Raw genomic sequence first — 144,179 nt, forward strand, 5'->3', positions numbered from 1 at the left:
TATGCTCTATTGTTTCATTAGAATTTGCTTCCAAGGAAGCATAGACTGAACCTTTAGACATGGCTAAATACAAAATAGATTCTAAATGAGAAACCACACAGATTCCAGGACAAACTTTGTTTCTGAAACTTCAGAGTGAAGTGCTGGCTAGGTTACCCTTGGAAGAAAACGAAGAAGACCCACTTTAGATGCAAGAACTATTCTAACAAATAAGATTAAATGGGTACCTTAGTGCATTACATTTACATATCATTGGGTGCTAGCACAGCAGAGCAGAAAGAGTGAATGAAAGTCAGCCTTATTCTCAAAGCATTCGTTCAGGATTCTCTTTAACATAGGAAGTGTAGAGATTTGTATTCCAGAGGATCACAAGGCAAGGCTGAAAATTAACTTTGTCTGATAGATAAGACGATCAGCAAGTGGAAGATTTAAAACTGATTAGAGTTAAATGATCTGTACCTTGAAGTTTCCTGAACCACTAGCATATTCAGCAACACCAACAGCAATAACCACTTAAGTTGATTGCATGTTGTGGTCACAAGTCGGTCCAGTTTGGGTGTCCAGAGCACTTAGCCTCATCCTTCATTGTAGAGATTTTGCTACCAGCAATAGCTTTGCAAACGGTCAAGGGACTGCCAGTGGGCGTCAGCATCCCACCTCCCCCACCGCCAGTAATGCAGTAGCCTTTGGGCTAGATGGACACTGGCAATAATAATAAAGTAACAATACTTTTATTAATACAAATGTAATAAGATGGGATTAGAGAGGAAAGGGGAGAGAGAGAGAGAGAGAGAGAGAGAGATGCTAAAGCAGGAAGTGAATGTAAAATCTTCAGGAAGATATGTTAATTCAGAAATCTTCAGACAGCAAATGTCACTGTGGATCCAGACACAGCCCATCCCAGGCTCCTCCTGTCTGAGAAAAGTGTGAGGAGACAAACCTCAAGCCCTGCCCAAAATCCAGAGAGATTCAACCATGAAGGCAGCCATTTCTGGGAAGACATGTAGGAAGTGGAGGAGGGGAGAGTGTGTATTTTGGACTAGCCAGGAAGTCTGTGGAGAGAAAGGGCCACTTTGCCTTAAGTCCTGAGGAGTGGGGATGTACTGGCAAGTACTGGGCCTGCATATCCAGCATTTACTTGCCTGATTTTTCCCCCTCTGTTACTGTGTGAGGAGCCCAACAGGCCCTGCAGAAGCTTTTCTCCAGACCAAAACGACTTATACAGTGGTACCTCGGGTTACAGATGCTTCAGGTTACAGACTCTGCTAACCCAGAAACAGTACCTCGGGTTAAGAACTTTGCTTCAGGATGAGAACAGAATTGCGCGGCGGCAGTGGGAGACCCCATTAGCTAAAGTGGTGCTTTAGGTTAAGAACAGACCTCCGGAACGAATTAAGTTCTTAACCTGAGGTACCACTGTATAACACCATCAAGAGATGGTTTGGGCATCTTATTAAAAGGTAAAGGGACCCCTGACTGTTAGCTCGAGTTGCGGACGACTCTGGGGTTGCGGCGCTCGTCTTGTTTTATTGGCTGAGGGAGCCGGCGTACAGCTTCTGGGTCACGTGGCCAGCATGATTAAGCCGCTTCTGGCAAACCAGAGCAGCGCACGGAAACGCCGTTTTACCTTCTTGCTGGAGCGGTACCTATTTACCTACTCGCACTTTGACGTGCTTTCGAACTGCTAGGTTGGCAGGAGCAGGGACCAGGCAACAGGAACTCACCCCGTCGCGGGGATTTGAACTGCCGACCTTCTGATCGGCAAGTCCTAGGCTCTGTGGTTTAGACCACAGCGCCACCCTCTTTAGGGGCCCTTTAAGAGATTTCATTTCTGTCACAACTGGCAGAAGCAACAAAACAAACAAAAATGGTGGGTCCCCCTTGTAGTTCACCGCTCCCCCATTTCCTAGAATTCCCTCTGCAACTGAGTTCTTAAAGAGACAGTAACTCTTTTAGCAATCCCAATACAGTGGTGCCCCGCAAGACGAATGCCTCACAAGACGAAAAACCCGCTAGACGAAAGGGTTTTCCGTTTTTCGAGGCGCTTCGCAAGACGAATTTCCCTATGGGCTTGCTTCGCAAGACGAAAACATCTTGCGAGTCTTGCGAGTTTTTTCCCTCCCCCCCCTTTTTCTAAGCCGCTAAGCCGCTAATAGCGCTAATCCGCTAATAGGGATGCTTCGCAAGACGAAAAAACCGCTAGACGAAGAGACTCACGGAATGGATTATTTTCGTCTTGTGAGGCACCGCTGTAAATTCCTCCAAAAGAAAAGGAATCTGACAGAAGCAGGGCAGGACTGGAGGGTGAGATGGTCCTTCACTCTGGAAGAGGAGGCAAAAGATCTGAAAGACTTGAAATGCCTTGGAGCCATCTTATTAACTGAATGCCCTCCACTCCTCTCTGGAGGATGGCACGGCAGGAGATGCAGCACAGAAAAGCTGCCTGTGTCTGGTGATCGAATTACAATACAAGGGTTCACCCAGCTGCGGAAATTTATGTGGCAAGACCACTGAGTATTATATGATGAAAAGACCTAACAGGAAAAAGCAGGCTTTGAAACCGTTATGCACAAGAGAATATGCTTTGGAAGTGCCTACATTTTTTTTTTTTTAATGTGAGGCTCATTAAATGAAAAAGGGAATCAAACCCTAACACAGCAGGAAGTCTTGTCCAATCCCTAATTCCCCCCCCCCCTTCCACTAAGCATAAGACAACAACCTGGATTCAAAGCAAGTTCACAGGGGGACATGAACATCAATTTCTATTTTTGGAGATCCACCTAAATTCAAGACTGCTCTCAGCTTTTCCTTTTGCCTTTCTAGTCTCCAAGACGTGTCCAAGCAGCCATTTCAGATCAAAATATCATTTCTCCACACTCACAAAAGAGCAGTTTTTCTATTTGGAAACCATTACTAAAATACACTGCAAAAAGCAAGTTATGGCTTTAAGGGTCTCAACCAGAGCTAATTTATTATTGCCATGCCAGCATATAGCAGTGCTGTAATATATTCAGAACAATACAGTTAAGTGCTTGAAGCCCCAACAAACTCTAAAACCTACTGCTCACTTTCCACCAGAACCGCTAAAGGAAGAAGGCGAGAGAGCTTCCCTTTTTCCTGGGTTCAAATCTGTGAAGTATCACAACAATATCAATCTATGTTGAAGGAAAAGCTCACTTGACCAAAGGCTTCTACCGCACTGGAGGCAAAAAATCTATGTAACAGGTGCTAGTCAGGTTTGCATATTTGAAAGTAGGGTTGCATGGGTGTAGCAGGAATTTTTTTGGGGGGGGCAGACCTTTTTTGGGGGGCAGATATGTATTTTTCTTGTTAGTGATTGGGGGGCAGCTGCCCCTCACTGCCCCCCTTGGATACGCCTATGTAGGGTGGGCTCTGCACATGCAGAGCAATGTCATCAAGGAGAGACAGAGAGATATCAAGAAGTGCCAAGACTTAGGCTGCAGGATAAGGAAGACTTATTACTAGACTCTTCATTCTTACATCTCTGCTTTGGCCAACAGTACTGTTTCGCCTCTCCAGTATCAGGGCTTGTTTAGTATTACATGAACTACCTACATTTTTTGCTCTGTGGTGTATTTCTGTATATGTACAAACACACCATAGGGGGGAAAATATGGGTGGTTTATGTAATACTGATTCTATACTTCATATTCATAAAGAGCTGTACCATGTCCTGAGAACATACTCTTCCTAGACAAGGTGTTGCTGGAAACTTCAACCCAACAATGCTGGTTCAAAAACAGCTAGTATATTGGGCCCATATTGAAAATCAGCAGATAGTCTCCAGAGTCTTTTAAGTCCTTGAAACTATTAATTGTGATCATCTGACCCAACAACAACTGGATTCCCACACCTTCCCCATCTCTGACAAAGCATTTTCACTCCTTAATTTGTCTTTCTGGATTTTAAAGTTGACTGCACCAACATAATAAACAGTTGACTCACAACTTATGCACATAGTTAAGCACTTGGCCAAAAAACCCAAAAATAAATTATAAAGGAGGCAGGTGTCTGGGGAAAAATATGTTGGCAATCCCACCTGCCATTGCACTCACCTTGAGAGAGTGGTCAGAGGGGCAGGGAGTTTTCAGAAGCCTTGGGAGAGTACAGGTGGCCTTGGGATGGCATTTGGAGGTACAGGAGGAATGGGTTGTGTGGGGGGGGGGTTGTTGTTTTGTTTACTATACAAGATTTTGGCTTTGTGTGCTATACCCGCAACATAATCTCTACATAAGTTGAGTGTCGATTGTACAAGCAAAACTGAGACAATATGTTCCTGTTTACAACCTGTGCCTTATGCAGGCATTAGAGAAGCCAACTTTTCTTTACCCAATTTCAGATAGAAACATAAACTACAATGCCAGACTTACTTATCCACTTAAATCTAAGTTGTTGGTTGTTTTTTAAAAAAGAAGCCGTTCAAATAGAATGTAGTACTTTTGTAGAATATATGAAAGGGGGGATCTGGATACAAAGACCAATTCATCTGGTAAGGTCTTTCAGTATCTCTCCATCATATTTTTCTAAATTTAAAGCTAGTAGCATAATTTCAAAAATGGATAATGTCTTCATCCAGCAGATTTGTTCCCTTTGCTTGATGTGGAGATCAGCCCAAATAGTACCACATGATCACTTGAGCATTTCCTTGAGCAATATGCGGTATGGAAAAGGAGAATGGTTGCCTGCCTTCGATTTCAGCAAACATTCCTTGCCACATCCTTGTGGCCACAATGATGGGAATATCCTGTATTTGTGTAGCTGGTACAGTGAAGTGTGTCCCTCACTATTCGTTTGATTGTCCTATACGTAACAGGGCCAGAAAATACTTTCCTCAACTCTTAATTTGGTTTGATTCTATATCAAGCCTGCAGATCTTTGCAGGCAAACCATCAGGCTTGTTACAGAAAAGCTGCAGCAGAAAATATCAAGATAAGATTACATCAATGTGGTAGACTGGATATTCTTAAAACAAAATTGTAATATCTGTCCTTATTTGCTTTTAAAAATATAGTCCTTTAATTATTTGAACTTTGCATATCTGTTATGCTGGACTATGTATGGCTGGGATCCAGTTTTAACCTAAATCTACAGTTAAAGCAAAACTTGAGCAGAATACAAAATGCAAACTCTAAAACAGAAATCTCATTTCCAAGCTTGTGGACACAAGCTATTTCAGCTAAAATGAGGCAACATGGAGTAAGGTAAGTCAGAGCCAACTGTGGAAACTGACGTATGATCACCACAGGTGACCAGAGAAACCTTTGGACCTTGAAAAGGAAGAATCTCCTTGATGGAAACCTTGGCTTCCAAAATGAACACAAGTGTTCCATATTCTTAGTAAATTTCCCCATTTGCCATTTAAAGACTACTCAGAGGTACATCGGCGGTACAGGGAGACGTATTGGCACCAGAATGTTTCAGGGACGTCAGTGTGTGTCCATCATCACAAACCTTTGGTTTGCAAACATTACAAGGTCACAGTTCAGTAAGAATTAGATGAAATACTTGTCCCGAGTTTAAGGCCTACACAAGTCCCTAATCTGTTTTTGGACAGTGAAGTCCTCCAATAAGAAATTCACATTGCTGAAACTATGCTTCTGAATTATGGACCCATGAAACCACCGTCTTGAGCAACGGTGCTCTCTTGCAATAGAACAAATGCTGCTCAGCACCTATGCTTAGATTTTTTTAAAAAAAATTCCGTATTCACATGGTTCTCAAGCTATCACACACACACACACACACACACACACACACAATTTACAAGAAGCACCCTCCACAAGCTAGCAGACTGTGCATATAATACATATAACAAACACCTTTTACCTACACTGTTGTTATTTTACTTTTTAAAAAATCAGGAAAATGGGAGCACCCCAGGGAAAAAATGCAGCAGTGCCAGTTACCAAACCTAACTTGATGGAAACAACTTGGCAATTAAACTGTTCTTTCCAATTGCCTGTCAAAAGTGAATGCATTTTAGAAGCAAGCTCACTGGGGAGCAGGGAAGAGAACAACATCTCTGCAAAAACTCTGTATCTACTTGCCCATGCCCCATTGCACTTTTTTTGCCCGACCTAAGGCACCTGTCGCTACACCTCCCAAGCATTGCCTTCTCAGAGTCTGGAATGCATCTCAGTTCTGCTGTTGTGCCCAGCTTGTTGGCTATTGCATCATACTTTGGGCAGCGGCGTACATGGCAGCCTGCTGGAAGAGATATGAAGGAAGCAATATTTTATGCGGACAAAACAGATTCAGGAAGAAAAAGATGAAAAAGAAACACTTACTCCATTGTTCTCTCCTTGGCCTCCATGAAACCCAAGCTGCAACAACAAAACTCTTGTTTTTCCTATTTGACATCTCAAAGATACCCCACAACTGCAGAATTACAGAAAATGCTCAATAAGCTTAAAAAAATAAAGCCTGAAATGTGTGCTGTGTTTGGTGGGTTAATCCTGAATGTACTGGCCAACAACTCCCCACAACATTTGCAAGATGACCACCAAAGGAGTCTTTATCAGCAGCCCTTCCAGGTCCCTCTGGAAGACACTTAACACACAAACCTATGCTGTGTAATTTTGCCAGGACTTCCTATCCATTTTCAAATGAAACGGAATGTGTTCTTTACATTCTAAGTCTTTCAAAGCCTGTTGCTGTACTCAAAGATGAACATATTCCTTGGTGGGCAAAAAAACCCCACTGAGGTCTTTTCCAGGATGGTTGTATAGGAGTGGGGGTAGACCTCTTGAGCCACAACTTGCCTTAAAAAGCTGGGTGCTGAGGACAATTTGAGAGCAGCACCCTTCCCCAGCAACCCTTTCCTTCTGCTGCAGCATTCCTATTCAATTATAATTATATACTAGTATCTTCCTAACATACGTTGAAAACAGACAGGCTGCCTTCAGGCAGTTTAGCTTCCCTTGCATTGCTCCCCTCCCCTTGACACCCCAGCAAAAACCCTCTGGCAGCAGCCTTCAGATTCCTGTAGACTGGCCCTCTAGATTGCTGCTGGACTACAACTCCCATCATCCTTGGCCAAAGGCCATATGCTTGCCAAGGCTGATGGGAGTTGTATCCAGCAACACCTGGTGGGCTAAAGGTCCCCTGCACCTGCTGTAGGCAGAATAAATACTTAAGGGCTCAAATGTAAAGTCAGTATGTTCCCCCACACCTCATCTAAACACAGCTATGCCAGGGAAGATTCATGTTTTACACAGGCAGTGAGGGGAGGGACGTGCCTTTCCCACAACTATAAACAAGGTTTTATTTTGAGCAGCTCAGCCACAGAGGCAAGGCAGTGATCTTTCCCCCACTACACAGCATCAACTTGTGTTGTCAAACCACAAAAGACTGGGTAGGAGTGGGGGGTAAGAAAAGTGGCTCTCTTGGATCTGGGGAACACCACAAACAGGTTAAGGGTTTATTCACAGTCCAAGTGTGGCAGTGGTAGTTTGAAGCAGTTCCTTGCCATGTGTTCATGTGCAGAGGGAGAGGCTGGCATTTTCCATCCCTAGATACAAGTCTCTGGGCAGAAGCTGAGGAATGATACTTCATTGTGTGGCGGAGGAAGGCAGATTGTCTCCTTCTGAGGTTTCAGAACCCAAAAACTGACTGGTTCTGACCTTCCTCCCAGGGCAGGAAGATCGTCATGGCTCTGCAAGAGGCACGGAGGGTGGTCCAATAAAGAGATGGGGGCCAGTCTCTTGATGTGATTCCTATGTCAGAAGGCGATTCCTTCACAGGCTGAGATGGGGTAAAAGTCCTGCATTCTTAATCAACATGCAACATAGCTTTAACATCTGGATAAGGGGATTTATGGGAGTAGGGAACACTACATTTTCTGCGATCCCTTCAAAAGTGATGCTCCTTCTTGAGTTGGCCATACATATCTTGTTTTGAAAGACTTTTTATTATTGCTATTGCTGCTTTGCAATGAGTGATCCCATGTTTCACATTTCAAATCCAGAATCTTTGGGGACAGAAGAGGTCTTCTTCTTGGTTTGTTTGTGTTTTGTTTTTGCTTCCAAATTTTTAAAAATCGTACAAAAATAAAGAATTTCCACATACAAGGGCGAAAAGTGACCAATAGCATTTCCCCCCTAAATACTTAGGCTCATTTATGATGTGTCGCTGGTTTTCAACCACCACAAACCAGAATTTTAAACCCAAGGGATTCCTTTAAGTCTTTAATTTTTTTAAAAAGATGCAGGAGGGATTAGTTTATAAAATTGACCCCATACAGAATGGAACAGCCGTGCCCACAGCCATTCCATTTGTTTAAAAAAATAATCATTAAGTTTAAAAATAAAAATCAAGTAAATTCCTTTTGTGGATCTTCACATTAGAAAACTGCACCATTTCAAAAATCTGTGGCTGGGAAACACCCCATTGCAGTAAGAAAGCCAGAATGTGTATTTCCATTTTAATAATCATCAAGCGTGGTTTCCAGGAACACATTTCGAACATCCAGCATGGAAGCCAACTCCAAAATATGCTTTTGGAGGTGTGGATTCTCCACAGTTTCGTCCCTTGGCAACTGGGGGTAGGATTCTGGATAATTTCTAGTTTCCTGCTATAGGAAGCGGGGAAGAGGAGGAGAGAAAAAATAGAATTTCAATTTTCCAGTACAGTAATCATTGCAATTTCATGAAAAATATCTAAGTGGTCCTCTTTTCAGCTTCTACTGAAGACCTCTTTCTTCCAAGAAGCCTTTTAAGTAGAGATTTTTTTCCAGTTTGTATCTGGAATTGTTTTAAAGGTGTTTTTATTGTTTTATTGTTTGCTACCCCTGAGCTCCTTTGGGAGGAAGAGAGGGACAAACAAGATATATTTATGCTGATGATCCATGATTTTAAATTTTACCTTATTTTTTTTAAACACACACACAGACACACATGTATGAAGAAAGCTGTGTAAAAATTTAATATAATAATCAGCATAACTATCATAGATGTTTTCTTAATTGTCTGTGCTTGGTGGCATAGAAAGGTTTATGGCAAATTTTGAAAGGTTAAAATTGAAGGTGCCTGCTGAGCCTCCTTAGGGAGAGCATTCCTACAGGACTGGGCCTAATGTTGCTAAAAACTTGACGGCTGCTTTGATTTCACTGGGTCTACTCAAAGTAGAGCTTGGTTGGATACAATCCACAGTCAGCATCTATCAAAGAGCTGTTTTGACAACAAGAAGGGAAGAGTTCAATGCTGCTTTGAGATTTTCAAGCAGTATGATTTTTTAATAAAATAAATAATAGATAAATACCCGGAAGATTTTGTGCATCCTCATGGTAGCTGAGCAAAAGATGAATCTTGTTAGAAGTAAGCGAAGGAATTCGTCTCCAAAAAACTGGAGAAAGGCCTGATCTGCAGAAAGTAAGAAGGCAGCTCTTAAAGAAAAGCTGAATTCAGAAAGTTATTTTTTAAATTTCTGGAGTGGAAAGGAGACTCTGAGTTGCATCTAATGCTAGTCAGACTCATTAACATCAATCTGTCTACTCTGAATAGGACTAAGATGTGATACAACCTCAGATGCGGCCCTTTATAGTAAAAATAACAAACTCATCATCTTTGTTCATTTTAAGCTGCATGGTTCCCTTGGTCTAAGCATACCTACAGTACATACCTATGGAACGGGAATGAGTCAGCAATTGTGCAATATCCCGGTTGATTTTGCGAAGGTAATCATGACACTTGTCCCACAATCCTTTGCGCATGCTTGATAATCCAGAGACAAATAGGAATGCCATTAAAGGATTGTTCAGGAAGAAGGTGAAGAGGCTGCCTCGCTGAGACTGATCTGGAAGGAAATGAACACAAAATGCACTTAGCATACGAAACAGGAGAGGTGGTTGCCCACTGTTAGCAGCCATACACCATCTACCATGACACATAAATAGGGAGGCACTATTATAAACGCACCAAAGATGCCCTCCTATCCACAAACTTTGCTTAGCACTGAGGAGCAGCAAATTTATGTCAAGGGTCTAAAAGGTTCCCTATAAATCCAAGGTTGTATCAAAAGAAGTACTCAGAGAAGACCCACTGAAATGAACATGCCTAAATTAACGATGCTCATAAATTTCAATTTACCTAATCTGAGTAGGATTGGCTACAACCCTCAGATTTATTTCAAGGTACCATATTTTTCGCCCTATAGGACGCACCGTCCCATAAGGCGCACCTAGTTTTTTGGGGGGGAAATAAAGGGAAAAAAATTATTTCCCCCCCCCCCAGGTGCGAGGCCTGAGCTTCCCCCGCCCCAGCCCCCAAACAGGCAGCTCTCTGCAAGCCGTGGGAGCCCAGCGCTGGCTCCCGCTGCTTGCGGAGAGGTCCGCGAAGCCTGGACGCGCTGAGCTCAGCGCGCGCAGGCTTCTGCATGCAGGCAACTCTCCGCAAGCGGCGGGAGCGCTCCCGCTGCTTGCAGAGAGGTCCGCGAAGCCTGGACGTGCTGAGCTCAGCGCGCGCAGGCTTCTGCATGCAGGCAACTCTCCGCAAGCAGCGGGAGCGCTCCCGCTGCTTGCGGAGAGGTCCGCGAAGCCTGCAGAGCAAGAGGGGTCGGTGCGCGCCGACCTCTCTCGCTCTCCAGGCTTCAGCGAAAGCCTGCATTTGCCCCATAGGACGCACACACATTTCCCCTTCATTTTTGGAGGGGAAAAAGTGCGTCCTATAGGGCGAAAAATATGGTAGATTTTACACTGCCGAAAGGTGTTCAGGCTTCGACTGTTGACAAATGGAAGGGGGGTGGGGGACCAAAAGCCATTCTATGATGTGAACTATCATTCTGTAAGATACCAGCAGAAATCTGTCTATCCAAAGATATGGAACCTTAGGCCCAGGAGCCAAATATACCTGGCTTAGGGAAATCTCCCTAAGTCACAACCCTCAGTGACCCTGCTTCGCATCTCAGTATGCCTTGCTGGAATATGCCCTTGATTTCTGAGACCACCTTTTGCTTGTATGGATGGAGGAAAAAGAAGGGGCGTGTGTGAGTATGTGAGGAAAATGTTCTGCTGTACAAAGGTAAAGTTTATATTTGTTGCCCTGCCCACCACTGGCATATGGATCCTAGAAGATTTCTCAGAAGGGAATGTGGTGCTTGGGCTGCAAAAAGGTTCCCCATTTCTATTCTATCCTACTGAGCACTGCAGACACCCTGGCTGTGGCGATCAAGAAGTGTTTCCTAATTATGATGTACCCACTGATAGCTGTATTATTTGATTATCTGTTACCCAATGCAAAACGTTTCTCCAAAGCGTCATCCAATACAAAGAGGCACTATTACCCCAGTGGGGAGAGGAAGCACAATACCTTGAAAAAAACTATCCCCAACCCTATCCCCAAAATACACATATGAAGAATTATTTTGCCAGCAATCACCATCCCAATTATTCACCAGAATGAAAGCTGATCCTTCAAACTTGACTAGCTCTTAGCTCTGTTTCAAATTTGTACAACTAAGTAAAATGAGAAAAAGGAGAGATTTAAGGTTTTGATCAGCAGGAACATTACACTAAACAAGATACGATCTTCCTCCCCTCTCCCGCTGGAGACATTCACCAGTTGGTAGGTGTTTTCTGCTTGAAAAAGGGTAAGTTCTATTATTTTCATCATTCCTTTGACTGAGGCTATGTACATATTATACATTTAAAGCACACCCTTCTCTGGGAAAAAAGAAAGAAAAAGAATCCAGGGGCTACAATTTCAAGTACCCACAACGAACTACAGTTCCCAGGTTTCTTTTGGGGGGAGATTTAATGTTGTTGTTGTTTTTAAAAAAATGTATGATGTGTACTCAGCCTCATTTAGTGTTCTTTTCACAGGAACAATAATTATTTATTTTTACTCAAAACCTCTTGGCACATAATAGAACTTACCTCAGCAAGGCCAAAGGGTGAAGTCTCCAGCTCCTTTCATGCATTCATTGCTGACCACCACCTTCCTGTGTCACAAATTATGTCACCAGACTGGACTTCATGCTGGGAACCAGTAGCAGTAAAGGGGCTGCTCTCTCAGAGAGCGACACACCAGAGAACCACTTACAGTTATGGGGACTGGAAAAATGGGTTGGAAAGTTAATAGAGAGCTTTCGAATTGATCAAATATTTCGCTCCCTAATTAGATTACAAGGCACTCCAAAAAGACTTCCGTTAACGTTAGTCCAGGCAAGGAAGAAACCCTAAGAGAGAGTGCCCACCACAGTTACCGCTGCAAAGGAAGAGGAGATAATACCACCCCCCTGCCCCACATTTTATCTGCATGAAGCAAAAGGACAGCGGACGTTAAGGAGAAAAGGAGCTGTCGTATGCTCTGTTTGCACTATATATTTAAATCAGTATCACAGCACTATAAACAATCATGGCTTCCCCCAAAGCATCTTGGGAACTGCAGTTTCTTAGGGTGTTTAAAGTCGTTAGATTTATTCCCCTCACAGAGATACACTTCTCAGTGTGGTTTAACAATTATTCTTCCCAGGGAACTCATTTTATTTATTTATTTTATGAAAAGTGACTAATAAATATAATAAATAAAAACAGTAACTTTAGGAATTGTAGATTTGTGACATGAATAGGAATCTCCTAGCAACTGTCAGCACCCATAACAAACTACAGTTCCCAGAATTCTTTGGGGGAAACTGATTGTTTGAAGCAATATACTACTGCTGTAAATGTATAGTGCAGAGGGGTCCTTACTGGTCCATCTAGATTGGTACTGTAGACATCGACTGACAGCAGCTCTCTAGGGTGTCAGGCTGGAGTCTCTCCCAGCCGTACCTAGAGATGCCAGGGATTGAATCTAGAACTTTGTGCATGCAAAGAAAGTGCTCAACCCTCTGGCCTATGGTCCTATCCCCCAAGAAAATAAAGAGCCTGATTGCACCTTGACCTTTAAAGCCCTACAAGGCTCAGGAGCACAATAATTCAGGGACTGCCTCTCCTCATACAAACCAGCCCAGTCCCTGCAGTCTTCATTTGAAGTCCTTTTCTATGTGCCCCACCTGAACATCTGAGAGAAGTGAGGAGGCTGGCAACACTTTTCAGTAGTACCACCTGCAGAATGCTCTCCCCAGACTTGTGCCTGGTGCCATTCTTATCAATCCCTAGGCACAGGCTAAGAGCTTTTTGTTTACCAAGCAGTGGAATGAACAATGCAACAGCAACAACAGGACTAAGCACCAGAGTTTCACCAAGCATCCAGGACACATGTTTGCTTACAGGCAGCCAATTTCAAGGCTCAACAAGTATGTTAGTGAAATATTTATTGTAAACTTCCAGACGACAAATGCCCTGTTCTTGCAAAAAAAGAAAGAACTGCTCACTGTGGTTCAGGGGATCAAATGAAGGTCGGGAGATGGGGAGGTGTCACTGCAGCTTTTTAAGCTGGGAAGCTAATACGCCCTTTCCACTGACTTTTGTTGTTGCTGTAAAATACAGGAACACAATGCAACACCTCAACTCCTGTTACAGACGAAAAACACCTTCATACCTTGCAACGCTTTTGGATATGCTGTTGGTGAAAGTAGGCACACCAGTGGTTGTCCGAATAAGTTTGTGAAATTCTGGAAGAGGAGCGAGAGAAAGAGAGAGATCTCAGCAGTTTGGTTTGAGAACACATACAGCAATAGGAAGCTACTGGAAAGGTAAACCTAATCGGTTGGTTGAAGAGGAGGGCTACTGGGAGCCCCGTACAAAAGAAAGAGGGATGTTCAGTATAAAGGTAAAATTCCCTAGCAATATGTCTACGCCTCTGCATCACAAACATGTTCTTCTCTGCCAAGGCTAAACACAGGGTGTTCTGGAGACACCCAAGGTTAGGCCACTGGTACCAGAGGGACTTGACTGTCACCAGGCGATCAGCACTAAATTGTGTTTGTGTCACTCAGAACTACCACAGTGCTGCTTGCAACCTGGATTACTCCCTGGTGGCGAGCAAGATCCGTCTCTAGTCAAAAAGGGTCCATAGTACAAAGCAGAAAATGTGGCCTTGAATCAACACCACCAGAACAGTCATACCTGAACTTTGTGAACGCTTCCCTCTTTTTTAAAAATATCCAAATATTTTTATTAGTTTTCACGTAAATACAAGAACAGCATATAAATACAGTAACTTTGTCCAGTGGTACCTTCTTATTAAGTTTCATAGGCAGTACACAGGCAATACGTTTATATATGCACTGTCCATTCAAGTATCCTCTCCACAGAGATTCTTGTGTTGTGTGTGGAATAAAAGTATCTTCTTTCTCATTTATAAAGGAAAAGAATGGAAGCCAAGTCTCGCCAAAAGTGTCTATCTTTGAAATGCCTTTAATTACCCTTCTATGATGAGTAAGGTGTCCCGACAGAGCCACATTCCAAATATTATTTACCGAGATTTCAATGGGGATTTCAATAGGTTTCCAGTATTGTCAGCTACTGTTAATCGGGCTGCTGATAACAGAAAAAATATGAAGTCTCTGTATTTAAAGTTATTATTTAAACTTGAGTCTAAGGATAACAAGGCAAGAACTGAATTGGGTGGAAGGGATTGCTGCGTAATTTTGAGACGTGGGCAACTTACATCCACCAGGAGCAACACCTCAATGCCTTCCACATGTGCTATGTCAGAAAGACTTTGGTTATCACATGGGAGGACAAAGTTTCAAACAAAGACATGCTCTCCCAAATCCACATTCCCAGCATGTTCACACTCCTGTCTCAGGCATCTATGCTGCTTTGGCCACGTCCACAGAATGGAAGATGGCAGGATCCCCAAGAACGTGCTCTATGGGGAGCTGGTTTCAGGCACTAGGCCTATTGGCAGACCAAATCTGCATTTCAAAGATGTCTGCAAATGAGACATGAAGGCTGGCAACATCAACCCCTTGGAGTGGGAATCAGTTGCAGACGACTGCGGTGCCTGCAGAAAGTCAAGTTGTGTATCCCTAGCAGTGACCAGAGGAGGAATGACCACTGGGAGAAGCACAGAGATAAAAAAGGAGCCATGGCACATCTGCAGCAGCACAACTGGACCCCTTTATCTGCTCCAGATGCAACAAAACATGTCTTTCCCGTCTCAGTCTCTACAGCCACAGCAGATACTGTAACCTTCCAACAGCTTGACTTCACCCTCAAAGGCAAACTCCTCCAATGTCTCAAGAGACAGGAGGATGTCAACATTAAGAATTAATGCCTGAGTTTAATGCCCCACCTCTTTCACTTCCCTTTCACTTTCCCCTTGTGTGTCATGTTTTTGTCCATAAGCCACTATGGGAGCCTTTTTGGCAGAAGAGTGGACTACAAATGTTCTAAATAAGTAACAGAAGTCTTTGCAGTATACCAGGGGATGTCATGTGGACAACCCAACATGAAATTTAACTTTCTGTATGCAACAGCTAATGAGACAAAGCAAATGTTTTTTTGAGGCGGATGACTGCTCAGTTTTTCCAGCCAAATGAGTATTTTCTAACGCGTGGTGGAAAAGAGATGCTGGGGGAAGTTGGAAATTTAGGCAGGGGAAAGGAAGGAAAGCATCGTTCTAGTTTCTATCCAGGACTCAGCTTGTAAAGACAGCAAGCGCTCTTCCAAATGTGTCAATTCCACTAAAGTTCATTAAGTTAATTCCTACTAAGCTTGTTAACATATTAAAGAGCAGCTGGGTCTAATCAGAGTAATAGTCACCCCCCTTCTCTCCCTCCCAATGTCAAAGTGATGATTAAGCACACAGCTCTGTGCTACTCTACCCAGGGCATGCGATATAGACACTCATATATATATATTATGTGCAATAAGGTAACTAGAATTAGCAACAGCAAAATACAACTGAAATAGTCAAAACAAGGAAGGAAATTACAGAACAGCTGCTGGCACATTAACATTGCTATGTTTCACCAAAGGGGCTGCAGTTATCCATGGGTTAACACATCACACCACCTTAGAGAACTCTAAAAAGGCCAGGAACATGCACAGTTGCAATTGTGCTTTAAATCTCAGAAGTAAGCTCAGTACCAAATCCGAAATGTGTTGGGTATTTCACATAAAGGACATTTTAGTGTTTTATAAAAGTCAGTTACTCACTACTATCAAGGTGTTAAGTTTTTTTAAAAAATGTTTCATTTTTTGCTTTGTTTCCTTGAATAAATTTTGTGTATACACATTACAAGAATGTTCTATTTACAACAAATGACACACGTAAAATGCATTTTTTTTTAAAAAAAAAATATTACTTTGGTGTAAGTAGAGGGGCTGACTTTAGAAGCACTCAAAACACAGACATCTTAAAAATCATCTTATCTGTGAGTCCTGTAAGAGCCTCCTCCCTGCTTTGCTGGGCTGGGGTGGGGGGCAGCACCCCAATTCCAGCTGCAAAAGCAGCTGGTGCTGGAGAGGCCAGAGACTATCTGACTTGTGAGGCCAGTAAGTCCTGCTGTCCAGCATGTCTAGAAACTATTGGCATGGGGGGTGTTGTTTAGCAGTTAATGCTGGAGTCAAGATTTAATTCTGACATACATTATTTTTACCTGTTATTGGGGTTATATTGCTTAGTATTTATTCTCAGATCTTATGATCTACGTAACAATTGTTAAATTTTGCTGTATACTTACAGAGAGGTTTTCATTTTTTATCATTTAAGATTTTTAATTTGGCTGCATTTTTGTACCTACTAGAGCGAATTATGTGAATTATGTGAAGCCATCTAGAGCATACCTTAACTACGGAAAGGAGGCATATAAATAAATAATGGTGGTGATTATGGTGGAGAAAAGTTGTTACCTTGTAGGCAACGCTGTTAGAGGAGTCCACTATGATAAACAGAGGCTTCCTCGTGAAAGGATAGAGATCACCAGGGTGTAGACTAAAAAAGAGAACAGAAATGGTTCAAAAGTACGCTTGGAACCTGGGAAGAGATTGTTGTTTCCTTAGTAACATAACATCATTCCAGGGGTCTCCTCACCCCCCATCACAACCTTCCATTTACTGTACTTATTTATAAAAGCGCTTAAAGGAAACTAAGCAAACCTAAACAGGACCCTCCACCCACCAGTTTAAACAGAGAGGCCTGATGTCATGGTCACAAGAACATAAGAAGAGCCTGCTGGATAATGCTTCTTGCTTGCCTGGGTGGAGAGATGTAGGTGTGTGCCTACAGCACGAAGGTGTAACCTCCACTGCTCCCCCTGCTGCCTTTGGGCCCACTCACCACCAGCATGCAGCCACCCAAAAATGTTACTATTGAAGGAATGTGATGCACAGGTTGAAAAATACCCCCCCCAAACCCTGCCCTTGAGGTTAGGGCTTTATAGGAAATGTGTATGAGTTGTGGGAGAAGCATCAGCCTCAAAATGCCAGCTGGAAGAAGCCGGTACAAATGCTGAAACCATGGGGCAGCAAAAGTCCTGTAATTAAATTCCAAGGGCTGAGGGCTCCTGCCACCTGCTCTTCCAGGTACATGGTACTCACCAGTGCATCTCTTTGTACGACTGGTTCCGCTTGTGGATGCCATCCCCATTTATGATGTCCCGGTTGCTGTTTGTCAGGACACCCCCAAAATCATAGGGACCTGCAGAAAATGCAAACAGGAGGCCAGAATGAACAGCAGCTACACAGCAAGGTATTGGCAATGAAACAAACACGGGATATGGACAGCAGCCCCCATTTGGATGAAAGAGGAGAATCTGGGAGAGCTTGCAGATTACTAATGGATTATGGGTTTGGAAGTTCACTTGGCCAATGTCTGCCCCCCATCTTGACAATACAATATGTCCTTTAGCTTTTGATTCATTTTAGCCTATGAATTCAAAACACAACAAAGATTCACTTCGTCCCAATATAACTTACTATGATCTTGATTAGAATTTGGTACAGCTGCCATAGGTGGAATTGAGGGCTGCCAGCTGACTATCCCTGTTTTAGATTGTGTAGGGCCAAAAGTATTGTGCCCTTTTCATTAGAGACCTCTCTAACTAAAACCGTGTTTATTTCACATATATACAGGAAGGATCAATATACACCATGTTTAAACCCACAGACCACAATCAAAATCAATACAACCAAGAACTAGAAATCCATCCTTTCACGTTAGTAGGTCAGGAAGAACCTTTCCAGATTTGCTGTGGATACCAGCCACCAGCATAGTGAGAGAGAGAGAGAGAGAGAGAGAGAGAGAGAGAGAGAGAGAGAGAACACGCTGATAGGAGAATGCCAAGGGAAGCTTAAAAAAGGAAAAGCTGGTTTTTTGACCCAACTCTGGGCAACAGCCACTTACACAACATGCTTCACTACCAGATTCACAACTGCCTAGTGGGAATTCAAGCATTTTCCACAACAAGACAATGAGATTTTCCAAATGTCTTTGCGCTTAACCATCTCTTCCCAGTGGAGACAGTATAATTTGTCTAGTTTGGCCCTAAGATTTTATTCCTTCTCCTGGAGACGCAGTTACTCATTTCACATAGCAAACTTGACAGGTGTCATATGCGGTCTTTAGAATCAGGCTCCATTAGCACTATACATTTAAAGCAGCATCAAACCACTTTAAACACTCACGGCTCCCCCAAAGGATTCTGGGAACTGCCGTTTGTTAAGGTGGTGAGACTTGTTAGGAGACCCCCTATTCCCCTCACAAAGCTACCATTCCCAGAGTGGTTTAACAGTTCCCTCTACCTGGGGTACTCTGGGAATGGAAGTTCTGTGCGCAGAATGGGGGGGGGGGTGTCTCCTAGCAAGTCTCACAACCTTTAATAAATTGCAGCTCCCAGGATGCTTGGGGGGAAGCCATGAGTTATTAAAGTGGTATGGTACTGCTTTAAAGATACAATGCAGATGGTGCCTCCCTCAAATGCTGCTTTCCATGCTCCTGAAGCTGTAACATTCTAGGGAACAAGTGATACTGTTTGCCCTTCCCAGTACGTTCAGCTCAGAAAGCCAATCATGTGGACTGCAGGTAGCTATGTGCAAGTCCAATATTTTTAAAATTATCATTACAAGGCTGAATTCAGCAATGCCACATTGGGCTGTGTTGGCCACATGGATTGACAAGGATCATCTTTGGCTGACTTTTGTACATGGGTACAATTGGAAGGGGACGCAGGTGGCGCTGTGGGTTAAAGCCTCAGCGCCTAGGGCTTGCCGATCGAAAGGTCGGCGGTTCGAATCCCTGCGGCGGGGTGTACTCCGCACCTCCGGGTGCAAGTAGATAAATAGGGACCGCTTACCAGCGGGAAGGTAAACGGCGTTCCGTGTGCGGCTCTGGCTCTGGCTCTGGCCAGAGCAGCGATGTCACGCTGGCCACGTGACCCGGAAGTGTCTGCGGACAGCGCTGGCTCCCGGCCTATAGAGTGAGATGAGCGCACAACCCTAGAGTCTGGCAAGACTGGCCCGGACGGGCAGGGGTACCTTTACCTTTACCTTTTACAATTGGAAGGGCTGAGACAACAATCCTGGTTCTTCATTTACTTCCCAAATTTCACTTGCTGATTAATAACCAGTTTTACCTTCCCAAGGAAAGACCAAAGCAGCTAACAAAAGGAAACATCGATTAAATAATAATAATTTGTTGTGCAAAAGCAAGTATCAGGAATATTGCCATTGCAACTTTGCCTTACTGAGCTCAGACGATTACAGGGCAGTTTCATGGGTGAGGCAGAGCCCATCCTCCTTCTATTTTCCTTAGACCTATCCTCCCTTTCTCTTTGTCTGATACTCCATCCTCCCATGGTTCAAGCGCTCTAAGATTATCTGCCTTGTTGTACCTCAAGAGGCAGGTCCCATTCCTCAAACTCTGTTCAATTACAGAGGACAAACCTATTCTTACCAGCTATCAATTTACCCCTTCCTCAAATTATCCCTAATTGTTTTTACCCCTTCTGCTTTTCCCCCATGTCAATGACTTAGTCAGGCCAGCTCTCTTTCCCTTCTAGAGTCCCAGCTGTATTAATGTCATCTCTGGGGCAGAATGGAGGAGGTTGACATTTTGCACAGATGGTCCCCAAGGCTCACCTCCCACTTTGAGCCAGAAGCGTTAACAGAAAATCTAGAAAGCTCTATAAAGGGTGGAGATGGACATTTGTCCTACCGTATGTTGGGAACAACAAAAGCTCATGCAGCAGGCATAAGACCCACCCACCCACAAAAACCACAGTCAAGCGAGAGGACAAAGATTTAGCACCAAAGTACACAGCAAAAAAGACCCTGTAAACTTTTTGTTACAGGTGTTTTTGTGGGGTTTTTTTAAATATAAGTATCTGGAAAGGTTTATGAATCATGCAAGGAAAGATGAAACAAGCATGCATTTTATAAAGGAATGCAAGTCTTTTAAGTGAATGGAGCAGATATACTACGACATCTACTAGGAGGAATTTTTGTTGTTGTTGAATGCAAACATGGTACCATGAGAACCAAATTCTTTCACTTTGTATGATCCATTCATTCAGCTTCAGCCAATTTTTGGAATGGATCATCTTCATGATTGTATTTTTTGAGGGGGGTGGGGAGTTGTCTTAAAAAACAAAACAACAAACAAAGCACAGATGGCAGCTGCATCCCAATATTCTTCCGGGTCGGATAGGTGGGGTGGAGGTGGAGGTGGGGTGGAGGGAAATTACCAAAGTCATGACAAGGGCTTGAATTGTGAGGAAATATCCACCATCTCTACAGCACGCCCCCCCTCCCCCAGCAGTCATCCTTTGGCTGCACTTGAGTACTATCAACACGGCTTTGTGTTCATACTGCTTTGTTTTGTTTTTTAAATAAAAGGGACAATGAGCCCCAGAAGCATTCAGGAGGCACCATTTACCAAACACTTACAAGGCTGGTTATCATCTTCGTGTAGTGAAGATCAAGCACACGCCACTCCCCAGTACTGTGATGTGCTCCATATGGAGCCTTGTAACACTTTTAAGAGCTGGTTGGACAGCAGAGGTGGGGAACCCTCCAGGGCTCTTTATCTGGCCCTTAAGACTTTCTCCCTCTCTCTAGGCCATAACCCTCACTGGCTCTGCTTCACACTGTGAATGGTTTTGGCTGGCTGGAATGTGTCCTTAAAACTCTGATAATGCCTCTTGCTTGTGTGGATGGAGGCTGGGTGTTTGTGTGTATCGTTTGTACATAGAAACTAGCCTACTGCACAAAGGTAAAAATTCACAATCATTGTTCCACCCACCAATGGCATGTGGCCCCTCAAAGCCTTCAAAGAAGGGACTGTGGCCCTCAGGCTGAAAAATGTCTTTGTTGTCCACTCTTTTCTCCCTGGGGCATGAAAGGAGAACCAGTGTAGTGTAGTGGCTGGAGCGTTTGTCAGACTAGGACCTGGGAGGCCAGGGCTCAAATCCCCACTAAGCTTAACCTACCTCACAGGGTTGCTGTGAGGATAAAATGATGAGAGGGAGAATCATGTAAACCACCTTGAGCTCTTTGGAGAAAAAGGTGAGAGAGAAAGTAATGGAGACGTATGGGATACACATCTGCTGGGCATCACGCAGTGTGCATGGCATAGGGGTCCGCACACCCCACTTCTTCACCACACAAAGAAGATCTTCCAGCCCAGTAAAGCACCTGAACTGGGTGCTAACGCTTCCAACACCTGAAAAATCTTAAGGTGTGGCACAAAGGTAGACATGAGAAGAAAATCCAAATGCCACTTCCTGTTGGGCAGCCATGCCCAGCAAAGGCAATGCCAGCCCACAGCTTATTCTCCAAGAGAAAAAGCATTTGGAGGCTTCCCCCATCAGATTGTGGATCATAAAGAGAATTCAGGCCCTGCTCATGACAGGGAGCATTCCTTTATTTGTACCTTCACTATCCGAACGACCTGAAGGAAACACGCCAGTGGCTGACAGGTAGATGAGCAGGACACTATTTGCAGGCAGCTCCTGAAAGTTTGACAGGAGAAGGGCGGGAAGGGGAGTTGGTGAGGGAATATTGGAGAGGGGGGAGGTAGGCATTTGTTTATTAATGCACAATACAGATACATATCATTTATTTTAAGCTGTCTGTATCAAGGATAACCCAATATGAATATTTAAAATGTTTTTTTAAAATAAATGTAGCAGTAGGACTTGCACTGGATTGAAGGAATATTCCATCCTTAATGAGATAATAAGAGCCCTGCTAGAAGCACTCGCCCCTCATGTGGCTTCCAGCAACTGGTATGCAGAAGGTTGCTGATCAGAAGGTTGGCAATTCAAATCCCCGCGACGGGGTGAGCTCCCGTTGCTCTGTCCCAGCTTTTGCCAACCTAGCAGTTCAAAAGCACACCAGTGCAAGTAGATAAATAGGTATACCGCTGCAGTGGGAAGGTAAACGGCATTTCCATACGCTCTGATTTCCAGCCCGGTGTTCTGTTGCACCAAAAGCGGTTTAGTCCTGCTGGTCACATGACACGGAAAGCTGTCTGTGGACAAACGCCGGCTTCCTTGGCCTGAAAGCGAGGTGAGCGCCGCAACCCCATAGTCACCTTTAGCTGGACTTAACTGTCCAGGGGTCCTTTACCTTTACCTTTTTATTCAGAAGCATTTACTGCCTCTGACCATCAAGAAACAGCATAGCCTTCATGGCTAGTAGAAATCAATGGTCTTATCCTCCCATGAACTTCTCTAATACTCTTTCAAAGCCATCCAAATTGGTGGCCATTGTTGCCTCCTGCAGGAGTGAGTTCCATAGTTTAACCATGTGGTGTAGAAACACTTCCTTTTATTTGTCCTGAATCTTCCAACATTCAGCTTCATTGGATATCTTTGAGTTCTAGTGTCCTTCCCACTGCTAGCTCCATTGAGACTCCTCTCCTGTTTCCACACAACTGGGGCAGAGGCTCTTGTCTGCCGTTTCACCCATCTGGAAGTTGCTGGTAGCTTACTTCTTAGCCCTCTGGTCCAATGGTGCTGTTATTGAATGCCAAGTCAGTCCACAATAAGATCATGCTCACCCACAAACTGGTAGTGGATAAAAGGGCAGATGTGGTACACATTATCAAGACTTGGATGGGTGAGTTGGGTGGGCCTGACCTAACTCAGCCATGTCCATCTGGGTACTTGTTACAGCGCTAGACTAGACTTGGGCAGAGGAGGACAAAGAGGAGGTGTTGCTATTGTCTATAAAAATACTATCTCCTTTACCAGAAAACCTATTGATCTTAGAATGGGCTTAGGAGATCTGCATCTGGTGCTGGGCCAAAGAGACAGACAGGGGATGCTGTGGTCTATCATCCACCCCGTTGCACAGCAGCACCCCATCCGTGCTGTTCAGGAGGGGCTCTGGAGTGGTGTTGGCAAACCCCAGGGACAGTAAGTTTTGATGTTTTTTCCATTAAAATGATCAACACAAAACAGTTGGGTTTCCTGTTGATCTGTTTAATGGTTCCTGTAAACAGAGGTTTCGTTACAACCAAGCGGCATATACTGCTAAATGAATGAATGAATGCTTGGGAGGGGGCAAAGCAACACGGAAGTGACGCATCTCACTCATATGCCACTTTCAACTTTTTTATTAAAAAAAATCATTGCCAACCTCCAGGCAATGCTCAAAGAAACCTCTTTTGTCTTGCTCTTGCTTCTGTTCAAATAGGTTTGACAGTCCTTATTAAATTATTACAAAAACCTATTTAAGTCAGGATGACTGTATATAAACCAAGAACAACAATCCCTCTTTCAACCCACCCATCTCTGGAAGAGGCGAAACAGCCTCTCTTTATCTCTCCTCTTCCTAATTCTAAATTTGTGTCCAACTGTACAAACTCTGAGGGAAACCTGCCTCATCTCCTCTTGCAGTAGCCTTTAATAGTCTGGTATAAAAAAAATATCTCTCTTTAGAAATACATTTGGGCTGGAAACTGCTCCCTTATCTAATGGTGGTGGTGGTGGTTGTCCGTCCGTCCCCCCCCCCCAATTTGAAACTGCCTTTGGTTTTGTGAATAATTTTTTATTGCTGCTGTATTCAATTGTCTTACACTGCTGCTTTAAGCGTTCACTGCAGGGTAATTTGAAAATTAAATTGCTGTTGCTTGCTGCCTTGAGCTCTCCAAAGCAAAGGTGTATAAAACAGTTTAAACAGATGAATAAAATTCAATTCATAGCAATGATGGTATTTTTTAAATTTGTCATTATTCATTTCAATGCGCTCCATAAACACCTTTTGTTCTCAGGAGACACACCTGCTCACTTGCATTTTGACTCGGCAAAATGGTATTTTAGGAGTAGTGGTGGCTGGTGGGGCGGAAGGCATGGAGGCCAACAGTAGATAGTGCCAGAGCCAACAATAGGTAGAACCTCCTAATTCTAGTTTTGCTCCCATTCTCATCCCTGCCTGAGTTATTCAAGGGAATACACTGAGACTGATGAAGGAGCTGACAGGCAGCTCTCCCCCCCCTCAAGAGTGGTTGCAAGTAAGAAGGCAGGAAGATGCTGGCTGACTCATGGCAGACTGAGGTTGGTGGGGCAACCTATAGGATGAGCCTTCACTATTTGGGATATTCTATCACCAGAAAGAGGCACCTCCTCCTTTGGCACAAACCTTAAACGACGCAGCCAAGAAGGTGTACAGCTGACTGAAGGTTGGCTTGTACAGCAAGTACTTGTGAGGGTTTTCCCTTCTTGCTGGCTTTTCGGTTGTCTCCTATATAAAAAAAGAACGAAACAAGCAGCATATGTAACTAAAAGAAAGGAGGTTATAGATTTTTCATCTCAGCACAGCTGCCCCTCAGATCTATACAATTAGCTCAACATGCAATTCCAACTGATCTCAAACCAAAGTTAAAATAAATTTCCACTGCCTCGCCTGGTGAGTGCAGGGCTGAAAGACGAGGGGACTTGCCTGCAGCCCTGGCTTGCTCATTTGTGATGCCAAGTTCATAGGTTCCCTCTCCAGAGCTTGCAGCATCCGGAACATGTCGATTGTCAGCTCGCTGAACTTCACCTACCAGAGACACAGTTGCAAATTAAAGGTTTTTAGGATAATGAAAGCCACTTCTGGTGGGTAAATTTTTTTAAAAATTTTTTTATTGTATATAAATAGGCAAGAATAATTACATAACAGATGGAAATTAAAACATAAAAAGCCAAACCATAAAATAAGCACATAGAATAAGTACAGTTACATATAGGTTTTTAAAGTAATGAGGTCCAGGTCATTGGAGTGGGGGTGGGGAGTAAGAATAAAATGTGTCCTCACATAAAGAAAGAATATTAAGCATTATTTGACTGTCAAGTATAGTTCCAGATGGGTCAGGCTTGTGACAATGGCTGCCTTGAAAATGATGGCTCTGCTGTATATGTAATCAAGAAATGTCAAGTCGTTTATAAAAAAGGTCTGGAACTTCTAGTCCTTGTTGAAAGCTCAAATTATGTGTAATTTCATCCATTAGTGCTGGAAATGAAAGTCTTTTGAGCTACCAAGTAAGTATGTGTCTGTATCAGCTTTTAAAAACAAAAAAAAACAAAAAATGAAACCTTGCATACCACTTTACAATTATTACAATAGAAGCACAATGCAGTGCAAAATACTAAAAATAGTACCAGAATATACGTATTTAAAAGTCAAATCATAAAGCCATATAAAGGAGCAAAACATTCATCCTCTAAAAAGTCTAGAAAACTGGCAGAACACAGTCATAAAGGTAATGCAGGGAGAAGCCCAGAGCCCTTTTCAAAAATTATGCTTAAAATTACTGTTGAGGGCCTATATCATTACCACTCTCTCTTCATAGTTAATTCTAAAAATTATAGGGGTGTGTGTGTGTGTGTGTTAGGGATCTTCAGTATACTTCATAGCACCCTCATTAAACTACTATTCCCAGAATTCTTTGGGGGAGCCATAGATACTTTATGCTATAGTACAGGGGTAGCCAACATGGTGCCCTCTGCATGTCATTGGACTTCAACTCCCATCATCCCTTACCACTGGCCATGCTGGTTAGGGATGATGGGAGTTGGGGTCCAGCAACATTTGGAAAGTGCCTTGTTGGCTACCTCTGCTATATTAGAAAGCCAATTATGTTTGTCAAACCTTTGTCTCATTATTTTTTAAAGCCTGTTCATATGGATAATGCAGCTTGCAACATGGCAACAGGCTTTTTAAAGCTCAAGTTGTGATTTTAACATGTGTGACTTTTATAAATTAATCAGCATCTCTTTACAGAGCCTGATCAATGGTTCTTTCAGCTCGGTGCCATCCGTTTCTGACCTGCAATGACTCTCTCCAGGGCCTTGAGCAGAGATTTTCCTCCTAGTTTGTTTAAAAGAAATGTGGGTGGTAGGAAGTGTCAAGGGCTGCTTTATGCACCTGTGCTCTACACTCTGTGCAGCCTGGATGACCACGTTCATCCCTGGGGACAAAGATTGGTTCAATTCAGACATAACACTGAGCCATGATTATGGAAAATGAACCACGATTCAGCATGATGTCCAAGCTGGCAAAAGTAGAAGCACTCTCAGTGGCCAAACTTTTCCAGTTTGATAAATCTCCTATAGTGTGTGTGTGTGTGTGTGTGTGTGTGTGTGTGTGTGCGCGCGCGCACGCACACACACGTTAGGCGATATATATACATTTCCCAAGTCCTGCTGGAGATTATGTATACTGACTGGGAAATATGCACAACTCCCTCTTCACAGACAGCTTATGTGCATGTTCTCTACAAGATCTGGTGAATGTGTGCCAGGTGTGATGCACATTAATTTTTTTAATCACTTTTTAAAATTTTAAATTCTGTAACTTAAATTTAAAATAAGTACATCTTGTGACCTTTCATATTAAAGCCCATGAAGTTCTGAAGAGATTGGTGTTTTCAGTTTCTCAATGCTGGACTGAGCTTTTAAGGTTTTTGTGTAGTCCGACAAAGCCAAAATTGTCATTTATTTTTTTAATTTCAAACCCTCATAACTCAAAAAAGGGATGAAATAAAAAGCTAAAATTTTGGATTTAAATTTAGTTTTGATCATTCAACAAGAGTACAAAGTATTAAGAAAACTGGATGACATGAGGTAAAAAAGTTGGATTGCTTGATATAAAATGACCCCACTTGTGACATGGGACGAAAGGCTTGTGTACAGGATCCCACCTGATTGTTGCAGTTTCCAATAATAAGTGCATCTGCGAGAGTCAGCTGCCCTACGATCATCCCCTGCTCCAGCAGAGGGGCTCCCGTTTCAGAGAGGCGGTTGGAGAGGATCACAAGGGTGTTGTCATCATTCAACACCATCACAGGGTCTGCCTGGAAAGAAAGGGAGACAGGCATGAGAATGAGGGTCCCTGGCATGAATTATCTGGACTCAGGTTAAGCCTTGCTGGAAGTAATAAAAACACAACAACGAAAGAACAAGCAATTAGCAAGCCTCGTATTTCCCCAAATATTCTGCTGGGAGTGTGTGGGTGTGTAGAAATTCAGAAGCTCTTTCGCATAAAGCCAACGACATTAAGCTGGATGAAAGGGGCAATGGAGCAGGTTAACACTAATGCTAACTGCCCCTGTGATTTGGGATTCTGTTTGCCAATTATCCTGTACTAAGCTTGTTTCTTTTGGAGAAGACTCACTTTACCATGAGGATGGAGCAGCACCAGGTGAACTGCAAATCAGCCTCTGATGTATTACTGCGAGCTTTGGAAAGTCCAGGAGTAATAAGAGCAGCTGTGATCAAAGGAATGCTCCCTGCAAGATTCTAGTCTTAATTATACATATTTCCCTCACAAGATTTGGCTTATGAGTAGGGCTCTTGCATACTATTCCTTCCCACTCAGGAATAAATAATTCTGTTTTTTGTATATATACACATACATGCTGGCAAAATTTATATTATCTTAGGAACGCTGGAAGCTACCTTATACCAAGTCAGACCATTGGCTCATCAAACTCAGTATTGCCAACACTCTTTGGTCATGACTCCCTATGGTCTCAGACAGGGGACATCCCTGGAAATAGATTGAATGTGGGATGTTTTGCATGCAAAGCAGATGTTCTACCAGTGAGTGATGTTGCTTCCCTTGTATAATGTTGCTGAATTTACTTTTTCTAACACTATGAAAGCAATTGTTCCTATTTGGAAAAAGCAAAGGACAATATAGAAGCAATAGGTGAGTTACTAGGAGGGGGAATGAGTAGTAGGAGATGACTTGAAGGCACAGAAGGAAGATGATGCCCTCCCGTTGTTGCATTTGCAAAGTAAAGGAAGGATTGGACCCTGATTAAAAATCAAGACACGAGGCTTTGACCAGCAAGGCTCTTGGAGAAAAGTGCGTAAACCACACCCCTCCCCAGGCCATTTTATTAGCAAAATAATCTTTTACACAGTGCTCGTAAGAACCAATCATATTTCCTCTGAGCATTTCATCAAACCCCACGTGGGGAAAAAGTTACACTACAACACTAATTAGCATGCATATATTTTGGGGTAAATATGTTGAGAACTACAAAGGGGTGCATCTGGCAACCCCAGAGCTGAGAAATAAACATGATAAGAAGGATGGCCAGAAAGACCAGATCACTACCACCTTCATGTGAGATCTGTTTCCTGGCTCCAAGATTAACATTTCAAGATTACAGTGGTGCCTCGCAAGACAAAAAGAATCCGTTCCGCGATTCTCTTCGTCTAGCAGTTTTTTCGTCTTGCGAAGCAAGCCCATTGACGGCTTAGCGGATTAGCGCTATTAGCGGCTTTTAGCGGCTTAGCGGATCAGCTGATAAGCGGCTTAGCGGCTTAGAAAAGGGGGGGGGGAGGAAAAAAACCCGCAGGAACTCGCAAGACATTTTCGTCTTGCGAAGCAAGCCCATAGGGAAATTTGTTTTGCGAAGCGCCTCCAAAACGGAAAACCCTTTCGTCTAGCGGGTTTTCCGTCTTGCGAGGCGTTCGTCTTGCGGGGCACCACTGTATATATAAGAAACTACATCAAAGAACTTGCCCACTATCTTTTATGGCCCAGGAAGCCTGCCTGGCGAAGCAACTGCTGTGTACTGCTGTGTACGTGACGTGAGGAGAGAGAAATGGGCAGTAGAGTCAAAAGGGCATGAAAAGGGCATGAATGTAGAATCTTATGGGATTTAATCAGAAATTATCATCAATATATCAAACCCAGTCAACACAATGCTTTCATCGTGGACACGATGGCTTGATGTATATTTTATAATTCCTCATGGTAATCCCATCTGATCCCTACACCCGTTTCTTTCAGCGTTTAAAAACTTCTCACTAAAACAATGAGAACTAGAAGCATGGGTGTGTGGTTTGCCTTTTAAACAAAAACTTTGCTTCCCAGAATAGCAAACTACTAATGGTAACTAGCTCAGATGGCTTGCTAAAGATACCAATTAACAAAAGAAGACAAGAGGTGTTAGTTGTAAGAATTAGGGGCCTACATATTCCGCAGCAGCCTTTAACTACCCAATGTTGGAAACAAATGGGAACACTCCATCATCCTTTGCTTGCCAATTTCTTAGGGGATTTGCCTAGCTACTGTAGAAGACAGAACACTGAGCTAAATGCCCCTTTTGCCTGAGGATTGTCGCAGAAGATGTAGGATATGAGTCAAGATCTGGGAAGACACTGAGCTCTTTCAGAAAGAAAAGAAAATGCAGCAATTCACTTTTAAGTCCTCACCTCAACAAATGCAGCCACCTCTTGGAGAACCAGATTCCACTCCACTTGGTCTTCTGTGTTGAAGCGGTGGGTGTAGTCTTCAATCTCATCTGACAATTCCTAGAAAGCACAGAGAGCAACAAATGAGATGATTTAGTGCTGCTTTGGGCAGGGGGCTAACTTGATTAGATTTTGTGAGTAGGCATGTGCAGTAAGTAAGCAAACATGTGGCAATGCTCAAAAAAAATTTGTTTAGAGTGTTCAGGGAAGCAGTAACAGCAGTAAACTAGAGGTGAGGAAGCAAGGATCCATGGTGCACGGCCACATCCACGCTGGTAGGCACATTTCCGCTTCCTAGTAAGCTGTGCTACATCATCATCATCATCATCATTGAAATTTTTCAACATACAATATAATAAAAAACAAAGTAATCAAACTAATCTAAATAAAAGTAAAAGCAAAAACAAAAACAAAAAAGAGAGAAAGAAAAGAAAAAGAGCAAGCGGGGTGGGTGGATGATGAAAAAAGCCCTCTCCCAAAGGTAGATCCTTAACCCTTGTCACCCTTCCTATCTCACCTGGGAGCTTCCCTTTCTTCTCCCAGCCTCCAACCCTGGGAGATCTTCCCTTCCCTGCATCTCACGCAGGGTCTTTCACCTGCCAACCAACACCTTCCAACCTCATTAAGCCAGAGTAGAGGACATAATGAATAAAATGAAAAATAAGCAAAAGCATAGTGGATAAAATGAAAAAGGAAAAGGAAAACTAGATGAAGAAAAAGATAATAAAACATAAAAAGAATGGTGAGAACTTCTGATTCAAAGCGTTCACTGCAGGATGGTATCTAGCTCTATTCCATGATAATATCCAGCTGTTTTGCATTCAGCTAGATGATGTTTTCCCAATCTTCAACCCCAGACACAAGTTCATTCTCATTTCCACAAAAAAGTCCGAAAGGGGCTCCCAGTTGTTATTATCACTACATGCCTAGAATAGTCTTCTTCCAATCCGGTATGTTGACCTTATCTCAAAAACAAAAATAAAAACCCAACATCCACTATAAGGATAATAATCCATAGTTATCCATTTGTTGTATATTAATTAATTCGTATCCAGTTCCATATCTTCCAATCCCATTTCCTGTTGGGCATGATTTTCCGTCCTAATTTGGAAAAAAGTTCCTTCCATTTCCCCCCCAAGAGAATTGGCACAGGCTTGGTAGCTTTTTCCTTTGAATTCATTCCAACTTGTACACAGGATCATTTCTCTCTCAGCTCTATCTCCGCCATCTCAAGATGTTTCTTAATGTCTGTTAATGTCTGTTTCATTCCCCTCCTCCAGGATCACAACTTAATCATTTGTTTGTTCCACTCCTCCAGCCACCTGTGTGAAGGTCCTTTCCATTTCATTATCTGCTGCCTCTCACTTTACCATTCTACTCTCATATTCAGGCAGATCTTGATTGGTACTTTTTTCAAAGGCTCTGTGTATTCTTTGGTCTGAGCTTCTCTGATTCGTCTTCATTCACCATATTATGCATCTCGGCTCTGAGCTATCATATTCTCAAATGTACAACTGTTCTCACAGAGCAGTGGTTCCCAAACTTCCACTCCCCCAACCTGCAACTACTTGGAAAGTGCTATGGGTGTTGGCAGATCTCTTAATTACTGTGTAGCTATTGTAATGCAGAGCCAGTGTGGTGTAGCAGTTAGAGTGCTAGACTAAGACCTGGGAGACCAGAGTTCTAGCCCCACTTGACCACAAAGCTCACTGGGTGACCTTGGACCAGTCATAGTCTCTTAGTCTAACCTACAGAGCTGTTGTGAGGATAAAATTGAGAGAGGAAGAACTATGTACACCACCTTGAACTCCTTGGAGGAATTGTGGGACATAAATGTAACAATAACCATAATAATAACAATAATAATAATAATAATAATGCACTATGCTAGATGATTTTTAATTTAATCAAGAATGAACTCCTTAAATCCAGCCTTCTATTAAATCCACTGCTTTCCACTCCTTTCAAGTGCCTCTTCCTCTCCATCACTTCAGGTCCATACCACCTGGCTTCCAGGTGAACTGCTGAGTTCTGAGAACAACAGAGCAGTAAGTTGCACCCTCCATTCACAACTGCTGCTCCTGCAAACATGCTGTGGGCCACCTGAATGAAGCTTGCAGACCAGACCCCATCATAGAATATGTGCCCGATAATATTTTTATACAGGCAAGACAAACTTCACCACCACTTCAAATTAATAATGGAATCACTGCTGCTTCCTCTTACACTTGGAGAGGTTTATGCCTTTACAGTATACCAGAATCATTACTCCAGTCTCCGATGTTTCTACATGCACTATTGTACTTGCATAACTTGCATAACAACCCTGAAAGAGGAAAAACTGAGAGGGAGAGAGCGGCCAAAAACCTAATTGGAAAAAGAAGAAAGCCCAGAAAAGCCATCTAATCCTAAGAGTGGGCAGTTCTGAGGCTGCTTCTTCTTTCTTCTTTGGTGATCACTTGCAGCCAAGTAAGATTGTCTTCCATAAACAATGTCTTCCATTAACAATGAGTCCGTAAGTGACTTGTTGTTTAGTCGTTTAGTCGTGTGACCCCATGGACCAGAGCACGCCAGGCACTGCCTCCTGCAGTTTGGTCAAATTCATGCTGGTAGCTTCGACAACACTGTCCAACCATCTTGACCTCTGTCGTCCCCTTCTCCTTGTGCCCTCCATCTTTCCCAACATCAGGGTCTTTTCCAGGGAGTCTTCTCTTCTCATGAGGTGGCCAAAGTATTGGAGCCTCAGCTTCACAATCTGTCACAATCTGATTTCCTTCCGAATGGATATGTTTGATCTTCTTGCAGTCCATGGGACTCTCAAGAGTCTTCTCCAGCACCACAATTCAAAAGCATCAATTCTTCGGCGATCAGCCTTCTTTATGGTCCAGCTCTCACTTCCATACATCACTACTGGGAAAACCATAGCTTTAACTATACGACCATAGCTTTAACTATAAGTGACTGTGGAGGCCAATTCTGGATCCACATGTCCTTCCACAGTGGGGACATTGGTTTCTGGGCGGGAGTAATCCAACTGCACTTTATACCCAAAGTACTATCTGCACCAAGGCAGGGGCTGACTGGAAGCAAACAAGAATAGGGCAATGATTCATACAGCAACACAACAAACAGCCTCCTCCATGGATGGATACCCTGAGATTCCAGGACCCTTCCATTAATTTCTCACTGCACAGAATTTGGGAATTGCTATTAGACAGTCAAGGTGGCATAGTGATTAGAGCGCTGAGCTTCAGTGGGGGAAAAGCCAGGCACAAATGCTTTCTGGCCATCCTCAACTTAACATGCACTCACATGGTTGTTGCAAAGCTAATACAAGGCTCCGAGCTCCTTGGAGCATGTGCAAAGTCTTAACTACACACATCACAATGGTACTATTGGTTTTACCTTTACAAGATCCTTGACGACATCCATTTTGTTCAGTAAAAGGCAAACCACAATGAATCGTGCATAATAACGCAGCTTCTTAACTACCAGTTCAGGCCTGGGAGGGAAGAAAAAAAAGAGGAAAGAAAATTGGAGAAGGGAAAATTATTTAGTAGATGGAAGAGAAATGAAGAGGAACATGGCTCCTGTGAAGGAATATCAAGTGATGCCCATGTTAGATTTTAATCACGGCTGTAGTATAGGCAGAAAATATTTCACTTTCAGTGCATGTAGAATTATTGGAGCTTGAGAGGACAAGTGCTTGGAGGACCAGAGATAATTTACTCTGGAGGTCTACGTGCCTCTTTACTACCTGCCAGCACAGCTATCTGGCCAATGGGAGGGATCATAGCTCTAGAGAACAGGATTTGCATGCAGAAGGTCCCACATTCAATGTCTGGCACTTCCAGCCAAACGACTCAGGTGGCTGCAGATGGGGAAATACTTTTCCCTGCCTGAGACCCTGAAAAGCCACGGCCAGTGAGATCGACAAATAGGCTTGAAATAAGACAGGTTCCTCTGTTACTAAATCCAGCTTCTGACAGAAAGGAACAAAATGGCTGGATTTAGAGCATGTAAGAAGAAAGTTTATATCCCTTAAGAAAAGAATCAGGTAAGCTTCAGTCTTGGCCCCCAAGGCTGTATTCCCCAAACCATGCCTACCCAGCCACCCCATCAGCTGGCATCACTAGTGACAACATATGGTGGGAGGTATGGTTAAATCCTGCAATGTTTTTCTACCATAAACCACTCAGCAATCCTCAGGTGAAGGGCAGTATACAAAATCAATAAAATCAATCAATCAATAAATAAATAAATAAATAACCTCCCACTCTTCAGCTGATGAGAAGTTAAATCCTGCTCAAACTTAGCAGGATTGCATGAAAACCCCTTCCTGAACCAGGAAAGGGCTTGCATGGGAACCCCTTGCTAAAACAGGAGGGAGGGCCCTCTTTTTGGCAGCACCTTGCAAGATGTTTGAAGTCCCAAGTTTGTGCCCAGTGTTGTTGTGACATTTCTCGCAGTTTATCATCATGCATTGTGGGTTTTTGAACAGATATTCCCTAAGACCTATTGTGGGTGGCATAGAAGGTAGTGGCAGGCATCCTGGCATCCTGGAGTCTCATGTAGACGATCCCTAGCAAAGAGCACCCCAGGACTGGTTTCACACCTCTGATGAAGATATCAGACAGGTATTTCCAAAACACTATTCTCCAAAGCAGCTAGCGTTAAGGCATGTTTGGCTGGGAAGGGGCTTCCAGGTCAAAGTTCCCAAGCCCTTCACCCTCTCTGCAGCAGCCACTGGGGCTCCTGTCGGGAACCTACAGTTTTGTATTCTGCTTCCCCTGCATTAAAGCCCACCAGGGGTATTATTACTGCTGCTGCTGCTGCTGTATTTATTTATACTCCGCCTTTTTCCCTAATGGGACTCAAGGCGGATGACAACTAAAACAGAAACAGCTAAAAACATATTAAAAAGCAATCATCAAAAAACAATTAAGCGTTAGTAGAATACACGTGTGTGTGTGTGTGTGTTAAAAACTGTATTATTTTGGTGCACTCGCATGCACACGCACACACACACAAAGATCATTAAAATAAAAAACATCACAGCAGCAGCCCTTTTCTTAAAAGTAAACAGCCATAATAGGGAAGACAGTTCCAAAGGGCTGATTGCAGCAAGTTGCTGATTCTCTGGGTTCACCCTATCTATACTGTAATTAGTTAATAGGATCTTATTTCCCAAATGACTCTGGAAAATTGGGCTTGTAAAGCCGGCTTGACACGCATATCATCCAAAAGATATCTACTGTGGCACTTGGCTTGGGGTTCTTGCTTTTACCCTAAGTTCTTTTCCCAAGTACAGAGTTGCCTTACTCATTATTCCATGTATTTATGTCTTTTCTTTCTCTTTATCTACTTGCTCGCTAAAGTGTTGGAGGGGACATTGCTTTGGAACATTGAGCAGAGATAAAGCATATTTCTGAAGAACGCTCTGGAAACCCTGTTCATTCACAGGCTGGAATGTTACATCTGCTGGAAAGGGGGATGTGTTACAGATGGAAGCAGTACCCTGGGCAGTGATGGGCTCCTAAATACCCACGTGGCTCCACCAAGCCAGGGTGGTAACTGGCTCTCCTCAACAGGAAGGGCTTATAAAAGATTCCTGAATGAGCAGTGATGAGAAACCAAAACAACAACTCAATGCCAAAAAGGATCTGCACCCTCAGTGTTGTGGGCCCAACTCTATGGAACTCCCCACAAGAAGTTAGACAGGCACTGTCCCTACTGAGTTTCAGACACCTGGTCAAGACCATTATGTTTCAGGAGGCCACTGCACCCTGAATGCTTCTTGGATGTTTTGCATTACTTTCTTTTTTCTTTTTAGTTTCTTTAGGTTTTAACTGTCGGTGGTTTAATTTAGTTCTTAAATTATGTATATGGTATAGCTTATCTTGTTGTAAGCCGCTTTGAGACCTAGATGGTGAAAAGCAGGATACAAACTTTGAAATAACAATAATAATCTGGAGTCTAAGAACAAATGGAGAGCCACGAGTATCCATGTGCTACAGTTTTGGATAATAATAGGTTTCTCCTGGATCTGGCTCACATAAAGTCTTGGCTTCTTCCTTGATTGACTCACTTGGCTCCTACTCCTGGCCCCTCATTCAACAGCTGCCTATGACTCATCTGGGATAGGGAACTTGTAGCCCTTCAAATTCTGCTGAACTGCAACTCCTTCACCCCAGACCCCAGCTGGGGCTTGATGGGCATTACGGTCTAATGACATCTGAGGAGCCACAGGTTCCCCCATTCCTGCTCCTGCCAACACCTGCACCTCAAGGGAGGAGACACACGGGTAGCCAAGGGATGCCAACTGAACTGAAAGTGGCTTCCCACCAGCTGCCAAGTCACACAAGTTTGACAATCCAGCACTTCTTGCTTTTAAATTGCAAAAAACTCACAAGACTGAGGCATGGCCTGACCTGTCTTCTTTGTTGACTTGGGAGTAGTAAGACCTCTGGCGGATAGCAGAGTAGAAGGAAAAGGCTTCATTCAGGTAGCTGGTTTCAGACGTGCGAAGGCTGTGTGGGAAGAAACACAAAGGGCTCAGTGCTCTGCTGGATGAACATGTACCCCTCCTGCCCTTGGCTGAGAAGACTGTCTGTCTCACAGTAGTCCTCCTGGCACTTCTGACATTCCACTGAACTTTTTGCCACTCTTAATTGCTAAGGCCAGCAAGACTTTCACTACAGAGAGACTGAGACAGAGAGACAGAGAGACAGAGAGACAGATAGATAGACAGACAGACAGACAGACACACACACACACACACACACACACACACACACACTGCATCCAGGAAGGGTTGTCACTTACTAGTAGTGGTAGTAAAGCTGCCCAATCTTGGAAGCGATTTCGCCAATTTGCCAGCGCTTTAATCCGTACCGATTGTCCAGAACTTGCCTTTATTTTTGCGGAGAAGAAAGGGAGAGTGTCACGTTCTATATGTTTATACACATACATATATATTAATTAAAAATAACAAAATATAATACTGAGTGCCCAAAATAAAAGGAATACCTAGAACTGAACATAGCAGGATATATTTATGTACCAAAATCAAATACAGCAGATCAATATTACAAGGTTCCAAGCAACACAATTATTGCTCCAGTACATTATAATGAGACTCCTTTCTCCATTATCTTGCTGTCTTCCCTCTCTGGTTCTGATTATAAGTGTGAGCTTTACCATACATACTATGCCCCAGATTTTAGTCATCCATTCTCTCATGGATAGTGTACTCATTTCCCCCCAAGATTGTCAATAATAATTCTGGAACCAGTCAAGAAATGTTGCATTAATTCCCTGAGAAATCCTCAAACTCTCAGAAGGCAATATTAAGCTCATTTGCTGATAACAACATTTCTCCCTGCCCCCCACCACCACCTCAAGGGGCATTTATATACTACATGCTTCTACCAATTTAACTGGCATAGTATCCCCTCCTCCCCACAGACATTTCTGGGAATTGTAGTTTGGCAGAGGTGCTGAGAGTGTTTCATACAGATTCCTAGCTTCCAACAAATAACTACCTACTCTGTGAGAGAAGATGAACGACAAGGGAAGTCATACTTCTGCTCTATTCTACCTTGGTCAAGTACTGTGTCCAATTCTGGGTACTGCAATTTAAGAAGGTCATCGACAAGCTGGAACATGTTCAGAGGAGGGCAACCAAGATGAACAAAGCTCTGGAAACAAAGCCTTATAAGGAACAGTTGCAGGAGTTGGGTATATTTAGCCTGGCTTAGAGGAGACTGAGAGGAGATAGGACAGACATCTTCAATAGCTAAAAATGGCTGTCACATGGAAGATGGAGCAAGCTATTTCCTGCTCTGCACTGTAGGACCTAAACCAATGGATTCAAGTTACAAGAAAGGAGATTCTGGTTAAATATCAGGAAGAGCTTTCTGACAGCAAGAGCTGTTTTACAGTGGAACAGATTCCCTCAGGAGGTGATGGACTCTCCTTCCTTGGAGGTTAATAAGAGGCTGGATGGCCATCTGTCACAGATACTTTAGTTCAGATTCCTGCATTGCAGGGAGTTGGACTAGATGACCCTCAAGGTCCCTTCCAACTCTACAATTCTATGATTCCATGACAGGAAAAAGCAGTTAACTTGAACTATGAATTGTATTTTCTCCATTGAGTTAATGCTCTATTTTTCTGAGGGTTGTTTAAGGCTCTCTTGCCCAGGAAAGGAGGGTGGCCTGGGCAACCTAGCCAACTGGCACCATCACACACACCACTCTGGCCCACGTGTTCCTGGAAGAGGTAGGCAGCCATCTCGATGCAGAGTTGGCTCTTACCGGTGCTGCTGCTGGAACTTCCAGAGCTTGGTGTAAACATCAAAGGTCCGCCCAAAATACGATTGCCACTGCTTCTGCCCATACTGAGGCAAGTCTCTGCAAGAGAGCCAATAGGAAGAGTCCATGTTACCAAGCAGGGAAGAAAGGAGGAGGGGCATTCACTGTGGGAAGAGACAGTCCAGAGACAACCTGGTGCTACTTATCTCATCATGCCTGCCTCATAATCCTAACGCTAAGATTCATGTATCCACTTTACATTATGGAAAACTGTCCATTTGCTTTGCATTTGGACACCTCTGAAGGTGGTGTCCAAATGCAAAGCAAATTAAATTTGGCACAATGGTTCCTGAGAAGCAGCAGCAGGTTTTCATCTATGCTTGAACGGAATTGGGCACCATTCTGAATCAAGATGATAGGTGGAGCCTTTCAAAACTGCACTGATTTAAACCACTGATTTCAACACGGCATGGATTGTTTTTTGTTGTTTCTAAGAATTCCTGAGCAACACAGAGTAGGCAGTTGCTATGTTCCTATATACATATCCATCCAAGATTGGGGTTGTGGGTCATTTTTGTCATTAAAAACATAGATTTTGGAGTGAGGGGGAAGATTAAGATCCTCCTTGCTAGTATTGTATTCTTCTAAAGATGTCACATACTATACTTCATACCCCATTAATAGTAGGCTTTATTTATCAATAAATAAAATGGCATTTGTCCCACTACTTTCACCAAAAAGAACTTATAACAGCAGCAGCTTTGGTTTCCTAGGTATCAAGATATACCTTCCCATAGGCTTATCAATAACATACTTTAATATGTGAGTGACCATGTTCAACAACAGGTCCCTGGTTAAAATTTCTGGCATGCAAATCTCGCTGACAAAACTCACAGGCACGGCCTTGAGTACTTCCAAACCTATTCACAAGACACAGCAAGTCCCCTCCCATTCTTAAAATCAGCACCATTCAAGCTTAGGAAACAATCGCCTCCCCTCTTGGAAGGGAATGAAATACTCTATCCACTTATCTGGTATATAATTTAAGAACATAAGAAAAGCCTGCTGGATCAGGCCAATGGCCCATCTTATCCAGCATCGTGTTCTCGCAGTGGCCAACTAGATGCCTGTGGGAAACCTGAAAGCAGGACCTGGGCACAAGAGACGCACTCTCCCCTCCCTATTGTTTCCAGCAACTGGTATCCAGAAGCATTTACTGGCTCCAACTATGGAGACAGATTACAGTCATCTTCAGGCTCTGGGGAGGGTCTCCTCATGACCCATGAGGACTCTCCAGGATGCTCCCCGCTTATGCACATTTCACTTTTGTGCATGGAGCGCATAACATAGCCCACAACATGAATGGGGAGTCACCTGTACTTTTAACACACAGGCCTAGAAAGAAATCTGATGGGCAGCAGCTTTCTACCTTCTGAGCTTTCAGTAGGTATCATCCACACACATCTTTCACAGCCAGAAGGGTTACAAAAAGCTTCCTTTAAACATTCAGATTCTACTTGCACCAACAAATTCTGGACCTTTCCTGTGGCCCCACAGCATCAATGCAGCCTACTGATGCCAATGCCTTAGTAATTTCTCCAACGCTACCTAAATTCCTTGAAGAACACTGGTACCCACAAAGGGAGGCGCATGTCCAGCATTAACAGCACAAAGCCTACTGAGGATGCACCACATACTTCAGCTGTAGGAGGGGACACCCTCTTCCTCAGCACACTGATTTTCACACACACAATTCCTGCTTCCTCACAGTTTATAATAGGAAGAAGCTATTAGCCCAGCATGCAGCCGCAACAAAAAGCCTTTGCAGAATGCAGGCAATTATGGGGTGAGTGGTGAAGGAATCTGCAATGCGTCTTAGGCTTGGCTATTCATCAGGGAAAACAACATACGTGGCCCAAGTGCTTGTTTTGGCCCTGCAGGGAACCGGGTACATATAGGGAATGGGATCACAAAGTGGTTGCTTTTCATAACCTTCCCATAGACTCTTGCACTTTCCCACAGAGCTGCTCACTTGCTTTTACACCAGCACTGGGGTCTCAGACATGTAGCTCACCAACAGGGTCATTAATGAGCAGTTGAGACAATTTGCAAGAATCCATGCCATATTCAGCACAAAATGATCTTTCTTCCCCAAGATAAGCTTAAACACAACACTGTTTGCTGCAAATTTCAGAGTAAACCAGGGAAAACTAGCTGTGGAAGATGCCTACTGGCTAGTATCCGTAACAACACAAAGATTGTGAGCAGCTCTGCAACTATTTCACTAGAGATCCCCTTGAGTGCTAAGATTGGCAGAGCTGGCCTTCTTAGTGGTTCCTCTGCTCTCAGAAGCTTGGGGTGTTGTTGTTTTTTGCAATGACACAGGAGAGGGTGTTTTATGTGGCAGCCCTTAAGTTGCAGAATTCCCTCCCCATAGAGGGCCATCTGACACCTTCATTATAATGATTCTGGTCGGAGTGCTGAAGACACACTTCCTTACTGCAGCTTTCGACATCTGAGGTTTACAGTTTTAGAATCCACCTTATTTCTGTTTTAAACTGTTTTAATATTGTATTTTAATGTTGTAACCCACCTGGGACCTTAGGATGAAGAGCAGGTAATAAATTTTAATAATATTAACAATGACAATTATTAAGCTTGTGACTTTGCCTGGGGAAGGATAGGAGCGAAAACAAGGTGCAATATGGATATTTTTTTTATTTAACAGGATTTGTTTAGCAATTGTGGAAACCCTCTAAGTGATTTACGTAAGATGGACATATTATTAACACTTGCCACTTGAAGAAGAAAAAGTGGACAGTCAACATGACCTGCCAGCCGAGGGGTAACACCAGCCTTGTATTTCAGCCCTTGCCTTGCAGGCTCTGGACAGAAGAAACAGCATTCTGGCAAATGAGAAGGCTGGCAGAGTAGGGCGAGAGTAATCTACCCCTTCTCTGGGCCTAGCACAGAAATCAAGGCAGGAAGGCCCCCTTTCCTTTCCTTTGCCCAGAAAATGCTGTTGGCCAAAGGCCACTCAGCAACCTGCCCCTCTTTTGCCAGTCAGTTCCCTTCAGGCTAGTCTGTTAAAGGAAAAACAAATTGCAGACTAGCACATTTTGTGGGCTTATTTCCAAGGGTGATGCTAACAGAATTCAACTTGTGGGGATAACATTATGCTTGCAATACAAGTTGTGAAGGCAGAACAACAAGTAAGAACCCACCATTAATTATTATGGGTTACTGTCAACTAAGTCCTACTCAGAGAAGACCCACTGAAATTCATGGGCTTAAGTTTACCATGGGTCTTCTCTGAGTAGGGCTTACTTTTGCTACAACCGTACACATTCTGCACCAGATATCAGATCACCCTTGACTGGTTTGAAAATGGGCTAATTCACATTGTGCACATAAACCTAAGATTTATTGGCCAAGGATTCAAAAAAACATTGTCCTGAAAGCATAACATAGGCAGCTTCCCATCTGTCTATCCTGCTAGCATAGTACCATCTTCTTTCACTATCATCAGCAATTTAGGATCATGGACAGAGGCCTTTCCCATTACCTATTACCTGACCCTTTAAAAAAAATCAGCATCTATATGCATTAGCCTCTTTCCCTACAAAAGATTAGGAGATAACTAGAGATGCCTAGGACTGAAGCTGTGACCTTTTGCATAGGAACATAGGTAAATTACTACTGTGAACACCACTGCTAAAACACTCCATGCAGCAGGTATGAGGGCATCCTTTTCCTCCTCCTCCTCCTGAGCTTATAAATACCCCAAGCCCAACCCAGAGGAGAGCTTCCCCTCCTTCTGAGCATAGCAGTCTTGGGGTTAATCCATGATCTCATCTGGGCTTCAAAGGGAACCTGAGTGTCTCCAAAGCTCAGCGCAGCATCAGATATCAGATCCTCCCACCAGGGCTGGGTCAAAAGAAACTATACATCTTTCTTTCTTTCTTTTGCTTTCCAGGATACCCAGCTCCCCCACCCCACCCTAAAATGTGTGGGTCCTTGCTCATATAACTTGATTTCAAAGCTGAATGGGTGAACTTAATTATTCAGCATTAAAGTATTACTCAAGTCAGCCAGACCCCTGGGGGTTTGCCAGCAGTTTCTCCATGACCATCTCTTTCAGTTCTACAACCTAGTTCTTTAAGCAGTGTCAGAATGAATGATTGAATTGTTTTATTTCGGTCACTGACCAGAGTGAAGCAGTGTCAGAAATGGGCTGGATTGGTATGGCTCCCCTTTATCACATGCACAGCCCAACAACACAAACCCACAAACAGCATACAATTCAATCCAACAACACCCCCCCCCTTCACACAAGCACAAACAAATCCCAACCAAAGACCATCAACCACATCCTAGGCCACCCCAACCTCTCTCACCACCAAGGAAACATAACAAGAATAGAAAGAGAACCTACCCAAGTGACGCTGACACAAAACCCCTACACATACACTAAGTAAAAGAACAAAAGCTTTACCTCCACCCCCTTTCTCCCGTCCACCCCTCTTTTCTTCCCAACCCTATACTGCATATAACACCAATGTCTCACAACAAATGTAACTGGTAGAAAACACAAGCTGAAAAAAGAGACAGCGCATGTGCTTTTGTAAACAAGGAAAATATTTTAATAAAAATTGTTTAAAAAAGAAAAAAGCAACGGGCGAGATTTATTTCGCTCCACATTTTTGGTCTAACACTAAAAGCAAGCAGCCAGTCCAGAGCAGGCTGGATATTGACTGACATTCACCATCCAATCCCCGCCACTCGCCACTGTAAACAGATACTGCTGTTGTGGTCGGTTGGTGCTCTGTACCTCCCCTTCCTGCTCTTACACTCCCTATTATCCTGGGAGACGGTAACTCAGGTAACTGCTGCTTACCCACAGGCACCAGCAAGTGAACCTGCGCCAAGAGCAGCAAACACCAAGTGATCCCCACAGGCCTGCAGGCACTAAGCCCAGGCTCTCTGTAGAGCCAGTCAAACACAGTACCATTTGCTCCAGTTTTCATTTCTGGAGAAATGTATTGGCTCGTGTTTTTCTGAGCCAAAAGATACAGCCGGAATTCTGCAGCAGCACACCCTCCCCTCTCCACCTCTCACTCGCAGGCAGGTTGCTTTACCAGACAGTGTGCATGCATGATTAGAGGACACACACACACACAGCAAAGACTATAAATGCCTGCACTCAAGAGCTCATCTACAAGAAGCAGTTTTGTGTGCACAGCTGAATGAAGTGGCAATGAGGCCGCAGCATGGACTGTACCACTGTGAGGGGAGGAAGAGAGATCACATTACAACAAAGCAAAGCAAAGCAAAACAAGACAAAAAAACCTCACTCCTTCAAGCAGAGAAGTAGCTTGAAGCATGCAAGGCAAGAACCTTTGTCTCTGATGTGGGACTTCAATAACATGTATTTACAAAGAAAATCATGTAGTGGAACATTCAATAACGTGAACCTGCTTCTGAAGCCTGACATCAGGAGCTGAGACCCAGTTACGGAACTCAGTTCCAAGTGGTATCAAGGCAAAGCCCATCTCTAGTCTCTTTCAAATGGGTCTTAAAGATGTTTTTCTTTGCTGAGGCCTTTGGGGGTTAGTTTGATTTCAGTTTGAAATGGGCTATCTTGCCTTATATATTTCAGGATGTGACTGGTTATTTTATGTGTTTTCAATATTTCATTTCTGTGAGTGTGATTATAAACCATACTGAGAGTCAGTCTTCTCTGAAAAGTGGTATAAAGTCTTAAATACATGCTTACCAGTGGAGCCTCATTCATTTGGGCTAATAGGGGGCACTGCCCCACTAACCTCAGTCCACCCTCAGCTAGCCCCCACCTACCTACCTTCTGGCTCACAACCAGTCAGAGGAGAACCTCCCTGCCGTATTCATCCTCCTTGGCCTCAGGGATGCCCTTGTGGAACTCAGCAGGCAGGAGGCTGAGAGCAGAACTACAATTGGTTGGCCCTAGCTCCATCTATTATTGGCTCTGGCTCCATCTACTGTTGAGCTCCCAGTCTTTATCAGTCCCAATGGGAATCAGTCATCACTGATGTTTACATAAATACTTAACAGCTCAAGATTCCACCACCTCATTCTGCTGCCATGTATTCATTCAGGTTATGCAGGATGAGAAGGTAGTTTTGGGTCATACCACCTCAGACAGAAGGGAACTGCATATGGAAAAGTAGGGTATAAGCTTAACTGTGAAAAGATGCAGTTCACCACCTCCACCATTTCACTATACCAAGCTCTCAGGCAGCTTCCAAGGGGGCTTGCTAAAGAGTCTTGGCTCCTTTCTCCCAGAACAGACCCTTCTTTCTACCTTCCACTCGGTGGACCTTGACAGTGTCAAAAACAACAACCACTGCCTATAGGAGGCTGCTTCACATAAGGGATGCCTCTGGCAGAAAGGGAGGAATTTAACATTTGAGCCACAAAAAAATAAAACAATTGCCAGAGTCACCTTGGCTAAAAGAGGGAAGTGGAAAAGCAGATTCAGTATGACATAAAAGAGTTTAAATGAGAGGATTCTTGGATGCACACCTCTTAGATTCCTGCCAATGAAGCAGCATCAGGGCCGATCACTATCTTGCTTTTCATTAATTTGGTTTTTTTCAGCTTGCCATTGAAGTTATAGCAACAGGTAGAGTGGGCTTTGAAGCACTGCCCCTCTCCTTACTTGCACAGCTCTTTGTGAATATTAGCTCTAAAGCAGGAAGGTACAGGATCATCATACTGGAGCAAGCAACTGGTCAAGGTTGCGGAGGCAGTTTATGGGAGACAAATTCTTGCTGTGTGTGCCCATTTTGAGCATACCACATGCACCAAAGTTTGAGGTATGTTCAGCACTTTACAAATTCCACTTGCATTTAATTATAACCAAGGATCAGTCTTTAACACATAGGACCATAGGCAATCCAGGATTTTGGATGGGGGTCTGTCCTAGTCCTTGTTCTTTCTAGAGATGCCAGGGACTGAACCTGGGACATTCTGCATGCAAGACAGATGCTCTACCACTGAGCTGTGGTCCTTCCTCAAAACAACACAGGGGTGGGAAACTTGTGGCCCTCCAAATGTTTTGGGAGACTCACAGTAGGAAGACCTGGATTCAGATCATTGGCTAAAGCTCACTGGGTAATAGAGATCAGAGAATTCCGATGAAAACAGAAGCAGCAGCAGAAATTGTTAATGTTCACTTATTCATCCCATTTCAGGAATTGATATAAATCCAGCAAATATGATTGGCATTTGCTGTTGTTGCTGCTTTCAGTCTGCAAATGATACGTAACTGACTGCATTCTTGCCTCCACCACCATTTGCGTTGTGTTTCCTTTGCATTAAAATGAATGGGGTGGAATAACATAATGACAATATAATTTACATAACTATTTAAGCAAGTTACATAATTGTGCCACAGCAGACAGCGAGACAAATAACTATTTTTGATAGAAAATGAACTGCAGCAGAACAGAAACAGTGCGCCATGCAATGACTACAGGGCAGAATGGAAAACAGTGCCTTCCTACATGCCAACTGGGCCATTCTCTATGTCTGTCTCTGAAACAGGTTAGGCTGAGAGGGAAAGAAAGTTGGTTGGGTGGATAAAATGGGGTTGGAAGAAACAATCATGAATACCACTCTGAGATCCTTAAGGGAAGGATAAAAATGTGAATAAAATAGAAGTGTCCCCCTAAGGAGGCAGAACACAGAGGCACCAAGATTTTGCAATTGTATAGCAGACACGATATCTAAAGGACAATCTGACAGCTCTGGCAGAATCCTCGAGTTTGGGCGGTCGCTGTTTCTAAAGCCACAAACACACAGCCTCTGACTAAAATGATGTTTCAAAGAAATAACTTCTAGCTCTTTAAAGAAAGAAGAAAAGAAAAAGCCTGCCAATTGTTTTCTTCCACATTTTAAAGTTGAGTTTCTTCACACATAAACCCATCTGGCCTCACTTGGTAATCCCTGCTCTTGTTCCTGCAATGGACACAGTCACTGCCCAGTCTCCTGTTTCATCTCCCCAAATCCTTCTGCTCATTTATGTCAGCTATGTACTCTTTTCCCAAGGAAAAACAATATATTCTGTATGCAGGCAACCCAATGCTCCACGCCAAGAATCCTGTAAGCTGTACACACTTCAGGAAACTGAGGGTGTTCGGGTGATCTCTTATTTTGAATCACATACTGTATTATATCCTTGTGGTAGCTGCCAAGCACTTGAGAACTTCTAGATAAAGCTTCAGAAGCCAGAGGGGTGGATCCAGGAAGGTTTCTGGAGTTGGAGTGGAGATTCAGCATACTGCAGAGCTCTGTGTTATTAGCAAAACTAGAATTGTGCAAAACACGAGGAATGCAAAATCTGCATAATTAATACAGTTTGTAGATTTAAACTTTTCCCGGTAAGGAATCTAGATTGCCAGATTCCAGAATTTTTGAGTTGTTGGTTTCTCCCCCAGCTCAAGCCCTACCTATACAAAACACCTGAAACTGACTGACCTTAAGCCATTGAAGAGCTGTTTGGATTTATCCAGCAGATAACAGAAGTCCGTGACAGTTTTCCTCTCTCCCTGAGGGATGTCATCCTCCATGCCGCCTGTCGACATGGCTTCTTTCAGGGCAAACTCAGTCCTAGAAAGGGAACACAGGCAAAAATCTAGATTAGCCATGGGTGGCAAGAAGGTCAGAATGAAAATGCTGCAGCTGGGAGTCTGGCACATACAGTGTCATAAGTATGAAAAGGGGAAAACACACACACATGCAAACACACATCACCCTCCCCACGGAGGCCTACTAAAATCCACAAGGAGAGAGAGTCTCAGCAAGTGACTGTCATTTGCTGTTTCTTTGCTCCATTCATTACTGAACTGCATACATCAAGGGGGCCTATTAAAGTTGTGGGTTGTTGTTTTTTTTAAAAAAAAGATCCCTGTGACAGTGCAGTTAAGTCTCTCTAGCTTTGTCCGCTGGTAGAGCTGTAGGTTTACCCCACAGCTGGAATTTAAGAACAGCCCTGCAAGATCAGGCCAATGACCCATCTAGTCCAGCATCCTGTTCTTGCAATGGTCAACCTGATGCCTGTAGGAAACCTACAAGCAGGACCTGAGCACAACAGTACTCTCCCCTCCTGCAGTTTCCAGCATCTTATAAGTAAGTGTAGATGTGTGGGTGTAACCCCCACCACCACATATAAAAGTATTCCACGGTACAATAAGATAATAGCTACAAAAACTAGAAAAAGAACAGGTAGAATATGGAGTCCTCTCCTAGAGGCAATTCTCAGCCCCCACCACCTACAGAGGGTAGCAGTCCCTCCCAGATCTCACCTGGGATCCTTCTTTTCTCCTCCCAGCCTCTCACGCTGGGAGACCAACATTACCCTGTCTGCCCCCCCAGGGCCCTCCATCAACCATCTACCACCCCCATGAGTACACAATCCCCAAAACATAACAAAGGCCCCAAACATAGGGCTCCAAAAGGAAAAAGGAAACAGAAGAAAAAAAGGAAAGAAAGAGGGAGGAAAAAAAGACAAAAGACAAAAGAAAAAGAAATATTAGAGATAGATGAAAAGGGCTTCTGATTTTTTCTATGCTGGTTACATGTCCATGTTAAAATCCCTCCACTATGTGATCCCTCCAATATGTGAGTACATATTGGAACAGTATTCCGTATTTCCTCATTCTATATACTTTAATTCAAGCCCATTTCCTTATGTTCAAGTTCTGTTTCCTGTTGCTTCCTGTTGTATTTATGATAGAATCCCAATCTCCTCCTCTAGGACCTCCCATTTTCGTTTTCCCCAGTCTTTTTTCAGAGAGAGTACTGTGAATTTAATAGTATCATTCTCTGATTTCATCCCAAATTGTATGCAGAGTATTTTGCTAGAAATGAAGAGAGGCCAGGACTGAAGTTTTCCCAAAGCCTTCCCCCCCCCCCTCAAGCTCCATCAATGCCATATCCAGTTAATTTTCCATCACTGCATTTATTACTCCTCTCCTTCTTCTCAAAACCCTTGAATGGAGGGCATTTCCATTTCACCATCCTGAGGCATCTAATCATAGTCTGCATTTTTATTGAGGCTTGATCAGGGCCTGTATTGAGCTTAAAGATCTTCAAATGTTTCATGCCAGGCAGAAGAGCAGCTGCCTAAGAACCTTGGCAATGTTTTTCCTCCTAGACAAGGGGGCCCCCTGATTTATAGCAGAAAACAATTCTCAAAGTCGTAAAAAGGGAATTACAGGCTGACAGCCAAGGTTACACTGACCCTACATATTACAGAAGATAAAAAAGCAGAGAAAAACATAATTAAGAGTGGGTAAATAGTAAAATAAAACCATGTGCCTCCCATTAAACTTGAGCCATATTTTCCTAAGGTTCAAAGGTCAAGAGCAATGGAAAAGCATCTAGCTGGCAGAAAGGAAGAGAGTATTTTGGGAAGTCTTTTTCTAAAGTTGTTTCTTTCTTAAACTGAGATCCTTTTAAGATTTCTTTTCCTTTTAAAAAGCTATCTATGTTATGTATTAAATATATTGGCTTAAATGTAATTATGCAAAGGAATTAGAAGCTAAGAAATGTTAAATCCTTATGCATATAGTTGGAAGAGATCACAGGGGCCATCAGCCACTAGCCCCCCCTGCCAAGCAGGAAACATCATTAGAGCATACATATGGTTGTCAAGCTTTTGTTTAGAGACCTCCAAAGGAAGGAGATCTTTCAATGATGATGTAAATTCAAGATCCTTGACATCTGTTTAAGATAAAAATTTAAGATTAACCATCTGTTTTGGAGTGCAATAGGGCGAGGTGAGCTGGTAATTAAGGTTCCTTGTTGAGACACATGTAAGATATATTACTACTTATTTGTCATTTATAGATAGAAGAATATATAGCTTTTTGTTTCCCATAAAAGGGCAAGAGGAAATGGATGTATCTTTTGTGATTGGTTCTAGCAAACAGCCAATAGGAATTTCAACCAGGCTGATTGGACAGAGGCAGCCACAGGAGGAGCAAGGGGGCTGGATTAAGGAAATATAAGTGCTGGCCAGAATGGCAGGAGGCCAGGCCAGAGCTTGGTAACCATATACCACTGTGCTTCATATTTATTTGTCTGACAAATAAATTATTATTTTAATTTCTCTATTGCTGCGTTGAATATTTCATTCCAGCTAAGCGTTAACCACAAGCAGGGTGCTACAATCCAACAACTGGTAAGTTACATGAGCAAGGGGGAGAATGGGGAGGAGAGAGGATAAATCGAATTTGCTTGATGCAGCTTCTAAACACCAAATTGCCCCACTGCAAGTGGCTTCCCAAACACTTGATAGCTGAGGCAAAAAAAGATTAAAAGGCACCCAAGAACATGCACACATCACCTTCCACCTCTCAGTTGTGCAATCAATTGCTGGCATCACTGTTCTGTACAATAGCCCCATCCTGCAGAATGTCACACAGTGCTAATGAATACTAAAAGGGGAAATTAAGAACAGTAAAGTCAAGACCACAAGATACCTTCAATTAGGGCGTTTAAACTTGCAGCCCTGCAGATGTTGTTGAACTCAAACTCACAGCAGCCCAAGCCACCAAAGCCAACGGTCCAGATTACAGGGGTAGGCAGCCTAAGGCCGGTGGGCCGGATGCGGCCCAATTGCCTTCTCAATCCGGCCCACGGACGGTCCGGGTATCAGCGTGTTTTTACATGAGTAGAATGTGTGCTTTTATTTAAAATGCATCTCTGGGTTATTTGTGGGGCCTGCCTGGTGTTTTTACATGAGTAGAATGTGTGCTTTTATTTAAAATGCATCTCTGGGTTATTTGTGGGGCCTGCCTGGTGTTTTTACATGAGTAGAATGTGTGCTTTTATTTAAAATGCATCTCTGGGTTATTTGTGGGGCATAGGAATTCGTTCATTTCCCCCCACCCCAAATATAGTCCGGCCCACCACATGGTGGGACGGTGGATCGGTCCACGGCCAAAAAAGGTTGCTGACCCCTGGTCCAGAATGATGAGAGTTGCAGGCTGACTGTGCCTGGAAGGCTACATACAGGTTCCCCACCCCTGCCTTTGATTGACAGGTTTTTCCCCATCAGTAGACCTCCTCTGCCAGCCTTACCCCTGTCTGGATCCAGCCATACTTTTCAACATGTGCCAATAACCAGCAGGAAAAGTCACCAACAGGTAAAATGGAAAGCAGGTGAATTAAAGGATCAAGGGTGCTGGTTACACAAATGCAACCGCTGCAAAGATTTGCTTCAGACGTGAAAGGGTGCCGGCCAGTCATCTCTTGCAGGTTTTTGCTTAATTATGCTCCAGGAGCCCCCAAATAATTACTGCTTGAAATAATGAGGTTTGCTAATGAGGTGTTGAAAAGCTCTGGTTTCAGCGTAAAAGTGATTGCTGATTTCTTCGTGCCAAAAGCTGTGCTTCACACACACACACACACACAGGTTATGAACAGAAGAATGATTTGTTCATTAAAAAACCCCCAAACCAAATCAGTTATATGTTCCAACTCATCTCTCACCCTTATTATTTTACCTCTTGAAAAATATTCAAATTCACACAACTATCTGGAGTTCCATGCCCACTTTACTGACAAACATGGCGCTGCTCGACCACCCCCACAAAAAAACCCTACCCTGTCACACTGAATATATTCTAAGGTGTGGTGATGGGCTTCTTCAGGCCATGCAGTCTACCAAGTGCTGATTTAGATGAGAAATAACTCCATGTTTCTGAGGAGGTGGGAACAGAGACCAAGGGGACTGATGGGAGGCTTGGCAAGAGCAACTGGGAGACACTGTTAATGCTGATTATTTTAATGTGGGGCAACATTTATTTTGAATGGGGTGTGCATGCATAAGCAAAGGAATATAGGTGTGTCCTGTGAAAAACACAGGGAAGTCTTTTTGGGCCTCAATGATAGTTGAGAGCAAGAAATGGTGGCAGGTACTATTTTTTTAAAGAGCAAAGCAAAAAGAAAAGAGAAGGCTTTTTAACCCTGTGAGGAGGTTATGTGGAAACAGTGCCTTGGCCACACATAGTGAGGATCACAGACAAAACAGGTTTGAAAACAGGTTTCCCATGTCACTTTCCCAAACTGTAGTCACTGTTACTATATATCTATCACCCACCTTTTCCTTCAGGGAGCTGAAAGCAATGTACATGATTATCATCCTCCTCATTTAAGCCACACAACAACCCTGTGAAGTAGGTTAGGCTAAAAGGCTGTGAATGGCCTAGGGCCACTCAATCAGCTTCACGGCCAAGTGGGGCTTTGAACCCTTGTCTCCCAGGTTCCAGTCCATGGGTAGGCAAACTAAGGCCCAAGGGCCAGATCCAGCCCAATCGCCTTCTCAATCCGGCCCGCAGACAGTCCGGGAATAAGCGTGTTTTTACATGAGTAGAATGTGCCCTTTTATTTAAAATGCATCTCTGGGTTATTTGTGGGGCCTGCCTAGTGTTTTTACATGAGTAGAATGTGTGCTTTTATTTAAAATGCACCTCTGGGTTATTTGTGAGGCATAGGAATTCGTTCACCCCCCCCCAAAAAAAAATATAGTCCAGCCCCCCACAATCTCTGAGGGGCAGTGGACTGGCCCCCTGCTGAAAAAGTTTGCTGACCCCTGTTCTAGTCTGACACACTAACCACTGAATCTCAGTGTGTCTCTACATAGGGTTGTGCTAGAGGCAAGGTATGACTCTTGTGGTGGCAGGAGTTAGGCAGGCATTTGCATAGCAAATAAACAAGAATAGGGGCAGGAAAAGTGTTATGGTTTATTTATACACCATGTTTTGCCTCTCCCCCCTTCCAAAGTGTGTGGAGTTGGACATTTTTCCAGGTAAGTGCAGAAGTGTTAATCAGGAGGCGGGTTTAATTTCTCTTGTGTAATCGGAACAATATTTCTCCACAGTCCTCAAACATATGACAGACTATACACCTGCCACTCATCTTCTCACTTGAGATAACATCAGAATACAACATCACATCTTCTATGTTTAAGTCAGCAGCTGCTATATTATTCAAAGCAGCAGGGCAAATTGCCTAAGTCATCAGGTCACATCGCAGTGGTAGAACATCTGATTTGCATCCAGAAGGGACCAGGTTCAATCCCCATTGGCACATCTTTGCTGGGCTGGGAGAGATCTCCTGCCTGAAACCCAAGAGCTGCTGCCAGTCAGAGTAGGCAACACTGAGCTAGATGAACCAACAGCCCAACTCTGTTGCAGCTTCCTACATTCTTAACAATGAGGACTAGAACGCTGCTGGAGGCAGTATGTTTCTGTTTATCAGTGCTTGGAAATAAAAGGAGGGAGGAGTGTTATTGCAGTCAAGTCCTGCTTTCAGGCTTCCTGTTGGGGCATCTGGCTTCCCACTGTGAGAACAGGATGCTGGCCTAGATGGGCCACTAGATTGATCCAGTGGGGCTCTTCTGATGCTCACCTGCTCAGTCATCACCAGAAACAGTCCTCACTTTTGAGACTGAAAATCAGCCCATTAGGTGGAGTGGGGGTGGAGGTGGGAAGGAGGGAGAGGAGAGAAGTTCCTTCCTTCCTTCCTTCCTTCCTTCCTTCCTTCCTTCCTTCCTTGAAATTATCTCTGGAAAATGTTAATACCACTGTATTTGCATTAAAAAGAGCAGAACATGTTGCTGTAGTTCTATCCCTAGAACCTTTACATGATTTGTACAAAAAAAAGAGAGTAAAAGACTAGGTGGAAAACACCAAGACTGAATTTACTTAAATAAGCAAGTAAACAAGATGGTGTGAACAAGCCAATGGAAGCAGAAACAGATGGAGAAATGGCAAGGCAGACCCAACAGAGAGGAGGGGTGGGAATGAGAAAACTGAGAAAATGCCAGTTTCCCTGCCTCTGACAGAAAAGCAAACTGGGAAGGGTGGGGAGAGAGGGAGGGGGGGAGAGAGAGAGAGAGAAGGACAGAGAAACAGATATACAAAGCAGGCTAAAAATATCCAGACGCAGAACGAAAATGGGGCAACTGGAAAGAAAAGGCAGGGGAGGGGGAACGGAAGAGGATGAAACCCCAAAAGGAACAGTGGAACTATTCTGCAGAGAGGTTGTTTCTCAAGGCGTTTTAAGTGACACACCCAGGGTTGCATATATGTGTGACTCTTAAAAAACATGCTTAGCACACATTTTGTATAAAATTGAATTCTGCAATCAGTTCACACACACATACATACACACACACACACACACACAGAGAGAGAGAGAGAGAGAGAGAGTTTCATTACTATCATTCTATCTAACAACACTTCAGGCAAGCTTGCTCTGGATCAGGGTAGTCCAGTGTGCTTTTTGGGTAGCCCTCGGAATCATCTGATACCCCCCAGCCCTTACATTGGGTAAGCTGGGGTTTGGGAAGGAGGTGTGAGTGCTCTGACAGGTTCCTAGATTTCGCCTACATCTTTCACAAAGCCTAGTTAGCCAGAGCCTTGTGGCTCATTGCCAAAGGTTGGAGCCTCACTAAGCCAGCTTTGAAAAGGCAGTGCGAGGGCAGGGCAGGGCGTCAAATTTTGGCCTTGCTCCGCCATCCCCACACAACAAGGCAGTGTGCAGCCTATGGGTTCTGTGTCGAAGTACTCTTGCAACCCACTTGGTATGAAAACTCTTCATTTTCCTGATAAGGAAGGGTAAGAAAGTGGAGACAGACATCTTCAAATCTAGCAAGTTTCAGGAAGATTAGTCCTCCAAACTTAAGCAAAAACAAGGACACTATAGAAGGCTTGTGGCAGGAGAGAGAGGTCAGAGAGCCAAATGCGTTCCCCATGCAAACTGAAGAGAGCATTTGTAGGGAAACCTCCAACCTGGTGCCTTCTGGGTGTTTTGGATCTCAGCTCCCATCAACCTCATCCAGTATGACCATGTTCATAGAAGGTTCATAGAAGCCACCAGGTTGGGTGAAGCCTGCTATAGAGAGCGGTGGCTGGAGGAGGGGGCTAGCACTAGGGATGCTGGATAACTTTAGCAAACACAGAAGTAAAAATTGCTGGTGTTCACTTAGCCACCCCATGTCCAGAACAGAAAACAATGCAGTGAAGATAGGATCATGATTCACAATGAGCTTAACAATTTGGAAAACTGGGCCAAAACCAACAACCTTTTCCCAATACATTATGTTGAAGACCACCAACTTAACAACTACAGATTCTGCTGCCATCAGGATATATGCCAAGGACCAGGGAAGAACACAGTGCAATGGGTTAATAAGGGACAAGGAAGAGCCATACTTACAAGTACTGGCCACCTCATAGGCATAAAGTAATTGAGAGGGGGGGAACAGCATCCTTTTCACAAACCTCCCTATTAGTTTGGCACAGATATTCCCTTCCTGGTTACCCCCCCACAGACCCTAATACAATGCCTCATTTCTCTACCACCTGCAACACATTCCTTCTGGGGATCTCGGGTTATTCACAGATTAGCAGCTGCCTTCCCAGCTACCTGCCTGCCTAAAGGTAAAGGTAAAGGTACCCCTGCCCGTATGGGCCAGCCGTGTCCGACTCTAGGGTTGTGCGCTCATCTCACTCTATAGGCCGGGGGCCAGCGCTGTCCGGAGACACTTCTGGGTCACGTGGCCAGTGTGACAAAGCTGCATCTGGTGAGCCAGCACAGCACACGGAAACGCCGTTTACCTTCCCGCCAGTAAACGGTTCCTATTTATCTACTTGCACCTGGGGGTGCTTTTGAACTGCTAGGTTGGCAGGCGCTGGGACCGAGCAACGGGAGCGCACCCTGCCGCGGGGATTCGAACCGCCGACCTTTCGATCGACAAGTCCTAGGCACTGAGGCTTTTACCCACAGCGCCACCAGCGTCCCACCTGCCTGCCTAATCACAGCTAAATAAGCACTTTGTGTTCTAACAAGTATTGTGTTTTTGCAGGCCACAGTTGGTTCCCCTTTACCTCAGAGGGGTAATGCTTCTGAGGCAGATGAAGCGGTCAAAATCTCCACTAACAATTTGGGGAAATGAACAGAACAAAGAATCAGAGGCAAAGAAGGCCTCGTAGGCCCACCCAGCTTCTGGCTTCATGCAGGAAATCTAGTGCTAGAATATCCTCACAACAGAGTCCAGACCAACTGCCAGATGATGCTTGAAGAGATCAATAATTCAGCTCATGGGCACCAACTTGAATAAAATATGGAAGGGGGCTAGATAAACCCTGCCCACTTTAAGCTTGGTCATTGCACTCATCCTAAATCACCTGCAGCGCCTTCACCTGCTCCATGGTGGTGGGTGGTGCGCACACCTTGCACTGGGACCAGAATCCTGTTCAGGCTTTCCTCTCCACCAGCACCTCCTTCAGCCCCTGAACCACAGGCCTGGCCACCACTCCTGCCAACAGACAACACCACGCTGAGAGCAGTGGGAAAGGTGTGTGGCACCAAGGCAAGCTAAGGGCCGCAGCTGCCACCACTGTGTATCAAACGTGGTGCTATAGAACTTGCAATGCATGTTTTAGACTAGAGTTTATTCAAAATGGGGATTCAGGTGGTTCACCTGTGTATCTTAAGTCACTCCTACTGGACATAATACTCTGAATTCTTACAGCTAAAAAGGGACTTGAACCCAACTGTCCCCAAACCAAAGTTTTTAGCATCTGGTTGTCGCTCCCTCCACCAGCCCCAAATCATTGAGGGTGGGCTGCAAAATTATGTGTCTGCCTGCTTCGGCATATTTTTAGGACCTGCCTTATTTCTGTGACAGTAAGGTGTTTAAAATGCTTTTAAATATTTTGTTTAAAATTGTGGTTAAATATTTAATTGTTGTAACCCGCCTGGGACTATGGGGAAAAGGGCTGATATGATAAGAATGATAATGAGAATAGGTGGGGAGTGTTATCCTCCAGTCATCTGAATAAGGCACTCCTAGTTGAATTGTTTAAAATGGTGAATGACCAGGAGCTGCTTCCTCTCTCCTCCTGGCAGAGCTCTGTGAACCTGCCCCATGGAGCAAGCAATTTGCATTCTCTCCCCACTCGTCTCTCTCTGCTCCAATCACAAGGGCCATCATAAATGATGTCAGAGGTTTTTGCCCAATCCCAGGTCTCTTGCCATCCAGCAAGCCTAGTACAAGTTCCTTTACAGGGCTTGTTGGGAAATGGGGTCCAAACATGGAAAAGAAAGAAACACAGTACTGTAATGCCCATCAAACATTTTATTGGCAGGGCTCTCAAACATTTTGTTGGTGGGACCGAAGGGACCCGGGACCCTAGGAGTTGGTGCCAATAATTCAGCTTCATCTGCCTCATTCTCTACCTGTGACCTTGGTTCTTACCTACCAACCAACTCGTCTCCTCTTCTCTTAAGTTTCATATGATTTCTTTCTCAAATTTGCATCCTGCCTTTCCAGTTCTTTTCCTTGCTGTTCCTTCTAATAGTCTAAGAATCCCACCAAGAGCTACATCTCTCTCATCCTCAAAACCCATCTCAAGGGAGGTGCACAGAAATCACACAGAAGGGTAAGTTGTTCCACAATCTCAAGGGACCACTACGGAAAGGTCTCCTCTTTGGGAGGGACAGGTAAACAGCTTCATGTGTTAAAGGAACACTGAGCAGGACACTCAATATTACCTCAAGAGACAGGTGAGCTTACAAAGGCTTCGTCCCATTTGGAAAGCTGGGCGTGGCTTACAGATCCATGCAGTTTACTACTGAGGAACGGTCCATGCTGAAAGCACATGGCAAATGGCATGGAACCATTAACGTTCAGCCCAGAGAGCTTGGCAGGCAGAAGCTACAAAGACCCTAGTCAGACAAATGATGGCAGGAAGCATGTGGCTGGACGCTCAAAAAAATAAAAATTATCAAAAAAACAGCAGTGACAGTATCAAAAGAAAACCCTGGTGATGAAAGGAAATGTGGGGAGGGGAGGGGGGAGAGAGAGAACAAAGCCATATTCTTCCCCATTCCTGCCCACCTCTACCGAGCAGCATTACAAGGAAAAACACGTCAAGCCACCAAATTTAGTTCAGAACAAGCACTGGCAAAGGAGGTGGTAGCCATTTAAAGGGAAGTGGGGTGTGCATAAAGCACCATATTTCAAAAAAAAAAAAGCATCAAAAAGTAGCCAGGAGAAAAGCAAATCATGAAACTGCAGATGAGGAATCTGCGGGATGAAGGCTGGGCAGGCTATGTGATGGGGGCGAATATATGCCAACTGAGCTCTTGGAAAATGTACTGCTCATCGTGCCAGTACATTTTCATCAAATTATTTATTACATGAAATTTACATACTGCTTGACAAAAAAAATGCAAAGCAGTTAACAAGGAGAATAAAAAATTAAATTATTTTAAGAGCAATTAAAACCAGCTATTTAAACATTCAAGGTTAAAGCACATCAACATTCTATATATCCAGATAGGTTTCCCTAGACAAAAATGTTTTCAGAGGGTGCCAAAAACAGTAATAGTGAAGGTGCCTGTCTGATGCAAATAGGCAAGGATTTCTAAACCTTTTAGTGCCATACTAAAAGATCCATTTATTACAGATGCAAAACGGGCATTATGTTGTACCCGTAATAGGGCCAGTTCCGCAGATTGTGGTGATCGAATTGACATATACAGGGTAAGGTGATCTCAAATCTGATTCTGTAGCAAATCGACAACCAGTGCAGGTCTCTGAGCAGAGGTGTTACATGCTGACAAGTTATCATTCCTGTTGGTAATTATGCCGCAGCATTTTCTATTAACTGCAGTTTGCAGATCAAGTGCAAGGGAAGCCCCACACAGAGCACACTGCCATAATCCAATACATGGGTGAGGTATAGATCTCAAATGCCTTGGCTCCCGAACAAATCAGCTCCCGAACGATCGAAACCTGGAAGCGAGTGTTCCGGTTTTTGAACAATTTTCATAAGCCGAACATCCAGCATGGCTTCCACGGCTTCCACTTGGCTGCAGGACACTCCTGTAGCCAATTGGAAGCCACACCTTGGTTTTCGAACAGTTCCGGGAGTCAAACGGACTCCTGGAACGCATTCTGTTCAAGAACCAAGGTACAACTGTATTCCAGGTGTGGTCTGACCAAGGCAGAATGATGTACAGTGGTACCTCAGGTTAAGTACTTAATTTGTTCCAGAGGTCCGTTCTTAAGCTGAAACTGTTCTTAACCTGAAGCACCACTTTAGCTAATGGGGCCTCCTGCTGCTGCCGCGCTGCCAGAACACAATTTCTGTTCTCATCCTGAAGCAAAGTTATTAACCTGAGGTACCATTTCTGGGTTAGCGGAGTCTGTAACATGAAGCGTATGTAACCTGAAGTGTATGTAACCTGAGGTACCACTGTAGTCTAGAATAACATCAGCCCTTTTTTTGCATGTACATCACATTGTTGATTCATGTTAAGCCTGCAGTCTACTAAGACCCTAGATGTACTACTGGCAAGCCAGGTGCCCCTCCCCATCTTATATTTGTGCAGTTGGTTCTTCCTGCTTAAGAGGAGAACCTTACATTTGTCCCTTCTGGCGGTTCTCTCATTGCGAGAAGCAAAGCTACAGGGAACCAGGCAGAGGGCCTTCTCAGTAGTGGCGCCCGCCCTGTGGAACGCCCTCCCAGCAGATGTCAAAGCGATAAATAACTACCTGACATTCAGAAGACATCTTAAGGCAGCCCTGTTCAGGGAAGTTTTTAATCTGTGATATTTTACTGTATTTTTGGTTTCTATGGAAGCCGCCCAGAGTGGCTGGGGAAACCCAGCCAGATGGGCGGGGTACAAATAAATAATAATAATAATAATAATAATAATAATAATAATTCATTCTGTTAGTTTGGGACCAGTTAAGGTAATACTGAATTCTGATTTGGGTCTAGTTAAGGTATTCTGCAGCATTAGCCACCTGTCCCAGTTTGATGTCATCTGAAAATCTGAGGAGCATCCCTCAATACCTTCATCCAAGTTGTTTATAAAGATCTTTTCCTGCACCTTTCCTGCTATCCAGTGCTTAAAAAAAGAAGAAGAAAAAAGGGTGCTGGTACTCCCGCGAAGTTGTTACACTAAGTGTTACACTTTTAACATTTGAAGAAGCAAAAGGTTTTGGTACTGCATTCCCTTGAGTACTCCCAGAAAAAAAAGCTGACTAGTTAATAGCTACCTGGGACTTCTTTCCTCCCCGGTTTGAATATGGGGATGGTGACATCATTTGCCCGCATCCAGTCTTAGAGAACTCTTGGAGAACAGGTGAGGTTCTTTAAGATTATAGACAGAAGCTATGAGATTACATCCACAAGCTCCTTTAGTGCTGTTGGGTGCAGTTCATCAGGCCCTGGAGATTTGAATTCATTTAAATTAGCTAGGTGTTCCCTTACCACCTCTTTTTCTTGTTTGGGCTGCAGCTCTTTCTTGTATTGTTTATTCTGTTATCACTAGGTTGGGCACTGCTTTCCTTTTGGGTGAAGACAGAGGCAAAGTAGGTATTGAGCAGTTCCACCCTCACTCTGTCACCCAATAGCGTTTCTCCATCCTCCCACACAGAGGACCTACTACTTGCTTGCTCTTCCTCTTGCTTTGAACATAGCCAAAGAAACTTAGTTATTTTTAATCTGTCTTGCAAGCCTCAGTTCATTCTGAGTTTGGGCCTGCCTGACCTCCCTGCAGCTGTTGACTACTTCTGTATATTCTTCCTTTGTGATTTCTTCTTTCTTCCATTTCTTATACATGCCCTTCTTACATCTCAGCTCATCTTTAAGCTCTTTATACAGCCACACCTGGTTCTTTAGGTGCCTTCCACTTTTATTTCTTTTTGGAATTGGCTGCCTTTATGGCTTCAGTATTGCACCTTTAAGAAACTCCCATGTATCTTGGATTCCCTTCTCTTTGAGTATTTCTGACCATAGGACTTTACCTAGTAGTTCCTTAAGCTTTTAGAAATCAGCCTTCTTAAAGTCCAGTGTGCACGTCTGACTACACTCAACTTTCCCTTGGTGTATAGTGAAATCAATGAGGACATAGAATCATAGAATGACAGAATTGTAGCGTTGGAAAGGACCCTAAGGACATCTAGTCCAACTCCTTGGAATGCAGGAACCTCAACATGCAGTCTCCCATTCAATTTGAAACCATACTGGATCCTGCTTAGCTTTGTGAATGTGCTAGCAGTTTTATTGCTGCACCACTGCCAACTGAAAACTTCCTCCCAAGTTTCCCCATACTTTCACTTTGTTGATCAGTTTCTCCCCATTAGTGAGGACCAGGCCCAAGAAAGGTGACTCCCTTGTTGCTTATTTCACCTTCTGGGTAATGAAATTGCTAGCAAGGCAGTGGAAGAATTTGTTGGACTCTACATTCCTGGCAGAGTTTGAGTTCCAACAGATGGGGGGGGGGGAGTGAAGTCTGCCATACTACTATAGCTCTTCTTTTTGAACGTTAAGTAATTTGCTATACGAAAGCATCATCCAAGTCTGGTTGATGGTCTGGCTTGGAGGCCTATAGCAAACATCCACACTAAGGACTGCTGTCTCCCTCTCCTACAATTTTTACCCATAATCTCTCAACTTGCTTTCCATGCTCCAAGTCACGGATCTCTTCACAAATGCACACATTTTTCCTATTCTTCCCTTCCTGTTTGATCTATTTCTTATAAGCAGGTTGTACCCCTCAATTTCTACATTCCAGTTGTGAGTCTCATCCCACCAGGTTTCAGTAATTAGGCCTATTGGGGTCATATTTGCCTGCCTGTATTAAGAGTTCAAGTTCTTCTTCCTTGTTTCCTATACTCTGTGCGTTTGTGTAGAGAATGCTGAAGCCACTGGTCATTCCTCTGAGCACTGCTGCTGGCTAGCCCTGTATTTCTCTCCCTCTCCCTCTTCGCCTCCCTCTGGGCTCGCCATGGCCCAGCTACAAAGGAGCGAGGGAGGCATCCATTATGCTTGGAAGGTCGAAGCCATTGCAAGGGTGGGAGGAAGAGAAGTGGCTCTGTAGTAGAGTATAGGGTTTGGGGGTTTTCAGTCAACTTGGAGCCACCTTGAGAAGGGCAAGAGCTGTCAGACCCACCCAAGCAGTTTTGAGGGTGGTGATGAGGACCTCAAAAAAAAAGGGGGGTGGCGTCTCATTTGAAGTCCAAACCAGACAGGGGACATTTTCCTCCAAAAAAAGGATTCTGTTTTTCTAGGGGCAGGTCACAAACCCACCTCTTCTACACCCAAGGCAAAAAGAAACTCAACAATGCATGTGTGCAAAAGCTCTCTCTCTCTCCCTATCTCTCTACAGGCTATAAAGCTGTCAAAAAGACCTCGAATAAAATTTAAGATTTTAACTGAAGCTAAAGAAAGAGGTGGATTTGCCCTGCCAGAGTTTAAACTTTATTATGAATCAGCCGCATTTTGTTGGCTGAAAGATTGGCTGCTTCTAGAAAATACGGACATTTTGGACTTAGAAGGTTTTAATAATGCTTTTGGATGGCATGCATATCTGTGGTATGATAAGGTCAAAGTACACAAAGCTTTTAAAAACCATATTGTCAGGAAAGCACTATTTAATGTTTGGATGAAATATAAGGATTTGCTTGAAAGTAAAACACCAAGGTGGCTGTCTCCAATGGAGGCTAAGGCTCTGAAAAAACTTAATATGGAGACAAACTGGCCAAAATATTGGGAAATTCTGGAACAGGATGGAGATAGATTAAAGCTGCAGAGCTTTGACAGTTTAAAAACTAAAGTACGAGACTGGCTTCATTATTATCAAATAAGGGAGGCATACAATTTGGACAAGAAAATTGGTTTTCAGGTGGAAAAATCAAAACTGGAAACAGAATTGTTAGACCCTAAAACTAAGAACTTATCAAGAATGTATAACTTGCTGTTGAAATGGAATACACAAGATGAAATGGTTAAATCTGTTATGATTAAATGGGCACAAGACTTTGGACATAACATTATGATGGCTGACTGGGAAAAGTTATGGACCACAGGTATTAAGTTTACGGCTTGTAATGCCTTAAGAGAGAATATAATGAAAATGATTTACAGGTGGTACCTAACCCCAGTCAAGCTGGCAAAAATTTACCATTTGCCCGATAATAAATGTTGGAAATGCAAAGAGATTGAGGGTACATTCTTTCACCTTTGGTGGACATGCCCTAGGATTAAGGCCTTCTGGGAGATGATCTATAATGAAATGAAAAAGGTATTTAAATATACCTTCCAGAAGAAACCAGAGGCCTTTCTCCTGGGCATGGTCGGCCAACTGGTGCGAAGGGAGGATAGAACCTTTTTTATGTACGCTACTACAGCAGCAAGAATACTCATTGCAAAGTATTGGAAGACACAAGAACTACCCACCCGAGAAGAATGGCAGACGAAAGTGATGGACTATATGGAATTGGCTGAGATGACTGGCAGAATCTGGGACCAAGGAGAAGAGTCGGTGGAAGAAGATTGGAAAAAATTTAAAGCATATCTTCAAAAATATTGTAAAATTAAGGAATGTTAGAAATATGTTGGAAAAAGAAAATTAGGTGGTTTTGGTAGAAATAATATAAAGGATTAAGTAAAAATGAGTTGATGAACTTGATGAAAGAGAGGATGTTAAATTATAATATAATAAATTAAATTACTTAAATGAAAATAAGGTTGGTAGGATTTGCTGAAATAACGATTTGAACTAGAATACAAAATTGGGAGGTGAGGGGAGGTCAAGGAAATAAGTAAAGGAAGAAAGTTATGTAAAGGTTTAATCAGTTCTTTTTATATTTTTAAGTGAATGTATTTTTCATTTTCATTTTTATTTTATTTTCCTTTCTTTGTTGTTGTTGTATTCTTCTTTTGTATTTTGCATTGTTCTTTTTTCTTTTTGTAACTTTTAAACTCTGAATAAATATCATTAATATATATATATAATATATAAAGCTGTCAAAAAGAAAGTCAGAGTGCAGCACACTACAGTAGGACATTTCTGGCCCACCCAAGTCTTGCTGCTTCTCTTTTTAGCGCGAATGGTTATGTCAAAGCAGCTTCCCTTTTTCTTTTTTTTAAAAAACTACTCAGCTTGGGGAGGGAGGAGAGTGGTATTCAATATGCCACTTACTAGACTTGGCGCATTTTAAATGCCAGTTTAATTAGACGCCAAATTATTTCCCCCGAGTTATCAGCCAAGCTCTGGACAGCGATAAACTTCTCATGACCCAGGGAACTGATCGATGTGACCCAGTGAAGCTCCTTAAGCTAAAATTAGAAGAAAGAGGGGGGAAAGATTGGGGCGGGCGTTCCTTTATTTTATTTCAGGCTCCAGCAGTTTCAATTACTTTTGTTTCCGGCTCTGTCCCTTAATAACCTGCCAGCATCTCTGCAAGACAGAACAGAGGGGGAAAGGACAGCAAAGAGTTTGGTAATACTGATGGACAATGTGTATGATAAAGAATACACAAATGTTGGTTGTGTTTTGCTTTATACACCATAATGGTGGGAGTGGTAGGCAACCTCCAACCTCTGGGCATGGCAGATATCCTAATTTGTCCCCACCCCCAAAACACAGCAGCCTGCCCTACACCTGATGTTACATGTGGGGCAAGTAAATTTGCATCTGCAAAGTATTAACATATGGAGCAGGTGCACGCTGGCTTAAAAGGTTCCAAGAATAGCCCTTCTTATCTAGTTTGGGAAAAGGCATCAGCCAGTAGGGCTGGGAAAGAGTCTTTCTTTGCCTGAGAGCTTGGGAAAGTCACTGCCACTTGGGAGTAGATAGTACTGGGCCTCATCAGCCTTCCCCAATGTAGTACCTGTCAGATGTTTGGGACTAGAACTCCCATCAGCCTCAGCCAATGAGACTAATGATCAGAGATAACTAGACTTGTAGTCTAACAACATGTAAGGTAAAGGTAAAGGGACCCCTGACCATTAGGTCCAGTCATGGCCGACTCTGGGGTTGCGGCGCTCATCTTGCCTTACTGGCCGAGGGAGCCGGCGTACAGCTCATGTGGCCAGCATGACTAAGCCGCTTCTGGCGAACCAGAGCAGCACATGGAAACGCTGTTTACCTTCCCACCAGAGCGGTACCTATTTATCTACTTGCACTCTGACGTGCTTTCGAACTGCTAGGTTGGCAGGAGCAGGGACTGAGCAATGGGAGCTCACCCCGTTGTGGGGATTCGAACCGCCAACCTTCTGAGCGGCAAGTCCTAGGCTCTGTGGTTTAACCCACAGCGCCATCCCAATTTTGGAAGGACTGAGCTAGATGGGTCATGGCTCCATACAGCATCCTGTTCTCACAATTGCCAAACAGATGACTATGGGAAGTCCCCAAGCAGGACCTTAGCTCAAGAGCACTCTCCTCTCTTGCAGTTTCCAGCAACTGGCAATCATTTCTGCCTCCAAGAGTGGAAGTAAAGCAGAGCCATCAGGGTTAGTAGCCACTGGCCCTCCTCCGTTAATCGGGCTATTTCTCTTTTAAAACCATTCAGGTTGATGGCCATCACTGCGTCCCATGGAAGCACATTCCAGAGAAGGTAGATTACCCATATAGCTGAAACAGATACCCATGGAGAGCAGTGGGCTAGGCATGGCAGAAGCAACTTTCTAAACTTCCTTTTGGATGTACCAGGTGCCTTCCTGTTAGCAACACTGGTTGCTACTCACAGCCAAGCTCTCTGCACTGCACAGTAGGACACAGGATAGGTAACAGCAAAGGGCCTAGGTTCTACAGATGAATGGACTTATTTCCTGCTGTGGACCGTCACTTTCAAGTGGCTGTGGTGCCAGCTACTCATCTCCCTCATAGACGTGATCTAGCAGTCAGATCTGCTTTTTGCACATACATTGTTTAGCACCGGAGATGGAGGAGGGAGAGATCTAGTGATAGATTATGCTGCAGATTGAAGCAGTTTAGCTAGGCAGTCAGGCAGAACTGCAGGAATGGAAAGGGGAAAAGAAAGGGACCTGGATGGTACATTAGGCTTAAGAGAACCAGGCCTCTACCACAACTCAAAAGAAATTCCAAGTAGAATATAGGGAGGCCAGACAATTTGTTCCTCCATCCCAGGAAAATCTATTCTTAGGAGCCACCCACAAGAGATGGTGGAATCTCCTTCCTTGGAGGTTTTTAAGCAGAGGTTGGATCAGAGGTGTACCTAGGCTCCCTTGTACCCTCAGAAAGGAGATGTATCAGCACCTTTGAAGCTGGAAGAGACAATGTACCAGAACCTTTGTAAAAATGTTTTTTGCCACCTTTCCCACTTACCCAGCGATTTCCTCTGTGGCCATCAAGGTTGGGTCTGCTCTCCTCCATCTCTATTGGTTCCATCTCTCTGTTCCTGCCTCCCTCCCTCCCTCCCTCCACTCACTGCTTTCTCTTTGGTCTCCTTCCTCCTCCCCCCCCCCCAGTTTTTCCTCCTCCTGCAACTCTCCCCACTTCTAACTGGAGAGGGGACCCTGCAGGGTTGCTGCAATGGCCCATGCCAGTGACCAGATTCCTCCGCCAAAGCACTCAGAGGAGACTGAATGCCTCACCCAGTTTCCCACAGCTATGGAAGAGCAGCACAAGAGGAATGCATGGACAGACCTTCTAGCCACTCTGAGCCAGAGTGGAGAGGCATGATTTTTGCACATCTCCCCCCCCCCCCCGGCTGGGCCTGCGCCCTTACGGGCCAACCCTGGGTTGGATGGCCATGTGTCATGTATGATCTAGTTGAGGTACCTGCATTGCAAGGGGTTGGACGAGATGAGGAACCTTGGGGTTCCTTCCAACTCTGCAATTCTATGATTCTATGACTCAGAGAAAGGCTAACAACTCTTAATCCCATAAACAGTACTAGTCGCGGGCCTTTGCCTCAAGCAACATACTACCTTGTATACAGGTCTCTAGCCTTTCTAGAGTGCAACCTGCTGTTCCTTGGGAGTACCTGATCCTATCTACTTCCTATCTGTGGTTTCAGCTGTTAGTCTCATGGACACACCTCTTTCCACTACTCAGTTTAACTGGACACCTGGCTATACATCTGCCTCTGGCCACCCACTTGAAGAGTGCCACCTCCCTTGCTTTGGCTAGGAGCTACTCTAGCGATATCTGCCACTCCATCCAGCTCTGAATTCATGGGGGCTCTCTGCTATAGGCCAAAATGGGAAGGCCTGGAGGGGACTGCTAAAAAATCTGGTTTAAAAAAAAATATGGGGGGGAGACCAGGTTTTTTTCCAACTGCTTCGGGGGGGGGGAAATGGGGGGGGACCCTGTATCCACCCCCCCATGTTTCCGGTTTTTTTCCAGGCCTTCTCATATCTAGGCCCAATACAGCAATATGGGGAGCTGCCTTATATCAAGTCAGACCATCTAGCTCCATTTTGTCTATGCAGAATGGCAGCACCCTCCAGGATTTCAGATGTTTTCTCCCTGAACTGGGACCTTCTGCATGCAAGGCAGATTGTCTCCCAGTGAGCTACCTTCGGTGCCAGCAAGTCAGCTGAGGGCTTAAGGAAAGTGTGTCAACTTCTTTATATTTTTGGTTATAGTCATTTTGCTGCATGAGGCGGTTCACAGTTTTCTGCCGAGCTCTGAAGTTCCTTTGTGGCACGAAGCAATGCAGATCTGCAGGGGATGCACATTTAATGTTTATATAAGCCAGCTGTTTTTCAAACTGTGTTCCAGGGAATCTTATCAGCTCCTCAGTAAGAGGATCAGTAACGCCAAACTAACTTCCCTAAAGACAGCTTGCATGCCCCTACAGATCTTCCTCACCTGCTGGGGCGCATGAAGCATGCCCTAGATTGCACTCCATTCATGCAGGGCAGGAGCAAATCCCAAGAAGTGCAAGTATCCTACACGAACTGAAAGTATGCCCTAAACCAGAAGCAGGGAATCCCAGCCCTGCCTAACGACCTAATCCAGACCACCAAACCTTCCAGAGTGGCCTTCCACAGGCCCCTAGCCCAATTTAGCTGTGGTGGTGATAGCAGAAAACTTGGAGAAAATGTGACAATGGACCTTCATTGGGGATGGAGGGAATCCACAGATGGGCTGTCCCTCCCAGTTACTCAACAGGCAGGAATATGCAAATTAGACAGATCTTATATCACGGTGGGAGGGCAACTGGCAAGGCCTTGACAAGTTTGTGATGGAGGCAGTGGCAGAAAGCTGACCCATGAGAGAGATCCAGTGATTTATGGGCAGCGAGGGGAGGAAGGGGGAAGGGTTTGAGCAGTGAGAGACAGAGGTAGGGATGCAAAAATAGACTGCTCAGGTAAGGGGCAGGCCAGCCAAATCCCGACTGCCCTCTTCCCTGGGGTCTCCTAGAAACAGAATGGGCTTGAAGAGGGAAGTGCTGAGATGACTTCCATGCAGGAGAAGTCTCAGGTTGCATGTGAACACCACCAGATGAGGGACATAAGCCTGGGGGAGAGGCTTATGTTTCCACTGCTCCATCAGGCACAAAACTGGAAAAGTTAATGTCAGCTACGTAGATGCTAGAAGCATGTGTGCATGTGCACCTTAGGAGCTGGGCAGTACCACCCTCAGGCCAAAAAAGAAGCTCCACCCCTGCTGTAGAGATACTACAGAATCCTCCCCAAAATACAGGATCCCCACAGCAGATGTGAAAATAGTCCTTTAAGATTTGTGCTTGTGCAACAGAATGTCTCCCACTGTGCCTCCTACTCTTTTCGAACCTGCTCCAAAGGGTTAGGTCCAGACATAAAACAGATATGGGAGAGAAATATAGGTGAAGGAGAGGGGGGAAGTTCTGTTGCACAAACATGTTTCTTTGTGCTAACAGATCTAGTTACTTCACGCTACACTGAATACCACCCAGAGAGTCTGAATGCCACCACTATGAGTAAATATCAATAAAATATGAAGTGTGGCCATCCTAAAGCTTCAACCAAAGAGCAGCACAATGCCAGATTGTGAAAAGAAGATACATGCAAGGCATCAGAAATCAGAGAACCATAAGGGGGTGTAAATGAAATGCCTTGTTATTTTTAGCATTTAATAGCAGCTGATGGCTGGTGGTTAGAGGCAAACAACAGAGCCCAATTAAGACAGCAAGAACAAGACTAGGCCTCACCAGAGCCCCAGTCAGCCTTTGTGCATATATTCCAAGAAATAAGTAGCTATTAATTCTTTTCATTTTAGAAGGCTATTTCTTCCACTTGTCATTTGCTTTGACAGTCCCTTTCTTTCTTTTGTTTTCTTTCTCTCCCCCCTCTCTTCTGTGTACCCCAAACACCTGTAGAGACATTACAATTTTATATACAAAACCCCTCATACAGTGAGTTCCTCCCTTTCAAGACTTCTATTTCTAAATACTAAAACACAATAAATGCAGCTTATTTTGAAAAGGGCAGATCTGCAGCAACAGAATTCCTTTATTTATATTCCTTTAAGTCGGGGATAACTGGCTCACCACTCTGCAGCATTATACCGCAAATACCCTTTCAGAGCAATACACCGGTGTGCAGAGGTGCAAACGACACATTGCAAGGGGTTGCACAAGTGTGTAAGGTTGCAGTTTTGGAGAGGAGCTGGGGTAAGAAAGAGACATAGTTTTCACCTCCAATAATCATTTCTCCATGTCAGGTGCACCTGCCCAAACTCATGCAGGATTCCAGTTGCATACACACAGTTCAATTCAGGTACTGCTACAATCCCAGCAATGAAATCATTGGTGGAAATAGGTGGGTGGGTGTCTATTATTAAAAAAACAACAACAAATAAATGGAGGGGGCATGGCTAGCTGGAAAGGTAAATGGGGGCATAAGTCTGTGTCTCCAATCCCCCCAGGACAAAATCTAAGCAGAGTGGATCCTACTGACATCTAAACAAAAACTTTTATACAGCCCCAGCAAGGTGATGATACAAGGAATACAGGGACCTAAAAGCAAATCTGCAAGGCTAGATTTTCAGGAAGAAATAGATGGAGCTCTGTCTGAGGCTTCAGAGGAGGTCTCAGACACTGACATGACCAAAGGCAATATGAGGACTCCAAAAGGCAGGAGAGTATCTGCCACAATAGGGGAGGACAGAGATTCAGATGAGTACATAAATTAAAAAAGGCACTGGCCTTAGACTGGGGAGCAGCCCTAGCTCTGCTTGAGTAGAAATTTGATGTGCTATCTAACCAGCTACCAGATATTTCTAAAACAGCAAATGATGCACACAATCTTGCTCTAACCAATCAGTCTGAGATCCAGCTCTTACAAATGATGACTGAAGATTTAGCTATGAAGCTGGAAGAACAATTGGACGGACTTCCGGGTTAGCGCTGCCGATTAATGGCGGATTCCCTCCGAGCTCCGGAGGGAATCGGCTCCGCAGGATCGGGTCTTGTCCGCGCCGGCGACGCGGGGACCCTTAAAAATCACAGGCGCTGATGCCTGTGAACGTGGTGACTCGGCGGGCACCATTTGCGCCCCCCCAAACCGCGAAGGAGCCTTTTTAAAGGCTCAGGAACGGGACGGGGGACGGCGCGGTGCTGTGAGTCGATTGCTCCTTCTGCGGAGCGAAGCCGCATGCGATTGTCGGAGAAGCGCTGACTTTTTCCTTGGAACAATTGGACTTAAAAATAAGAACCCGTGAGTACATATGGAATTTGGAACTTAAAATTTTTTTCTTGAATTGGGAACGAGCGGGGAAGGGTCAAAAAGGAAGTCGCCCCCCCCCCTTTGAGTAGATATTTTAACGCAAAGAGCTTGCAACTTAAAGTCGAGAGAACTCTTTTTTATATATATAAAAAAAAAACCTTCACGGCTTGACGCTATAAATTTTACTGGAGGATAAAACTAATGTTAGGAGCTAAAGTTTCACCCCCCCGGAACCCGGGGGCGCCCCGCGAGAGAACCTGTTGAGGAACCATTGAACATTTTGACAGCTGTCAAAATAGCTGTCAAAAGGAAAGGATAAAGGGAACTTTGTCTTTGTTGCATCTGCTGGCTATATTTGTTGCAATTTCTGGAAAATAAGGGAGAGCAGCTACAAATTAACTCACTGGCTGGTTTTTAAACTGAGAGACACTACAAAAATGGCTGAAAGAAGCAAAAATCAGACTAAACTCAACAAAATACTGGCTCTCCTGGGAAAGTTACAAGATCAGACAGATGTTTTGACTACAAATGTGAACACTCTGGCCCTGGCAGTAAACAACATTGTTGAAGCTGACAGGGAGTGGAGGCAAGAAATTTATACATATCAATAACAAGAGGAATCTGAGAGCCATGAGACTATGGAAGAGACACACGTTGCTTTTGAGGAAGTTTACACATATCAACAACAAGAGGAATCTGAGAGCCATGAGACTATGGAAGAGACACATGTTGCTTTTGAGGAAAAGGAAGGTGGACTGGTAATTTTGCAGATGTCAAGGGAGAATTACAGTTTGGGGCCTGGCATGCAGACAATAAAGGAGAATAAAAATTTGAGGTGGAAAGTTTGGACTGAGTTGGAAACTGCAAATTCGAGAGTGGAGCACCTCATTAGCATTAATTTTAAATATGGAGGGCCAACTGGAAAAATCATGGATCTTGTTGGGTCAGAGCCCCTTCGAGCCTTGGGGCTTAACCTAAAGGACTATCCAAGAGGCCGGCAGAGAGGAACTGAGGACGACTTGAGAGCCTCGGACGTGAGATCTCCAGGTTAAACAGTATTGATTGAACATTTATTGGGGACCAAACCGGGAAAGGGGGGTTGGAGTTTGATAATCCAAAGGGTACAGAATTACTAATTACTTTGTTTTAATTTGTTTTGATATTTGTATGGAAGTTGGGAAAGCCATGGAAGGGAAATATTGACTTTAAGAAATATGTTAAAGAATAAGAAATGATGCATAAGATGTTTAAGATTAGATAAGTTAAAATTGGTTGTATAAAATGGTTAAAATGAAATGAAAATGAGGAATGCAATAATAATTTAATGGAAGAATGAGGAAAGGTAAAATTACAGTATGTTAAAATCATTAAGTTTAAGGTTGAGAATTAAGTAATAAGGATTTGCAGGATTAATAATTTGAACTGGAATACAAGATGGGGAGGGGAGAGGAGGTCTAAGAAAGAAGTTATATGAAAATAAGCAATTGAAATCTCATTTGTTTTTAATTGTTCTTTTTTTTTCTAAATTTTGTATTTTTTGTTATTTCTTCTTTTTTGTGTGTGTGTGTCTATGTGTATTATTGAAATGCTAATAAATATTTATAAAAAAAAAAAAAAGGAAGAACAATTGGACAAGGATTTGAGGGGGGAAATAGTCTACAAACCTACTAGAGAACCAGGAAGTGGGGGGCATGGTTCAATTCATTACTGATTGGATACTCTCTCTGAATATAAACATACCACTGTCCCCCAATAACGCAGAAAGAGCTCATCAGGTTCCAGGAGGCAGAAGCGGAACTGGGGAAGCCCTGAGAGATGTGGTAATTTGCTTTGAACACTATAGGCTCAAAGACTCAATTTACAAAGCACTACAGAATGTTAAAAACATAAAGTACAGTGAATCCACCATTGAAATATTCCAGGACATCAGCCCGGCCACACAGGGATGGTAGGGTGCTCTCTGGCCTTAAACATCGGCACTAAAAGAAGTGGGCATAGCATATCACTGGGGCTTCCCTTTTAAGTTGATAGTCCAGCACAAAGGCAGAACCTGGGTTGTGAGTGATAACAGCCAAGCTGACAACGTGCTCAACGAGCTCTAGCTCCAAGCAGCAGATGACCCTGCCCAGCGCCTCTTCCCATCTCAAGCACCACAAACAACCATATGACCTGAAGGGTGCTGCTTCCCTAACATACAGCAATCTATTAGATGAGGGGTCAGCAACCTAAGGCTCATGGGCCATAAGTGGCCCACGGGGGTTGTTTAACTAGCCCACGAGCCGCCCCCAAGCCAAGCCACCCGCTTGGTGAGTCCCAGCACACTGCGCTAAACTGGCGCAGCACGGTGTGGGGACTCGCTTCTGCGGCACCGGAAATTGCGTCTGCACAGACGCAGACACCAGAAATTACATCTGGATGCAGATGTAATTGTGGGCGCGCCCACTCACACATGCGCACATGCGTGCAATCCAGCTCACGGAGGGATCGCCACTGGAGTGAACCAGCCCAGGTGTGGTAAATCTTGTTGACCCCTGTACTAGATCATGAAGTAGAGGGTGATAGAGGCCTTATAACTGTATGAAAATCAGATTTAGGCCATCCAGTCGAAGATCACAAATGGAAAGGTATTTGGACACCCCCCCCCCCAATATCTCTGCTCCTTGCAGGAAGACTTGCTCAAGGACATCCTCCATTGGCACTGGACACCAATCAGGCTGGAACAAATTAATTCCTCCCTTTCATATTGGAAGGGCTGTGGAAATCTTGGGGCATTTTTTCTTAGCTGGTGGGAATGCCCCCATGTTAAAAAACTTTTGGAATAGAGTATTGTCACTTATATCTGAAATTACAAGCCAACCCCTTTCTCCAAATCCTGCCTTAGCCCTACTATCTTTGGACACTGAATTCAACTCCACCCTACACCACAGGGAACTAGTAGGCTTCTTACTGACCACAGCATGACCAACAATAGATCAATGTTAGAAGAACCAGACTGAAATATAAAATAAAAAAGTAATATGTTTGAATGCTGAATGCGAACATCTAGAGTCAATGGATAAAACAAACATCATTAGATGTACTGCTAGATGGTACTTAATGGTTCCTGTATTTATATTTATATCTGTATAAAAACCAATAAAGTTTTGTTAATAAATAAATAAACCAGGCAAAGCAATGAGATCAACCAGGATTAAACTGCAGTGCAGATATGAGCTAAGAAATATATGAAGCTTCATTGGGTCTTTTTAAAGAAAGAAACTGCCCCCCATAAACCTAACTGAACCTCAATACATTTCACCTATGACAAAGTGACCAAAGGGAAGGTCTCTCTGCATTTACTGAAACTGCCAGCATTTCAGTCCTGACATGCCGAGAAAGACAGTTGGGCAGAAGGATATAATTACAGGCACCATTCCTTTTATTCCATATGCATGTTGCACTAGCTGGTTTCTCTCTCCCTCACCCATAAATTGCTCCAGCATATAGCAACATGATTTGGACTCAACATTACTATACAGGAGAGGCTAATCCTATCAAGGGTCCTTGACAGAGCTCTTAAGACCCCCACAGTGTTTAAATGGCAAGGGGGAACGAGAACAGGTCAAGGGAGATTTACAGTTATACTGCAGCTTGCCTTCGGAGCAAGAACCAGTAAAAGGTGCAGACATGTCTACATGGGATTTGGTTTGCATCTGTAACCCACAGAGCAATTGATGAAAAAGGTGAAGGGCAATCAAGTAGAAAATCAAGTGTAGAATGCTTCAGCCATATGTTAAAAGAGGAATCCTAAAGAGGCATTCCGGAGACTTCCAAGGGCTATACGGAAAAGTCTGAGGCATTGCATTTAGCTCCTAGGACTTGAAATTCCCACCACCAACATAGATGTTACTGCTGCTGCAGCTATTTCAAATGCTTTTCTTTGAATATTCATGGCATCCTCAGTGGCAAATACTTATCTACTCACACCAGAAGTGCACAACTTAAGAAACTATGCCCAAATGACACCAAATGACCATATGTATTTGTTCCCTAGAAGATGCACTCTCTCCCCACTCGGGCAGCTGGATAGTCTGCAGCTCTTGCCCGTACCTGGTGGCAGGAGCAACTGTTGAATGCTCTGCGATGTAAAAAGAAAAAAAGGAGTCCACTGTCTTCAGAGGTTACTGGTGTTGTTGTAACTGTTTCAACTGCCCCTTCTGATTTAGCAACTGTAAGAGGCCTCAAATTTGGTCACCCAAAGAACAAACATACAGCCCATTTCATCTTCTTACCACATCACCATCCTGCAGCAAGTTCAATCCATTGATGGAACAGCAACAGACAGCTCCACACTGGCACAGCATTTTTCTTTTTCCTACTTAACTCCTTGGCGAAGTGAAGATGTTGCTACCACCACGACAGTGTCATGGAGACTCTCTGTTGTTATAATTACAAAGAACCAACATCCTAATAATTATTTTCCTCTAATCACCCACATGGAAAATTGTATGTGTACAGGAGAATGTATTTTTAAAATTAGCTACTCTCTCACAACAACCAAAGTTGGGTGGGATTAGCATAGAGACAAGAAGAGGAACTCCATTCTGAGATCCAGACAGAGTTTCAGGGCACCTCCAGACTCATATTGGTAGCTTGACTGAAGTGAGATGATGGTCCCCCTCCTCAGAGGCCCAACCTGAACAGGAATGCATGCATTCAGGTCCATGAAGAAGCATTTTTGTGAACCAGCTGAGACTCATGATGCAGTGCAGTAATCGTGTGGTTGCAATGACACTAAAAGGGAAGGGGTCTATCAATGTGAAAACAACCACCTCTAGCAAGGAACCATAGCTCTACAATAATGCACATGCTTTGCTTGGATATCTGGTTACTCCCTTTGGCCCCTTCTGCACTATTAATCTACAGCAGAACATACCACTTTAAAGAATCCTGGGTAATTTGTTAAGGATGTAATTTGTTAAGGATGTGGAGAGTTGTTAGGAGACCTCTCTTCCCCTCACAGAGTTACAATTCTCAGAGGTTAAATGACCAATTCCTTTTCCAAAGAAACTTTGGGAACTGTAGCTCTGTAAAGAGAAGAGGGGCCTCCTAACAAGTCTTGGCATCCTTTACAAACTACACTTCCCAGGCTTAAAGTGGTATGATGGTGCTTTAAATTGGATTGTGCAGGTGGAGCCTCAGTCTCTTCCACTCCTAAACCAAGGAAAGGAGACAGCAGTGGTAGTGGCAACAGAACTGCTGCAGCTCACTTTTAAGGCCACCTCACAACTCAACTCCCAACCCACTAGCTGAAGGAGAACAGCAACAAATCAGAGAAAGACAATGCCACCTCCTCTCCCACTTATGTTTGAGGTGCTGCTGCCTCCATCAGTTAATCCTGCATTTGTCCAACCACCACCCTCAGTGCTTCCTCTTTCAGTACAGTTCACGACCTCTTGTCCAGTCCACATAAAAAAGCCAAAGGCTACCAACATCACTATGGCAGTCTTGACGCCAATTTAATCAGTTCTTCTTTCTTTTGTTTTCTTTTAAACTGAAGTTGCCATTGATTCAGTCAATGAGTGATCAGCTTCCCAATTACCCAGACAGGCAGCTGGAAGTCAATTCAACTTCCCATAACAAGAAATGAGAGGTGGACATCTCTCCTGTCCTGTGCCAAGGGTTTATTTCAAGTAAAAAAACCAGAGGCCAGAGGTAGAGCTCTGTGTGTACATGCACAAATGCACGTGTGAAGGGTGGAAAAGGGGGGGAGCCAGGGAGTAGTAAAGCCACTGGACTTAGCCTAAAGTGAAATTTCAGGACAAAAATCATGGTAATAATAAATAAAATAAATAGCAAGCAGTAGAGCTGGGCCATATATTGATATATTGTCAATCTGAAGTCCATTTGTGATATCAGTTTCATAATTTTTGACCTGGCAATATATCGCAAATCATGGGGTGGGTGTGTGCAATGCAAAAATCACAATGTGGAAAACACTGTGAAGCCATCCAATGCATCTCTCGATTCCTGCAGCCCCTGTTAACTCAGCCAGCTCAACTCTCCCCTGCTTCCTGCAGGGGGCAGTGAATCACAAGAGCAGGTGTAGGCAAAACTCACCATGCAAGAAAAACTTTGAAGCCAGCCAATGCTTCCACATAGCTCCATCCTTATTTCAGACATCGTGATACATCAGTATATCATAATATTTAGCTGGAGATATAGCACAATGTTGAAAACCAGACATTGCCCAGCCCTAGCAAGCAGTAACCCCCAGTTAGGCACAAGAACATCTGGAAACAGCCAGTTGCCTTAATGATTATCAGCACTTTTAAAAAAATATTGTTTTAACAGTGCATACTGCTTTTATGTTTTATGATATGGCAATATTAAATAAATAGTAATGGAAACCAATAATTATGCTTGTACTCAAGACTGACTGGCCAGCAGTTGAGGCTCACTGTGCCAGATTGTCTCCAAGTTGCAGAATAGAGGAAGACAGCCAACTCCTTTTGCTGCACATGAGGTGGCAAGATGCCAGTTTCACTCAGAGCAGAGCCAAGTCCTGCCCCCTTGCATTGAGCAGTCAGGAAATGCATCCCTAGGAAGAGCCAAGTTCCTGGAGAGCATTGGAGTGACAGGGCTAATTCTTGCTTCTTCAGAAGGCAGTCCTCTGGGAGGAACAAACTCACACAAGCTAGACACACAATTAAAACTAGCTCTGGACAGTCTCTCCAACCATGGTTAAGAGAGAGATCAATCAGGGTTTCATCTGTACCAGACCAGAGCATAACAAGGCCCATGCAAATATCATTTAAGAGGCTCCAAGATCTACTCTGCTAAAAAAGCTCTCCAAATAGTTTTGGGTATATCCCTCTCTGCCAAACCTCTTCCATACAGGTGAGAGAGTTACTCTGTTCTATGGAGGAAAGGCAGGATATAATACAAATACATACAGGTTTGATACCAATATAACTAATCCTCCCACTATGCAAATTAAATGAGCTTTCATGGTTTGCACAAGAAAGCTGTATACATATGGCTATACATCTCAGAATCTATATTGGGGATCAAATATCTGACCTAGATGCAAGGAGGTTTGTAGTCATGTTGGCAAATCCATGCATTCCCCCTCACCCACTCACACATGCTGCAAAGCAATACACCACCACCTCTAATCTGTCAATGGCTGCATTTGCATATAACAGTGAGCCAAGAAGGCTGGTGTAATAAACCATACTGTGCACAGGTCTCCATGCTAATGTACTCAATCCAACTGATCCTGCTTCACTCTTCTCTTGGAGGAAAGGAGTTAGCTTAGTGCTGCACCCAAACCCAAACCAGTGGTTACTTTCTCTCTAGTAGGTTACGACTGCTAGCAAGACTGGAAACTACGGTTTATCAATAGCTAATAGACAGGGGCTAGTTAAGGAGGAACCAACTACAACCCCAGGTTCGGACACAATGAAATTATCAGTGCATTTACTCACTTCTGACAAAAGCAGAGTCAGTCAGGAGTGACTGGGCACTTGGTTTATTAAGCCAAGCTACATGTCTTACTATAACACGCAATAGTGGCTAAGGCAGTTGAAACATAACACTTCCCTTTCAACCTATTCCATGTCTTCTGTGCAAATCTATGATAACTGTTTTCTCTCATTTATGTTTTCATGGCTAGGTGCTTAGAGGCAGTGTTCCCTTGACTACCAGATGGTAGATATGACCAGGGGAAAGCTATATCTTATCACCCTGCTCATGAGCTTCGTAAAGTCACCTGGATGGTTGATTCCAGACTGCAACATTGGCAGTCTGATCCACTTTAGTCTGATCCACTAGGACTGCTCTTCATTATTATTATTTTTGGTCACCATCCTGAAAGCACAACATGGGCAACATGGGACTTCTTGGAGTGAACACCACCACCACCCATCACAAATTATAGACACATCCAATACCTGCTGTTCCACCAAGGTATTTGTTGTCCTATCCTACTCTACATCTCAGGAAAGCAGAATACAGTCATACCTCGGAAGTCGAACAGAATTTGTTCCGGAAGCCCGTTCAACTTCTGAAACATTCGACTTCCAAACTGTGGCTTCTGATTGGCTGAAGGAAGCTCCTGCAGTCAATCAGAAGCTGCAGAAGCCCTGCCAGATGTTCGGCTTCCAAAAGAATGTTCAAAAACTGAAACACTCACTTCCGGTTTTCGATCATTCGGGAGCCGGAACGTTTGACTCCCAAGGCGTTTGGGAGCCGAGGTACAACTGTACTGTGGTCTGCTCTTACAGTAGAAGTCGAAATGGACTCCCTCACCGGGCATAAATTTCAAGGTAGCATTTATTTTGGCAGCAAGTTCACATACTTTAGATACAAAGACGTCCACTCAACCTTGTTTGCTTGTTTTTGCCCATGCATAGTCGCCTCTGGCTGTTCAAATGAACGGTGCTCCACACAAAGGGGGCAGAATGCAGATTAAGGAGAAATGAAATGTTTTAAGGCAGAGAGGGAAAGCCTGTGATCTTGCAGGTGCTGCTGAACTCCAAATCCCACCAGTCTTCAGCTAACAGGTCAAGATCAGGGATTATGTATGCTGCAGTCCATCAACATCAGGAGGGCCACAGGTTCCTCATTCCTATCCTTAGAACAGGCATCCCCAAACTCGGCCCTCCAGATGTTTTGGGACTACAACTCCCACCATCAATAGCTAACAGGACCAGTGGTCTGGGGTGATGGGAGTTGTAGTCCCAAAACAACTGGAGGGTCGAGTTTGGGGGTGCCTGCCTTAGAACAAGGCAAGGCAGAGGGGTCTGGTCATTTTCTGGTTTCCCAGACAAGCAGCAATAAATGACCCTAGTTCTAAGACAGGGAACCTTTTTCAACCCACATTCCCTTAAAGGCACCCCTCTGGGTGGTGGGCAAGCCTAGAAGCATAAAGTGGGTGGAACAATGAACTCTGATTTCACCTTTGTACAGTAGGTTTCTTTCTACACACCCCCAGCAGTCGCCCAGTGTATGGCTCTGCTTCCTTGTAGACCACATCAGTGAGGCCAAGAGGTGGGTCTTGTCCTCTGGGCAGCCAAAGCCTCCATACACAGTGCCCAAGCTTAAGCTCTGGAGAGGTCATGTTTGTGCTGCTAACACTGCAGAAACAATACAGGAGGCAACTGCTACAAGTTACCAGCTTCTGCAGCCACAGCTAGCGCTGTGATTCTCCAGTGGTTTGACCACCCCCAGAGGCACACTCCATTGTCTCTCAAAACATATACCGTAGATTCCAACAATATCACACATCCCTCTACATTGTCCAGGCAAGGAAGCAGTATTATCAGAGTTCAGGGACACGTTATAGTCATGTAAAGTAGGTAACAAAGCAAGACTGGGGAGGGGTAAGGACTGGGGAGAAGGGAGCAGGTGTTGCTTAGAAAGAGTCCTGAGGGCCAAACAGCAAGGTAGTCCAAGGCATTTCAGCACCTGAGGCAAAACTTCCCACTGCCAGACCCCCCCCCAGCAGTGGGGCTTTGCTATTGGCTCCTCCCTTCAGGAGAAGTTGCTACAAAGCTGCACCACACCGCTGGGCAAGAGAACAGCTCTCTTCCCACCCATCAGCAAAGCTGGGTGGCAGAGCACCTCCCCTCTTGTTCAGTTGGGAGGAGGGGAAGTGTTCTGCAGAGTTTTGCCACCAGCCCCTTAGAGGCCAGGGAGACCAGTAGCAGTCTTCTCTCTCTTCTCCCTCTGACCATCATTGTCCCACCACCAATCCTTGAGCTCTTAGCCTTCTTCCCTTGGGGTTCCCCAGCAGGTTCCTCCCACCATTCTTTTGCATCCAATCCATCTGTGACACTAGTAGACAGAATGTGAAGAGGCGTAAGGAGAGTTTCACTACTTGAAGTTTCAAAAGGTTGATGCCAAAAGCTCTTTGCCAGAGACCAGAGTCTCCAAGACTTGCAAGATGAACTCCTCAATCTCTCAAAGAGCCATCAGTTGTCATTGTTTGTGATGGTTCTACAAATGGACTTAAGACAGGTGCATGGGAGACACCCACCATTTCAGTGAGTGCTGGATCAAAGACACCAATACCTCTTGATTCAGACTGCTAATTATCTAAAGTCAAATCAAATATCTTTATTGTGGTCCATAGACCCATAAAACAGATTCAAAACAAGATACAGTTAAAACAACCAACCAGCAGGCGAAAGAGACCGAGGTAGTCATTTTGTTATGTCTAGAGCATGATGGTCTTTGATTCTTGCGACCTCCGAGAGAAACTTTGCCATAGTCAGTGTAATATCATTTGACCTATCCTCCAGAAGGTATTTAATATGGGAGACTTCAGATTTTTCTGGCAGATTTGCTAGTAAGGGTTTGATCAATTGATCCTTTGCTTGCTCATCTAAAGGTGAAAACCTGGGGTGGGTGGAGCTCTGGAGTGAGACCTCACTCATTAGATAGTGTTGATGGTTGAAATCCTAATTCCAAGGGGAGCTGCCAGAGATTAAAGGCAAGACTAGGAACAGCTAGAAGCCTGATGAAAGTTTGCATCTCTGGGAAGTGGAAAAGATATTGAAAGGTTCCAGGCAACTCTTTTTTAGGTTTAAGAAAACCACGATGTTGCAGATCATCTAGGTAACGATGTACGTATGTTCCTGCCCCGGTGCCACTAAACCATGGGAAGGCAAACTAAGGCCCAGGGCTGGATCTGACCCAATCACCTTCTAAATCTGGTCCGCGGAGATGGTCTGGGAATCAGTGTGTTTTTACATGAGTAGAATGTGTGCTTTTATCTAAAATGCATCTCTGGGTTATTTATGGGGCATAGGAATTCGTTCACCCCCCAAAAAAAATATAGTCCAGCCCCCCCCCCCCACAAGGTCTGAGGGACAGTGGACCAGCCCCTGCTGAAAAAGTTTGCTGACCCCTGCAATAAACCTTGGTAAATCTCCTTGGAGATGAAGAGAGGCCAAAGGTTAAGTCTTGGAAGTGGAACTGTTAGGTCTCATACATGAAGCATCTATATATCTCACCAAAACTTAAGACATACAAGAATTGACTTTAAAGTCTCCATTCTGAATTTGTGTTTGGCAAAGGAATGGTTGGCAGGTTTGAGATAGAGAATTGTGCATGTTTCCCTGTTATTACTTTTTTGGAGCAGTTAACACCACTGGGTGGGGGAATGGGACTCTGACCTCTCTCTTTTGAGGAAACTGGCTCAGTGATGTGGATCCCGAGAAGAGGCATAATGTCAATTGCATTCCTTTGATGTATAACTGGAACTGATGTATAACAAGGGAACTGACACTCTCCCCCCCCCCATTCTTTGAATTCCAAAGCACAGCGTAGTACTGATGTCAAGGGTTCCAGCAATTAGAAGGTGCTAAGAATCGGACATGGGGGTAGGAGGGAGGAATAAAATTGACCACCCAACACATTTTCCACAGAAGGCAGAGTAGAGTCAGGCGGAGATAGGCTGCTGGGAGTGCAAATAATGTCAAAGCTTGGGTTCCCCCCCCCCCCCCAATTACTGCTGCTGCCATATGGGATTGAAATCACTTGCAAGAGCAGGTGGACTTGGAGGAATCAAAGGATTTAGCCTGCCTACAGCTTTTCTTACTCCAGACCAACGGGACCTAGCCCAAAGCTGGCTGTTCTCCTCCCCAGAAAGGAGATTCAAGCAGGCTGGCAAAGGAGGAATGAAGCAATTTGTCCCTCCACCAGCAGTTGATTTCACTTGCCTACATGGAATTCCTGGTCACTTTTGATCACCAGTGAATGGTTCAAAAAACAAGACTGCTTTAGTTCTGCAGAATGCTGCCTTACACTCTTACAGTGAGTCAAGACTTTGGTCCATCTAGCTCAGTACTGTCTGCACTCACGAGCTCTCAAGGATTTCAGAGAGGGTTCTTTCCCAATCATACGGAGAGATGCTGGTAATTGAACCTGGGACCTTTTGGATGCAAAGCAGCTGCCCTACCACTATTACCCTGATAAGACGGTTCCAAAGCTGCACTCTTGCTGCTGAAAAAAGCCGCACCAGGTTTTACTCCAGAAAGATATGGAAGCAGCACATACCTTTTTAAAAACTGGAAATTCATAAGGAAGAAAATCTGCTCACAGATAGGATTGGCTCACTAGCTCCTCGTCTGGATGCTTCCACCTCTTCTCCTTCCAGATTTTAGTTTATTGGAATAAGAACACACAAACACACACCACACTTCAATTCTTCGTTGCCAAAACAAGGCTCCTTTTTGCTTGGCTGCTGCCAAGAGCAGATCCCACCCTTTGTAGTTCTGGCAGAGCTGATAGAAGGAGTTGGAACCAAATGCCAGAATAACTTGATATTTCAGTTCAAATGTCAGTTACTTTGCAACAACTTACCCAAGGCAAGCAGAGGGACAGTGGGGGATAAAGGAGGAAGAGTTATCTCACTTCCGAAAAAAGTTTTCTCTTGCCACTACTCTGCCCTGAAAGCAGATGCAACATAGAGCATTTCCAATCATTCATGCCACAGTCAGAGATGTGAAGATCCAAGCATTACACAATCAGGTTTATCTTGGGTCACAAAATGCACTCTAGGTCTCCAACAGTGACAGTTTCTGCCTGTATGATAGCTAAGAGCTAAGAGCATCTCTCATGGATTTGGCCTGCTAAAATCAGCAGTAAGATGGCACTGGAAGTCAGCAGCTGGAAGCCCCAGGGTCAAATGCAGCCCCCTTCAGTATCTTGAGCTGTCTCATCCCAAGTGCAGCTTAAGGATAGTCTGGTGCTTTATGCTCCATCTCAACCATTGAGATCCGCTTATGCAGAACTTTGGGTGGTTTCCTATGCCACTGACATTTGGTTGACCTTCACTAGGGACCAAGCCCAGCTGTCAGGCACCTGGGAACTGGGCAGCAGAAGCCTGCTTTCTTTTGCCAATGCACAATCTGCACTTTGCACTTTAAGGCTCCCAGTTGCACATAGGAATCTGTTGCTCCACCTGCCTCATACCTGATGTCACATAAAATATGGGGCAAGCGGGCGTGTTTTGGGGAAGGAAATTACAGGCAATATTTGAACCCCTGGTGGGCACAGGGTTCCCCACCCCTCTTCTAAAGGGAAACAGGAAAGAGGAGAGCACTCAATAGTACAGTGGTGCCCTGCAAGACGAACGCCTCGCAAGACGGAAAACCCGCTAGACGAAAGGGTTTTCCGTTTTGGAGGCGCTTCGCTAAACGAATTTCTCTATGGGGTTGCTTCGCAAGACGAAAAAATCTTGCGAGTTCCCGCGGGTTTTTTTCGCTCCCCCCCCCTTTCCTAAGCCGTTAAGCCGCTTGTCAGCTATTCCGCTGATAAGCCGCCTCTCAGCTGATCGCTAAAAGCCGCTAGACCGCTAATAGCGCTAATCCGCTAAGCCGTCAATGGGCTTGCTTCGCAAGACGAAAAAACCGCTAGACGAAGAGAATCGCGGAACGGATTAATTTCGTCTTGCGAGGCACCACTGTAATATGCTGCGGAAACAAGATGAGAAGTCTTAAAGGTACAAAATGACGACAGTGAAGAAGAAAAATCAAAAGATGCACAGGTTTCAATCTTGCACATTCTTTAGAGAAATTCTAAATACCCTTGCCATAATGTTCCTGTTTGCCTATTAATAATGAGAATATGAGAGTTTGTCCTTTCTTTCTCTCTCTTGGCTTTGCAGGTTAACTTTCCAAGTCTAGAGAATGGAAAGCTATGAGTATGCCAATGAAGAACAAATGCTGTTCCTTCCAGGAGTCAAAACATACAATTTTCCTGAGAATGTGGAAGCTCAAAGTGTATATGTATTTGAGTCCCCTCACACCAACAATATTCTTTTCCTTGCTGACTCCAAGGCAAAGATGGTGAGCTGCTCTATTATTGGATGCCACTTTATTTTCCAGGACAATAGTACACTATATTTCACTCGCTGAATGTTTGCCCAGAGTGAGTACTTGGGCTCTTGCCAAATAGCAAGGAAGGTTTCACTGTTTCAGAATACACAAACTCAGGTCTGGTCGAGGCATTACATACCACACACCCCAAAAGCGATGTATCACTGAAGTGTGGAATTTCTCAAAGTTTTGAAAAAATACACCACCGCTAACCCTCTCTCTGTGAAAGCACGGGGAATGGTTGTTGTTGTTGTTTTTAAACCACAGGTTGATTTACAAGCTGTAGGGCTGCCAGTTTAAAGAAGAGTTTGCAGCTTAGTGATAGATCATCTGCTTGTCATGCAAAAGGAAATAGGTTCAATCCTGACATATCCAGTTAGAGCTTGGAGAGATCCCAGTTTTAAATCTTTTGAGAGCCATTGCCAGTCAGTGTAGACTGCTGAGCTAGATAGACCAAAGATCTGACTCTGTGTAAGGCAGCTTCCAGCGTTCCTGTTTAATTCAGCCTCTGTATTCAGAACCATGAGAAGTAGAATCTTGATTTATTTTTAAATGAAATGCAGCAACAGAGCACATGATTTGCACACAGAAGATCATAGATTCAATTCCTGGTATCTCAGGGTATGGCTACGAGAGAACCCCATCTGACACCCTGGAGAGCTAATGACAGTTAGTGTAGACAATACTGAACTAGAAGGACTTATGGTTTGACACATTATACAGTAAAGGCAGCTTCCTTTGTTGTCATGTGTCAGATAAGTTGGTTCTACAGGACCAAATATAATGAGCTGGCTACCCTTCTCACAATGGATGAAGACTATCATGGGTGAAAACTACCTGGGACAGTTCTAGGGTAGAGAGAGCCCAGGCAAAGTACCCAGTGGTGGACCCCTCCTGCCTGAGCCACAGGTCAACAACATATGGAGGGCCAAAGGTTCCCCACACCTGGTATACACCTTAGACTGAATTCTAATCTACACTCAGCAGAACAAGTAAAAATATATATTTCTTAATCTTTTTTTTAAAATTCAAGAGTATTTCAAAATAACCAGGTTTAATTTTTGCGAAACATGTTAAAAGTACATACTTGCAACATCTAAAAACTGAATCACATATGACTCTAAGGTCCAACAAATTCCTTCATTGCCTCACTGACAATTTCATTTCCCTAAAGGTGGAAGTACCAACAAGGGGTTCATCTATCTTGGACCTGGTCCTCACCAATGGAGAGGAACTGATTGATGAAGTGGAAGTACTCAAGAAACTTGGGAGGAAGTGATCATGTCCTCCTGGGTTTCATGATACAGAGGCAAGGAAAAACTGAGTGTGGTCAGACATGAACTCTGGACTTTAGGAAGGTCAATTTCAAAAGGCTTAAGGAGCCACTGAGTGAAATCCCATAGTCAGAAATACTCAATGAATAGGGAATCCAAGATGGATGGGATTTTCTTACGGATGAAATATTGAAGGCCCAAATGCAGACAATTACAGCAAAAAAGAAAAGTGGGAGACATCTAAAGAAACCAGTGTGACTGCATAAGGAGCTTAAAGATGAGCTGAGATTTAAGAAGGGCATGTATAAGAAATGGAAGAAAGAAGAAATCACAAAGGAAGAATATACAGAAGTAGTCAAAAGCTGCAGGAAGGTGAGGCAGGCCCAAACTCAGAATGAACTGAAGCTTGCAAGACAGATTAAAAATAACTACGTTTCTTTGGCTATATTCAAAGCAAGAGGAAGAGCAAGCAAGTAGTAGATCCTCTGTGTGGGAAGATGGAGAAACGCTATTGGGTGACAGAGTGAGGGTGGAACTGCTCAATACCTACTTTACCCCTGTCTTTGAGGCATCTAATCATAAGCCTGCATTTTTATTAAAGCTTATATGTTTAATCAGGGCCTGTATCTTAAAAGACCAGTCTTAGAAGACCAGCTGCCTAAGAACCTTGGCAAAATGTTTTTCTCCTAGAAAAGGGGCCCCCCTGATTTATAGCAGAAAACAATTCTCAAAGTCGTAAAAAGGGAATTACAGGCTGACAGCCAAGGTTACACTGACCCTACAAATTAAGGGTGGATAAATAGTAAAATGAGCCATATCTTCTTCCTAAGGTTAAAAAGGTCAAGAGCAGTGAAAAAGCAACTGGTCTGGCTGGCAGAAACAGAACATTTTTGGGAAGTCTTTTCTAAAGCTGTTTCTTTCTTAAACTAAGATCCTTTTAAGATTTCTTTTCCTTTTAAAAGGTTATTTATGTATTAAATATATTAGCTTAAATATAATTATGCAAAGGATTTAAGAAATGCTAGATTCTTATTTCATATAGTTGTAAGAGTTGTAACTATCCTGAAATTAAGTCAGCCACCAGCCCCCCCTTGCCAGACAGGAGACGCCATCGAGCACTCCTGATATATGGTTGTCAGGCCTTTTGTTTAGAAACCTTCAAATGAAGGAGATCTCTCAATGTTGATGTGAACTCAAAATCCTTGACATATGTTTAAGATAAAAATTCAAGATTAATCATCTGTTTTGGAAGGCAATAGGGCAAGGAGGGCAAGAGGTGAGCTGGTAATTAAGATTCCTTGTTGAGACACATGTAAGATATATTACTACTTATTTGTCATTTATAGATAGAAGAATATATAGCTTTTTGATTTCCATAAAAGGGCAGAAGGAAATGGGTGTATCTTTTGTGATTGGTTCTAGCAAACAGCCAATAGGAATTTTAACCAGGCTGATTGGACAGAGGCAGCCACAGGAGGAGCAAGGGGGCTGGATTAAGGAAATATAAGTGCTGGCCAGAATGGCAAGAGGCCAGGCCAGAGCTTGGTAACCATATACCACTGTGCCTCATATTTATTTGTCTGACAAATAAATTATTATTTTAATTTCTCTATTGCTGCGTTGAATATTTCATTCCAGCTAAGCGTTAACCACAAGCAGGGTGCTACATCTTCACCCAAAAGGAAAGCAGTGCCCAACCTGGTGATAACAGAATAAATGATGTAAAAAGGAAGCTGCAGCCCAAGCAAGAAAAAGAGGTGGTAAGGAACACCCAGCTACTTTCAAAGAATACAAATCTCCAGGGCCTGATGAACTGCACCCAAGGGTACTAAAGGAGCTTGCAGATGTAATATCAGAGCCTCTGTTTATAATCTTTGAGAATTTCTGGAGAACAGGGAAGGTTCCTGTTCCTGGAGGCAGGCAAATATTGTCCCCATCTTCAAAAAGGAGAGAAAAGAAGACTCAGGCAACTACCAACCGTGAGATTGACATTAATACCAGGAAAGGTCCTAGAACAGATAATTCAAGCGTTGGTCTGTGAGCTCTTAGAAAAGGATGCTGAGATTACGAAAATTCAGCATTGGTTTCTCAAAAACAAGTCATACCACACAAAACTCTCTTTTTTTTCTTTTTCTTTTTTGATGGGAGTTACAAGCTTGGTGGATCAGGGGAATTCTGTGGACGCAGTGTATGTATCTTGACTTTATTAAGGCTTTTTACAAAGAGTCCCATATATTCTTGCAAGGAAGCTGGTAAAATGAGGGTTAGACGAGGTAACTGTTAGGTGGATTTGTAGCTGGTTGTCTGACCAAATCCAATGAGTGCTCCCTAATGGTTCCTCGTCATCCTGAAAAAAAGTGTCAAGCGAGGTGTCACAGCCTACCTAGTGGCAGTGAAGGCAGCAAAGAAGGCATATATTGCTGCCTCCATTGCATCCTCATTATGTCATCTGGCAGAGCTTTTCCAAGTTGTACAGGGCCTTTTGTCTGGAGCACAATCTAGTCCTGTTGTGTTGGATTAGTTTTAGTTGGTAAGGCTTGAGGAGGTAGACAAGGTGCCTTCTCTGCAGTGGTTCCCCGTCTCTGGAATGCTCTCCCAAGCGAAGTTCGCCTGGCGCCTTCATTATACACCTTTAGGCACCATTGTTGTTCAACATCTTTATAAATGACTTGGAACTGAGGTGGTGCTCATCAAATGACAACAAACTGGGAGGGTAGTGCCCCAGAAGACAGAATCAAGATTCAAAATGGTTTTAACAGATTGGAGAACTAGGCCCAAAGTAACAAAATAAATTTCATTAGAGACAAATGTAAGGTTCTATACTTAGGCAGGAAGAACCAAATGCACAAATATACAATGGGGGACACCTGGCTTACACTGTTCGAAATTAACTAGTCGCCAGTCATTTTGCGACTCAAGAGAGCCATCTAGCAACCAAATTGAGATTTGCTGTCACCTTGTTTGCCAGTGAAATAAATCTCCCCTGCAGGAGAGCAACTGAGCTTTTCCATGCTACTCCCCTGAAGACTTTTGATGTGCTAAAGAGTCTCCAATGTGGCACTGTTTGCATAAATAAACAAACAACCTGCAAAGCTCTCTTGGGGGTAGGGAGCAGGAGGGGAGATTTAAATCCTAAGCAGGAGACAAAGCAAACTCCCATACAGCCCATCCACCCCCACTGCTCCCTCTGTCTCTTTTTGCTTTTGTTCCACTGTTAATGAGGCACCAGGTTTCAGCTTACTTTATTTGACAATAAGTTTACTTTGTTTGTTTGTTTGTTTGTGGACATTTCTTTCTTGTTTACATAATGAGGTGCTGGAAGGCTCCTTTGGAGAGGTTTGGGACCTCCTTTCTTCCCCCAATATTTAGTAGAAATATTGTGGCATTTTAAAACTTAACACATTTAAACCCACTTAGTAAGTCTGACATCTCGTTGTCCCATTGGATGGGACAAGAAAACACTCTTGAGAGGACATGGGTACCCATCAAGGGAGAGGGGGAGGATGTTGCTTACATTAATCTTTTAATGTTTTAAGAGATTCTCAGATTCTGGATATTAAAAGGAAAGCCTGCAAAATGCACTAACGTTTACACAGTTAGTTTGCCACAGTAAATGTGGCATCCCAGGTACCCAGAACCTTTCATGTAACAGAATTTTGAAGGCTCAGGTATACAGGCAGTCTTGCAAAAAAAAAGTAAAAAAAAAAAAAGTTATCTTGTGAATGGAGACTACTGCTCAAAAATAATGAATCCCAATCCCATTTGCTTGGATCTATTTCAGGAAGATCTATTTCAGTGTAGAAATGGTTAGGATTGTGCTGTTAGGCCTGTTCTTCTAAAAAGTTTGGTTATAACAGGCATATTTAACTGTGACTGTAGTACTTGCTGAAGCTGCGACACATATTGAGCGCTCTCTCTCTCTCTCTCACACACACACACACAAGTATTTATAAATACTTACGGTTAGCCACTATTGCTGAGGCTGAGCCCCATTTATGTTTGTGGTGTCAAATTAAGAACTGCTATTAAAAATGTGTTATTAACAACCTGTCACTGATATGAATTGTGTATTGGTTCATGTGTTTCAAAAAAATAAATATAAAGTGCTGCTGCAATGGGGGGGGGGGTGACTAGCCATTCTGCTTTTACCCCCTGTAACCCAGGTTCCAGGAGCCATTTGGCTTTTAGCTTTTCTATCTCAGTTTCTAACACTGCTGGCTTACTAGTACTACATGTGAATCAGATCTAGGGTCTTAATGGACCACAAGCTTAAGTCAACAGTGTAATGCAGCAGTAAAAAATACTAATGCTATTCTAGACTGCATCAACAGAAGTATAGTGTCCAGATCAAGTGATAGTACCACTCTATTCTGCTTTGGTCAGCTCAACCTGATGATCAAGGGTCTGGAAACAAAGCCTTATGAGGAATGGTTGAAAGAATTGGTAAGTTTAGCCTGAATAAAAGGAGACTGAGGGGAGATATGATAACCATCTTCAAATATCTTAAGGGCTGTCACATGGAAGGGGGAACAAGCTTGTTTTATCCAGCACCAGAGGGCAGGACATGAATCAATGGCTTCAAGAAGTTACAAGTTACAAGAAAAAAGATTCCGATTAAACATCAGGAAGAACTTTCTGACAGTAAAAGCTGACTGACAATGGAACAGACTCCCTCGGGAAATGGTGGACTCTCCTTCCTTAGAGGTTTTTAAGCAGAGGTTGTATGGCCATCTGTCAGGGATGCTTTAGTTGAGATTCCTGCAATGCAGGGGGTTGGACTAGATGACCCTTCGGGTCCCTTCCAACTCTACAGTTCTATAACTATTGCTCTATCATTGAGATTTTCCACACCACCAACATACTATAATGCACTGCAGGTGAGCTACATGGCCAGAGGTTTAGGATTATGATCTTAGGCTGTACAAAAACTCAATTAGTTGCACATCAGGCAATATGCAAATTTCAGAACGGGGAAACCTGACCAGGTACAGAAAAACAGAGCCCAGTGTCTTAGGAAAACTCCAGAACACAGACCTGCCTGCATTCCCAATGTAATTCACTGGGCAATCTGTTTTTTCGAAACAGAATTCACAAGATGGCCTCTTGGAGTTCTGCTTGGGCCACATGTAAATGGGCCCAAACCTCAAAACTATAAATTGCACCTGCAAAACTACAGGAGGTTCAGCTCAGTTCTTGGGGCACCAGCACAGCACAGCTCCCAATAGTCATAATCTTAACAATTTTGCCCAAAGAGAATTTTCAACCTGACAGTGCTGGAAAACTGCTAGTAACATTACACAGCAAAAACTTGAAAGAAAATAAGATTCAGAAACCCGAGCCACTTGTAGAATCAATAATGCCATCAAGCAGAGGTGGGTGAAGGAGCCAGAGAAGGAGAGTGGCAGCTAGGAATCCATGCAAAACATCTGCTTAATAATAAAACCTTCAAAAAGCATCTACTGCATTTCCCCCCACCCCATTGCTGCCTCCTCCTCCAGAGGAGTCACAGTGTGTGCCCCCCCCCTCTCTCACACACACACACAAACTCACCTGCAAACCCTTCGGGATTCCCTTTGCTTTCTACACCTTTGTGGATACACAGAGAAAGCATCCTGCTCAAATGGCGGTGGGGTGGGAGGGAACACAAACCTGCTACCTAAAGCTCTTCAGCTATGGCAGAGCACTCCAGGAATGCAAGGCAAGGTCTCCTGACAAATAGCAGAGACTAGGGGGGGAGGAGGGTTGCAAACTTCTCAAGCCTTTCCACAGCATACACTGCCCAACAGACTTTCCTACCACAGTTCAAAACAGCATGCATCACACACAATTTTTTCAGGTAATATTTTTCAGCCATTGCCCACAGCTGCCTCTCTTCTTCTTCTTTTGCAAAGCAATCCAGACACCAACAAAAAGGGCAAGTCTGTGAGTGCAGCCAGCCAGCAGACCAGCGCTCAGCAGAGAGCTCACATAGGAAGTGTTGATTCACATGCATGCATGCAAGGAGCTGATGTCATTTCAGTAACTGGGGTGGAAGGTATGTTTTTCCAGCAGTAGGTAAGGGGAGGGGGGGAGGGAGACTCCAGAACACTCAAGAGTCTTACATGCCAGAGGCTGTTTACAACACGTATTTTAAGGGGGCGGGGGGCAGATAAAACCTGTGGAATAAGCCCATTGCTACACACCAGGGAGTGATGCTTTGGTACAGAAATTAAAACCCTAGACTGAAGAATGGGAAGCCAACAGGAAGTGTAGCCAATATGACTGCAGTGTACATTTCCAGACAAGGCTCTTCTAAGTCAAAGAGAGATGCAAAAAGGGGGGAACATAAACACTGAGAAACACACTCCCTTGAGTGTTTTCTTTTGGGGGGGGAAGCATACATCCAAGAAGATGGATTGTTCCCTCTTAAGAGATTCCTCCTCAAGATTTGAGGGGTGAGGCAATTAATTACCTTCCTGTAACTAGCACTAAGTAAAATCTCTCTCTGCAGTTACAACCCTGTTTAGAATTAAGAGCCAGTCAAGAGGTGCAGTTCCATCTTTATCTTCTCCAGGGCAACGGCAACAGGAAAATAAACAGAATCTGTTCACCTATCAGTTCAATTTTTCAAACCAATCCCAAACATATTTTCTGTGCCCCTCCCCCACCACACACACACACACACACACACACACACAGGCACTACTACAGTAACAGGGAAAGCAAGATCAATAGAGGCTACTGAATCTGTCAGCACTAAACTGGGGAAGGGTCTGGAGGAAAGAGATGCCCATCCTCTTACCTGCTTTTGCGTCTGCGATGGGGCTTCTCTGCCAGGCCTGTGGTTCTGGAGCGGGGGCAGGGAGAGAGAGAAGGCAGTGACAGAGGGCTGCGGGGACAAACAAGGACAGGACGACAACCCCACTCCACCCAAGACGAGCACACATCAACAGCCACCTCCACAATCACAGCTTACATACTTGCCTGCGTTTGACAGAACATTACATTCAAAGACATCTTAAGCACTGGAGAGCAATGGGGATCAATGGGTGCAAAGCAAAAGGCTTATCTCCTTAGGAGATCTTACGACTCCCACATGAGACAGGTGTCACCCTTATTTGGAGTCTTTTCTTCCCTATACACGCAGAAGCAAAGAACGGATCACTTACACCTTTCCTAGCAATGTTCACAAGAACATTGCCCCTATTTTGTAGTGACTGGGTAACAGTCATGCCACCCCTTCTTGAGGACTCCAAGCTCTTTACCCATCAGTGTCCATACCAATTCATAGGTCACTTCACCTTGCACCCAATGCAACAATATCCCTCCACTCAATATATGTCACACACACCTTTGACCCAAAGATGAGCTGTTCCTTGGCCAATGAGACTGACACCTAAAGCAGTATCCTCCACAGCTTGGCACCCATCCTACACCTATTCAAGGTCAACGACAGCCCACCAACCATACCTATGACCCAAATCATTCTCTTGACCATCACCTTACCAAACCACCAGCATCCACATGAAGCCTGTATCTTCAATGGTCCCATCCCAAGCCTCCTGTTCCCACAACATCCTACAAAGCAAACTGTCTATATCCTCTGCACCCCAAATTCAGGATAATTCATTGCATAAATTCCACCTGTCACATACAGTGCACCTACAAGCAGCACCCCAAACATTAAACTCTCAATCCAAATCCCTCACAGTACAGTTATTCCAACACCTCAAACACCTCTGCCCCCAACTTCCAACCCCACTCCCCCATATCCAGAGTTCTCATACCACAAATCTCTGAACTAACCACATTGCCCCACTCCCCCACACCTTTCTACCCCAACCCCCTAACTCTTCCCAGCACCCTCATGCTTCTCTAATTCCTAATACTGTATTACACAACCCAAACAAGCCTCCAAGGCAGCCTCAACCCCTTAAAAATGTACTTCCCTTTCAACTCGGTCTCTACTCACCCCTTTATACCCCAAACCCATAAAACAACTCTAACCCTTCTGGTGCGTTCTCTCACTTCCTACCCCTGGCTCCTCAACCCTCAATTCTCCCTAGGCTCCAACCCATCACTTCTCTACCAACATCCCTTCATACCCCAAACCCTTTCTAATTCTGCAGACAGACTCCAAATGTGAGGGCCATATTCTCTCAAAAGCCACCCTTTTGGGGCAATGTTCCTGTTATGCCTGGGTCCATAGGAAAAAGTGGAATGCAATCATCAACCTACCACACTCTTTTACTTCTAACTTGCACACAACCCCCCTCAAAGGAACCTCACCACCCCAAGTCATGCTCCCCCAAGTCATGCATCTCAACCCACATTTTTCCAGACACCCCACAACTCAGCCCCTCAAGGTGAAGACCTCTCTCATTGCCCCTATCCTTCACTCCTCTACCCCAGTTCATGCCTAAGCCAAGCCCCTCCATACTTCAGCATATAAACCCTCAGCACAGCTCGCAAACCAACTCAACCCCTAATTCACAAATCCTGAGACAACCCTCAATCCATCCAATAGCCCTTCGCCCCTCACGCATCTCATACCCCAAAACTCCTCACTATACCCCTTTTGCCCCAACCCCCCCATCTCAGCCTTCAATTGCCATTCACTCTATAGACCCCCAAGCTTCCTTTCGGTAACCCTGGACCCCTCCCCATGCCCCCCATGTTAGCATACAATCCCCTAACATAGTCCACAGCCCATGATAATGTATCAGCCCATGATCACGTATCTAGCCCCCTCCCACTAGGCAACACCCCTCAAATCAGATGACCCTCCCATACCCCCAAAGCCCTCCCCATACCCACAACACCCCTCCCCATGCCCACTCTCTCCTCCAGCCTCCTCATGCCCAACTCCGGCGCCCCATTCCCTGCCCAGACGACTCCCAGTCCATCCATGCTCACCCTTCTCATGCCTCGGACCCCTCGCCATCTCCCTTTCTCAGCCCCCCAACTTCCACATGCTCTGCGCCCCAGAAGCTCCCAGCAGACCCTCAAGGCATCGGGAAGCCCTTTCCCCCCCAAAAACCCCCCGCACCACCCTTTCCCCTCCTCAGCCCCACCACGTCCACACGACCTAGACGCCCCCAATGCACCAGAAATCCCACTGCCCCTCACCATCGCCCCCATCTTACACACGCCAAAAAAAAAACCTCGGTGGAAGGGACGCTTCCCACAACAACCCCACACCCGCTTCACCTTCGGCCCTTCCCACGCGTCGCTTACCTGGAGGCCGGGCCGGTGCGGGGCTGGCGAGCCGCCCCTCTCACCATCCGCGCTCCCGAGCGAGGATGGAGCTGCGGCAGCAGCGGCGGCGGCGGCGGAGGCTGCTCGCTCCCTCCCTCACTCGCTCGCTCTCGGCTGGAAGGGAGCGATGCCTCCACCTCAGCCTAACCTGGGCACGGCCTCGCTCGGCCCGCCCCCGCCGCGCCACTCCGGCGCCCTCATTGGCCTCGCGGCCCAGGAGGAAGCGTCCGATTGGCTGGGCTCGCCGCCGCTCTCGCCTCTGAGTCTCCAGGCGCTCGCCCTCAGAAGGCAGAAGCGGGAGGGGGGACGGGAGGGGGTGAGGGGTGTCACAGAGCGCCATCTTGAGGGCAACGCGAGGCGCTGCTCTGAAAGGAGAGGCAGATTTAACGTACCCTTCTAATCTGTTTTAACGGGTGGTTTTTTTTCCCCTTTCAATTTTGATATCTAACTTTTGATATTTTAAAAAGTTGTTGTAACTCGCCCTGGGACAAACTGGTGAAGGGCGGGTAATAAATGTATATGGTGGTGGTGGTGGTGATCATTCCTGCGAACAGCAGGGAGGAATGGCTGAGTGGGATGGGTGTGGGATTTTCCATATACAGTATAATCTGATATCTTTATAATCGTGATATGCTAATATAATGAACTCAGTTATCCCAAATGTGAGTCCATTTGCAGCCGAAACATAACCACCATGTACAAGAACAGGCTTGGGGGGGGGGAGACCCTCAAATTTTGCAGAAGTATAAAAAAATTATCTGGGGTTGGGGGTAGAGAAACCCCAAAACAGCACAAAGAGGTATGCTCGGTGGCAGATAATGCTGAGGCATGCACACGTTGGTGGGGGGAAGAAAACCAAGGGGAAATTGAATGGAGTATCCTGGACCCTTTAGCCAACCCAGATTGAAACCACTGGAAGAAGTAAGGAGCCAAGTTACTGACCGGCTATAGTATCACCAATTACATGATATGTTTAAATTAGATAAGAAAAATTGTTTTTTGGACCAAAGCTCCTCAATCTGAAAAAGAGCTATTGATGAACATGGAAAAATTATTGTCTAAAATGTATAAACTAATATTGTTGTTGTTGTTGTTCTTGAGCCCAGTCACGTTGTTGTTGAGTCGTGTCCGACTCTTCTTGACCCCATGGACCAGAGCACGCCAGGCACTCCTGTCTTCCACTGCCTCCCGCAGTTTGGTCAAACTCATGCTGGTAGCTTCGAGAACACTGTCCAACCATCTCGTCCTCGTCCTTCTGCTTGTGCCCTCCATCTTTCCCAACAACAGGGTCTTTTCCAGGGAGTCTTCTCTTCTCATGAGGTGGCCAAAGTACTGGAGCCTCAGCTTCAGGATCTGTCCTTCCAATGAGCACTCAGGGCTGATTTCCTTAAGAATGGATAGGTTTGATCTTCTTGCAGTCCATGGGACTCTCAAGAGTCTCCTCCAGCACCTTAATTCAAAAGCATCAATTCTTTGGTGATCAGCCTTCTTTATGGTCCAGCTCTCACTTCCATACATCACTACTGGGAAAACCATAGCTTTAACAACTATTATTGTAATGGGAAACAAAAGATGAGCTGGTTAAAGTGTCAAAGACCCACTGGGCAGTGGATATAGGATATAATATAGACTTAAACCTCTGGGAGAAACTTTGGAAGAATTATCTGAAATTTACTGCATGCCACACACTGAAAAAGAATTATATGAAAATTATCCATAGATGGTATTTAACTGAGTAGATTGGCTAAGGTATATTATGTGGAATCAGACATGTTGGAAATGCAAAGAAGTAGAAGGAACTTTTTCCCACGTGTGGTGGACATGCAAAAAAGTTAAAGTTTATTGGGAAATGATATATAATGAGATGAAAAAAATGTTTAAAACAACTCCCCCCCCCAACCAGAGGCATTTCTGTTAGGAATTGTTCAGACAGCTGTTCCCAGGAGTCAGAAGAACTTAATTCATGTATGCTACAACAGCGGCTCAGAATTTGTTAGCCTAAAATTGGAAAGTGAGAGAGGTCCCTAGTAAGGAAGATTGGCAACTTAAGATAATAGAATATGCAGAATATAAATATAAATATTTATATGTATAAATATAAAACAGTATAAATATTTTGAACTGATGTAAGATAGGCAAATTAAATTAGAAGGATATATTTAAATGTGCAGGAATGGTGGATAAGTTAAATGAACCTTGGAAGGTGTGGGAAGTTAATGAACCAATGGTATAATAAAATATATTTTATTTGAAATGTAATATTTGAAAAATTAATAAACATTATTATAAATAAATAAATTCATAATGCATCTCCATGTCCAGAAGATTGTCCCCTTCCAAACATTAAGAGGGAAACAGAGAAAGAAAGAAACTAGGAACAGAGGAATGTAGGAAAAAATCCTTATATTGAGGGACCCAAGCCATTGACTCGTTTAGCTTAGTTTAGTGGTTAAAAGGTAAAGGACCCCTGACAGTTAAGTCCAGTCGCGAACGACTCTGGGGTTGCAGTGCTCATCTTGCTTTACTGGCCGAGGGGGCCGACGTTTGTCCGCAGACAGTTTTTCTGGATCATGTGGCCAGCATGACTAAGCTGCTTCTGGCGAAACCACAGCAGTGCCCGGAAACGCCGTTTACCTTCACTTTGATGTGCTTTTGAACTGCTAGGTTGGCAGGAGCTGAGACCGAGCAACAGGAGCTCACCCCATCACGGGGATTCCGAATGGCAATCCCAAGAGGCTCAGTGGTTTTGACCACAGCGCCACCCGGGTCCTAGTTTAGTGGTTAGACACAGCCATTCTCAAACTTGGATTCCTATGTTGTTGAACTACAGCTCCCATCATTCCCAGCCAGTATGGCCAGGGATGATGGGAGTTGTCATTCAAGAACATACAGGGACCCAAGGTTGAGAAAGCCTGGGTTAAAGGACTAGGACCTTGGAGACGAAATCCCCACCTGGTCAATATGAAGCTCCCTGGATAACCACTGGCCAGTCATCAACTCTTATCCAAACCTACATCACAAAGTTGTTGTGAGCATATTTTAGAGAGTGGGAGAGCCATGTATACACCTGGAGCTTCTTGAAGGAAAGGTGAGCAATAAATAAATAAGTAAACAATACATGTCCCTTACCCTGACTGGCATCAGCTGCCCAGGGTTTCAGACAGGTTTATCTCCTAACCCTAACTGCAGATACCAGGCGTGATGATGATTCATTCAGTTTCTTACCCTTGCTTCACCAAAAGGTTCCAGAGCAAGTTACAGCAATTGAAAAATACAATAATTAAAACTGTTGAAAACAAATCAGTCACCAGAATTTAACCTGGAATCTTCCGCATGCAAAGCTGATGCCGTATAGTCAAGCTGCAGCCCTTCCTCTAAAGTAGCTGTTTGTCCTGCTGTACAGAGGGTAGTCCTCTATTTGAAAGACTGGCAAGGAACAGTTATCTATTTTTCCAGGCTGTCCAGTGCAAGTCCAGTTTAAAGGATCATAAGAAGGGAAAGCAGCACTGGTCTTTGTTTTAAAAATTTTGGGTACACACGCATAGCAGACACGCCACAGAAAACCAATCATTCACCCTTCAAATTTAAGAAAAATTCATTGAGGAAAATTACACATTATTTTAGCACACAGAACAATCCCAAAAGCCATCTTGGCTTTTCAAATTATGGTCCTCTGAATATTTCCTATGAAGAAGGAGATATATTGGAGAAACCTTTCCCAGTACAGTAGTTATTTTCACTTAAGAATCCTTCAAATCCTGTCTTAAAGGCATATATGTGTATGAACAGGGTGGACTTGTGACCTGGACTCAAGAACTAAAGTATTTACAATCACAAAAGAATGGCTAGGCTGCCCAGGCATAGCTCTCAAAGTTTCCCATTTTTTAAGGGAAGTTCCCTTATTCCGAATAGGATTCCTCGCAAGAAAACGGAAAAGTTGACAGCTATGTGCCCAGGTAATGTAATCAGCAAAACATTATCAGGTATCCTGGCAGCCAGGAGAGAAGCCACACTCAAATTTCTGTTGCAGACTGCCTCCTGTGATGTATGTCCCTTGGGGAGTTGGGCAGCAAAAGCCAACCCCCCCACCCCCCCATTTTCCTACAACACCTTGGTTACCCACTGACGGTGAGCACCAGCAGTGTTGCATTAATGCAGTCTAGAGATGCAGCCTCAGTGCAACATCTTGTGTGCATCCATGCCACAGTGTTGTCCGCATCATCATGATCTTGCATTTCTATATTGTAAAGAGCCCTGCGGTCCTTTGATGAAGTGTAGAATATAAATCTAACAAATAAAATGATAAATAAATGACTTATGATGTTATCCACAAGGACTGGGCTGTGAGAAAGCTCATGTAGTCTTCCTGTTAGAATCCTCAACGCTAAGCAAATTTGCTCAAGCAGAGGTGGGATTTATTTATTATTAAATTTCTAGACAGCCCGCCATGCAAGGATCACAGGGCAGTTTACAATATAAAAACACAAAAATACATAATGTTACAGATTTGGGGGTAGCAGGCTGTTCTTATGTTCTTAAGGTCACATTCCAGCCAGGCCAAATAACTCAATGAGGCTGGTGAGAGGTACAGCCTGGTGAGAGCTGTGCTTTGAATAGGGTGTGTGGTCTTGAGGCATCTAATCATAAGCCTGCATTTTTATCAAAGCTTATATTTTTGATTAAGGCCTGTATATTAAGATGAGCTTAAAGATTTTCAAATGTTTCATGCCAGGCAGAAGACCAGCTGCCTAAGAACCTTGGCAATGTTTATTCTCCTGGACAAGGGGGCCCCCTGATTTATAGCAGAAAACAATTCTCAAAGTCGTAAAAAGGGAATTACAGGCTGAGAGCGAGGACACTGACCTTGCATGTTGCAAAGTACAATTAAGCTGTAAGAGTGGTTAAATTAAGAGTTGGTAAATAGTAAAATAAAACCATGTGCCTCCCATTAAACTTGAGCCATATTTTCCTAAGGTTAAAAGGCCAAGGGCATCTGGCTGGCAGAAAGGAAGAGAGTATTTTGGGAAGTCTTTTTCTAAAGTTGTTTCTTTCTTAAACTGAGATCCTTTTAAGATTTCTTTTCCTTTTAAAAGGTTATTTATGTTATGTATTAAATATATTGGCTTAAATGTAATTATGCAAAGGAATTAGAAGCTAAGAAATGTTAAATCCTTATGCTAGATTCTTATTTCATATAGTTGAAAGAGATCACAGGGGCCATCAGCCCAGCCCCCCTGCCAAGCAGGAAACATTATTAGAGCACACATATGGTTGTCAGGCCTTTGTTTAAAGACCTCCAAAAGAAGGAGATCTTTCAATGTTGATGTGAACTCAAGATCCTTGACATCTGTTTAAGATAAAAATTTAAGATTAAACCATCTGTTTTGGAGGGCAATAGGGCAAGGAGGGCAAGAGGTGAGCTGGTAATTAAGGTTCCTTGTTGAGACACATGTAAGATATATTACTACTTATTTGTCATTTATAGATAGAAGAATATATAGCTTTTTGTTTCCCATAAAAGGGCAAAAGGAAATGGGTGTATCTTTTGTGATTGGTTCTAGCAAACAGCCAATAGGAATTTCAACCAGGCTGATTGGACAGAGGCAGCCACAGGAGGAGCAAGGGGGCTGGGTTAAGAAAATATAAGTGCTGGCCATAACGGCAGGAGGCCAGGCCAGAGCTTGGTAACCATATACCACTGTGCCTCTCATTTATTTGTCTGACAAATAAATTATTATTTTAATTTCTCTATTGCTGCGTTGAATATTTCATTCCAGCTAAGCGTTAACCACAAGCAGGGTGCTACATTTTATGGTGCCCCTGTGACTCGGATAAGTGGTCTGCTGGAACGCAGCCCCTTCGCCCTACTGGGCAGGGTACAAGAGGGAGGACCACGAACTGCTTACCCAAGCGCGCACTGGTACATTTTTCCAGGGGAACGCAGAAGTCTCGTCTATCTCATACCCTGCTCACTGGCGGCGACGGACCGGGGGGAACCAGAGAAATAAACAGGGAACCAGCCCAAGGGTAAGTGCACAAAGGGATTTGAGGCCCTCCAATTAATTAGGAGGAAGAGAAGTCTTGATCAAACTTCTGCGTCTCAGTAAGGGGGAACTGAGTACGCTAGGTGGTTGGGTACATCAGATGGTGATCTGGTGTAGGGAAAGGTTGGGAGGTAGAGTGTGGTGAAGTATCCAGCTCATTGTATGTGTGAGAAAGTACAGAACAATCTGTAGCTGACCTGAGTGTGGAGTGGGCAGTACTTCGGTTCCCGGTAAGGCGACTTCACCGGGCAAGGAACCTCACAAGGCGCCTGTGTGAGTGACTGAGTGGATACTTCACAGGGGCATACAATGGGAGTTGGGGGTTCAAAGGGGGGAAATACACCTCTTGAATGTATGTTAAATAATTTTAAGAAAGCCTTCTCAGGGGCATATGGAGTCAAAATGACGCCAGAGCGCTTGAGAACGTTATGTGAATTAGAGTGGCCGAAACAAAATACTGGATGGCCATCTCAGGGAACCTTTGATATAAATTTAGCAAACAAACTTTGGTCCAATATCGCCAAAGAAACTGGAGGGTGCCCAGAACAATTTTCATATATAGATTCTTGGCTGAGCACATTAAATAAAAACCCTCCATGGATAAGGGAATGCAAAGTCAAACGATGCAAATTATTGGCTGTAAAAGCCGAAGCTAGGAAAGGAATCTTGCCGAATAAACTCAAACCCATTTTTGAGGGGCCAGAGGAAGAGGTGCTTTCACCTCCACCCTATGCGCCACGTCGAGGGGAGCCTAATCCAAACACTCCACCAGTTGTAACCCCAAGGCAAGAAACTGGAATGAATAATGGGGGTGGAGTCACAGAACTTGATTCCTTGATAGATTATGATAAATATCTTCAGGAGGCATTGGAGTCCTATAATAAAGCCCAAGCAGAAGTGGTTATTCCACCTGTGACTCCTAATAGACTTCCATCTACAGTCTCCTTTAGTGGAACAACTGATTGCCCACCCCAAACCCCTGTACATCCAGGTCCCAGAGAAATATTACAGAAGTTACAGGGAGACCTTGATCGGTCAGCAAGCAATACAGCCAGGCGTATAAAGCTGCTAAAAGAACGCCTTGGGACAGATACCATCCCCTATGATTTGAGGCCCCTAGAGCAAAGTGAAGAAAAAGGTCACGTAGTAGCCCCTCTTAGAAGAGTATTTGATGCACTTGAGGAGCCTGCGCTGGTTAACGGGCAACCCGGACCATGGCCACCTCGAACTTCGACCCTGCAATATATTCCATTCACGACTACGGATCTGATGAATTGGAAAACACACACCCCATCTTTCGCAGAAAAACCTCAGGCTATGATGGACTTGGTGACTTCAATAGTAAATACTCATAGTCCTACTTGGACAGATTGTCGCCAGCTCCTAAATACTCTTTTCACCACTGAGGAAAGGAGAGACATAATTGAAAAGGCACAGATATATTTGCGTGAGCAGGCCAGAGTGGGAAATATTTTTAATATTGATCGTCATCTTCAGGACAACTTTCCCTTGGAAGATCCTAATTGGGATCCAAACAATGCAATTCACCTGGCCAGACTTACCACCTACCGCCAGACACTTGTGCAAGGTATCTGCAGGGCATGCCAGAAGCCCACTAATATGTCTAAAGTCTCAGAAGTAGAACAGAAACCAAATGAGAGTCCGGGAGACTTTTTAGAGAGGCTGCAGGAAGCCTATCGTATATGGACTCCTTTTGACCCTGAAGCCCCTGAAAACAGCAGAATGATTACTGCTACATTTGTGGCCCAGTGCGCTTCTGACATTCGTAAGAAAATTCAGAAATCAGAAGGATGGGAAGGGATGCTGATGAGCCAAATTATGGCCATTGCACGCCGAGTTTATCGGAATAGGGATGAGGCTGAGAAACAAGAGAAGAAGAAGTGGCAGAAGGAAAAGATGGTAATGCTAGCCACAGCAGTGAAGCAAGACTACCGCCCCTTAAATGGAGGGAGAGGGCGGGGAAAGAATCCACCACTGGGAAGGAATCAATGTGCAAATTGGAAGAAGGAGGGTCACTGGAAGCGGGAGTGTCCTGAACCCCTGAGGTTGGAAGAAGTACGCCCAGGCCCAGGCCCAGGCCCAGGCTCCGGCCCAAGAAACCAGGGACGGGGACGAGGAATGATCCGAGATGGAAGATATCAGAGACCTGGACAAGGACGGAGTAGAGACAATTTCATTGGACTGGCAGAAGAGGATTTTACCCAAGACTAGGAACGACCGGACTCCATAAAGTTAGGCTTCCAGGAGCCCACGGTCACAATTCAATTAGGGAGCCATTTAATAGACTTTATGATTGATACTGGGGCTGAATACTCAGTACTCCCGGAACTATTGCAGAAAAAGGCATCCAAAAGTGTAGTCATTAAAAGTGCCACTGGACAGTCAGCTAAGAGGTCTTTCCTCCAACCTTTGGAATGCCAGATTGGGGGACATCGTTTAACCCATCAGTTTTTGTATATACCTGAGTGTCCAATACCTCTCTTAGGCAGAGATATGCTGTCCAAATTGCAGGCCCAAATCACCTTCACTCCTCGAGGTCCAGAAATGAAACTGCCATCAAAAGCAGCAGGAATAATTACCCTCTCAGTACCTAAGGAACAATCATGGCGCCTAATGTCAGCCTTGCAAGTCCAACCCACATTAGATACAGAATTAAACAAGCTCCTCCGAACTCTACAGGTGCCACCAGGAGTATGGGCCGAAAATAGCCCACCAGGAATGGCTAAGAATATAGCTCCAATTGTAGTAACCCTAAAATCTAAGGCTACCCCTGTATCTGTAAAGCAATATCCCTTACCCCGGCGAGCAGCAGAGGGCATCCAGAAACATTTAGACTGCCTATTAAAATATGGTCTGCTTAAGCCCTGCCAATCAGAATGGAACACACCCCTTTTGCCTGTTCGAAAACCTGGGACAGATGAATACAGGCCAGTACAGGACTTGAGGCTCGTAAACCAGGCTATCGAGACCTTGCACCCAAATGTACCAAACCCATATACCTTGCTGAGTTTGATCCCACCAGAAGCAACATTTTTTACTGTATTGGACTTGAAAGATGCATTCTTCTGTTGCCTCTGTTGACTCTGGAGTTGCGGCGCTCATCTCGCTTTATTGGTCGAGGAAGCCGGCGTACAGCTTCCGGGTCATGTGGCCAACATGACTAACCCGCTTCTGGCGAACCAGAGCAGCACACGGAAACGCCGTTTACCTTCCCGCCGGAGCGGTACCTCTTTATCTACTTGCACTTTGACATGCTTTCGTACTGCTAGGTTGGCAGGAGCAGGGACCGAGAAATGGGAGCTCACCAAATAACAGGGCCTTCTAGTACCTTGGAGCTCAGGATGAATAACCTATCTGCCGATGAGATAAGGTGAAGCACCTACCTCAGATAGCAGAAGAGCAAGAGGTGGAGTCCTGCTTGCCCCACCACTTCTGCCACTGCCAGAATGCCCCCCTCTCGTGGGTGAGACCAAGGTGTTCTGGTGTGCAGCATTGCCACTTGTCACACACACACCCTGCCACCACGGGGCAGAGAAGATGAACAGTAACACCTTGAGGAGCACCCTGGTTCTCCCAGAGCTGAAAGGGGGAGATGGCATTCCAGTGGCATTGGGAGGGGTGGGGTAGCAGTGGGGGGCAGGGAGTGGCATATTCCCGTTTCACCACAGGTGGCGAAATGGGATGGGCCGCCCCTGTCAGGATGGAAATACCTGTGAAGAAGTGGAGTGCAATACACAGAAGCTTACAACAGCATTCCCCAAACAGGTGCCCTCCAGAGGTGTTGGACTACAACTCCCATCAGCGTGTTTGGAGTTGTAGTCCAAAACTTCTGGATGCAGCCCTACACATACATTTTCAGAAGCTCCATTGAGTTCAATGGGCCTTACTCCCTGGAAAGTATGATATCCAAGCCCAGTTTTTTAAGGTGCCACAACACTATTTGGTAGCAGCCCAAGTACCTGCTTGCCTGGGAGTAAACTCTATTCATCTCACTGGGACTTAGGTAGAGGTAAAAGGACCCCTGACCATTAGGTCCAGTCGTGGCCGACTCTGGGGTTGCGGCGCTCATCTCGCTTTATTGGCCGAGGGAGCCGGCGTACAGCTTCCGGTTCATGTGGCCAGCATGACTAAGCTGCTTCTGGCAAAGCAGAGCAGCACACGGCAACGCAGTTTACCTTCCCGCCGGAGCGGTACCTATTTATCTACTTGTACTTTCACGTGCTTTCGAACTGCTAGGTTGGCAGGAGCAGGGACTGTGCAACGGGAGCACACCCCATCGCGGGGATTCGAACCGCCGACCTTCTGATCGGCAAATCCTAGGCTCTGTGGTTTAACCCACAGTGCCACCAGGATTGCACTAGTTTCTCTTTCTCTTTTTTGTGAGTAGTCTTGAGCATTTTCATGGAATTGGTATATAAATACCAATACCACTTGGTATATAAATAATGTAAAGAAAACAATCCTTGGTTGCATCCATTAATTGTGAAGATTACTATTATCTGGTAAAAGATAGCAGTATGCTCTCTTTTTAAATAATATTAAATGTAAAAAAGCCCACATCACCAGATAGCAAATGTAACAAAACCAACCACCACCATCAAAACCAACAATTTTTATTAATATGCCTCCGTTATCAGGAGGTTTTCATTTCATTTCATTTGCAATTAGTTGATTAAATTGCGCTGCTTTCTAATTGCTAAATAATTCGATTACTATATTGATCATCCCTTTAATGCTCTTAATATAAATGCTTAACATAAGCCCCAGGAGAGGGGGGCAGGCGAACAGAATTCACAAACTGCAGCTGAGCCACTCATCTGGTTACATAGGCTAAACCATTACGAGAGGGGGAGACAAGAATAAGACCTTTTACTCTCCTCCCAGTCCCCCCGCGCGCTATGCGTTCATTGGTTGAGTCTGCCTTACCGGCTTCTTGTCCCTTGCAGGCTTCCGTTCTTTCTTTTCGCTTTGGTAGCCTGGGATCGTAGTGGACGCCATGGTGAGTGCGGGGCTGGGGGGGGGGCGTTTTAATCCGCTTCCATCAGTCCCTAGAATAAGGTTTTGGGCAACGGGGATGGATGGGACGGGACGAGGGAAAGCTGGAAGATTTAGGCGGCACGAAGAGCTCGGTTTTGGGTGGCTTTTAAGCGGAAGAAAAATGGCCGTTTGTCTTGGATGGTTTTGTTGGGATTATTGCATTGCAGGGGGTTGGACTAGATGACCCTTGGATGCCTTTCCAATTTGTGATCCTACGAAATGGGGAGCTACGTCGGGGGCGGTATTGCGATACGGAGGTCCGGTTTGAGTAGGCGCGCCGAGTCAGGCTTAAGGGAAGAAAGAGCCCCGATGTGGGGAGGAAAATAATAGTTTACAGGGTATCGGACTGCGCAGCTTGTTTTCTTGATTGTCTGGGTGAAATGTCAGTGGATTTTTATTTTATTTTTGGAAGCTGGAGGGCTCCTGGTTGGGTACGTGAAGGCCTTTTCTCACGTTACATCGTGGCACATCTGGGTTTGCTGTGACAAGCATCCTTGTTGGTAGTTCCCAAATAAACTTAACCCGCCTTTGCACGTGCACGTGATCCTTCTGATGTCTGCAGCATCAATTCAAAGCGTGTGTGGCCCAAAACTGAGTGGTGGAACAGAGGTGCTGCTTGCAGGTGGTCTCAGGTTCAGTTACCCAACATTTCCAGCTTTTCCAGGTCTCTGGTGGCTACCTGATGTCCCTAACAAAAGAGATTCCACCACTTTCCAAGGTAGTCTGTTACACAGTTCTGCCACATTTGTGGGCTGATTTTCACTCTAACTGAGATGTAAGAGCAGGATGTATTGTGTTATAGGTAACCAGAGTATATCTATGTTCTGCAGTTATTATTTTTAATGTTAATGGCTTTCTGTTTTTTGCACATCTCTTATTCAAACTTTGTTCCTCGCTGAGTGTTACTAATGCATGTTAAGAGAATATTGTTCCAAATCTTATCTGGTGTACCTAAGTGGATGCTGTGCCAGTTATCCTAAGCTAGGCCTTCTAATGCAGATGTAGCCACTGTGATGCCCTGAAGATATTCTGGGGCAACTCCTGTAATGCCAGGCCATTGGGCATGTTTGCTAGGGTTGGTGGTAGTGGAACATCTGGAGGGCACCACAATGTGTAACTGGGAGCACAGAATGCTTCCTTTGGAAATGCATGTATTTCCCCACTCCTTATACAGGGGTGACCACAGAATTCATGTCCTGTATGCCTGAGACAGCAGAAAGAGCTGCCTTGAAAGCCCCTTGCTGATTTGGATGCCAGGGATCAGTAATACTAATGTGTAGTTTGGCCCCATATGCAGTATACTTTTAAAGCCACTTTAAACAGTCATGCCTTTCCCCAAAGAACCCTGGAAGCTGTAGTACGTTAAGTCTTCTTAGCGCTGTTAGGCCTGTTTCCTCTTGGAGCTACAATTCCCAAAGTGGTTTAACAGTCAGTCCCTCTTGCCTTGGGGAGCAGTGAGAGTTTGTGATGGGAATAGGCATTTTACAACTCCATGGAAATAGCACCACTGATCTCAGATCATTCCCAACAACTTGAGGGGTGTTTTTTTTAAAAAATTGAAAGGGCTTTAAAAATTTTTTTATTGTGGTATGCAGGTTAACTTTGGTCCTCAAGAAGATTTTATACAGTGATATTTCAAGGACAGAACAGAGAGCGGCCTTAATTGGGTTTTATCTAGCTGCATCTAGACCATTGAAATGAATGAACCTTAGTTAATCACATCCTGCTCTGAGTAGAACTGGGTACAACCCAGTGAACTCCTTTGTCTTGCTCTGATTCCATGTTCAATCTTGTTCCTAGGCCAAAATCAAAGCCCGTGACCTACGAGGGAAGAAAAAGGAAGAGCTGCTGAAGCAGCTAGATGACCTCAAGGTGGAACTCTCTCAGCTGCGGGTCGCCAAGGTGACCGGTGGAGCAGCCTCCAAACTTTCAAAGATGTGAGTTCACCACCACAGCTGTGCTACAAGCCCTGACATTTTGGGGACCTGAGTGCCTGATATTTGTAGGCAGAGCCTTTCACTGTTGGAAGCTTGCAGCCCTCCCTTTGTCGTTTTCACTCAGAGATTAAATTTGCTGCCTCCCCCCAACCCAAACTGCCAAGCTTTTAATGTTTCTATGCATAATTGGCAGCCTTTCAGAGCAGCCTTTTAGAAGGGACGCAGGTGGCGCTGTGGGTTAAAGCCTCAGCGCCTAGGGCTTGCCGATCGAAAGGTCGGCGGTTCGAATCCCTGCGGGGGGGTGCGCTCCCGCTGCTCGGTCCCAGCGCCTGCCAACCTAGCAGTTCGAAAGCACCTCCGGGTGCAAGTAGATAAATAGGGACCGCTTACCAGCGGGAAGGTAAACGGCGTTTCCGTGTGTGGCTCTGGCTCGCCAGAGCAGCGATGTCACGCTGGCCACGTGACCCGGAAGTGTCTCCGGACAGCGCTGGCCCCTGGCCTCTTAAGTGAGATGGGCGCACAACCCCAGAGTCTGTCAAGACTGGCCCGTACGGGCAGGGGTACCTTTACCTTTACAGAGCAGCAGGGAGAGTGTCTGTTTCAGACTGGTACAAATTGATGGGTCACAGCCATACAATACATATAAAGCACTCTTACACCGCTCCAAAGAATCCTGGGAACTGCAGTTCATTAAGGCTCTTCCAACAACTCTCAGAATCCATAACAGACTACTGTTCCCATGATTATTTGGGGAAAGGGAAGCGACCATTAAAGTGGCATTATATGTATGATGTATCTGCATCCATGGAGACAGACCTCTGCTTAGTGAGTAACTCTTGACTGCTAAACTTAGCTTCTGTATTCAGGAGCAGTACACCTTTGATTACCAGACATTGAGGGCAAACACTCACCTTGCTTTTGATTTCTCCCTATGGAGATGGGTTGGTCACTGCTGAATAAAGGAGATTGCTAAATGGATCATTGGGTTCACTCATTTCTTTAGCTGAATAGGGTGGGTTGGGCCACCCAAGTAACTGACACCACAGCTCATTAGTACAGCACTACTTTGTTCACTTGAAGCCATTTTACCCACTTACATTTTTAGCTAACAAGGCTAACACAGGCTTATAGAAGTTCCTGCCCTAGGCTTACAGTCTAAAAGACACAACACAAAAGAAAAATGGATGAGTTTGGAAAGAGGAAAAATAAGCAGACACACTCTTCCGACTGTGTGTTATCCTTCAGCAGTAAATTAAGTGTCCAGTATGTTGGAAAAACTAATTAATGCAAGTGCCGGCTTTTGGCTGCGCTTTGCACTGAACTATAAGTCTCTCTTTCTGCCCCTTGCAGCCGGGTGGTTCGCAAATCCATTGCCAGAGTGCTGACAGTCATTAACCAGACCCAGAAGGAAAACCTCAGGAAGTTCTACAAAGTGAGTCTGCAGTTTCATTTAAAGCTTATTTTTCTGTGGCCCACCCTTTTTCTTGCAGTTGCTTTTGGTGGATCAAGGGGGGGGGGGAGAGAGGACTCCCAGTGAAAGTGTTGGCAGCATGTTCATAATAGGTTGCACCAAATGTTGGTCATACTCAAAAGAGCAAACCCATTGAAATGAGTGCACATGTCTTATGTTAGGCCCATTAATTCCAGTGGTTCTGTTATGAGTAGACCTTGGTTGGATGCAACCTATTAACTCTGGGAGGAGCCTTAAGTGGATTAAATATTAAGGCAAGTTGGATAATCTCAATATTGAGGGGGGGCATCTTTCCAAAGTGCCAGAGATTGCAAGGCTAACACCCAGCACTGCTCGAAACTCTATGGATGCAGTGTGAATCTGTACTTGCTAAAGCAGCCTCCTGCTGGATAACTTTGGCTGGGCCATGTGGTCTAAGCAGTTGTCTAGTAGGTACACAATGCTCTGAGGGTGTTGTACTTCTGAGCAATGGTCTGGGCCTCTGGGTAACCTCTCTATGGGCCGATGGCCAGTGATGTAGCTCTTCTGGAAATCTTTAATCAAAACACATTTTGGGTGGTGCGGAGATACGATTTTTGTAAGCAAAATTTTAAAAACTAGATAAGAAGTGTCATTAATTTTACTGTGTATGAGTATCTGAAGATTTTCAGGCCATAGCTCTTCAGATTATGCATGCAGAGCATCTACTCTGCCTGCATAAGGTCCCAGGTTCAATTCCCTGCATCTCCAGGTATGGCTGGCAATGTTCCCATTTGAAACAATGGACATCCACTCAGTGTAAACAGTGCTGAGCCAGAGGTATCATTGGACTGACTGAGTACAGTGGTGCCCCGCAAGACGAATGCCTCGCAAGACGGAAAACCCACTAGATGAAAGGGTTTTCCGTTTTGGAGGTGCTTCGCAAAATGAATTTCCTATGGGCTTGCTTCGCAAGACGAAAATGTCTTGCGAGTTCCTGCGGGGTTTTTTTCCTCCCCCCCCCCTTTTTCTAAGCTGCTTAACAGCTGATCCGCTAAGCCGCTTAACAGCTGATCCGCTAAGCTGCTTAACAGCTGAGCCGCTAAGCCGCTTATCAGCTGAGCCGCTAAGCCTCTTATCAGCTGAGCCGCTAAGCCCCTAAAGCCGCTAATAGCGCTAAGCCGCTAATGGGCTTGCTTCGCAAGACGAAGAGACTCGCGAAACGGATTCTTTTCGTCTTGCGAGGCACCACTGTATAAGGCAACTCTCTATGTGCCAGTTTGAGTTGACCAGGCATGAAGAACTTTTGTCCCTCCAGATGTTGCTTAACTACAACTCCCATCATTCCCAATGAGCACAGCCAGTGGTCAGGTACGATGAGGGTTGTAGTTAAGCAACATCTGGAGGACCCAAGGTTCTCCATCCCTGGATTAGACATGCACTGTTCTCCAGCAACTGATATTGAGAGGCTTAGTGCCTATGATCCTGGAGGGAGCATATAGCCATTACAATGGCTAGTCCTTTTGTAGTGTTTGTATTTGCCACAGGCAGCCAGGCAAGTAGCCTTCACCAAGCCTTACTGACACAAAAGTGGTCACATTTTTGTGTACCCAGAATTTCAAACTGCAGCTGCCTCTGTTTTTGTTCATGAGGTCTCCCATATCTCTTCTAAAAGTCCATTCTGAGCCTAGATTCTCTGTTCTGCAAACAGGGCAAGAAATACAAGCCTCTAGACTTGCGGCCTAAGAAGACACGTGCCATGCGGCGCAGGCTAAACAAACACGAAGAAGGTCTGAAGACCAAAAAGCAGCAGCGAAAAGAACGCCTGTACCCGCCTCGGAAATACGCTGTGAAGGCATGAGCCCTAACTCTGCAGCATTCTGATCCTCTGGCCACCATTTTCCTATTAAAAGTGTTTTGGCTGTAGTTGCATCTCGTTGACGTGGTTTCTTGCAGCTCTGGGGGGGTAACTGCGGGTTTTTTGAAAGATGGGCAGATTTCAAAGATATGCTTTTGATGATAATACAATTCATGTAGAAAATCTTGAGAGTGGGGAGGGATGCTTTGCGTTCAGAAGGCCCCAGGTTCAAACTCCAGCTTTTCTTGGTGAGGCTGGGAAACACTGTCTGCCTGAAACCTTGTAGAGACCCTGCCAATCAAAAAAATAAGGTCACATCCACTCCATACATTTAAAGCACATGGCTTTCCCTAAAAACCCTCAGAACTGTAGTTTGCCCTTTCATGGAGCTACAATTCCCAGCACCCTTAACATACTACAGTTCCCAATATTAAGGCAAGCCATGTGTTTTCACTGCAGCGTGGATGTCTCTAAAGCCACAGCAGGCACTGCAACCTTCCAACAGTTTGACATCGCCCCCAAAGGCACAGCAACAAGAATGTGATCTAAGTCTAGGTAGACCAGTAGCAGTGCTTAAGGATATGTTTAATGAGTACCTAACAAGTCATGAATGAGACAGAGGGAGGAGAGAGAATGAAATATTCAAATTGACAATCGGTTCTCGGTCCTAGAGAACTACAGCAAGCCCACAGTAAATGAAGACATGACAATATCTAAGTAGATACGTGGTTTAGATTAGAAGACAATATCAAGGCAATTTATATAGAGATGCTTAGAAGAATTTAAGCTTAATGGTATCTGCAGTGCAAAGGGCCTGAGTTTTGACGGGGGTGGTGTGGGGGGGTGGGTATTCTTTCCCCCATTTTACCAAAACTCCCAAGAAAAAGAAAATGTTCAGGAAAATGAATGAGATTCATGGACAGGTTCCTATTTCACAAGAATGAAAGTGATGATCCAGCCAGAGAAGGGATAGTCCATTGAACCTAATGGCTAGTAAAGGGGTCTCAACTGAAACATTTAACACCCAGACTTGACACTTGAGCTGCAAATCCGTCCCCCATGGGAAGAGAGACATAGGCTGTAGTGTGATGCCTCTTACCCATTTACACCACTAGGTCTTTCTATTAGCAAATGATCTGTTGCCACAGTGAGGGCAAGTATTTTTCTGTGGAAGCAAATAATGCACATGACGCAACCTTTGAGTCATTCCATAGGGCCATATACCCTGGGGATGGGCCAAGTATCTATACAGCAGCTCTCATCAGCTCTCATGGGCCATGCTGTCCTGGGCTGATTTTATAGTCCACAACATTTGGAGGAACCATGTTGACTGCTTAATCTGGGTCTCTTGGCATTGTCTCCTGGTTGATGGTTGCTTGTGGAGGATCTTCTTCAGCTCCTTGAAACATCGTCACTGGAGCATGAATTGCTGACACATGAATTTGTAGTTCATTTCCTTTATGTTACGAACTGCTGTGTGACTCCAGTCCTGTTTTATCAAAATTTTATCTTAAATTTCCAAAGGATCTGGTAAGGAAATCTACTTTTAAATCAGGAGACTTGTGGTCCTCCAGCTGTTGAGATACTCACCTAATGTGAATGGTCTGTAACATCTGGAGGCCAGAGGTTCCTTGTCACAACCTTTACCCTATTTACTATTCACCACAACAACTCGCAATTGCATAGATATTTCTCATTTATAACCTCTATATTCCAACGTTCCTTTCAGGAACTTAAGGTGACATACAGAAGTTTCTCCTCCATTTTACTTTCAGAACAACCCTGTGAGGTGGTTAAATTATTATTAATTTATTTGCTGCAATTATATCCCACCTTTTTCTCCAAGGAGCATACATGGCTCTCCCCTTCCTCATTTTATCCCCACAACAACCCTGTGAGATAGGTCAGACCAAGAGCCCAAGTGACTGGCCCAAGGTCGTTGAGTGAGTTTCATGGCCGAGTGGGGATTTGAACCCTGGTCTCCCAGGTCGTAGTCCAGTACTCTTATTTACTGCAACAAACTTACCTGAAACCCAAGAGTCCTTGCATCCTAAGTATCCATGCTTGTGGATGCTTTAAAAAGGATTGCCATTGAGTAGCGTTAAAGAGTTAAGAGAAAAAAGGGTGCCTGCTAGAGAGAACAGAACAGTAAGCCTGAGTGGGCGCAGGCACATGGCTGCATGCACACACATAGTGATGTTAAATTCTCGAGAATAATGTTTTGGAGAATATTCTCCATTAATGAGAATATTAGAGAATTTTCATTTAAAATAGAACATTTTAAGGCATTCGATAATGTATCCTGGCAGTTTCTACTAAAGTGTATGGAGAAAGCAGGGATAGGAGGTGCCTTCTTGGAAGGAATCAAAGCGATCTATTCAAGTCAAAGAGCTAAATTGATTACACTGGACAACAATTTTTTTACTTTTTGAATGTTGTCTAGATTTCTACAACTGATTTAGGGTATTTTTGCACTGTTGAATCAGGAAATGGCATCCGTTTCTCTCCATCAGGTCAGGTTTACTGTAAACTGAATGGTGGGCATTGATAAAGGTAAGTACACGTAAATTGCATGTTGCTTCACCATTTTTCAAACTTCAGGGCTTGAACTTCCGTTTCTTGGAACTCCTGGAATGCTCAGCAGCAGGAAGGTCTCTCTTCAGAGTCCAACAGTAGTCAGCCATCATGACTGCGTCCCAACGACCCTGATACCTAGTCTCCATCTCTTTCATGTCCTGATGGAATCTCTCCCCCTGCTCGTCACTCATTAAACCCAGGTTCTCAGGAAACCGGTCCATATGTGAAAATAGGTAGTGCATCTTGATGCTCATGTTGCAGCCCAGGTTTCTGAAAGCAGTCAGTATGTTGTTGACAAGTTTCTGGCCTTATTGTTGCCAAGAAAGTTCTTCACTACCAGAACAAATGCCTTCCACGCTTCCAGTTCCACTTCGTTCATTGACTTTCCGAACTCTGGATCTCTGATGAGCTGACGGATCTGAGGACCGTCAAAGATGCCAGCTTTCAACTTCTCCATGGTCAATCCTGGAAAAGCCTGGCACAAGTAAGTGAAGCAGTCACCATCCTTGTCCAGAGCCTTGGTGAACTGCTTGATTAAGCCGAGCTTGATGTGCAGCGGTGGGAAGAGTATTCTGTCTCTGTCCACCAGAGGGTCGTTGATGACGTTCCTTTTTTTTGCAAGGCACCAATTCCTCCCGCACAGGCCAGTCCTTCTTCGTGTAATGCTGAGCACGGTCCCTACTATCCCACATGCACAGAAAACATGGGTACTTGGTGAAGCCAGACTGTTGTCCCAACAAAAAGTTCACCATCTTCAGGTCAACACAAATAAACCACTTATGCTGATCATAACCAATTTTCTCCAGCACATACTTCACCGCTTCATAGTTCTTCAGTGTAGTCGAGTGAGCCAGGGGTATAGAGGCAAACTGGTTGCCATTGTGTAGCAGAACACATTTCAGTGATCACTTGCTGCTGTCAGTGAACAGTCTCCAATCTTTGGGTTCGTACTGTGGCACTCCAAGCTTGAGCAGAAGCTGTGCAATATCTGCACAGTACACCAAGTCCTTCTCTTCCGAGAAAAAACGGAGGTACTCTTGATGCCTGTTGTGGAAGAAGCTGATGCGAGCACTGTCAGAGAGGAGGCTTTTTTCCTTCAATCTGGATGCCAACAGTTCGGCAGAGTCCCTTGACAAGCTGAGGTCGTGAACTAGATCATTCAACTCCTTTTGGGAAAATGGATGTGGAGCATCATCTTCAAGAACCACTTCTTCTTCTTCATGTCCTTCAACACTGGAGGCATCTTCGTCACTAATGTCAGGAAGTTCTCCGAAGATAGGCACTGGAATTTCATCACAATGAGCTACAGGACGACGTGCTGATTGAAGATCATGATTAACTTAGTTTTGATCCCCCAACTTTATGCTTTGCCGCACCAAATTATGGAAGATTTCAAGGTTTTATGACTTCAAACTGATCCCTTTTCGACATAATCACCCAGAACTATCGGACCTGAATACTTCATGTCATTAAAATAATCATTTCCAATCAAAACAATTATTCGACATGGCATTTTACCCCCACCAACTTCTTCTAAAATGCTCCACACAAGTGTACATGTGAACAAAAACATAAAAAAACAACATGTGGCCATACTCAAAAACTTGACCTGATTAAGCAAAACCAATGTGATTTTTGGATTCAGCACATCAGATTCATCCTAAATCAACTGAAAAAACGCAGACAACAAATTTGTTGTTGACCAGTGTTATCAATAATAACTTAACTGATTCATTCGTGATCTCAAAGGGTACAAGACAAGGTTGCCCCTTGTCACCACTTTTATTTATAATGGTACTAGAAGTAATTGCAAACAAGATAAGGAAAACACCAGAGATACGGGGGATCAGAATTGGGCTGAAAGAATATAAATTGAAAGCGTATGCTGATGACTTGGTAATATCGTTGGAGGAACCAAAAAAAAGTGTTGACAAAGTTCTAGTACTATTAGAGGAATTTGGGAAAGTATCGGGCTTTAAACTAAATAAAATCAAAACCAAAATGATGGTTAAGAACTTGGGAGAAGATTCAAAGAGACAGTTGGAATCTTAATTTGGAATCAAAGAAGTAAAAAAGGTAAACTACTTGGGAGTCTGGCTAACCACGAAAAACATAAATCTATTGGCAGATAATTACATAAACACCTGGAAAGAAATTCAAAAGGAACTAGATATTTGAAATAGGATAAAACTCTCTTGGTCAGGTAGAATGGCAGCAATTAAGATGTGTATACTGCCGAAACTTCTATTTTTATTTCAAAATGTCCCAGTGATTAGAGGAAATTCTATATTCAAAAACTGGCAAAAAATTCTCTCTAAATTTATATGGCAAGGTAAAAGACTGAGAATTAGATTTAAATTGTTAACGGATAGAAAAGATAGAGGAGGATTTGCGGTCCCAAATTTGAGATTGTATTATGAAGCCTCGTGCCTTTGTTGGCTCAGAGAATGGATTGTCTTAAAAAACACAGATCTGTTGGATTTAGAAGGCTTTGATTTAAGATTCGGTTGGCACGCCTATCTCTGGCAGAATAAGGAAAAGGTGCATAAAGGCTTCTCAAATCATATCATCAGAGGATCCTTGTTAGAGGTGTGGGAAAAGATTAGGAAATTGTTGGAAAAAAATACTCCTTGGTGGTTATCGCCCATTGATATCTTAACCATAAAAAAAACGAATATAGAAGGTGAGAGATGGACCTATGAAGACCTCCTGGAAAGATCTGAAAAGGGATGGAAAATCAGACCCTATGAAGAGCTAAAAGACAAACTAACAGGTTGGCTGCAGTACCATCAAATTAATGCCTTATGGAAAGAAGACAAAAAAACTGGGATGAATGAGAAAAAATCTAGGTTCCAGGTAGAGATTATAGAACGTAAAACCAAACTTCTATCCAAAATGTATAACCTGTTACTAGAATGGGATACTAAGGATGAGGAGGTCAAGGAAGTTATGATAAAATGGGCAATAGACTTTGGATATAATTTAGATTATGATAATTGGACGAGGCTATGGAATAAAGGTATGAAATTTACTGCCTGCACCACCCTTAGAGAAAATATGGAAAAGATTATGTACCGTTGGTACATCACCCCCGTGAAATTAGAAAAAATGTATAAGACCGGGGATAATAGGTGTTGCAAGTGTAAATCCAAAGAATGCAGTTTCTATCATATGTGGTGGAAGTGTGAAGAAATAAAAAAATTTTGGGAAGCCATATACAATGAATTGAAAAAGATACTTAAATACACCTTTGTTAAAAAACCCAAAGCCTTCCTCGTAGGTATGATCGGAGACAAGATTAAAAAAGAAGACTACATAATGTTTCAATATGCAACTGTAGCTGCTAGAAGAAGAAGAAGAGTTTGGATTTGATATCCCGCCTTTCACTCCCTTTAAGGAGTCTCAAAGCGGCTAACATTCTCCTTTCCCTTCCTCCCCCACAACAAACACTCTGTGAGGTGAGTGGGGCTGAGAGACTTCAAAGAAGTGTGACTGGCCCAAGGTCACCCAGCAGCTGCATGTGGAGAAGCGGAGACGCGAACCCTGTTCCCCAGATTAGCAGACTACCGCTCTTAACCACTACACCACACTGCTAGGATTCTACTAGCACAAAATTGGAAAACCCCTAATATCCCGACCGTTAAAGATTGGCAAATTAAACTATTTGAATACTTAGAATTGGCAAAAATGACGCAGAATATCAGACAGCAAAAAGATACAAAGTTTAATGACGATTGGACCAAATTTATAACATATATGGAAACAAATTCTAGAAATCTAAAAATCACAGTAGGTTTAACATAATTCTTGCGATGCATAGATGATATAAAATGAAAACTGCAGAATGGAATTACAATCTTATATAATCCAAAACCGAGATGGAGGGAAGTCAATTCGTGTGTTTCTTTTTTGGTCCATTTAGGTTTTCTGTTGTTTGTTCTTGTTCTTGGTTTTGTTTTTGTTTTTGTTTTTCTCTTTTTTATGTACGGTTGTTTTGTTTTTCTGTTTGCTTATGAAAATTAAAAAAAGAAGAAGAAAATGATATAATTTTAATGCATTGAAAATGATATAATTACGGTAGTTAATATACAGTACATGTTTATTCATGGGGAAACCTGTTCAGATGGCAGGCAAAAACTATACAGGTACTTTTATTCAATGGGGCATTCTTTGATTTTTTGCACCAAACTTGAAATTGAAAATTCAGCATGAATGACTCAAGTTAATCACTAATCCTGCTGTTTTGGTGACTAAAACACAGCTTGATAAACAAAACTATATGCATACATATAAGAAAGAAGCCACTAAATATTAAATATATTATCATTATATGATAATATATTTCAGTATGTCAATCTCTGGTAAATGGCACGTTGTACCACTGCAAAATCCATGTCATGTTACAGTACTGGCACTAAATAAAAATATAGCAACGTCAACTGTTTAAATCAGGGCCACCTCATATGCTGTTACACATAATTGTATAGGCCTAGGTACTGTAAGTATATAATGCATTAAAGCTACTTTATGTAAAAAATATCACACTGTATGGCCATGGGTATAGAATTGCTAAGAATAAGGTCACACCAAAATAGAAAAAAAGGCTATTACATATACAGTGGTACCTCTGGTTACGTACTTAATTCATTCTGGAGGTCTGTTCTTAACCTGAAACTGTTCTTAACCTGAAGCACCACTTTAGCTAATGGGGCCTCCTGCTGCTGCCACATGATTTCTGTTCTCATCCTGAAGCAAGTTCTTAACCCGAGGTATTATTTCTGGGTTAGCGGAGACTGTAACCTGAAGCGTACGTAACCTGAGGTACCACTGTACAGACACTTCAGGTTACAGATGCTTCAGGTTACAGACTCTGCTAACCCAGAAATAGTACCTCGGATTAAGAACTTTGCTTCATGATGAGAACAGAAATCGTGCAGCGGTGGCACGGCGGCAGCAGGAGACCCCATTAGCTAAAGTGGTACCTCAGGTTAAGAACAGTTTCAGGTTAAGAACGGACCTCCAGAATGAATCAAGTTCTTAACCCGAGGTACCACTGTAGTTTAATGCATACGAATTCAAATGTTCATCAAATTAAATGAATAGCATTTTTAAAACTTTAAAGAAAAAAGTTTTCTGTAGCTCACATTTCAGAACTGCCAATCGTGAATGACACAATGCCCAGTAATGTAACTGGATCAAAAAAAATCATTATTCATTACTTACACTGGCAATATCACAGCTTGACTCATTATTTACTAGACTTTTTTAATGTGGCTTGTAAAACTGGTTCTTACATTAGAATTTACAGTTTGTGCGAGAATATTCTCAGGAGCGTTTTCTATCAGACAATATTCTCACCTCACCTCACCTCACTACACCCACCCACACACCCTCTGTATTCATTGCTGCAGCTGCAGCTCCTTCCTGCTCCACCCTGAGCAAACTTTTGTTGGGTCAGATCAACTTTTTGGCAGTGCACATGGCAGCATGGGGTCAAAAGTGGGTGGGAGTGTGGCAGGAGGTGGCTGCTGGACAGGTTAGGTCTGAGCATCCTGTTTATTCAGCTGCAACTGGGTTCCTACAGGTAGGCAGCAAAGAACCCAGGACAAAGACCTTGATGCTTTAAGTCAGTGGCTTCCAGCCTTTTCAAGTCCATGGCCCCCTTGCTGATAATGCCAAGGTTGCAGGTTTGATCCCCACATGGGGCAGCTGTAGATTCCTGCATCGCAGGGGATTGGAGCAGATGATCTTCAGGGTCCCTTCCAGCTCTACAATTCTATGTCTATGTCTATGTCATTCTTTCTCCTGCTCCCCTGAGGGAGCCGCTTACACTGGGGTTCCATTATAGCATTATAAGTGGAGATTCCTCTGTTCTTCTGCCCTGCTCCATTCCGCCCCGCTCCTTTTCGGTACCATTTTTGGCATGCATGTAAGTAGTAGCTCATGTGCCGACCCAAGCAATGCCATTGCTCTGTAGGGCGAAGCTGATACACTACATGGCAGCTCCAGCCTGCCTTTCCCAAAATTAGTGTGCACATGGGGGTGGAAAGGCAAAACAAGATTAAGATCAGAAGCAGAAAGGGCAAAATAATATTAAGATCAAGCTACTTTGCTATTTTCTTGAGCCCTTTGTGCAAAACTAAATAACTATTAGTTACTGAAGCTGGGGAGGATTTTTGTTTGTGGGTGGGGGGGAGATTTAAAGAAGATAAACAGTGGTGTGAACACGTTTCCCCATTTCTTCTGCTGCTGTTTTATTTCAGGTGTCATTTATGGCCTTTTGGAAAAATGGAAGCAATTAACCATTCCAAAAAGATAGCATCAAAAATAAAATGAGCTATACCTTTGTATTATGGGCAAATAAATCTGGACATTTCCTGATTCTGTACTAAACAACAACAATTAACATTTGTTATAGGCCTATGCAACTGATGGCAGAGATGTCTAATTTATTTATTTATTTATTTATTTATTTAAATGGATGGCGGGAGAGAGAGATTCAGGAAGATAATGGGCTGCAATTAATAAAAGGACCCTGTGTCTCCCCTGACTGCTCAGGGTGCCATGACACTTTGGTTAACAACCAATGCCTTAAGTTTTGGGGCAGTATGTAACGTCACAAACTGCCAAATTACACAGAAAGGCAGGAGGGATTTAGGTACAGTGGTGAGAGGTGCAGAGGTGCAAAGACTGTGGTGCTGGATGCAGGTACAGTTACATTTGATAGGGTTACACAGGTGTGACAACTCTGGATGATTCATACAAAAGGCTTGCAATCAGAGTAGTACCATAGGTGTCAGAAGCAAGGCATTCAGATGCAATGAGATGTCGTTTTTGACGTAGGCTTTGCCTTTCTCCATAAGGGAAATAAATTACAAGTCAAAGCAAGTTCCTTTGGGACAAACAGGTTGCTGACAATTTCAAAACTTTCAAGGTTAAGAAGGAATGTAGCCTCAGGGTGGAACAGTAGAAGGGCCTTTGCCCCAGAAAAGAGTTTGCAACAGTTTTGTCTTTGTACCCCAGTAAGGTTATTCTGATTCAAAGTCATTTGTCCTTGTTACATTATTTGTGACATTCATAAAGGTTACAATTTGTTTATATATTTGTTTCAGTTTCATGCAAGTGTTATGTCAGAAAATGGTTTAAGAGTTGACAGGGTTTTCATTACAACCACAGGGTCATAGGAAAACAATTTCAGGTCAAAGGATTCAAGTACAGTGTTACCTTGGTTCCCAAACCTAATCCGTTCTGGAAGTCTGTTCCAAAACCAAAGCGTTCTAAAACCAAGGCATGCTTTCCCATAGAAAGTAATGCAAAATGGATTAATCCGTTCCAGGCATTTAAAAACAACCCCTAAACAGTGGCGGAGGAAGGGGGCGGTGAGGGCGGTGCGCCCAGGGTGTCATCCCTGAAGGGGTATGTGACATCGCCGTGCCACCCCCCGGGACACGCCACTTGCCACGGGCAGCACACCCCTGGGCCACTCGCCACAGGCAGCGCCCTCCTGGGATGGTCTCCACTCTCCACGTCCCCATGGGCGGCTAGCCCAGCCCCCGGGTGCACAGCATGTACGCTGCTCCAGGTGCCAGAGCAGCTAGCTCCGCCTCTGCCCTTAAAACCGCAATTTAACATGAATTTTTCTATCTAACGAGACCATTGATCCATAAAATGAAAGCAATAATCAATGTACTGTACTATAAAATAAAAGACAGTATTGTAGATGATAAAAATTAAAATTAATTTTTTTTCTTATGTGCACTGATGATAGTCATTGTTTGGATGGAGGGCTTTTATCCATTTCTGCAGTCAAACAATCAATCAATCAGTAGCTGAACTGGGTTCCACACAGTCACAAAAACAAGTCACAAGCCACAGTCACAAGTCAGTCCCATAAAACAAAGAACAAGTCACAGTCAAAAAACTGAAAAAGCCACACACACAAAAATGCAAAAAAATAGCAAAAACAAAAGCTCCCAATATCACCTCTGTGTTGTGTGGGTGCTCGGGACTCAGCAGCCGGCAGACTCAACAGGAAGCCTCTGATCAGCAGCAGGGAAATCAATTTACAAAAGGAACACACTCAACAGGAAGCGGAACATGTTCCGCTTCCAAGGCAAACCTACTTCTGGGTTTGCAGCGCTCTATTTCCAAGTTGTTCATAAACTAAGCTGTTATAAAACCAAGGTACCACTGCAAAAAGGTGGTTTCTGGTATGTTTTATTATAAAAAACAATGGAAACCTGGTATAAATAGGACTTCTTTGCAAATTGGAGACTTCCTCTTTCAACTGACTCCCTGCTGTGCAGACTGACAGGCCAATTTAGCTTGTTAGCGCAGTTTTGGGTGCATTTATCTTAAGGCACCACTAGGTGAATGTGTTTGTGTGGGACACACTTATTTACATGCACCCCCTATGCATGTGTGTTCTCTGTGTGTATGTTTTTCTTTTTTTTACAACAATACATGCATGCAAACTCCCGTTATGGTTGCCACCTTTGGCTGGGCAAAATAAGCAGCAAGTTGGGGGGGGGGGATAAAAATTACTTTACCTGGTACAGAATGAAATGACTTCAAAGCAATCCATTACAATGGGTTGTTTCCAATGCTGGTCATAATCATAGAGTAGACTCAATGAAATTTATGGATGGGAATGTAAGAAAGTGAAGAGTTTCTGGGAATTGATATATAATGAATTGAAGAAAATGTTGAAATATACATTTGTTAAGAAACCAGAAGCCTTTCTTTTAGGAATTATAGGAAATGAAATAAATAGAAAGGACTGTAAACTTTTCCAATATGCAGTAACAGTGGCAAGAATATTACTGGCCCAGAAATGGAAACTGGAACAAGGACCAACATTGGAGGAGTGGAGAATGAAGCTGATGGACTATGCAGAACTTGATAAATTGACTGGGAAGATCAGATATCTACGAGATCAAAAGTTTATTGAGGACTGGGGAAAGTTAGTGGAGTATTGGGAATGTATAAGTGACAATGAAATAACGTTAGTGGCATTTAAAGAAGCTCTGTAAAAATTTAAGAAATATTGTAAGAAAGAAAAACAGGTGTGGAAGGGTATGTTGAAAGGCAATAGCAAATTTAGGAAATGTGTAATTAAAAATTTAATTTGGATGATTGTCAGAGAGGCTGAAGGAAGTCCAAAAATGAGAGAATCTGTTAAAGTCGCAATGTGGTATGATATGTATTTTTCTTGATAAAAACTAATAAATATTATTATAAAAAAAAAGAAATTTATGGATCTAAGTTAGCAATGCACATTAATTTCAATGACTCACATCCTCTCCCCTTGTTGAATTTCTGTCTGCCCGAAGAAAACCCAGCCAAAAAGAAATAAAGAAAGAAAGAGGTGGAGATAGCAACAAATTCTGTTTCTCTTCCTAACAGAGCTTCGCCTCCAACATCCCTTTCCATATAACTGTCACATATTTGAGACGTTTTAAAAAAGAATTCATCTGCTATCTATAGGTACTAATAGAATCATAGAAATGTAGAGTTGGAAAGGACCCTGAGGGTCATCTAGTCCAACCCCCTGCAATGTTAACTGTAATAAATGAAAATCTGCCCTTATTCCCTTATGGGGGACACAAGAGCCCTTATAGAGTCCTTTGTAGGTTCTCCATTGGTTGGAGAAAATAACAGAGGCCAACCAGAGAATATTGAGAAGCAAAGCAGCTCGTAAGCCTGATCTTTATTGATCTGTTGCAACAGGGTGCTCCCCTCACATGCAGGAGAAGGAGGAGGACCCCAAACAAAGGTCTGCCTGCCCTTATATAGACATTTTAAATTGCCTGCCCTGGAGTTCAAGACCACCCCAGAAACATCATACAGACATCACAGAAAGGGGTGTAGCTCAAGAGAAATCTGAGTATGTTGTTTACCTCCTGTCATTGTTTATCTCCTGTCTGGCAGGTTACCTGTTAATGCTTATGGTATTTGTTTGGATACCCTGGGGAGCCTGACCAGTCTTTTGTAATGATAAATACTTAGTTCTTGAGCCCAGTCACGTTGTTGTTGAGTCCTGTCTGACTCTGCGTGACCCCGTGGACCAGAGCACGATGGACACTCCTGTCTTCCACTGCCTCCCGCAGTTTGGTCAGACTCATGTTTGTAGCTTCGAGAACACTGTCCAACCATCTCGTCCTCTGTCGTCCCCTTCTCCTTGTGCCCTCCATCTTTCCCAACATCAGGGTCTTTTCCAGGGAGTCTTCTCTTCTCATGAGGTGACCAAAGTATTGCAACCTCAGCTTCAGGATCTGTTTCCTGTTCCATCCAGCTAAACGAAACTAGGCTGCCCTTCTGAGCTAAAGTGGTTTGCCAGTTCCTCCTTCTTGTTCCTCCTGGGGACAGTGCCTTAAACTGCTTTTCAAAGTATTTTTCCTTGTTTGCTGATTAAACTGAAGGTGGGGGGAAAGTCTGAATCACCATGTGTTTCTGTTCAAGCCGCTGTTGTGGGTCACATTCCCAACTCCTACCTAGGTATCAGATCCTTTTAAGAGTGGGCAGCCCTGTTTTACTTATTTACACTTTTGCCCACCTCTTTCTCCAAGGAGCTCAAGTTGGCAAACATGATTCCTTTTCCTCCCCAGCAGTCCTGTGAAGGAGGTTAGTCTGAGTGTGAGTGCCTGGCCCAGGGCCACTCAGTGTGTTTCACAGCCAAGCAGGGATTTGAACCTGTATCTGGAGCACCTTGGAAGCTGCTGTGAGTGCTTTTCTTGTCAGTTAACTATCAGAGGTGTGCCTTCCTTGGCTGTGGAGAACCAGGACACAAGGTCCCATGTTCAATCCCCGGCATCTGTAGGTGGGGCTGAATCATGGGGGGGACGGACATGCCCCCCCCATGATTGAAACCACGAAAACCCTCTGCTGGAAGGATCAGTGATCTGATTCAGTATAAGGCAAGCTTCCAGCATTGCTAGGAGTTATCTCATTTTCTCACTTTTTCAGTCTTGATTTTGGTTCTTCACATTTCCACACCAGTTTGAGAACTCTATACAGTGGTACCTCTGGATGCGAATGGGATCTGTTCCGGAGCCCCGTTCGCATCCAGAAGCAGATGCAACCTGCATCCACGTGTCTGCACGTCTGTGGGTCATGATTTGCCGCTTCTGCGCATGCGCGTGGCATCATTTTGACCGTCTGCGCATGCATGAGTGGTGAAACCTGGAAGTAATGCGCTCTGTTACTTCTGGGTCGCTGCAGCGAGCAACCCGAAAATACTTATCCCGAGGCTACTTCAACCCGAGGTATGACTGTTTTTGTTTCTTTTTAAATTCTCATGAGAAATCATCAGCATTTTAAACTGAATTTATACTAATAGCCACTCAATTTCGCTTAATATACACACTGGTTTTGCACAGCATTCCCCCCTAGCATAATGCATGTTATTTTAGCCATTCAGGGCATCCTTATGCGTGCTTTGCTATAGCAGATGTATTTTCCTACATACGAGTTTGCTAAGAGAACTGCCCTGCAAAATCCAGGGAAGTGAGAGTTTTGAAAGATGGTGCATATTTTCCTTCTGGCCTTGTTTCGGAAATTACGAGTTACGTACAGTATAGGTTTTCCTTTAATGGAATCTGATTCCTTCCTTCCATCTCTGGTATGAACACAAGAGGGATGTGCTTCTTGTCAGGGGAAGAAAGTCTTTCCTGCTAAGAAGCCAAAGCTTACAAAACAGAAATCTGTTACACAAGCCAAATGAACCACACCTAATCCTTACTCCAACTGTTGAAATCCTTGCCTAAACTGTGTGAGATAGACTTGTGTGACTCAGCTTGCATTTCTGCACAGAGTTGAGGTAGTTTACTTTAGGATTATTGTTATTGTGCAAGTCAGGGGTGCCAAGTTAAATAAAAATATTGGGGGGGGGCAGATAAGCCCACCTTAGGCTTGGTTCTCTATAGTTCTCCTCAGGCAGGGATGTGATACCCAGGCATCTTTCCATAAAGGCTGTCAATTATTAACAGTAGAATCCCCCCCCCCCTTTTTGGTAATTTTTTTTAATTGGTTTTACAGTTTCAACTTCAACAATTATTTTCCATCAAAAAAAGAATGAGAAATACAAAATATCCAACATGAAGTAAAAGAACTAAAATTTAATTATTATTATTTTTTTAAAAAAACATCTTTTCAGAGGTTCTCTTTAACCTCTTGACTTCCCTCCATTTCCTTTCCTGGTTCATTGAATATATATATTTTCTGCATAATTATACTTAAACCTTTTTTTATCCTAATTGCATATCATCAGTTTTTATTGTTTCAGTTCAAATTTCCTTCCATAAACTTTATCTTATTTTAACTACTTGCAAGTGTTTAGTCAAAGCCTGCAATGTTTCTACTTGTTTACAATATTTTTGTACATATACAATAAATGCCTCCCATTCTTTTTAAAATTTCTCAATTCATTGTCTCTGAGCTTTTCTGCAAGTTTTGCCATTTCTGCATTGTCCATCATTTTCAATTGCCATTCTTCTATTGTTGGTCTCTTATCTTATCTTCCTTCCACATTTGGGCTAGTAAGATCCGGACTGCTGCTGTTGCGAACATAAACAGTTTTTTTATTTTACTTTGGGATTTGATTTTCTGTTATTCCAGTAAAAACGCTTCTGGTTTTTTGGTAAAAGTCATTTTAAACATTATACTGTATATCATTTCCCAGTAATTTTTAACCATTTTACATTCCCACCACATATGGTAAAAAGTACCCTCTTTTTCTTTACATTCCCAACACTTATTAGATGTTGTTCTATACATTTTTGCAAGTTTTACCAGTGTTATGCACCAATGACACATCATTTTCATATAGTTCTCTTTCAGTATTGTACATGCAGTAAATTTCAAATCCACCTTCCAAAGTAGAATTCCAAGTAGCTGTGGTAAAACAACATCTTCATTAGGACCGGCACAAAATTAGTATTATTTAATTATTATTGTCATTGATTGAGCAACTGTGTTCTAAAACAATCTACACATAATGAGATGAAAAGCATTTCAAAAACAAAAGCAACAAATACATTTAAAACTAAACCAAAACTCTACCAAACAAACCCTAACTTGTGGCTCTGACCCATTTATCCACCTGAGAAAACTTGTTGGGACAAAAATGTATTCAGCTGTCTCTGGAAAGTGGGTCCCAGTCATCAGCGCTGGATTTAGGGTGATGTAGGTGGTTCCCCTGTATACGGCACCGAGCTGAGGAGGCACAAAGGAACAACAACACCTATATTTATACGGTTTCCTACTCTGGTTTGTCTTCGCTCAGGGCGCCATATTACCAAAGTCCATCTCTGCTGTCATATTTCAGCAGGAGTGCTGTTCCACAGAACGGGGGCAGCCACACTAAAAGCCCTGCTCCAAGTTACTTCAGATCGGGTTTCTGGGATCTTTGAAACTTGCAGGAGAATCTCTAGCAGACCACAGTCATCTACAGGGTCTCTCAAATATCACAAAGGAATGTTGCAGACTTTTGAGTAAAGCAGAACTCTTATTCAGAGTGGATGTTAAGCAAAAAAGCAATAAATCAACTAAACAAACAAACAAACGAATAAACAAACAAAAAGTGGGGGGAGGAAAAGGGGATGGAGCAACATTGCAGGATTTGGGGCTTTTTAGTTTGGACAAAGGGCAACTAAGAGAAGTTTTTAAAAATTACGCATAGCATAGAGACAGGGGGTAGGGAAAAGCTTTTCTCTTTCTCTCAAAACACTAAAACTTGTGGACATCCATTGAAGCATAATTTTGAGAGATTTGGGACAGTTAAAAGAAAGTGACTTCTTCATACAGCACATACCAGTAGTTAACCTATGGAACTCACTCCCACAGGAGGCACCAGGCTAGATGGCTTTAAAAGAGGATTAGACGTATTCATGGAGGGCTAACCATGATGCTGCACTTTGCCTGTACAGCTGGAGGCAGCAGTGATTCTGAATACTAGCTGCTGGTAAGGCAGCATGGTCTGTTCCGCCGCGCTGGGAGCCGAGCCTAGCGGGTGCTGCAGGGCATCACAACTATGATGTAGTGAATTGAGCAGAATGGAAGGCGAGAGGCGGTGGTGGGGACCCAATTTTGGCCTTGCGCAGGGCACCGCTGAAATTTGAAATACAGAAAGTCCGCCCCTGAGGGGACAGCACTCTTATGCTTGGGTTCTGCCTGCAGGTTTCCCTCAAGCATCTGGTTGTCCACTTTAATAACAGGATTAAAAAAAAAAAGTTAGTGTAGCTCCAGTCTGCAATTTTTTAAAATGGGCTAGATGGAGTGCTTTAGGATTTAATCTGGATGGATTTATGCCTGGTTTAACCCCTTCCCTTCCACACCGATTCCATGATACAGTTCACACTGTAGCCCATAGCAGTTTGGAGTGCGATGGAGGTCACATTGGGAAGCCTGCATGGGAGACAGCGCTAAACTTATGGCCCAGATCCAAATTTTGCATTGGTGGCTGCTGCAGGGTCACTCAGCCAGCCCTCCTAGACACAGCGCTCTGTTCTGTTCTGGGAACTGGCTGTGAATTTGCCAGAGAGTTTTAACTCTCAGGAAGAGGGAGAGCAGAACAGTGATTTGGACCAGAATTTGCAGGGTACGGAGAGATCTAGGTTCTGGAGTTAGGGAGTGGTAAGTTTTCTGGGCTGGCTTCAGCTTAGATTTCCTTGTCTCCCTGGTTTCTGAAATGCTAGGAATGCAGACTCAGATAATCTTTACATCCGGTGGGAAGGAAGTACCAATCTCCAGCTTCCATCGAGATAAACCATCCACAGAAACAGCCCAGAATTCAGCTGAAATGAATTTCCTCTTCAAAATCTTTTGTTCGCTTGATGTTTCCTTCCAGTCATTTGATGTTTGGCTGTTGATATTTGATATTACAGTATTCAGTATCTTGACATGCAATGGTATTGAGCATTGGTAATCAGTTGTATTAAGCTGCAGGCCTGATTGTATTTATTCAGAAGTAAGTGCTATTGAATACAGCAGGTGATGCATTCCTTGGAGATTACCGTAGATCTGCTGTCACTGTGGCTCCTACTGCCTGAGGTGGTCACCCCACCTTGCCTCACGGGTGGGCCAGCTCTGTATTGAATTCAGTGGGGCTTACTCCCAAATGGGGTTATGACTGCAGTATTAGAATTTGATGCTTTACATGCAATGATATTCTAGGTTGTCTCCAACCAAGTTTTACTCAGAATAGACCCACCTTGCCTATTCAAATTCAAATATTTCAATAGGCCTACATTGAGTGGGACCAACATTGGATACAACCTTTAGTACTGAATACTTAAATATTAATGCTTTATTTTTTATAATAATCTATAATGTTTGATAGATGGCTTATAATGGTTTTTAATCCCACTCAGTGACCAGTGAAAACAAAAAAAATTCCTTCCAGTAGCACCTTAAAGACCAACTAAGTTAGTTCTTGGTATGAGCTTTCGTGTGCATGCACACTTCTTCAGATACACAATTTTTTTTGTTTTGACTATGGCAGACCAACACGGCTACCTATCTGTAACTGGAACTATCAGTGACCAGTGTTGAAGCAATGATTTTTCAACATCAACTTTGTTGGACTGGTCATGTTGTGCGGATGCCTGATGATAGTCTTCCAAAACAACCACTATATTCCGAACTTAAAAATGGAAAGCGTAATGCTGGTGGTCAACAAAAGAGGTTTAAAGACTGTCTGAAGGCAAATCTAAAAAAAAAAATGTAGTATAAACACTGGCAACTGGGAAACACTGGCCTGTGATCGCTCCAGTTGGAGAACAGCCTTTACCAAAGGTGTCATGGGCTTTGAAGACACTCAAACTCAGGACGCAAGGGAGAAACATGCTAAGAAGGATAGAACCTTTTTTATGTATGCTACTGCAGCAGCAAGAATACTCATCGCAAAACACTGGAAGACACAGGATCTACCCACCTTGGAAGAATGGCAGATACAAGTAATAGACTATATGGAACTGGCAGAAATGACCGGCAGAATCCGAGATCAAGGAGAAGAGTTGGTGGAAGAAGACTGGAAGAAGTTCAAAGTTTATCTACAAAATCATTGTAAAATTTATGAGTGCTAAGGGCAGTGTAAATGTAAATGAAATGATGGGGATCCAGTGATTAGGATAAGGAAGTGTACAAAGGGAAAGATAAAGGATAAAACGAATTTGAATGAGCTTGCTGAAAAAAACTTTTAAAGTGGAATACAAGAAGGGAAGGCGGGAGGAAGCAAGGAAAATAAGGTTTTGAAGACCATTAGAATGAACCAGAGTTGTCTTTTAATGCTTCTTTTACTATTATGTTGAATTTTCTGTATGTTTCTTTTTGTTTCTATGTTTTTTTTGATATCGTTTGTATTTCTGATGTCTGTTGTCTGTTGTTCTGATTATATTTTGTGAAACTTAATAAATATCAAAAAAAAAGAAAAAAAGAAACATGCTAAGAGGAAGGCACGCTTGGCAAATCCACACTGTGATCAACTCCCGACTGGAAATTAATGTCCCCACTGTGGAGAGATGTGTGGATCCAGAACTAACCTCCACAATCACTTACGGACTCATTGTTAAAACCGTGTTTATGGTAGACAATCTTACTCAGCTACGAGTGATCGCCAAAGAAGAAGAAGAAGAATGGTTTTTAGTGTGAAATATGTAACATGTAATATATTACAGTTGGCATGTGATGGTATTTAATATTTGATAAATTACATGAAATAGTACTCAGTATCACACAGTATATGAGAGGTTACTTGCAGTATTTAGAAGCTGATACCTGATATGACAGATGGCATACAATGATATGTAGTATTTTATATTTGACATGCAATGGTATTTGAAAATGGTGAATGAGAACTTATTACAGTTAATGGTTGATGTCTGCTGAAATTAAAACAACCAAGAGATACCAATGTTATAAGAAAAACAGTTCCCATTCCCTTATGTGGTATTCCAGAACCCCAGTAGAGTACTTAAGTGGGTTCCTTGTCGGTCTGAGAAAATAACAGAGGCCAATGAGAGTATATTGAGAAGCAAAGCGGCTGGTAAGCCTGACCTTTATTCAAGGAATTATTGCAACAGGGTCCCCACTCACCACACACATTGAGGCAGAGGAACCCCAAACTATGGTGTGCAAGCCCCCATAAAGACTTTTGAAATTGCTCGCCCTGTAGCCCAAGACCACCCACAAAACATCATCCAGCAGAATTTTGAGAGTGTTGCTTCTCTCCTGTCTGCTAGGTTACCTGATAATGCCTTACTTGCTTGCATTTTCTGGGTAGCCTGGTCATTCCTTTGAGATGGTACTTAGTTCCTGAAACTCTTAGGCGTATTGATAGTGTGCTCAGATTAACAGATCCTTGCCAGACTGTATTTGGAAAAGGAGGTGTAAGCCCCTACAATCAAAAGACAATTGGAAAGCTTTTCACATTTCCTGCCTCCTTGCAGAGAAATATTTGAGGTGAATTTGGGAGAGTCAAAATGGCTTCAGGATTGTTCTCTTGTCCTATTTCAGTGGCTTATATAGTTATATATGTCTTTGCCTTGTACATTTATGAACATTTATTTTACAGTGGTACCTCGGGTTACATACGCTTCAGGTTACATACGCTTCAGGTTACAGACTCCGCTAACCCAGAAATAGTGCTTCAGGTTAAGAACTTTGCTTCAGGATGAGAACAGAAATCACGTGGCAGCAGCAGGAGGCCCCATTAGCTAAAGTGGTGCTGTTGTAAATAAAAATATGCCCTTTTCCCTTATGGGGTATCCAAGAGCCCATATAGAGTCCTTACATAGGTTCCCTATTGGTAGGAGAAAATAACAGAGGCCAACCAGAGAATATTGAGAAGGAAAGCAGCTAGTAAGCTTGATCTTTATTGATCTGTTGCAACAGGGTGCTCCCCTCACTCGCAGGAGAGGAGGAGGACCCACAAAAATGCTGTGCAAGGCCTTATAAAGACTTTTGAAATTCCCATCCTCTAGATCAAGACCACCCCCAGAAACATTATGCATTCATCACAGAAGGGGTGTAACCTAAGACCACCCCTCAGATACATCCCACCTACATCACAGAAATTTAAATGTTGTTTTTCTCTTGTCCTTGTTTATCTCCTGTCTGGCAGGTTACTTGATTGGATTTCCTGGGGAGCCTGGCCATTCTTTTGTAGTGGTAAAATACTTATTTCCTGGGCCAGGTCACAGGCTCACACCTTTATTCAAACACAGATTAAGACAGGATTTGTGAAGGAAGAGACAATGGGGAGGCTTTTCCATTCTGACCATGCAGAGAAACATTTGCTCAGTTTAGGAATCAAAATGGTTCCAGGTTTGCTTTCCTGTGCTGATCTATGTACGTGTGGTTATGAACGTTGCCATATATCTAAAACCATAAAATTCCTATCACAGTGCTTCAGGTTAAGAACAGTTTCAGGTTAAGTACAGACCTCCGGAACGAATTAAGTACTTAACCCGAGGTACCACTGTATATCTGAGACCTTAGAATTCTTATAACACCAATAAGCCCCAATAACTCACATTTTGTATTTAACCCACCAACCTCAGCTCAGGCATTGCTTTCCGCCCTCTCTGTGATCATTACTCCTTTGTATTCAGAACAGGGACAGGAGCTGAATCATAGTTTGTTTTCTTACTGCAGATCGTGAGATGATCCTCAGTGAAAAAGAGGTGGAGACTCCATCTCAGAAGAATGATGAGCTGAAAATGAGTTCCCCTGCAAGAGGCAATGGCATCCTTTTCCAGAGTCATGACAGGGAGCAGGAGGTTATGGCAGCAAAAGATCTAGCCAAAGTGCTGAGGAAGGAGGAAGCCTCTTAAGCTGTCCATCATAACCCTTCGGCTGTCCATCATGATCCAGGGCACCCTCAGATTCAGGGCTCCAGCACTGCTGCAGGAAGTAAGCCAAATGGTAAGATCTATAGCAGGCAAGTTGATATCCTCAGGGGCAAGAAACATCTCCCTGGCCTTGGCCCATCACCAGTGAAATAAGAATAAAAATGGGGTCCCTTCAAGGGGTTCTGCTTCTCAAGGAAGACTGGACCTGCGGAGAGAGCGTACCTTTTAAGGCTCAAACCGGTCAGGAAATGAACAGAGACCAGACCAGGATATACACAAGCAAAACGGCTATAAGCCTGATCTTTATTAAAGCTGTTGCAACAGGGTGCTCCCCCCCCCACACACACAGGAGGGGGGCACCCCTTATATAGACATTTTAAATTGCCTGCCCTGGAGTCCAAGACGAACCCCAGAAACATCGTACATACATCACAGAAGGGGCAGACAACAACAGAAATCTGTGTTGTTGTTTTCTCTTGTCTTCTAGGTTGCTTGATTAGATTACCTGGGCATCCTGACCACTCTTTTGTTACTCAAATCCTGAATCCAGGTCACAGGTCACAGGCTCACACCCTATTCATATCTTAAATGTGCCCTTAAGCCAGGATTTGTGAAAGAGACAATGGGGAGATTTCCCATTTCCTTCGACCTTGCAGAGAAATATTTGAGGTCATTTTGGGAGAGAGAAAATGGTTTCAGGACTTTTCTGTGGGTTTTAGACATGTGGTTTACATGTTTGTATGTGTTTGCTTGGTACATTTATGAACATCTATTTATATATAAAAGACCTTAAAATTCTTATAACACCAGGATCTCAAGAGTCACGCTGCCTAGAATTTCTGCCCTCCCTTCCCTACAGGTGGGTGGGGTTTGTGGCACTGAGTGGGGGCGCCCCAGCAGTAGGCCACATGGTGGCTTTTGGTTCAGCGGGCAGCAGCCTCTTTTCGGCATTTGCAGCCTCTGGCAATTTTCTCCTTCTGGTGGTGTGGTGTGGGTGCATGGGCCCATCTGCCCCACCACTCGCCATGAGGGGGCACCCCCAGTTGTAGGCCTTATGGCGGCTGTTCTTTTAGGCGGTTCTGGAGGGGGGGAATGTCTAGGCTGCATTTGCGATGCTTGATATTTTGCGATTGCTCTGGCTACAGGCTTCATGTGCGGTGCACTTTTAGGGTGGAAGTTGTCCCCCCCCCCTTGTTATGGGGGTGGCGGCCCTATTCCATCCTTGGAGGGTCTACTCCACAGATTCCAGAGCATATGGATGTGAGCTAACTTGTTACTTTCTTTTGCAGTTTCAGCGTGTGTGCGCAGTTAGGTTGGCTGGTTTTGTCTCTACCCCCCCATCTTCTGATTTTTTATCAAGATACTCTTGTAGGAAAATAACCAATATAGCAGTATAATAAGTATTTTAAAAAAACCACACCACCTGCCCATCTTACTCAGGTCTGTCGTGGCTCACTTCAAGGTGCGTTATGTCTCTAGCCACGGCTGCTGAACAAAGGGAAGGCTCTCCCCCTCACACACATGAAGCTGTAATGGTGGGCACCCCTAAAGCCGCAGCGAAGGGCACCCCTAGCAATGCCATAAAAGCAGCCTTGTCTTCTGGCAGGAAGGTGCTACTTATGAAGCTCATAATAACTAAGAAAAAGGTGAGGGATGATCATTTTGATGGCCCTTCCACATCTGATGCCAGGCCCTACAGGGCCCACCCCAAGAAGAAAAAGCCTATATCCCCAGAGCAGTTCGCTGCTGAGAGCGATGCTTCACAGTCCAGTGGGGACAATGTGCAGGAATTACTGCGTCAGAACCGCAGCCTGCAGCGTTGCCTGGCCCGGGTTGAGGAGTTGTACAGGGCAGCTAACTTATTCTTTTGTAAATTCCTTTGTTGGCCGGACCCCTGTGACAGCTTTCACGAGAAAAGCTACATTCGGCCCGGCTCCTCCTTATTGCTTGCAATTTAATTTTCTTACAGGTTTGCCCACCATGTAGATCTGGGTTGTAGGGCATAGCATTGTCCATTGGGTGGCAGATTATGCCTGGTCACACAATGGGGGCCGTAACCTTAACATCCACCCCACGGTACGCATTTGTTGGATGGCCCAGCAGGGCATGCGTTGGCCGAGCTTGATGCCCATGCTGCGTAGTGCTGCGGCGGAGCATAGCCCTCCGAGGGTCTTGATTTTACACTTGGGAGAGAATGATCTAGTGGAACAAAAAGGCATTGCCCTGACCCTTGCTGCAAGGGCAGATATAGAAAGCTTGCATGCCTTGTATCCAACAAGAACCATCAGCTGGTCCAATCTCCTTCCCTGCCTGCGCTGGAGAGGGGCTTCCAATCCCTCTCGCATCAATTATGCTGTGGGGAAAATCAACAAGGCCATGCGCAATACCATGCGGCTAATTAGCGGATTCTCTACTCCACATCCCACCATCAGGGCAGATAAGGCTGGCCTATTCAGGGCGGATGGAGTACACCTGACCCCACTTGGTAGTGACCTCTGGCTGCACGACTTGCGACAAGTCCTCAGGGACTGGGTAGACAACAGGGTTTGATGGCAGAGCATGGGTGACTGGTCCTCAGTTGTGGGACTCGGGCTCACCTGGACGGGTACCTCCCACCTGCTTGGGTTGGCCTTTGACCTGCCCTCGGCCAGGGAGGACAATGGATGGCCAGCCGGGGGTGGGGCTAAGGCCAAAGAAAAGAGGCTGACCCTTTTGACCAAGCCTCACTTGGTTTTCTTCGAGGATCACACCACCCACCCACCCTCCCTCAAATTAATAATTGCTTGCCTCCAAATAATTTCATCCTAGGTCAGTGGTCATCAAGTTAATTGTACTTTTTCCTTACAGACTAATATTTTGCGTTCCAGGTCAGCGGGCGCTGCTGCGGTCGTAAGATGGTTGCTGTATTCAGAACTGGGAAGGAATTTTCCCTGCATTGGCAGGTTTCGCCTTCCTTGTAGCATTTTGTCACAACTTTGGCAGTTTTAGGCCTTGGCAAGGTATCCTTTAGTCTATTGTCAAGTTGGGGGGAATGCATTCATTCTCCCTTCCCAAGTGGTGGTATTTGCAGGGCCTATTAAAGGACAAAAACCGGGAGTCCCTGGCCCTAGAGCAGCGGCATGTAGGTCAAACTCCCAGGCTGAGGTTGGTGGAAGGGCATGCTGTGTAAGTTTGTGCTTTGCAGTCCCCTCTCACTACACCTCATCAGCCTGCATATCCTAAGCCAGACGGGCTGAGAGGGTTACCTGCCAAGGCTTGTGTCAAGTTCCCCACTTCTGAAGCTCAATAAAGTCGTGGCCAATTTGAACCCATACTCTGGTCTCTTGTCTCATTCTTTGTGGGGAAGGGGTAGGCACCACAGACAGGGTTTAGCACGTGTGCCCGCGGTCAGTACCAGTGCACTGAGTGCGAGATGTGCTTCCGGCAGAGCCAGGTCCTCACCAAACACCAGAGGATTCGCACAGGGGAGGAAGCTGTACCAGTGCCAGGAATGTGGGAAGACCTTCAGCCTGTGCTCGGATCTGTACAGGCACCACTGGGGCCACTCTGTGGAGAAGCTGCTCAAGTGCTAGGAGTATGGGAAAGGCTTTACACAGAACTCTAGGTGAACCCAGCAGCACTGACTCCAGAAACAGTAGTGTTCGGAGCACAGACTGGAGTGAAACAACAGGGGATATAGACTGGGAGATGGGTAGCCATCATGTCTCGTCCATTACTTCATGATGCAAAACACAGAAACCAACAGCAGGTGTGGAATTCAGCGTCCTGAGATTTTCATGCTCAAGTGTTCACTTACAACCCTCCCCAGGATGCTGGGAGGAGCCATGGGTTGCCATGTGGCTTCAAAAGTCAGAGCTTCCTCCTCTGCCTGCTCCTGTTGCTGCCACCAGCGAGAGGCTGCTTCCACCCTCTTTCCCCTCCACAGCAGGAGGAGGTGGAGAGGAACTGGCCCCTGGAGCCATGCTGCACTCAACTCCATGCTTCGCTCCACACTCAGCCTCCTCAACATTGGGGTGGGAGGACTGACTCCCTGCAAAAGATGCTGAGAGGGCCCGCAGGCCCCCAGGAGCTGACGTACCTGCAATGGAACTTCTGGCCCATGGGTGAAGTTACACCTTCGAGGCATCTTTCCAGCCCTTGGGACCTCCATAAGCCATGCCCCCTCCCCATGCCACATTCCTTACTGCTCTGATGGTGCCTCTTGAGTGGAAGGAGACAGAAAGAGGTATGTGTTAGAAACCTACTGTACAAAAGTCACACTGATTGTTCGTTTTTGCCTACAGCCCTGCCCACCACTGCCTTGCAGACCCCAAGAAGCTCCCCACAGGGGAGTGTGGCCCCCAGCCTGAATAAAGGTCCCCCCAACTCTGTTATAAAACAAGAATCAGCAGCAGGTTAATATGAAACTGTGGTAAGCCCTCCCATCAAATCTCCAGGAAATAAACAACTATCTTGACTATAAAAGAAGACATTGGAAGGCAGCCCTGTATCAGGAAATTTTAAATGTCTGATGTGCTACAATTTTTTATATATGCTGCAGACTTCCGGAGGCGGCGCGAACGGCAATGGCGGTCCTCTTCCTTTCGTGAGGAGGAAGCTCCGTGGAAACTGGGTCGTCCGCTACGGCGAAGCGGAGACCCACATCGGAAACCCACAGGCAGCAAGAGCCTGTGGTCTTGAGACTCGGCGGGCGCCAGAAGCGGCTCCCGAAATGCTGAAGGAACCCCGTAAGGGGCTCCGGAACGTGGAGGGGGTTGCGGCGCTATGAGTCGTTTCGCAATCTACGGAGTGAAGCCGCGCTGCTGCTGCCGGTGAGCGCTGACCTCTTTTCCTGGAAACTTTTGACTCGGGAAAGCAACAACCCGTGAGTAAAGAAGGACTTTAAAAAATTTGAGACTAAATTATTGAATTTGGCTGAAAGCGGAGCGACGCAAAACAGGAAGTCCGTCTTCCGCTGTCACTGAACTTCAAAGCAAAGAGCTGGAGGAGTGGAGGCTTAAAAAGAATCTTTAGCCTAACTGATCTGAGCACCCACTGAACTTTCCCTTAAACAAAATAAGGACTTTAAGCATTTGATTCTCTGATTCTTATTTGTACTGTGATACCTTTCTTCTATTGGAACTACAACTTGAATGAGAAACCCAGGTGCTGGAGCTGCCTGAGCAACTTGAGCTGTCAGTTCTGCAGATCTGGCTATTGTGTATTAGAACTTGCAACAATCTGAGGGGGTCTGGACTTGTTACTTTGAAACATCAATTGAAGTACCAGTATGCACTGTCTGAAACAATGTGGCTGTTAATACTAACTCTGCTTAAAACCTGCTATTGAAGGTTCTTGGACATTAAATTTGATTTTAGTAAATTTATTAGAATTGGATTCTTCCCTTAAGACATTTCAAGCTCCCCCCTAGAGGATCTGGGATTTACAGCAGTGACATCATTTCACTTTCCTTTTCCCCGACCTCCTGTTTGACTGTTTTCCTCTGGGCCACTGCTTTCTCATGGGAACAACTCAGCTTGACCTTGACTTTTAGATAACTCTGGAATGAGTGGCGCAAGAAGGAGGGGAAGAACTAGACAAACAACTTTGAAAACTTTAACCTCAGTCTCGCAGACACGTAGATCATCTGTACCTACTTTGCCTTCAGAGGAAGAAGCTGCTTCTCTGCCAAGGGCAGGAGAGGGAGAAACTGAACAGTTACAATTGGAAGATATGGCCTCAGGAGCAACTGCTTCTATTCTAGAGAAAATCTATGAAAAATTGGAATCTCTGGACAAGAGAGTGGAATCTTTGGACAAGAAAGCCGATGAACAAACAGCCAAAATTGATCAAAACACAGAATGTTTAAATAAACTGGACAAGTATCACAGAACGCACAGGCAATTGGGCAGTTGACGGAGGCCACAGTAGAAAATCGGAAATTGGCTGAGGATACTAGTCAAAAATTAGAAAATTTAGAACAAGAGGTAAGACCACTCTGCAAACAAGTAGGTGAACATCAGACCTATCTATCTATGATAGAACTGCGGAACCGGGAGAGTAATTTAAGGATAAGGTCAATACCAGAAGTGGAAGAAGGCAACTTAGCTGAGTTTCTGACTAAAGAATTTTCCAAGTTCTGGAATTTAGAGGAAAAGGACTTTAAAATTGCGTCTGCTTTCAGGCTTGGAAGACTTGTAAAGAAAGAAAAGCTCAGAGACTGCTTGATAACATTGAGATCAAAGGAGGAAAGGGATAAGATTTTGGGCTTACATTACGAAAAGTCACTGGACATTTTGGATAGAAGAATTGAAATTTATAAAGATATCCCTAAACAACTGTTGGACCTTAGATCCGACTACCTGGAATTGGTTAAACTGCTTAGGAGCAATTCAATTATCTTTAGGTGGGAATTTCCCCAAGGACTATCTTTTACCTTCAGAGGGAAGAAGGTTAAAATTAGAACACTGGAAGATAGAGACAAATTTCTGACCACATACGGAGAGGACCTTCAAAAAGGAATTGAACTACCCTTTGGGCCTGGAGCACCGGTGGTACCGGCACCCTTGGAACCTGAAGATTCAACGAATAAGATACCACCCCTGGAAAAATAACCAGATTATTTCAGAATGTCTCTGCAACTTCTGAGCTGGAATATAAATGGCTGTAACATCCCGGAAAAAAGGAGGAAAATATTTCATATATTAAAAAAAGAACAATTGGACATTATTTGCCTGCAAGAAACACATGTGACTAGGCTCCACAGAAAAGTGCTAGTAAACAAAAGATTGGGCCAGGAATTTATATCTTCGGACAGAGTAAAGAAGAGACGTGTGGTCATTTATGCAAAAGAGAGCCTGTCACCCAAATTCCTATTTAAAGACGAACATGGAAGAATTTTGGCAATTGAGATACAACATCAAGGAGAGAAACTTTTGATATTAGGAATCTATGCGCCAAATGAGGGGAAATCGGAATTTTATAAGAAGTTGCGTGAGACCATGCTGGATTATCTGGATTACAACAACATCATTTTGATGGGAGATATGAACGGGGTCGTATCAACCAACATGGATAAGTCACAAAGCCAAAATGTTACAAAAGATGGCAGACTACCAAAGACCTTTTTCGAAATGACAGACAATATGGATTTGATTGATATTTGGAGGATAAAGAACCCCTTGGGAAGAGAGGGAACATTTTTCTCTGAAGCCCAACTGACCTGGACAAGAATCGACCAAATATGGATATCTAGAGGTCTGGCACCCAAAGTCAAAAAGGTGGAAATCTGCCCAAAGACCTGCTCCGACCATAATGCAGTAAAGATGGACATGACACTAATACCAACCGGCTCCTTTAGATGGAAGATGAATGACAATTTGTTTAGAGATCAGGAGATTATTAAGAAGGCCCAAAAAGCTCTAAAGGATTATTTTGAGATAAACATGAACACTACGGTGGAAAAAAGAACCATCTGGGATGCAAGCAAGGCAGTGATGAGGGGGTTCTTGATACAACAGAATGCTGTAAAGAAAAGGACACAAAATGAGAGGAAAGATAAAATCTTGGAGAAAATTAAAGAATTAGAAAAGAAGCTAAGATTAAACCCGAAGTCACAGCCGACGCTGAGAGAAATTAAACTTCATCAAGCACAATATTCTAAATTGATAAACCAGGAAATAGAGTGGAAGATTAAATTAATGAAACAAAAAACTTTTGAATCGGCGAATAAATGTGGAAAACTGCTAGCTTGGCAGTTGAAGAGGAGACAAAAATTAAATACAGTTACAAATTTAGAGATTGAAGGAAGAAACATTCAGAACCCTGTGGATATTAGAAAGTGCTTCCAGAGATATTTCAAAAAATTATATACCCAAGGGCCGCAAGATGAGATTGAGATTAAACAATTTTTGGAAAAAAATGGATTACCAAAATTGTCACAAGAAAATAGATCAATCCTGAACTGCAAAATAACACGACAAGAGATTGAACAAGCCATTCAGAACATGAAATTGGGCAAATCTCCAGGACCAGATGGGCTGACCTCCAAGTATTATAAGACACTAAAAGACTATCTGATACAACCACTGATGGAGGTTAGCAATGAAATTATGGAGGGGAGGAGGGTGCCAGAATCGTGGAAAGAAGCCTTCATCACATTGATACCAAAATCGGAAGCTGAAAAGACACAACTTAAGAACTATCGTCCCATCTCTCTTTTAAACGTGGATTACAAAATATTTGCAGATATTCTGGCAAGTAGATTTAAAAAAGTTTTAAATGAGGTAATTCACAAGGACCAGGCGGGCTTTCTCCCAGGTAGACACTTGTTTGCTAACACAAGGAACATTATTGACATTTTGGAACTTTTGCAAACAGACATAAATACAAAAACAGTGTTAATTTTTATAGACGCGGAGAAGGCCTTTGACAATATCTCCTGGAAATTTATGAAGGGAAATTTAAAAGAAATGGGAGTGGGACGGGGTTTTGAGAATGGGATTGATGCAATATATTCAGAACAAAAGGCTAAATTGATAGTTAACAATGTGGTTACAGAAGAGTTTAAAATTGAAAAAGGAACACGACAAGGCTGTCCTATCTCCCCTTTGCTATTTATTGCGGTTCTGGAAGTGCTCCTGAATATGATTAGAGGGGACCGGTTGGTGGAAGGAATTCAGGTCGGAGCGAAACAATATAAACTCAAAGCTTTTGCAGATGACCTAGTTTTGACCCTGCAGGAGCCAGAATCTAGTACGAAAAGAGTACTACAATTGATCCAAGACTTTGGTCGGGTGGCGGGATTTAAACTAAACAAACAGAAAACCAAGGTATTGGGAAAAAAATTGACAGATACAGAGTCAGAACGGTTTCAGAGAAAGACAGAATTAAATGTGGTTAAAAAAGTAAAGTACCTAGGGGTAAATATAACAGCAAAAAATCTGAGTCTATTTAAGGATAATTATGAAAAATGTTGGTCAGAAATTAAGAGAGACTTAGATAGTTGGACAAAATTGAAACTTTCTTTGTTAGGCCGAATTGCTGCTATTAAGATGAATGTATTGCCAAAAATGTTGTTTTTGTTTCAAACACTACAGATTGTGGATAAGACGGAGTGCTTCCGGAAGTGGCAGAGAGATATTTCTAAGTTTGTCTGGCAGGGCAAAAAGCCCAGAATTAAGTTTAAGATATTAACCGATGCGAAAGAGAGAGGGGGCTTTGCCCTGCCGGACTTAAAGTTGTATTATGAGGCCGCAGCTTTTTGCTGGCTAAAAGATTGGCTACTTCTCGAAGACACTGATGTATTGGATTTGGAAGGTTTTAACAATGCTTTTGGTTGGCATGCATACTTATGGTATGATAAGGTTAAAATCAATAAGGCCTTTAAAAACCATATTGTCAGAAAAGCAGTGTTTAATGTCTGGACAAAATATAAAGACTTATTGGAAAACAAAACTCCAAGGTGGCTATCACCTCTGGAAGCTAAGGCCCGAAAAAGACCCAATATGGAGGCCAAATGGCCAAAGTATTGGGAAATTTTAGAAAAAGATGGAGACAATTGGAAATTGCAGAGTTTGGAGAAAATGAAGGATAAAGTGCGAGACTGGTTACACTACGCTCAGATTAAAGAAGTTTTCAAAAATGACAAAAAGTTAGGGTTCCAGGTGGAGAAATCGAAATTGGAATCAGAACTGCTAGAACCTAAGACTAAGGTACTTTCAAGAATGTATAACTTGCTGTTAAAATGGAATACACAAGATGAAATGGTTAAATCGGCTATGATAAAGTGGGCACAGGACATTGGGCATAATATCATGTTCGAGGACTGGGAAAGGTTGTGGACCACTGGGTTGAACTTCACTGCATGTAATGCTTTGAAGGAAAATGTAATGAAAATGATATGTAGATGGTACATGATCCCAGTTAAACTTGCCAAAATATACCATTTGTCTGATAACAAATGCTGGAAATGTAAAGGGAATGAAGGAACATTCTTTCACCTCTGGTGGACGTGCCCTAGAGTGAAGGCCTTCTGGGAAATGATATATAATGAGTTGAAAAAGGTATTTAAGTATACTTTCCCCAAGAAACCAGAGGCCTTCCTCCTGGGTATTGTCGGCCAGAGGGTGATAAAGAAGGACAGAACTTTTTTCCTGTATGCAACAACAGCAGCAAGGATACTCATCGCCAAGCACTGGAAAACTCGAGATCTACCCACACTGGAAGAATGGCAGATGCAACTGATAGACTATATGGAATTGGCTGAGATGACCGGCAGAATCCGAGACCTGGGAGAGGAGAGGGTTGAAGAAGATTGGAAGAAATTTAGGATTTATTTACAAAAATACTGTAATTTGGTTGAATGTTAAGAAGGATGCCAGTCCATAAATAATTGAGCACCACTAAATTAGACGTAATTTGGATGATAAGTGAGATTGAGGAAAATATAAACCTTTTGGAGAATTATTAGATTAAATTAAATGAATGAGATTTAAGAATGTAAACAAGATGATAAATTGCTGGAAAAAGTTTTACAATGATGTAAGTGGGAGCGGGAGACGTGAGGGAGTCCAAAGAAGCTTTGAAAATATGTTATGATACATGTCATATTGTTTATTATTTTTGCATTTTGTATTTAAAAAATCTCTCTCTCTCTCTCTCTCTCTCTCTATATATATATATATATATATGCTGTAAGTTGCCCGCTGCCACTGCAGACCAAACAATTCTGGCTTGAAAGCTGCTAGTTAAAATTTTAAGCAGTACAGGTGGAAAGGCAAAAATTCAGTTGCTTCCTTCTGTTTGTATTCATTTTGTAGGGTCTGTCTTTGTTCAGTTCCTCAGCTCCACATCCTCTCACTTTACCCCCTTCTGCACCCTGACTGCCTTGGTAGCAGAAATGAGTCCAGCACATAAGGAGCCACCATCCAAAGGCCCTGTTGCTGCTACCCATCCACCTCACCTCTGAAAGTGGAGGGATTCAGACTGGGGACTCCAATGATTATCTCAATGATCAGACAGATGTGAATGGGACTTAGAGGTTCTTCAGATGCTGTCTCATTCCTAGGCTGTCTAGGGCAGGTGGGGGGCACCTTTCAGCCTTGAGGGCTATTTTCCATTCTGGGCAACCTCGGACGGTAGCAGGGGCACATAGTAGGTGGTTGAAAGAGCCAGAGGTGAAAGTGGGCAGAGCAATGAATGCAAATTTTACGCTCTGTAAAATAAGCTAGTGTCTGCACATTCATCCACACACCCCTCTCCATCCTCCATCCAGGCACGCAAAATACATTATCAGAGTTCATGGACACACTATAGTCAGGTAAAAGCACCCAAGATGTCTGCAAGCGCCAGTGGGAGGCATGAAGGTGGTGGGGAAAACCCTGCGGGAGAACCTTGGAGGGCTGCATTTAATGTTCAGGCCCAAGGTTCTCCACCCCCTATTTAGGGGCTTTGACAATATTATCGTTAGCTAGCCAAAATGCAACTTCCAGCTTTTATTTAGAAATGTGGACCACATTGCAAAGAAGCATTACTGTTTGATCTGCTAGCCAGTACAGTAGTAGGAACCCTGTCAAAGGAAAAAATATCCAGCCTCTGCTTGGTTCTTTGACATTCTCTATGCTAACCAGCCATCAACAAACTTGAAAGCCACATTATCACCTAATTCACTTGCTGGAACAAGGAAAATCTATAAATCCCCTGTATTGTCTTATGCCATTCCCCTCCCCTCCCCTTTACACCACTGAACTCAATGTCGGATCCAGTTGGACAGCTCCAGCATCTTTTTGCTCTTGGGTGCAATTCTATCTTGTTCAGCATCTGACAGTTGGCCCCACCCAGCAAGCAATAGGGAAAACATGCAAAGCTTATGTTAGCACGTAGCTTGGGGAAAGCACCTCTTTCCTTGTACTTTGTGCCAGAGATTTCTCCCCCGGGTTTGTTTAGTTGAAGATGCTGCAATATGCACTATGGCATGCTCCAGACTGGAGAGCAGGTGTGGGGGACATGCCCTCCAGGTATTGTTTTGGAGATTACTGTATGTTGCCTTTCTTCCATAGCCGGAGTCTAAGGCAGTTTCCAAATGGATGGATGGATATCTAGATAGATAGATAGATAGATGATAGATAGATAGATAGATAGATAGATAGATAGAAAGATAGATAGAGCAAGTGCCTCAGTGTGTGAAACGCCTCAGTGTATGAAACTCCCATGCCACCCCCTCTTTAAAAAAGGCCTGCATATACCTTACCTTTCACTGGGTTTTCAGGGATATTTAATTTTTAAAACAACAATTCAAATTTAATATTTTAAATGAGATTCTTAAATGTGACAAAGTTACAGCATGGCGTGCTCTCCTTCAAGGTGACAGCCAATCAGCTGAGCTATGCCCTTTTCCAGGGTACACCATTACATCTCCTTCCCCTGTTTTTATTCTCTGCCTTCTAACAGTCAATCCACATTCTGGGCCAATGAGCAGGGTTAGTCCTCACTGGTCACTTTAGAAGATTTCTCCCCTTAGCATCCCATCCGCTAATGTTATTTGTACTTCTGTAAAACTTGGGAGTTCCCCAAAGCCTGCCAGTTCCTCCCTTGTGTATGTCTGGTACTTGTCCAC

The 144,179-nt window shown here is 43.8% G+C and overlaps 2 protein-coding genes and 1 long non-coding RNA gene across 5 annotated transcripts; 2 read left to right on the forward strand and 1 right to left on the reverse strand.

The window, feature by feature from the left end:
- Positions 1-4,193: 4,193 nt before the first annotated feature.
- SCAI (suppressor of cancer cell invasion) lies at positions 4,194-93,969 on the reverse strand. Of its 3 annotated transcripts, none has more exons than XM_079962089.1 (18): positions 93,813-93,969; positions 91,378-91,422; positions 46,437-46,568; positions 37,923-38,018; positions 36,430-36,516; positions 36,015-36,134; positions 33,010-33,106; positions 29,566-29,664; positions 27,036-27,188; positions 24,794-24,895; positions 24,494-24,595; positions 21,780-21,858; positions 17,450-17,549; positions 16,763-16,844; positions 13,500-13,572; positions 9,640-9,813; positions 9,280-9,380; positions 4,194-8,593 (listed from the first exon to the last, which is right to left on the reverse strand). In XM_079962089.1, the coding sequence occupies exons 1-18, from the start codon at positions 93,857-93,859 to the stop codon at positions 8,444-8,446; spliced, it is 1,839 nt and encodes a 612-aa protein (XP_079818215.1). In that variant the 5' UTR covers positions 93,860-93,969; the 3' UTR covers positions 4,194-8,443. The 3 variants fall into 3 exon arrangements, with proteins under 3 accessions (XP_079818215.1, XP_079818216.1, XP_079818217.1); XM_079962090.1 differs by having other exon boundaries at positions 36,036-36,134; positions 93,813-93,967; XM_079962091.1 differs by lacking the exon at positions 91,378-91,422 and having other exon boundaries at positions 93,813-93,968.
- Positions 93,970-104,772: 10,803 nt separating this feature from the next.
- RPL35 (ribosomal protein L35) lies at positions 104,773-110,227 on the forward strand. The gene is made up of 4 exons (XM_079962311.1): positions 104,773-104,897; positions 106,736-106,872; positions 108,223-108,304; positions 110,013-110,227. The coding sequence occupies exons 1-4, from the start codon at positions 104,895-104,897 to the stop codon at positions 110,160-110,162; spliced, it is 372 nt and encodes a 123-aa protein (XP_079818437.1). The 5' UTR covers positions 104,773-104,894; the 3' UTR covers positions 110,163-110,227.
- Positions 110,228-120,293: 10,066 nt separating this feature from the next.
- LOC307207388 lies at positions 120,294-120,679 on the forward strand. The gene is made up of 2 exons (XR_013834664.1): positions 120,294-120,617; positions 120,650-120,679. It is a non-coding gene; the product is annotated as an uncharacterized lncRNA (long non-coding RNA).
- The last annotated feature ends 23,500 nt before the right edge of the window (positions 120,680-144,179 follow it).

Source organism: Podarcis cretensis, assembly GCF_951804945.1.
Source record: "Podarcis cretensis genome assembly, chromosome: Z".
In the NCBI taxonomy this organism is placed as follows: Eukaryota; Metazoa; Chordata; class Lepidosauria; order Squamata; family Lacertidae; genus Podarcis; species Podarcis cretensis.

Coding starts and splice junctions, on each gene's coding strand:
- RPL35 (XM_079962311.1), top strand. Junction 106,873..108,222: donor GCCTCCAAACTTTCAAAGAT/GTGAGTTCACCA, acceptor TGCCCCTTGCAG/CCGGGTGGTTCGCAAATCCA. Junction 108,305..110,012: donor ACCTCAGGAAGTTCTACAAA/GTGAGTCTGCAG, acceptor TTCTGCAAACAG/GGCAAGAAATACAAGCCTCT.
- SCAI (XM_079962089.1), bottom strand. CDS start 93,859: ATGGTGAGAGGGGCGGCTCGCCAGCCCCGCACCGGCCCGGCCTCCAG. Junction 91,423..93,812: donor CGCACCGGCCCGGCCTCCAG/GTAAGCGACGCG, acceptor CCCCCGCTCCAG/AACCACAGGCCTGGCAGAGA. Junction 13,573..16,762: donor CTAACAGCGTTGCCTACAAG/GTAACAACTTTT, acceptor CTCCTCTTCCAG/AATTTCACAAACTTATTCGG.